At 36.1% G+C, this 111,311-nt stretch overlaps 2 protein-coding genes across 6 annotated transcripts; both read left to right on the top strand.

Moving 5' to 3' along the window:
- Positions 1-14,867: 14,867 nt before the first annotated feature.
- On the top strand, positions 14,868-83,642 carry LOC128989653 (zinc finger MIZ domain-containing protein 1-like). 3 transcript variants are annotated; one of them, XM_054411619.1, is made up of 14 exons: positions 14,868-15,045; positions 33,758-33,940; positions 61,349-61,556; positions 70,699-70,890; positions 71,908-72,063; positions 72,667-73,057; positions 74,657-74,792; positions 75,545-75,755; positions 76,097-76,282; positions 76,694-76,836; positions 77,711-77,994; positions 78,897-79,087; positions 79,397-79,633; positions 80,314-83,642. In XM_054411619.1, the coding sequence occupies exons 1-14, from the start codon at positions 15,023-15,025 to the stop codon at positions 80,467-80,469; spliced, it is 2,697 nt and encodes an 898-aa protein (XP_054267594.1). In that variant the 5' UTR covers positions 14,868-15,022; the 3' UTR covers positions 80,470-83,642. The 3 variants fall into 3 exon arrangements, with proteins under 3 accessions (XP_054267594.1, XP_054267592.1, XP_054267593.1); XM_054411617.1 differs by lacking the exon at positions 14,868-15,045 and adding an exon at positions 15,537-15,955; XM_054411618.1 differs by lacking the exon at positions 14,868-15,045 and adding an exon at positions 15,537-15,955 and having other exon boundaries at positions 71,911-72,063.
- Positions 83,643-90,233: 6,591 nt separating this feature from the next.
- LOC128989806 (cytosolic 5'-nucleotidase 3-like) lies at positions 90,234-103,773 on the top strand. 3 transcript variants are annotated; one of them, XM_054411861.1, is made up of 8 exons: positions 90,234-90,363; positions 92,699-92,755; positions 95,748-95,846; positions 96,200-96,269; positions 96,989-97,208; positions 97,822-98,035; positions 101,938-102,054; positions 102,411-103,773. In XM_054411861.1, exons 2-8 carry the CDS (start codon positions 92,723-92,725, stop codon positions 102,519-102,521), a joined length of 864 nt encoding a protein of 287 aa, XP_054267836.1. In that variant the 5' UTR covers positions 90,234-90,363; positions 92,699-92,722; the 3' UTR covers positions 102,522-103,773. The 3 variants fall into 3 exon arrangements, with proteins under 3 accessions (XP_054267836.1, XP_054267838.1, XP_054267837.1); XM_054411863.1 differs by lacking the exon at positions 90,234-90,363 and adding an exon at positions 90,455-90,544; XM_054411862.1 differs by lacking the exon at positions 90,234-90,363 and adding an exon at positions 90,573-90,745.
- The last annotated feature ends 7,538 nt before the right edge of the window (positions 103,774-111,311 follow it).

The raw sequence follows: 111,311 nt of genomic DNA on the forward strand, positions 1-111,311 counted from the left end.
TGGTCCATGTGTCTTGATACTGACGTCAATATTCTGCTATAGGAAACCTTGATAGCAATTTCATAATTGCATATTGGTCCAAAATCGATCTCGTTTGGAATCAAACCAGTAGCCCTCAGATTTAAGGCGAGCACAGTAACCCTACTCACACATAACTATGACACTAGTTGCTAGAGTGAATAAAAATTCAAGACACCCCCCCCCCCCCATCTAATATTGTTATTAGCAAATATACAGAGATGTCCTTTTGATGGTCGTATAAACCAATGAATACTGTAAACTTTGCTGGAAGTTTCATTTTATGATTTTGAAATTTCTGAGTGTTCCCCAGAAATGGGGGATTTTAGGGGCAACTAAAAATTGTTAAAAATAAACCGCCTCCAAGTGACACCTCATTTTGAAGTTTTTGCAAAAACTTAAAGAATGGTGAAAACCAGAGTTTGCTATCTATTCTCTATTTTAGGTTGTTCCAGATTAGTTGTAAATGTTACACAGATTGTTATATTCCAGCAATAACGCGTCTTCACCTGAGTGTTCTTCGTAGGCTCCGCAGCTCATGATGGTCTACACGTGGTCAATGAGAATTATCCTTCTAATTGAGCAATTTCTCAACACAAAGAGGCGCGCCGACGGCAGTTAGTCTTATAATCGTGGTCGAGATGACAAACGACAGGTCGTGTGAATGAGGTGGGTTCCGAACCACGGGGTAATCAGTGACGCCATCAATCAGCTGATCGGACATCAACGTCGCCCCCCACGCCGTGTACGATTCCGGACGTACGACCATTTATCGTGTTGATTACGGGTACGGTAGCAGCTTGGAGAGGAATGTCGTGCATCAGTGTTGTGCCTCATAGTGTACGGTCATGGTGCACGATAATTATCGTATTGTTGTCTACAATAGTTTCGGTAGTGACTAGGAGAGGAGTATAGAACAATTAGACATTGAATTCCTCAAGTAGGCCTACGATATTGCACGCACAATCTTGGTGCATTCCTACCGGTACTCAAGATGTATGGAGTAAAAGTCTTTTACTCCATACATCTTTACCGGTACCAACTAAATTTATGAAGTTAACAAGTCTCGACAGACAAAAAAGAGAGTTTAATTATTAAATCATTACTGTTATTAATTTGTAACGTAGCAAACTTAAATGCAGCAAACGTACATTTTCTAAATGAATAGTTTCCTAGCACTAAGCAGAACGAAAACAATGTTAAAGTATAATGTCAAATCCATAAACGGTAAGCAAACATACTATACTTTCATTTGTTTTCTAGCTGCAACATAGTGTATTGTAGGAAAATTAACACAGTTTTCACTAAAGCAATACATACGTACAAACATCGTTCCGAACACTTCTATACATGAACATCGCAACAATGGAACTAACCAGCGTAAACTGTATTGAAGTTGAACATGTCATCACAAGAAAAACACCTGGACTAAAGAGACAGACAAAATCAGCTGTTACGTTTCAACAATCAGCTGACTGGCGTCTGGAATTCTGAAAACCATTTACAATGCTGTATATTGTACAAACAGTGGTAGTGGTGGGGTGGATTAAATATACTCATATATTTGTAACGCTCATGTTGTAGGTGTGAGTAGGTGTGAAAGAGATAATGAATTTCAATACAGGGTGGTCCGTAAGTAAACAGTCATACCCCGTTAAGTGGTTCTATAAAAATATTCATTGGTTTTATTTAAATTTTGACATGAACATAACAGATACCAACAATCAATTGACACTACCGACGTTTTATATAAAGATAAAACACCTGCTTAATAAATAGAAAATTGCTCATTTCAATTTCGCCAAAAGTACTACAATTAATGCGATAGTCGATAGCCTACATTAACTACCAATACGAACAACACACATTAACCACCCAAGGCGTTGGAAGAACCTCATAAAAGTACCTCAGTCATCTGCGGTTCCGCTTTGATGGTTTTTCATTAAAGCAGTTAGAAGAATTAACCTGTAATGACTTCAATCATGTTGGTGTTAATCTACCAATCCGAGCCCTTTGTGAAGTAAGAGACACAATTTCAATTTACAACTGAAATTGATTTAACACTGATAAAGTAATGCAGTCAGCTGCGTTTAATTTATGAATTCACATAGCTAATTACAGTAGCAGAGTAGATTATTGCAGTTATACTCTAGCTTTGTGTTTGCAATGGGGGAGGATAAGGCTTGAGAGAATTGGTTCTTTATATTTACGGTGTGCTATAGGGTTAGTATTACAGATATAGTATAATATATACAGTAGTATTACACATCTACTATAGCCATTCTGTTCTACCACTGCACCTAAGCAATATAAAAAGTAAACTACCAAACATGCACACAATATCACAAAATATAAGTATTAAATTAAAAACATAAACATGACTGTAAACAATCCTACTTTGACAGTTCTCGTTGTGCTTTTTGATCCTGCTTACTTCAAATTAGCTGTTATCATGATTGCAAAAAAATAGTGCTGCACCCTGTTGGTAAATCTTATATTTTTTAATGCTACTGAATATCATAGAACCAACTTGTTTGGTCGAATCAGATGACAAAATTATTTAATTCCTTTTAAATGTGAATACCCATAAGGTTAACATGGGATACTCCAGAGCCACTTGGGCGGAGCCTGAAAGGAGTTTTAAAATAACAATATGCCTCGGTATATGTTTTAATCGGGAATGTGAGCTATCATCACCCCAAATTTCAGACTAATCCGAGCAGTATTTTTCGCGTTTACTTGTCACAAACATCCATACATACATACATTCATACATCAAACCTTTCTCATCCATAATATTAGTAGGATATTTATAATAATTGTACAGGGGTTGTTACACACATACACAAAAAATACACATACCAAAATTTAGATAACTATACTAAAGTAGGTAGTTTAGTGTCTATAATTTGAACACTAGCATTTAGTTAGTTAACTAGTTAGTTAATCATGTGTATGCTTATAATACTAATGATTATTCAGTCAATTAAGAGATATGATATAAATTATCGACGATACACACAACACCATCCTGCCTGCCATTTCTCAAGGACTGTACGAAAGTGTGTATATTTCTGTCATAACACAAAATTACACTACAACTTGGTGAGACCCTATTGAATCACTTTACTTGTAATTTGCATTGGCTTTAGTTGTAACTTTCTTCCTTGTGACCCCTTTATTTACCTATTGTCAGTAAAATCTTACACGATGTTTGATAAATCCAACAGTAGAGATCTCGAGACCGGTCTTATCGTTTTATTTTGTTTGTGGTCCAATAGCCTGTGGTGTTGCCCACAAAAACGACACCCAAATTAATTCAAAATGGGTTGGGAAGCCCCGCTCTGCCGCCCATGGCTGGTAACACTAACCAATCTTCACTAGACGTCTTCATATGGTGGTGGTTCTAGGGCTATTTAGTGGTTTGTAGGTGCTGGGTGTTACTAGTTAAAGCTTGGAATAGTAGGATATGGTTTTTCTTACCTTGAATACGCTATTTTGGTCACCAATCACGTAAATCGTAAACAAATAATAACACTTTAATGTACATTACGTATTGTAAAATCACTAATTAAATTTTAAAATTCAAGAGCACTAAACAAACATTGTATTTGGTTAGGAATCAATGCAATAACCAAGAACAACAATAATATACAGACTTATTTTGAAAGTCAGCTGATAAATTAAGTTAACAAAGAGTAATCAAAGACATTACACGTATAATGTGGAAACACAATAATTAAAAAATACCCCTTTCGCAACCAACCTGCAGATTAAGCGAATTTGCATTGGATTTTCAATGAAATATTTCCTTAAACATGTGAGAATTATTCCGTATGTTTGATGAGTACTTCTAGGTTTGCTGCTACACGAACGTAATAATGTGTTTTTAGACAAATATAAAACGCTTAGTACGAAATAAAAAATGCCTTATTTGATCAAAATGTATCCATAAACAAGCAAACAACTACAGTTTGCCTAATCTTCTTCAAGAATAACGCGAGAATTTAATTTTTCCCCCCCTAAAATAATAGGCGTACAAAACGCTTCATATACTAAATTATTTGTTATTTTACACTGTTAAATTTAGGGTTTGGGCTGAATGCTGAATTAGTTTCCACGTAGTTGTCCTGAAGGTGGATTTCAGTTATTTTCACCTATTCAACGACATATATCTCGGACCTATATTCGCCAAATATGGAACAGCTTGTACTTGCAATCAAGCAAACTACATCAATTAATTTATTTTCCTCAAGAATAAAAAGGGAATTTTAAAATTACATTTAAATCAAATTCTCTTCGTCTACATTAAACGAATGATATTTTCACTACATTAACGATCATTTTCGTATTTTCGTCTACATTAACGACGCAACGCTTCTATTAACTAAATTATTTTTTTAAGCCCAACAAAAAAATGTTGGAAAGAAATTGTAAGTATTATGTTTTGGGTTTGAAAAAGAACGAATTTATATTTTCACCCCATAAACAAACCTTTCCATGCAACTCCGTTCCCATTGTCCGAGCAGGCTGGTTCGCAAACTCGTTCGAATAAGTGACGTGAATATGAGCTTCAATATGGCTATTTTAAAATATAAATTTTAATATGTTGATCCAAAGTCAATGCATGTGTACCTCGATTCATTTTACGAAAAATATGTGCGTGATGTAAAATATATAATCTATTTCAAGGCTCTATAATATTATATTTTAACTTATTGTCACTGCATTATGTTTACATAATGTGACGTAGCAATTTGTTTCTTTCAATTTAATATTCCAAAAGTTAATATTTAATACCTTCATCCAAGCCAATGAATGTTCAAGTCTTGTCTTTGAATATTTCATATTCCTGCATTGGTAAGGTATTCCAACGATAAATTAAGAGAAACTATTCGTTCAATAGATTAAATTTACACGTTTACCTAGTATCTGTACACTTAAAAAATGTTCATATATTTAAATAAACTATTCGTTTTGATCTTGTGACCTAAATTGATAGTATTAACTTTAATGTAAATATTAATCCGTAACATATTTGTTTTGAAGGTTATCATTTTAATTTAAGATATTTGTATGAAGTTCTAGTACAGTACAGTAACCCTTAGAAAATGTCTAAAATTATATATTTCGTTCTCAATATATGTTAGCACGGTTTCGATTATTCTTCATATATTACATGTTAAAATATTATAACTAAAGAAATCATTTAGTTCAGAAAATGCCCAAAATTATACAGAGTCCCAGGAACATAAACATGCATGTGTACGGTGTAATTGGAAAATTAGAAAATTTTGTGTTTTGTGGGTCAAAAAAAAGAAAATCAAATGTTTAACCCATAAAACCCCTTTTCCATGCTCCATCAAAATAAAAATGTAAATCGGTCCTAGGCCTAGGTCTCTTACCGTGCCACCTACGGTAATAACCACTTGCCTAGAGGGAAATTTGCTAAAACAATACATACTCTATTTGAGCTTGCAAAAACACCATTATCTTATTTACAACAAATGCGTAATAACACAAAACCTCAAAGATAACAATGCATATCAGCTGATCAGCTGAAAACAGGGATACCAACAATGAGCTGGCTTTGGCGTTAACACGTTCGCTGCGGGTGGGTCAGTACTGACCCACGGCGATCGAATCGCTCATGCTGCCGGGTCAGTACTAACCCACACTGCAGTGAATCAATATGTTGCTCAGTGCTAGCCTAGCGTCAGTTGAAGGTGGACCTATACCACGTTAGCGTGTAGTGTGTGACTTGCTTTGTTCACCGTTGAGTTGGTTCCCGCGTCTCGCTCCCGCCGTGGCGGCTGGGTCGGGGTTGTAGGTCAGAGGGTCCCAGGGCAACCCAGACAAGGGTTGGTCGTAAAATATTTGAGCGAGTGCGGTCACAGGGTCCCAGGGTTACCCCTCATTAGCGCTGGGACTCTCTGGCAACTCCAGAAAAGAGAGGATTAACGCAGAGGTCACTGAAATACCCCTCACGTGGGGTTACTGTTGGAAATAAATTATTTTGCGTTTCAGTTGCATTACAACCTTAACTATATGCACAATTTACTATGGAGGAATTATTTGTCAAGCAATTTAGCCTATCTTTGGTTTATGTATTTTAATCAGCCTTGTTGAAATATCAGAATTAATAACTTCATTGAGATTTAAATCTATCTTCTAATGAAAATCTATTAAACGACTGGAAAAATTCAAAAGAGAAAAATAAACGATCAACTATAAATAAAACTAGATAACCCGTTGCTCAAAATCGAGCAAAACTGGAACTTTTATTAAAAGAATAAACAAAAAATAAACAGCAAGACCTTAATCAAAGAGTAACTCTAAAATAATTTATCTGACTGATTATCTATCTATACTATTATAAAAAAGAGGTGGTTGCTGTATGTGTGTATGTGTGTATGGGAAAAGTAAACTCGAAAAATACTGGTCGGATTGGGCTGAAATTTGGCATGATGATAGCTCACATTCCCGATTAACATATAGGCATATTCTTATTTCAAAAATCCTTTCGGGCTCCGCCCCAGTGGCTCTGGAGTTTCCCATGTTAACCTTATGAGAAATGGAATTATTTAATCTTAACAGCTGTTTCAATTAAACAAGTTGGTTCTGTTCTATGATGTTCAATAGCATTAAAGTTACAAGGATTACCAACAGGTTGCAGCAATATTATTTCTTTTACATTTATGACAACAGCTAATTTGCAACCAAAAGGTGAGTGAGCGTAGCGAACGAGCTCCAACCTAAAGGTGAGTGAGCGTAGCGAACAAACTTCAACCAGGACGTGATTGAGCCATGCGAACGAGATAATCTTGAAAATTAAGAAGTTAAACGGGGCAAAGCCCGCGGGTTACAGCTAGTAGACAGTGCACTCATTTTCAGCTTAAAATACACAGTTAGGTGGGCTTAGCTCTCTTAAGTAATGAATCAATGAATTGCTTAACACGTTACTGTAAACATTGTGGCTTATAAAATAATAAAAGTTAATTTCGCACGTTATTTGTTTAAAAGTTACGTGTTCTATATTCTCTCGGGAGTACATGAATCTTCGAACAGACTTTCTGTTCTCGTATTCGTGGCAACCTATAAAAGCCACGAATGGTCTAATGATAGATGCCGTTTGTTATAAAGCTTAGAAGAAATCTTTCCAATATCACACAAAACATCTTTAGTTTCGTATGAAAATTTATTTATTGGAATACTTTTGATAACTCATTTATTTATAAGATTTGGATAACAATTTTCATTTTATCTCATTGAAATGTGTATATTATTTGCCTTTCCTGAATAAGAAAAATTAACTTGACCGTAGTGACAATAGACCCTAATCCCGCGTGTGTTATTCCAATTCTGAAACGAACGCAATCTTTTTGAGTGCGCCTTGCACCCTTAAGGGTAAGAATAATAAACCCTTATTGCAAAACTACAAATTGAGACGATTTTTTTGACACCTCAAACGTTGAAATTGGTCCACAGGTACAGATGAGGGAGGAGTAGTGTTCACAAAAAACTGCCTCACATATTGTACATATAGAATAGATAGACAGATAGATTTATTGAATTCTTTAGACATAGTTAAATCAACATCGTTTTCTAGTTTTATTTTTTTCTAATAAATTAATAGGACACTTCTATATTTTGAGATGAAACACGATCATATGCCTTAAAAATGTGAAGGCTGAGTGACTTGTCACCCAATTACTGCAATTTAAGAAATTCTAACGGATTAACGGAGCTTGTTTTTACATTACAGTATTCACTCATATTCCATTTACCTTTCCAAGTACTGACCTATGTTTCTGAATTAGCTTGAATTCAACAATAAGTCGAATACTTTGTTATAAACGGACCAAAACAACATTCTACAATAGGTATTTCCATCACCTTTCCCAGTACTAGCTATTGATTTCATTTTCATGAATACCGCATTTTCATTAAGGCTACCGGATTTATTGTTTGAATACAATCAAGAGAAATAATTCAGTTATTTTTCAATGTTCGTATAGTAAACAATATTTAAAAGAAGTGTTAACAGTTATAATTAATTGCTATAGCCTAATTTGTAGGTAGGCCTACAACTTAGCTTGCTTGCATAGCGTAGATATATTATACACGCATATAAACTAAAAAGTAAATTAGGTAGGCCTAGTAGTTAATATTACAAAGACTACTATAATAAAAATATTTTTTAAAGGCATTTAACTATAAAATTTGTCATACCTTGGTATTTGAGAATGTAGAGTGTTTAACTACTTTTAAATCTTAAAGTTGAAGATTTTTCAAAATTAAAAATGAACACAAAATTCCCTTACTATAAGCTGTCTTAAAGAGTAGCTAAAAATATGCTTGAAAATAAATATGGCGCTGTTTCGTTCAGTAGTTATACGGTATTTGACTTCAAAGTCCTTTTATAAACGTTTTGGCCCACCCTGTAAATACTGTTTGAGACAATTTATTTTTATTAGCACGAAAATGATTGGGTGATTAGATCTTTAAATGAATATATCATACTACCCATATGCATTTGAAAATCTTTCAAAAAGTGCCTCTACGAATTGGCCTTTTGGTGCATTTTTCTGTATTGAAAATAATTGTATTGGATTCGGCATGGGGGGCATGGCAGAATTAGGGAGGAATGAGAACATAACGAGTGCAAACAACAGATAAAGTGGCAATTCTTTGTTAAATAGTGACTAAATTTACTAAGTTGATCGTGAAAGATAGAAATACGCTCTCCCTTGTCAACATTTATCAAACCCGAACCTAATCCTTTCCAGGCGACTGCGGTCTGAGGGTCCCAGGATTAATGAGGGGTTGGCCTGGGACCCTGTGGCAACGCTCACCAAAGCAGGCAAAGGATTTTTAGGTGGATTTTGAGGCTGGGACCCTCTGACCGTCTCCCCTGGGTCGGTACTGACCCACATTACTGTGAACGCCCCTCACTTTGCTACTTTTTTGTGCTTTATGACGTCAAATTCAATTTCAATTATTTTTAAAACTATTTTATTTCAATAATATTAACATTTCAAATCTTTTATATCTCTCATTTTTGTTTAATATTTAAATTTGTTATACTCCGGTTCCTAATGGGTTAGCACTGACCCATGTATATGACGTCACATTATGAAGTCATAATCAATTCCAATCAATTGATATACTATTTTATGTTGGTTATTTTATCATAATGACTACATTTATCTTTAGAACATATATTTTTAGTGACATATATAATGTATTCAGTGACATTTCCATTTATTTCTGACTCTGGCTCCTGATGGGTCAGTACTGACCCATTATTATGACGTCACTTTTTGACGTCATATTCACTTCCGATCGTATTATATAATATTGTATTTCAATAAGGACACAAAAAGGAATGTTATACAACAATAAAGTTTTTTAGCAATACGATTCGATTTTATAATTTCCTTTAGCAGTGAACGTGTTTTTAAACAGTGTCTCACAGTAAGTTTGTAATGTGGGTTGTTAAAAAAAAATAAAACAATTACCCAAACTGAACTAATTGACACGTGTACTCATTGGATGAAAGTATTTATTGTAGAAAACAACAGGCGTCTGCTAGCAGACCATGCTGCCACGCTGTTGTCGAGTTAACACAAGCTGATAACAAACTCAAGGTCGTCTCTCTGCTACTCTCTTATCTCTGTTTCAACGCGCTCTCGCACACTAGTCTATAGTTTAGCAAATCAAGATCAGCTAGCCATTAATATAAACCGTAGAAAATAGTGGTAAATTATTTGATGTAGTAATTACTAGGTGAATGTTCAAATTATGGTTATCAACCGGTTTGACATCTAGGAATTTACAACCCCCTAATTCAGTTTTCAGCTGTTTGGCTGGGATGAAAATGGACTCAATGTATAATATTTGATAGGTAAATTGATTTAGAATCGTCGAGAAGTCTGTACCATGAATCTATAATTTTTTACAGTAATTATATACTGTAAAAAATCGAAGTAAATGATTTTTAATCATCAATGTAGCGATTAGTAATTGAATGTACAATTTAGTCTTCAAAATTGGATCTTTTGCGTTATACAAAAACCACTGTATAATTTTTCTACAACAGTGTCTTCTACCCAAATCTAACTTAACCCGCGACTAACCAAACTCTAACACAGAAATATTGTAGATACTTGTAATCTTCATGAAACATGAAAAACATAGTGGTAGTTGGATAAAGGCATAGGTTCGAACCTTCAATGTGATGTATTTATTACCCTTCAAATAAACTCCTATTTAGTTTTGGGCGTTAAGACACCATGACATAAATATTCCCAGCTTATTTTGATGAGCGACGGTCTAACGTGAGAAAATATAAATGTTTAAATATTTAAAGTTTGTAGTATATTTTTTTTATACATACTTATTATGTTTGTAAAAACGAAAACACTAGACCCTATTGACAACTTTAACTTCAAACATGTGTTGCTTCAAATTGCGCAAGTGTTTAATTGTACTCAGCTATGATCATTTTGATCATGGCCTTCACGAATTACTAAATGAGGAATGGTTTTATTGACTGATTCAGTTGTTACAGGTTGTGTTGTAATTTTATAATTTTTTCCACGAAATAATGTGAAATGATTATAACTATTTAATTAATAGACAAAATCGGTCACTTTTTTATCCAAAACATTAACTTTGAATAATATATTCTATAAAAGATTTTCTAAGCTGTCGAACAACTTAGGACATGCTGTTAAGTTGAATTTTATAAATTGTTTCGAGTTAAGTTTTAACTATATTCTTATTTAACCTTGTGACACTATTATACATATTTTCTGAGCGAAATAAGTATGATTCGATTTGACATACCGTGAGGAAGGTTTTCAATTCAGCATATATAAAAGTACATTATAAAAGACACCTAAACGCTTATCAACATTTAATTTCGCTATTTGAGTAATTCATATCAACAACTGTGTGTTTATTATGTATAAACAAGCAATGTTTTAGGGAAAGTCATAAAATTACAGGTCATGAGGGAAAAGGTCATGTGTTTGAACAATAGGTACAATTTTAAATTTCACTCTCTAGATACTAGTAGCAAATTATAAAGTAAACAAAATGCACATTGACAATTTTACAATAGTGTATTTACAACACTCATTCTTCATATTTCCATAATTTTTAGCTTTTACATAAAATAGTTTGAAGTTTAACAAAACACGAAAAAATCCGATATTGGAGTAAAAAAAAAACATTACATTCCTCTGAACATCGTTTCTTCTTATATTTTATTTCTTACATTTATCCCTAACCATTACGTGTTTTACAATAAATTACTTGTTATATTTAAAGTTGATATTGTTTATGCAACGAAAAAACTAACGAAATATCATATAACCCTGGAACCGTTTATTAGAGATGTAAAAGTTGGAATAGATTATTAATGTTAACAGTCCACGTAGACTTTTATCTTATTGTAAAATGTGAAGGAACTTTTATATGTTTCATATTGGTAACATTTAAACCTCGATAGCAAACTACTGTATGAGCAACAATGTCAGAAATACATATCAACAGGTGTGGTAATCATTAGGTAATCAAATGCACGTTTTATAGTCAGCATAATATTACATACTGCATAATAAAGAGGTTGTAGCACAATACCAACACAAGCCAAAAAAAAATTAGAATGGAGAATCTGTTAAAAAAAACTACTGTATGCCCAACAATCGTTAGAAATATACAGGTGTCCCACGAATAGGTTTAAATGTTTGATTGTATATTACTTGCCCATTTTATGCACCGAAAATGTTGAAACTTAACACAATTCAAAAGGTAGGTTTAAAAATATAGCTCCCTAACCCTTTTACGCACAAAATGGTGGAATATTGAAAAAATGATACGTTTAAAACATTTATAATGGTGTTTTTTTATCAACGTTAAAAGTTCTCAACTTCAGTCTCAGTAAAACTGTACCGGAAAAATTAGGTTATTTATTTTTTTTTTTGCTCAAGCGATATTCCTCAATGAAACAGCTGTTTTACAACAATGGCCGTACTGCAACATAATAAACAAATCAGAAAGCATGTGATTTTCATAGGATGAAAATTGGTAAATTTTTCAACATGCCACTATTTTATTTCTACAGGGGTTGGGGAGACAAAATTTTCCCAGAATATTTTTTTAACCTACTTTATAAGCTGTGTTAAGTTTCAAAATGTTTGGTATGAAATGGTCAAAAACATAAAATCAACGTTTAAACCTCTTCATGGGGCACCCTGTATATTAACAACTGTGATAATCATTAGTTAATCAAATGCTTATTTACTCATAATATTTCGTACTATATGTTAAATATGAACTCCAGTAACGCCACAGTCAGAAGAATGTATAATGCAGAACTGGTTGCTAAACCGGTCATCAGGATGAGAACGAACCCAGAAAACTTCGTTCTGACTGCCATGACCTGCACTCATTGTTTGCTTTATGTTTATGATTACTGCCTCTACGATTCCGGTAATCATAATTATGTAGACTAGAAAATATTGGGTTTAGAAAACTATTAAATACTTTTAGCTCAGACCAGTGGCAGTTCAAACGTAAGACTGAAAACTCTGGAAACGGTACTTGAATGTCACACATTTAGCTTTAACTAGTTTTACGTATTCAAACAAACGTTGGAGACTTCTTCAATTACATTTAACTATCAAAATGTCATAAATGTATACAGTTGTATACAGTTGTACAGTTGTACGTTTAAAGGCTACTAAAATAATATACGTAGCCTACTAATCACGACAATCGACTCAATAAACATTTCTAGAAAATAAATATACATGCCTAAATTAAAATCAATTGACCTAAAAAAGATTAATGTATTCTAGTGTTTGGTACATAATAGAGTTATGCTACTTTCAAATCGGTTTACACTTGCACTACTGACGAGTTCATGTAGTCATACAGTTTCTACGTCAATTGTGTACAGTCAGTTTCATAATTGAAAATATGGAGCCATCGATAGTGTGCCATTGTATACCACCCATTTCTTTATAATTAACCTACACAATCCCAGCTAAAGTGAGCAGGATACTTAGGTTAACTATTCCATATTTTATGTCACTCAATTTACAAAACAAAAAGTACAATTTAATTTGTAACTAGTTGTATTTGAAATAAATTAAGGGAGGATATAAAGTATAATTTTGTCAAGTGTGCACCATAGATAAAAAAATACTCCCTTAGTAGATTTCTCATCCTTGTGGATCTGATGAAGAAGATTTTATTATAGTTATGTCCGGTGTCCTATGGGGTCGTGTTTTGGTTACAATCTACAAACAAATTTCACCATAACTTTTTCTTGTTATTTCAGGCATTTAAAACCTCGTTCAACAAAAAAAAACAAACAATCTAACCATAAACAATAACTCGTATCCTAGTTATATTACCAAATCGAGCACAAATCATATTAACCCTAAATAATATAAACAAAATTTCTTCGACAGATAAATTCGTGATCAGTTGTCACCAACATAAGCTAGACACGAAAACGAGTTTCAAAGTTTAGGGATGAGAAATCTTTTTGTGTTGGTTATTTAATGTGGCAACTCTGTGAGGTGTTCATTTGTTGTTTTATAATTGAAAACATTGTTACAGCCAATTTTGATTACGATCGGGATGTCCCTTGAGTGGATGTTATTTGTTTTATTTCAAATTCAAGTAAACTCAGTAGGCCTACAGTAGTGTCGAGTGTGAGGGTGTTGTATGTTGTATGTTGTCTGCCGCTTTGCCACAGGTAGGAAACATTCCAGACCTTGTCTGTCTTGTGACAAAAGGGCCTTCGACGAGACCTTGAGAAATAATGGCGTCTTCGCCCTCAAAGGGCTAATTTCAGCCCCCAGATGTTCTACCCTCGCGCCCTCGGCCCCGAGACCGCCGCACTCAAATCAATAACGTCACTGTTGAGATCCTCTTTTGATTTTGGGGCAGAAGTAGAAACAACAAACAAATAAATGGAAAACAAAATTAAATATTTACATATTTTGGTTAAATCGGTGATTTTAATCAAGTCATTTCACTAGATACAAATGAAATATCCCTAACGAGGTAGGGGTTGTTAGAAACACACATCAGTTTGTTGCTATATAGCTATGAGTGTATAGAAATTAATTCGCCAATCATCCATAAATATACCAACAATGTTGTGATTGATTTCTTGAGTATATTAACCCCATGCTTGACAACTTTGTGATTCATTTCTTGAGTATTTTCATCATGTATCTTATTCACTTACTATATAATAACAATTATGAATGATATTCACATAATTTATCTCAAGGTAATAGCAATCGATTAAACTGGACAAGAACAACTCAATTTAGAGGTGTTCATTCTCACAGTTATGGCATTGTTGTTCACTACCAAATTCAGTAATGAATAGAATTACAATTTTTTTCCCTGATTGGACGTTGCATACGTAACGAAATTTCACTTGGAGGTACAATTGGTCGTACTTCGTACTGTGACTACTAACATTGTTGTTCTGTAATCTGTAAACGATATTTGACTGACTCTAGCTCGCTCGTTGCACTTGCCACTTGCAGTGCGGGCGACGTGAAGTACGTCCCGTTGACACCCGGCGCGCCGCGGCCGCATCTTACAAAAAACTTGTCTGCGATTAAACAGCTTAGCGTGAAGCGAAGCATTCAACTTGGCAACAGCGGTGTACCCGATATTGCGGCGGGGGAGGGGAAACTAGGGGTGGCAGGTCAGTAATACCCCCTCCACCTTCCTCCCCCCACCACCGTCATCAGACATCGCTCCGTCGTCATTCTGAAGCGTGTCTTCACGCAGTGAGCGTCGCGCGGTCCGCCGATCAGACAAAAACACGCTGTATTCAAACTGACGCAAAGATTTTTATTTTTTTAGAAAAATGTTTTTTCACCGTTTACTCACTTGAAGGGTCGTGTGCGATGCATTTTTGACAGGAAGTGGACATAAAAACGCTTATGTGTGGTCTCCAATGTTGGGCTATACCGCCTACAGGTAGTTTTTTGAGTTGAGATTTGTATGATTAAGTAAAGGAGTAGTACCGACATTTGTATGGATTTTGAATTAAAAACATATTATTAAGTTTGGTAATTTAGTTAACATCGTTACGACTTTTTCTCGAATTTATTTACAGCTTTTATTAATCCTCGAATAAATAAAGTATTCCCTACCTAAATGCTAACCCATCAGTTATTCCTAGTTTCAATTTGTTTACCGTCGAATTAACGTTTCAACCTCATCATCTGAAAGTGTCGCGAGTTTGTCGACCGTCTCGCCATGGATTACCTACAGTGCACCTTGGATTACCACCTACAGTACCTCAGCGATCATCTGACCCCATTCTACAGTGTAGTGCATTTGTGTTGGCCAGTTGCAACACTAGTACAGTGAAAGGAGTGTAGTTGAGCGCTCTGCCGCTCGTGGCAGCACTCGTCGGCCGCTCAGTTCTGGTCTGCATAGCTTTTACCATTACTTCGCTATACAGGTTCGCTCGTCGCGCCGACCGGTTTTTTAAACGCCGCGTACTCTATTATGATTGACGGCTCGCATCTACGATCGTGTTTCAAAGGTTTTGGTGACAGTGTTTTTTGACGATCGGATTTTAAGTGAAATTAACAATACGATGATTAATAATTACCGGACATAACCTAAAAATTAGTGCCTTTTTTAACAATCGATGTGTTTTGAGTGAATTTAACTTTTCGTCGAGAATCTCTGTTCTCGGATACCACGGACTACTGATGACCATCAACAGGACTAGAATCCTCCTGTATTTGAGTTATTTGTGCGGGTACATTTGAATTGTCAGTGATGAGTGCCCATTCTGGATTAAGTGCTGTGATTTCCTAACGATGGATTTCGATTGTGGGAATATGCCTAATTATATGGACTTAAATCTCGATTGGTAAGAATAGATGATAGTTTAATTTCGTACGTTTAATCCGTAAATGTTGGAATTTTATAACAAGCTGAAATCAATCAAAATAATGATATGCAAGGGATAAAAATATCCAACTGGCCTATTTTGAGACAAATTAATCATTAAACACAAACTAAACATTAGAGTTCTTTAATTTCAATTTAATTTTTATAAATAGTGCTCGAAAGTGCTTTTTGAGCACCGCCAACTTAAGGCGCCAAAATTAAATTTTTGAACGTGCTAAACGTTTGCCTTTTATTTGATTGACTTTTACCCTAGTTAAAAAGTTCAATTCTAAATAAATGTATTTGGATAAATTCCACCTATCATAGGGTTTGTGTAGCCTATTTGGTACCATAAGTATTTCCTGTCAGAAAATTAACATAACACATTTTTATACAAAATTAAACTCATTTGATAATAGATAACTAATTATCTCCACTGAACTACATTTCGTCAGGCTTGATAATTGAACATTTTATAGCTGTCATAAAGTAGCAGCCTCAGTAAATTAATTTATTTTTATTACGATATGGTAGTTATTTTAACAACTATGCTATAGGCTATTATGCTAATTTTACATTATACAGGCTTCACTTTAACTAGTTTAATATTATTGTTAATGACAATGTGACTGTACGAGTAGTAGTCCCCTAAATAATATATTCATTGATTACCTAAATTTACAAAATAGGCTACGTAAAAACCCTTAAAATTACGAAATGAATATGACATCAGTACGTTCAGATAGGCTATTTTATAATGACGCATAATAATAAGGAATAGTTCGTAAAGTACAGTATATTACTTTTAATTATAAAAATAAGATTCTCAATTTTTAATTCATAAATGTACAAGAAAACGTGCTTACTGTACTATAAAAACTTTTCAATTTGCCTAACCACAGATAATATTATTCCACATACATTTTGTTCTCGAATATGTAAATTATTATTTGTTCGATTGTCGGTCAGTATATTTTAGATAGCAGATTAAAATAGCAATACAAATAATAGGCCAATAAATCTATTATCACACCTAGAATATCAGGCAGACCATTTATTTTCAAGGAAAAAACTGCAGACGGACTAAACCGTTTACGAGCATGTTTAACAGTTGATATTCGTAAATGGTGGAGTTATTTTAGGTGTTCGTCCGAGTCAACAAGACAACGTGCCAAAAACCGCGCTCCCTTATTACTCTGTAATCACTTTTAAATGGCGACGAATCCGACTTTCGTCACTATTTTGATTGATGAGGTTTCCCCCGATCAGCTGATTTAGCCAACTTTTAGGTTAGGTATGAGATAACAATTTGCGGGGTCGGTAGCGGCTGTTTATTAAAGCTCAACGGTGATTATAAAGCGATTGTCGTGTGCAGTCCAGTATGGATTACAGAGTTCCCCTCTGTTGGTTATGAGATCGTCCGTGCGACGCGCCACCGTACGGCATCTCAGCTACTACCCGTCCACAAAACATTGTATGTACAGGCCGTCCTAAAAACGTTTTGCTTCACGCTTACTAGTTGTTTGGAACTTTGGAATTGGATAAATATGGCTTTTTATTCATTAGTTGTAACAGGGTTTAAATATTACATGGACCAAAATAAGATTAATTAATGTGATAAGAGATGCTAAATCTATTATTTTACCTTGTAATTGAAAGTTGAAAAGATGCTCAGCATTGTGCCCAAGACCCTTTCATACAAATGTCAGTACTTCTCTGTCTAAGTTAACTTTAGCTAAACATTAACATTAAGTTATAATCTACTATTTGATGCCACCTTAGGTAAGTTATCACACAATTGTTGTTGTGTTGCATGTGTTGTGTTCTTTTGTGTTTAGCTATAGAATAAGAATTTATGTAGATAAGAAGGGAAGCAAATATAATTTTCCATAATTAATTTTTTATATGTTTTCAATGGCTCGTTTGAATTAAATTAATAAGCAAATCTGCTCGATAAATCGCGGGTTGGTTTTAATTCGTGAATATCTCTCTGCGAATCGTACATACATACGTTTTGGCATAATGTACATTGGTTATTGGACTCCATGGAAAACAAAACCTACTTTCTGACATAACATGACGTAGGAATATAGGCCTACAGTAGGCTATTTGGTTTTCAATTTTAATGTGGTCTTTCCCTTTGTGTTCTTGAAGTCTTCATTGAGAGACCACTGTACTTTTTGGGGTACCCGTAAGTCAAAACAAAATTTTTCCAAATGCCATTCGTGTTTGCTTGTGTTTTTTTCCATTTCTAGTTTGGAAACCATCCCGATTCACCCACGAGAAAGGGGGTGGTTTCAAAAAATCGGGGTTGGATCTTCCATTCCTCTAACCTTCTATCTCAACCAAAAGCAGACATTTCTTAGTAGTATCTAATCAAGAAGTCACACCTTAAACCCAAACCCTTATCAATCTTTTCAATCAACGGGTTATGAATGGAGCCCGATTCACAAGCGTCCAAGCCGCACCTGTGAAATTACGTTTAATGGTGTTTTAATGCGACGTAGCCCGTAACGCGTGTGAACAGGGCTTTAAATGAGCCAAGTGCATTCTGTTGGTGTATTCTTTGATTATAGATCCATTGATACCACTACAACTGTCCCTAAAATGGTGTAACTGATCTAGTGAAAAAGATGTTGATTATTACGGGAGTTATAAGTTAATCGCTTGGGAGAAGGATTACAGCGAGGGTTGATTTGCCTTTCATGAAGCGATTCATAAAACAAACAAAGGGTTGTCACATTCTTTACCAAGTCAGGGATCGAGGTTTGTAAACACAATTTACAACCGTTCATGATTTAACAATCTGTTTAGATTTATACAGATCGTTTTAGTCAAAAGACGCCAATTTTCGGATACAAAAGCTGAAGTAGAAATATATAATTAGTTTCCTGGTCTTAAAACATTATTGAGGTTTCACACCTATGTTACGTGAATGTAGTCAACAATTTTCATTTTGTAATACCGTGATAACATAGGTCTAATTGCCGCGGCAGACACATCTAACTTCACAAGAAAAGCTCACCAGACACTTTCAAGATGAGAAATCCTAAATAGAGCGAGAGAGAAGAGTTCAGATTCCTCAGGAATGGCGACACGACCATAAACGCATCTCGATCAGGACAAAAAGACAATTAAGATGGTGAAAGGAGGAAGGTTAGATAATATCGGTCGGAGCATTTCTCTGTGATATAAGACAGCGAGTAGCTTATGTCACTTCGCTTCCTCAAGTGTTGTTGCTGTTGCTGCAATGTTGTTGCTGTTGTGGTCCAAGACAGCAGTCTTGATTACTGGGAGGGGGAATAAATAACCGGTAGTTTTGGTGTACTCCAAGGTGAAGTTTTCAGTCCGTTATTCTTTAATCTCGAGTTTTTAATTTTCACAACCATAACTTCGGTCATATCGTGTTGAACAAGTTACTAGCATTATTTTAGCCCTAAACATCCTCTTGAGGATGTTTGTCTCTAGGAAGAACTATGGGGATACTTTACATTGTAATTTGTGTACAATTTGTTTATTCTTTTATCTGGTGGATTAGTACATTTTTCAGATTTTCCTCATAGGTAATATAACACAATATGCATTGAAAGTGGTCAAAACTAAAAAAATAATAAAACACACATATGTAATTTACTCTAAACCGTGCAGATACATTGTGTGAGTGTGTGTATCCTTATTGGTTGTCAGGAATGCAGTAAGAGGTCCCTAGGGATACCGCGAAGTGTGGGAGGGCCGGGAGAGGAGGGAGGAGAGGAGACGAGCCAAGCGAACGAGCGGGCGATCTCGACCGTTACCCAGGCTTGATAGCTTCCGTGGTCTGAACCGAGCCGTTACCCATTACTGTATTGTAGGACACTCAGAACTGTACCTTGGAGGTCAACACTTGTCATCTGTTTGGCGGGAATATCACCGAGGGCGGAGAAAAGCGAGGGAAATGCTTAATCAATTTGCGTTCCACAAGGAGTACCAGAAGGGAGAATGTTAGGTCCTCGTGTGTTTGGTATTAGTGTTAGAGGATATTTCAATTTGTGCTGAGCATTCTAGAAAAAAATCTTAAAGCATTGATACTGTTGTGTTTTAACTTTTTAAACACAAAATTGGATTACAGTATCTTTTCACAACGCATCATAAAATACTTAACAACACGTGTCAGCTGATTCCTCTCTTCATCCAAACTATTTAGAACCTCGTTAACTATAAACGACCAAATTTAAATTACAAGAGGAAAAAAGTCGAAACTAAATGTCCCATTGTCTGATCTGATTCGCTGGAAGTGTTATACCTAATTTTTGTCGGTAATAACTTATTCGGACCATTGTTCTAGTTCAGGGCGAAAACTCTATGAATACCGGACTCATAAATTGACAACTTGGTTCGTTGTCGAGCCGTAATTAGTGCCAGATTTAGAATTAATTGTGTTTATCTCGGTGAAAAGGATAACTGGATTGAAAATGTGAGGTAATTGTAGGAGGTGCTCGTTAAAAAAAGGTGTTAAGCGCATTGAATTAGGTCAATATATGTACATGATTTTAACTACTTAATATATAACCAATGACTAAATACTGAAGTAGACGTCCAATCTATATGGACCAGCTGTGGACAATTTCCATTTAAAAAATGCAATGAGCCACTCACAAATTGTGCAACAGTCTAAAATAATAAATCCTCCGCAAATTTTTGTGTTGTGATAGTTGATAAAGTTTTCCAAATCCAGCCAACTCAAAATCACCTGCTGTATCACCAACAGAGGCAATATTATTTGAGTCATTATAGACATAGATCGCCCTCTCTGTAGTCTAGGATCGAGAATGGAGTCGGAACATTGTTATCACGAGGCCAGCTGTTATCTTTGTTGTAAATTACGATAGATGGAAACACACGAGAGTGTATGTGATAAACACGGCGTTGCGTCTTCTCTGCTAACTAAAGAGAGGAAAATCTGTTGGATGTTGTTTGCAGCATTTTAGTCATCAATCGACTATTGAGTGAAAATACTGGATTTCTGTAAAATATTTAATTTCCGAAATAGTCTGTTGATTTTTATTACCAGCTCAGAAGATTTTAATGTATAGAGTGTGATATAAGTAAGTTCAGCGGGGTTTAAATTTTGTTTGCACTGTACTGTATATGGAATATTGCGTTATTGTATATTTCGATTGTATGTGTAATTCCATAACGTGTAATCGAAAAAGTGCTTAAAGTTTTTTTTGTGACAATGGAAATAAAAGTCGATACAAAACTACTTAAACAAGGAATTTCTAAAATCTATGACATAGATGTTTCCTTTTTAGGATTGAGGTTATTCGCACTGTTGGTTTGTGTAGAATTGTTTGCAATAACTTCCAACAAAGGTGGTGTTTAATATACACAAACGTACTGAATTTCACGAAAAGGTTGTTTTTAAAGGTATGCTAATACGCTGAACAATACTGATATTCCGTACATCACTGTTTACTACTGTATTGTATTAAATGTTTAATTCTTTCAACACAAAACACGAAGAAGAGAAGCAACTAGAGCAATCAGCTGTTTGAGCACAGTAATGTATGATCAGCTGTTGCCACGTCACGTGTTGCACTGCATGCTTTGTGTAGGCAGGTTTTAATTGTGCAAATGTAACAATCGTTACTCATCTAATCGCATACAAATTTCCATAATGTTTTCCATGGCACACTTGTTTTACAATACGTGATAAAAACGTTAAAGAAAATAATAGTCTTTAAAATGTTTTGTTTGCCTGTAGTTTCCTCATTGACGCTATAAAATTATCTATCCTCATCTTGTCTACTCAAATTTTATGTATAGCTTTCTAAAATTTGATATACAAAAATCAGGTTACGTATCTTTAGTGGGGGACATTTGGTTAGTATTTTAACTTAAGTTAAGTTTGATACTCTGTTAAAATCTTTTCCTTACGTTAGCTGCTGGCAAAGTATATAGTGTTCTCTATAGGCTAAATGTAATTCAAAATTTTACAAACTTATAATCACATAACTCAATGCGTGAGGAATGCATAGCCGTTTATTATAGCCTACTTACTGGTTGTATGGTTTGTTGGACGATTTGTTTTGATATTCCCTTCAATCACGACAGCTTCGTCAGCGATTTCGTCAGCGTCCACCTCGTGATTCAGCATTCTTCAGCGCAATGTTGATTCCGTTGTCCGATTCAAACTACCTTTGCTCAGCCATTCTCATCGTTGATAGTCAAAGAGACCATAGATGTGTTAGTGCACTCGTAATTTATTTTTAAACATGTCTCCCTGCTTGCCTTTCTTTGGTTTAGACCATCGATGAATAATTTTCGGGCAGGCATTAATTGCGCCAACTGACCTGAGTCAAGTAGTCGGGTATTCCTGAATTGCGCCAACTACTCCAGGGAGCCCTGCGCCAAATGGTGGCCCTCTTCAAAATTTTATTTTTGTACAATTTTTACAATTTTTTTTATTTTTGTACTCTATATTTGTACAATTGAGTGGGTTAGTTTAGGTAAGGTTAGGTTAGGTTAGAATGACACGTAAACAAGGACATTCCTTCTGCCTGCAACTCACCCCTACCTGGCTTGGGCTTGGTGCAACTATAAGGGACACTTGTTGGAATCCTTTGAGGGCTTTGTGCAATTAAGGAACTCTTTGGCGCAATTAATGCACGGCCAAACCCTCTTTTAGTTGATGTCTGCGTGTCTTCTGTCTACGTGATTTCCAAACACTCGGTTTATTCACCTAAATAAGTCTTGTAGAACGGTGTCGCCACGGCCCGCATATGAATGGCCGGCTGTTTCCCTATACTCGCTACCTCACTGATAACATACACCTGCTGATAACAGAACTTCCCGCCTCCCCAGTCTCACCTGCTGCAGATGCATCCGAGCCGATTAACATTTTAAACATCCTGATAGGATTTCCGGTTGAAAGTTGATAATTTACCAATAAATTCCGCACCTTGTGTTTCGCAGGCAGTTTTGCAAAGTGTAAAATTGGAGTGACGTGAAGTTTTAGATGGTGTCAGTGGACGCAGGACGCAGGTAATGGGGTGTGTGATAATCCTACTGTGTTGTCTACAAACTGATGGCACTGTACATTATTATTATCCATCGGAATGATTAAGTAAATGTCTAAAATCCTATTTGACGGATGATTGTCGTATCATAAATTAACTATTTTCAATTTTAAATACCTTAAAACCGATCACAGAATCACTCTACTTTTCTCCTAGTCAATGAATTTTACGATCTCAACGCATCGGGATGAAAAATTGGCCGCAATATCGTAAACATCCGATAAATACTCGGATTAGTTTAGTCTAGCGATAAACAGCTGAGTAGCTACAAATTAGCGCCGCTTGGCGGGAATTGATTGAGCTATCAGCTGATTTGCGTTTATAGGTCTATAAACTTAGAGGTTCATCGAGTAGCCAACGAATCGAATGAATCTTGTGACATTGCTTCTTATTTATTAGAAGTTGTACTTGCGTTTCAGGGTTCGTCTTTTTAATGTATTAACACGAATACTAGAAAAATTAAAAAGTCTTCTAGTATTCGTGCGTATTAATATTCTTTTTCCACGAGTTTGTGAACATTCTTGCTCTCAAAACTAGTTTACGGTCTTGAAATATTTATAAGACGACGATCCTGTTCAGACACGTAGTCTAAGGTATAATAAAAATTAGTCAATCGAGTTATCAGGTAATTACTACACTGCTTGCACAGTATATGGTAGAATAGAATAAGGAGAGATTGTGAGGCTAGTGAAAGCCAAGTATGGAAAACACCCTCAGAATAGCCGAATAATCGATCTTTAATGATATTTTCATCAGCTGTTTTCTACGGAAATAACCTGTACAGATTAATTCCAATATATTGTTGCAAATCACCTGTTAAGTTCTCTACTGTTGTTAGCTCTCGTGGGATTAGTGTTTGGGAAATAATAAATAGTTTGATTTATGTTGCTATTTTGTTGTTGGACTAGTTTGAATGGAAACGTACCTTCTGATCGTAATGGATAGCAAACATAATCTCTATCTTATATAACATTTCAAACGGAATAGTTTCAAAACTAGAATAATCAAACCAGTCCATCAGTTCGTGGGTCAAAAGTGCGTTACCGCTACTAGAAAAATTACCTTCTGGTCCATTGACACATAACGTGGTATTAGAGTAAATTCCTCAAATCGTTTAAAAATTAGTTTTTTTGGCCACGCAAAGTTGACGCACAGTAAACGTCTCGGTTTGTTGAACACGGTGTACTAAATTTGCAGAAATATACAAATATTTTAGAATTTTCAATTGTTGAACGTACGTACTTAAAGAGTGGGTTGAGACACACTGACATTTCTTAAAAAATCGCCCTATATTTGAAATGAGCATTCTTGTAGAGATATATGAATATTGTTGCTTTTACACGTACAGTAAAAGCTCACTAACTCGTCACACGGTAACTCGACAGTCAACAGCTGACAGACACGTCTAGTTGGCTTTGTCTTACTATTCGAATTTCCTAGTTGTAAAATGTCGAATTTCCGACATTTCTTTTGAGAATGTTTAAACAATATGTAAAAATACTCATTTAAGTAAATTTGACAACTTGTCCACGAATTGTCGAGTAAGTGAGGTTTTCTAGTAGAACTGTAGAAGTGGCAGACGTGGTCGAAGTGTTGTTATCAGAAGGTACAACGGAGAGAGCGACGCGGCATTGACACAGATATCTGGATGACGATGTTAGCTCAATGTCACTGAATGGTGACTACTGCTAGAGACCTCAGTACTGGACAAAACGTACAATAAAGACACCAGTAGAGTGGAACCTCGATAACAAGTCATCCTTGAAAACAAGTGTCATTTTCAAATCCCCTTGAATTTATTTGACCCCTCATCACATGTTATTGCAAATTTTCGAGGTTCTACCTGTACTATGGGATCTTTGCTCGAATTCGATTGACCATTCGAGTTTTATACTAGTTTTCCGATTAACATAAGTCTGACCTTTTTCTAGGACAAGAATTGACAAGCAAAACGTCTAATGGAATTAGTGTCTTTGACTAAGGGAAAAATAGTCCCCTTTTGAGGAAGAGTTTGATGACGTCGTCGTCATCCAAAGAAAGTTTTAAGTCTCAAAAATTGGACTTGCATCTAAAGACTTGATATCTGCAATTACTATTTATCATAGGATTTCAGTTTTGAAAAAAAAAACCCTAGGTGTATAAAAATCGAACTAATATTTTACAAGGATCAGATAGGCTTATTTATTATTTAAACACTATTATTTTCACTCATGCTCACTTATTATTTTTAAACTATTATAAGAGCAAGAGTTTTTATCGTCTTCAACACTGGAATTTTAGACCCTTCATAAGTGAATTGGCAACCTTTTATTTCAATCACGCTTTTAAGGGAAACCGATCTGAACCCATCACATTTTTTTAACAAATCGGGTATTGAAACCTCCCTCTCATATTGAATTCCAAGATGCTAACACACCTAAACATTACGAGTACCTTGAATACGGAGATTTTCATCTGCTTTTACCCCATGATTGTAAATCAAACAAATATTATTCAATCTTTTGTCTCCAAACTAATTCAGGTTTGATTCTTAGCTTTAAACTTACTAGCTACTCATTAATTCAGGATTTTGACCATTAGTTAACCTTAAATTTACCAGATACATTCCACTTGTTCAATAAATGTACAATAACGACACAGAAAAATTGATTTACTCATTCAATTTTTCAAGTCTTTTCCCATCACGGTAGTATCATTTATTCAATGCGCATTTCTTCAATCTTCTGCCCCTAAGTGTTGTGGGGTTGACCCAATTTCCCCGGTCGCGTGATGCGCCGCTCATAATCATTAGCCCAAAACAACCCCAAGCTCCCCGTGTCCTTAGGCGGATTAAAACAACCGTCCGTCGCACGACATCCAAAACACTGGTACATCCCTCCCCTGGCCCTTAGCAGAAGTTTTATCGAAGTTTGAGACTCTGGAAATTATTTCACTTCATTCGAATTAGTTTTAAAGTTTGACGGTTACGATGTTAGGTGGTAGTTTAGTTTTCTCTACATTATGTGATATATTTGTAATTCTACGTAAATCCCCTTACATTTACTTAAAAAAGGCTTTAGTGTTTCAAATTCAAATTTATGGTATTTTTTCCCAATGTATCTGCAGTCCAGTCTTTTCCCTCTTTTTCAAAACAAACTCAGATAAGGAATGGTGTTGATGATTTATCCAAAATATCTTTTAACATTTGCAAACTAAAGTTACTACACACTGATACGTTTATATCATTTCCAAATGTGAGTTACGTCAAAAAAATAGTAGTGACACATAAAAGCTTTGCTAAACTTATACATACAACTCTACAAGATCGAATTCGATCACACTCAAGTTCTACAAAATTTTACAAACGTTATCTTCCACCAAGTGTTCATTCAACAGATTTTCCAAGTTTTAACAGCTGATCCACCACTCACACAAAGATTGTTATTTAATTTTCGATTACGAAATGCTACAACGCGTAGAATGAAGTTGCTCAATTCACACACTATTTACAAACACTAGTTACAAGTGTTGTAGATTGTAGAAGTTTACTGGTCGACGAACTACTCTGACCCATATTAGTTTGCTCTACTGCCCCACATAACCCTGCGACACTAAACCATACAGGTCATGTGGACTGTGAAAAATCCACATTATGTGTCCAATCATAAAGTGCACTAAATTCTAAATCGAAATACTGCAATAGTAAAAATCTTGACAGGAATAAAAACGAGTTTTCCATTGTGAATTTAATTAATGTAATTATATTGCTAGATATTCACATTCCTAAGTGGCTAAGTGGTTATTGAGCTTATTTGACAATCAAAAGGTATCCATATAGATAGATCCTGAAGAAAGGCATTATCTTTTTAAAAGTTCTGAACTGGACCTAGCTGTTCTTGATCATTGGGCTTCTAATTGATCTGGCTATGAAAACAGCTGATCTTAGTAACAAAACTACCCAGATCATCTCACTCCATTCTACACTCATCTTGTATTCATTAACTTACAATAATCTAGGTGTGTTTCGCTTTGTCTAAGTAATTTACTATAATGATAATCACAAATTTTTTATTATTGTTCAGTTCTCCGAATCCACCTACCATAAATGGTTGTCCCATTTACAACCTTTTAAAACCGAAACCACAAAAAAATGTTCCAAACATCCAAACAAACCTTTATCGATACACTCTTCGTGGCGTCTAGTTAGTGAATCGGCGCACTTGGCCGTTTATTCTCGTCTACGCTATTATCGGCCTAGAACCACGTGTATAACCTGGCTGTGTCATGATGTGCTTTGCCAAGTGACACTCTGACACTCAAGTGATGGAAGTGTCATCATCGCTTGCCATTTGCTTCCTGTATTGCGTCCTTGGACATACGTGGGTATGCATCTTCGCACGGGAGTCCATTATGATAGGAACGTCTTGTGGGGAGTAATTTTTGTAATGGGACTATGATGACTTGAGTTTACATTCAAAACGTCTAAGTCGCTGTACCTTTAGAGAAATTGCAAATAAAAGACAGTTTGCAAACATCGGTAAAATAGGTTTGGAGGATTCCTACTGGAAATGTTCCAGATGAAAAAAAAACATCTTGTAAACTAATGTATTGATTAAATTTGGGCTAATTTAGTATTGCAAACGTTTTTGAAATTTGCAATTCTAAATAACAAAGAGAAAGGAGAGTTATTTCCAATCACGTACAAAATATTAAAAGATAATGGCTAATGAAGTAAGTAGAGATTATAAATAAAGTTTTGTATTTAACCATCTACTATTCAACACTATTAAAAATCAATTAATGATTATCGATACATAAGTTACTGTGGAAAACAGCTGTTTTCATTGTTGTCTTGTGTTAACTATTCATTGGCTGTTCGCTTGAATAGTTCTGCAATCGCTTCAATACTTTTGTCGATTGTTAAGTGATAGCAAACTGCGCTCTGTGTTGCAAGAGCTGATAAAAGCGCACAATACACAGATGTTTGGTACTATTGTTATTATTGTAAATGTTAATTCGTTAAGGTCGCAGAACGAATTAGGACTCTGTATTTTTTAAGTTTTATGAAAGTGTATGGGATCATTGACTATTTATAGTCAAAGATGGGATTCAAGTAAAAATAAAAGTGTGTAGGTGTACAAGAAGCCTTAGATACTGTAATAGAGGTAGGTTTAATATATAGATGATGTATTTAGAGACCTCTGAATCACTAAGAGAATTGTCACCATGCAAGACTCGTTAAATCATTTTATACAGCATACAAAAGTTTACTTCGACCATAACTCTATGAAATACAGTACTGGGAATACTCTGAGAATACAGTACTGTACTCCCAAGCAGGATAGTGTGTTAAATTAATTAATTCTAAAAAACAACCCTTAGTTCATATTTTTGAAAAAAAATACCAAAATATTTGTATTTTTCTGTTGTATTTGTGAACAATTTTAAATAAAGGTAATTCCTGTTTGGATATATTGTAGGTAAATATATTTTTACATTTAAACCGTATGTATAGAAAAAGAAAATACAGTAATGCAGGCTTCTAAGTACATATAAATATATGTTCAAAGATATGGATAATATTTGCGAGACAGTACTTCCCAATTGTTTTACAAAGTACCGAAGTACCACAATACTCTAGCCGTGCAGCCATTGAGGCCAGGGATACGCAGTAGTTTTCGTGGTTCGATAGCGCCCCCTCCCCCATGTCGACGCTCCAATTCTCGCCTTTTCATAATTAATTCATCTGATATCTCTGTTGTCGACCTCTGTTGTAGCTGATTTGTAACCATGACACTGCGCTCAATTATTAACTTTGTGTTTTCACCGATGTTTTTACTTTTTGTACGTGCTTCTAAACTTTCGACGTAGCTTTTGCGTTGTGATTACCATGAAAAGGTTGATTGGGTGAAGTAATTTTACTTCTTTGACGTTAGAGTTATAGCTAAACCTGTTAGTGTTGGAGCCAAGTAAGGTTCCGAGTTCTAATCCTGACAATCACTAACTTTTGACTTCGTAATAACTCCAACCACTGCAATTATTTCAGATCTTGCCTGAAATAATGTGTGAACCCGTTCCAGCATTGAGCCTAGCTTCTAGTATTTTAGAGTATTGTTCACAGTCCAAACCTTTTACCTTTGCCAACAACGTCAAAAAATTGCCAAAAGTATAAAATAGGCTACTATTCTCATCCTGTGTGACTGAAGCTAACGACAAGACACGCCACTCTTTGGTCAACTCTCTCTTTGGTCAGTGTCGTGATTTCCATTTATTTCACCCCTTCTCGGAAGGACAGGGATGTTGGGGGTTTTTCTGGTTTACCTGTGCTTGCTACATTCCATCTGCCACTGTGTCCTTTGTCCATCCGCCGACATGTCGTGCCTCCTGCCTTTTGCTGGACATGTTTTTCTAGCTGTCTTGTTTTCAGGTGTCTCTATTCTAACTTGTAAACTGTTGGTAAGCTTTGAGTTTTGGGAGATTGCTATAAAGGGTTTAAAGTCTCAGTATTTATTCGGTGTCGCAATAAAAAACTAGACAACTCATCTACAGTATACAATCTTCTTCAGGTAGCAACCCTGAAGAACCCTACGTAGCAATATGCAGTCACAGAGAAAAAATAACCCAACTAAAATCCTTTACAGAAACACTCCCAGTACAGTCCTTACTCGGTGCAAGATGCAACTTCAAAGTCAGTCGACTCATCTACAACCCCTTCTTCAGAGATATGCTGTACCAACAAGCGTCATGCAACCACAAAGCTACAAGAACTCAACTACAATCCTTATTCCCCTAGTAATTGTCTGATGATCGCCTCATCATCATTATCTCAATTACTCGCTGTTGTGTTTTATAATTCAATAAACCCCCACCAGTCGTCGCTGGCCACTAACCATGGAAGGGAGCCAATGCGCTCTGTGCAACTACCGACCTATTGTCTTCATACGGCTATTTTGAAATTAAGATTTAGACGTCATTTAGGTACACTATTAGATTTGGATCGTGTCGAGTAAATGCAAGTGTCATGTGAAGTGCATCATTATAGAATAGTAGTCCGTCGCGGCTTTGATCATAATAAAAATTTTAAAAGGTTTTACGTGATAGAAAAAATATGGATATGATTGGAAAATGGGATGTATTTGAACTAATGTTAACTTAAGTGAAAGTTTATACTAGGGACAAATTCTATACTGTATTTTCGGCATTAACTGTCCTTCCAACAGGGGCTAGAATTTCAAAGCGCTTCGTAGTACTCACTACCACATATACAATTAAAAAACTACCACATATACAGTTTTTTTTACTACTGTAGAATACTGTATCCCTGCTGTTATCTCCTTTCATTAGGATTGTATACTTTAATCTAATTTGCCAATAGTACAGTCATTCCATCCACTACCTTAATGAATCAAATACTACATTATCTTAAAGTGCTTCATAAAAACCTTGTGGTCCTCTGATTGTTTCATAGGGTTTTTCTTAAGGTTCTTTTCTAGATTTATTGATTAGGGTTGTGTCTTATGGACACATTGACACATGTCTTAATCTTTACTGGAGTTGTACACCATTTACATCATAAGACACTAGCCGTAATTGTTTCACTTTCGTCTGTGATATACTTAAGTTCAAGTAGATTGTAATGCACATCCGATCACTTGTTGAGATGCACAGTCGAGTGGTCCACTATTACAATGAGGTGTTCGCCAGTTCACCACTACACCAACACTCGACATATCAAGAGCTACTCCTGACAAGAGCGCCTCCCAACTAAACCTAGGATGCTGTACTGAAAACATCGGTCGTTAATAAAGAGTGTCAAGTATTTTTTTATTTAGAAAAAAACAAGTTATAGGGTGAGTGTAGATATCTTTTCTGTCGAAAATGCCAAGTGTTTTGCTACCTGAATTATTTCAGATAAACATTACTTTTTTCTAAAGATTCGTGCATTTGTTGACAGTTAAATGAATCAATTTGTTGGCAGTTTTTTTGTTGATCTAACTGCTCTTGATAAGTGATTTACTACAGACGAAAATTTTATTATTAGAGTTGGGTTGCTTATTGATATAAATCGATAGGATTACAAATGTGTATTATAACTTTTCTGTTTGTTAAGCTATTCCCAATGACTTGCCTATAACACACGAATATATTTTCTTCAAAAACAGAAAATGTATTCTTTCAATTTTCACACTGTGCTCGCAAAGTACGCCAAGTTGACCACTTAGCGGTTGCAATTGCGGCACTAAACTGAACAATGGCGGAGTAAATGTCAACCTGGCGTCTCGTTTATTTATCGTCTTGTAGCAGTCTAACTGGTGTGCAAGGTCGCAAACGTTAGTACATACAGAATCGCTCACTGACAGCCCTGTCACAGCAGACACGTATGCAGAAACTGATGAATATCTTGACATGTTTTCACCTCGGTTAGTACCAGTGATCTGTGTTGACAAGACCGATGTTTTCTGACGGGTAGTAGCTGACCTGCCAGTCTAGGAAGCCACCCTACAGCTGTCTACCTAACCTTTACCTTCCGTTTCCTTTGGGGTGGTTTTGCATTCTTTTTGCCGCTTTTTGTCGGGTTTTACGCCGCTTTGTGTGGGAAGCTTCGCCTACTTTCTAGGAATTAAGGGACAATAAGGTAATACCGGCTTCTTTGGCAAGCTTGGCCGCAAAGGGAATAAAAGGATGGATTTTTCGTTCTCAAATAATATTAAATCGTCGATACCCTATAAATTTAAATTGCAGTTGTCTTGTTTATTTTTTAAGTGTCGTCGCCAGTAGCAACTTTTAAGTAAGATTCATAAACGCTTTTGAGGGAAATCGGTCCAAGCTACACAAATGTTTGTGAGCGGGGAATTGAACCCACCTCTCTCGCTGGTAAAAACGATCGACTAGCAACATGCCCCCTTCACAACTAATTTGTTACTTTTAAAACATTTCACATTAAAATTAATTCGATTTGAGAATCAGTTTTGACAATTGGTCCAATTTTCTTTGCCCTCCTACTGTGCTGCATTTCAATCAACTTAACCATCAACGATTTCCTAGTTAGCCAGCATTACCCAAATTACTCAGTTTAGTGAGCCGCTGTGGGCAACATACGTTCGATCTCCATTAGTCTAATGCAAACGCTATATGCGGGTGTTCCCTTCGGCTTTCAAACACAAATTGTTTGATTATTCTCATCACATATTAGTCTGTCACAAAACAAGTAAATTTGTCCGTGAAACCCTTCAAACTACTCGAGAATTGATGGAGATTTTCTAGCCTCTGCTCGCCGGTCAAAACACATGCTGGGCCATTTTGGGACGCATTATTCGGAAAGTTTGTAGGTTTATTGTGGGACTTCCCACGCCCCGGCCTCCCCTGCTCTTTTCACGGGCTTTGTTTGGGCCCTCCACTCGCATGGAATGGAAAGCCCATTTCGGTTTGAAAGTCAAATCTATTTTGGAAATGGTTTCATAATAGGAAGTTTGTGAGTGACCAGGTAACTAATTTGTTGACGGAAATACGGTTTGCCTTGAATGTAAGTGATTTTAGAGTGCATAGGCAGTTTTAAGGACAGTCTAAAATTTGTTTACCAACCTCATTGTGTTTACAGTTCCTTAATAGCTTGTATAAGTCGATACTTACTATAGTAGATTGTAACATAATTTACAAACGTGTTAATCTTGCTCGTACATAATAAAATCGATGAACTTTTTTATACTCACTACTTCACACCTATCGATCATTTCCAGTCATAACAAATTGTCTTGAGTTCTCCAATATCGCAAAACCAGTTCTTCGTAAAAAGTGGTTTCGTGTTCCATAATTAATTGTGACAACTCATTTGTTCCTTAAGTTTGGCCTCCAATTCGTCTAAACCTTGTAAATCGTAGCATCCTGGCCATTGTTCTGCCCAGGCGTTGTCTCCTGTGCGTTACGCGTTTCGCGTTGCGCGTATGTGACGCGATTACGCAAGATCCGCGCACCACGCTGGGCAGCTGTGTAGTGTCTAATCCCAGGGTAACGGTACCCTTTTGTTCAAACGCCCCCTCAGGAAGTCGCTACCTCTTCTTTTTGTGGCTTCAAACTGCTAATCTGCTTCCCACCTCGGCTGTATTGCGATCACACGCAGGCTACTAGAGTAGCGGACGATGTTTATCTAGGTAATTAGATTGCTTTATAGATAATGTCGAGCTCGTGGAATCTATTGCTGGAAAATGTTGAAAAGTGACACTGGATTTTTGTATTTAGTTCATGGATGTATTTAATCATATTGTCTGTGTAAATGTGGTCCCAGTGCAAATTTTCGCTGAATGAACTTTATTTCTTCATTCTTTTATTGATGATGATGATGGTCACACAGAAAGTTGCTTTTATGTTGCACAAATGCAGGGTTGGCATCCAGATATGGATGTTTCACTTTATACTGTTCTACCTTACTGTGTCCATGACTACCCTTATCCCACTATTTCCAAGTCTGAGGGTCCATGGTATTTCGTTTCTTACTGTATGTCAAATTCGTATCATTTCCTAATCTTACGTTATGTCCAGAGTCCCCATATACTATGACGTCCAAAACATGAAGCTGCATATCGATCCCAACACCTCCCTGATTTACTCTATCGTCCGACTCCCACCCCACCATGTCCAACACCCCATTATGATCACCTTTTGCCTACTCTATGTACAGACTCCTTACTCTATGTGCTATACTCTATGTGCAACATTTCCCGCGCTGACGCCGTGTTGTTGTTGTTCAGGGAGTGGTCGCCCGGCGGCGCCGCGCAGCAGCAACTATCTGTGGTGACCACGGTCTGGGGAGTGACCACGTCAACGCAGTCGGCGCCCCAGAACTTCGGCGCAGGCTATAGTAGCTCTAACGCCAACAAGGCGGGGGTTGGACCATCATACCCAGGCCCACATTACAGGCAGAACACGCCGGGGTAAGTCATCACTATTTTGTACTTTTGGGATTTTGTTGCAAAGTTATTTGCAAAATATGTTTCAGTACAGCAAGTCTATGCTTGACACACATCAGCAAGGTTACCCCTAATAATGTTAAACATTTTGGACAATGTATACGAGTTTGCTTTATATTTTAGGTATTTATGTATATATTAATATATTGGCCAAATCCGGTGCGAAGGACCAAAATAAGTACAATTTTAAAACTTTTTCAATTTACTGTAATATTACATGAGTTATTTAAATTCTTAACACTTTGTTTGTTTATTAACACGGATTTGTTTCCCTAAAATACACTTTCCTAAAAATACTAGAAAAATCAAAATCCTGCTCGAAGGGCCAAAATATTTTTTAACATGTTAAAACCCAATATCCTATGTGCGATATGAACACTTTTAAATTACGTATTTCGCCATTACCTCCAGACGATATCCTCTATTTCCTCCGCCCTCTCCTTGGCCTGGAGCTCCCGAACCTTACGAACACAGATAACTGTAAACATTGTCCGAGCCATCAAGGCTTTGTCCGTGGCGATCTATTCTCGTACTGCAACCTCTGCCAGACGTTGCCGTGTTTACTGATTGAAACTGTTGAAATTTGCTGCTTCGTCAGATTCGTTGATAAATAAAATAAAGATAGACATAAAATTGGAAGTTATTGAAGTATATCTTTTTACTGTGATTGTACCACGGACGCACATTTATTTATGTAGTTTGCTTGATACCTCGAATTACGAATACATGGATTCTCGTAGATTCTAAAGCTTATTGGGAAACCTAAAAGTCATAACTTGAATGCTTTTACAGAGTAATTTGACCAAAACACGAAGCGACACAGTGTCGAAGAATTAAACTATGTACTCCGGGCTAGATAGGGGATTCTCGTGAATAAGCAGAAGCAAATTTGAATTAATGTTTCACATGAAACCTTCAATGCGAACAAATAATCCAAAAATAAATCAACCTTTCAATGTGGATTCCACTGAGTAGCATTTCCAATAATAAGACTTTCACCGTCGATTCAGATAACGATTCTCTATAGTCTGTATGGTGGAACATGCTCATGTCCCTCTGTCTACCCCCGACTAGCCAATAGTTTAAAGGGTTCAGTCGCAAGTTGACCCGGTCAGGATACAGGTTCCATCATACAGACTGTAATCAGTAAATTCACTCGAATGAGATGATAACAATTCTCTGTAGTCTGTACGATGTAACTTTTCCCAGTCCCTCCGTCTACCTAGGAACTAGCTAATGGTCAATCCCAATTTTACTCGGTCAGGAGACAGGTTCCATCATACAGACTATAATCAATAAATTCGCTCGAATGAGATGACAACGATTCTCTGTAGTCTGTACGATGGAACTTGTCCCATGTCCCTCGGTCTACCCCCGACTAGCCAATGGTTTGGGGGGTCAGTTCCAAGTAGCTAATGGTCAATCCCAATTTTAACCGGTCATGAGACATGTTCCATCATACATACTATAGTCATTTAAATGCCCAATCTTGTTCAGGAAGACATCTTCATGCCTTGTTTGTGACAAGATTGCTCTTCTGGTCCACGTTGCCTCTGTTATCAATTGTAGTTTTATCAATTAAGCAAATAGTTTTATCAAGTTGGCAGCGTCTTCGCCGGGAACACTTGTATGTGGTGCGTTCACAGTAGCTCTTCGATTTCTCTATAGACAGGTAATACTTCTATTGATTTGAGTTTCAATGTCTATAATTAGTTTTTGACGCTTTTTGTCATTGATTGCTTCTTACAAGATTCATTGAAATGCTAATTTTATCACGTGTTTCATTCATTACTTGTACAATTTAAGATTTTAAAGTTACTGGATGGTGAAATATCTACGAGATGCGTAGAATATAATACATTTTTTACTTTTATTTCTTAAATCCCAATCTTACGTTGGTTTAACTTTTCAATGTATTCTTGCGATTGCTTATTGATATTTAGTCATAGGAACAGTATTAAAACAGTGGTATCGATCGATGATTTTTTTCTAAGTTTTAGAAGAGGAGAATACAGCCACGTCACACATAGTCTTATAATACATTGTCTGTTAATGATTAATTATTTCTGGCCAAACACCTAATTTAAATTATTATATTGCTTTCCATTTAAACAAATAATTACCGGAACTGCAGAATCAAGACCTCAATTAAATATTGCGCAACTATTATTATTCAATAAAACCCCATGAATTTTTACTCAAGTCTCCGATATTGTTTGTAATTTTTGCCATATTCAATACCTAATGTGTACTTATTGTCGACTTACAATCTCGTCATATTTAAATCAAAATTTTACCAAATGGCCATTTTAAACGCGTTTTATACTCAATGGAGAGTTCTAGTACCATTCACAGGTTATGTTTACGCTGCCGTAGACGAGATATCGTACATAAAAAATAATATTTCTAAAAAAAACACCCAAGTCCTCAATTTATACAATTTTAATGTTTACATTAAAGTGATTTAGTTTTGTTGTTGCTAAATCAATAAATTGCTGAGTTACGAGTATTCGTAAAGTGGATTGCAATAGTGTTTGCTTATCTTTCAATTAACATTAAACGTATATTTAATTTGTAAACACTTAATGACGAAAATGGTGTATCTATACCATCGTTTAACCTCACACTAGGCCTATTTACTTTGTGCACTTTAGACCAAACGTCAATGAGTCCTTCACAAAACACCGATGAAATCCCTGGTGCAACCTAATTCCAAACAGAACCTTGAGGTGAACATCAATATGTCCCCGACGCAGTTTTCACCGACACAACGAGCGTCGACCTCAAGTTTCATGTTCGTTTGTTCCACGTGACCTTGAGTTCTACGTTACATTTCCTTATAGATCGAATGATAAACATCGTTCCTAAGTGGCTACAGTCACGTACCCAACTAATGTTTCTTAAATTTCTAACCAATAATTTGAAAATATTGGCTCCTCTACATTAGGTTAAGGTGGACACAGTTCGGACCACAAAAGGACCGAACAATGAGATGTACGTTGAAAGTGTATATTGAATTCATGCAGATTTTCCATGTCACCGGAATACTGACCTATTTTGCGTTTCCTACAACTACTCATATCCTGTTCCTTGGGGAACTTTCTAATAGGGAAGTGTTACTAAACGTATTAAGTAGTACATTCTAAATCATTAAAGTAAATTTATAAAGTAATGAGAAAACGGTAAAATTATTGGGTCGCCGGAAGACTGCCCCCCGGAAAACTACCCCCCAAGCAGGTTCCTACGTCATATTGACGTCAGAGACCGGGGGGGCAGTTTTCCAGTCACGGACACTCAAATTTAGTTGTCAAACAGTTCTAATCTAACCTAACCTAACCAACCAAACTTGCTGTGACACTTCGAAAATCTGTTTTATATTCACCATATGCCTTTACTATTATCTAACGGAATTACTCGAATTAAAATTAAAATTACATAGCATGATTTGTCTAGGGGGGGTAGTATTCCAGTCGCGGACACGGCTTCCATATTGGTTAGTTAGCAGATTTTGTGACGTCACGTTTCACCTGGGGGGGTAGTTTTCCGGGGGATAGTATTCCGCATCCCCAAATTATTCACTATAATTTCAAAATGCTGCGAGGCTAAATTGCTATTTACTACAATGTGTAACATTAAATTATTTTATTTGATAAGTTCTGTTATGTGCAGTAAAGAATGCACAATCATGTAAAAAACTAATGTCTGCAAAATTCTTATCCTATTTTACACTTTAAACACTTACAAAAACTTGCTTTGCGCTTTAGAATTACCTGCGATCAATGTGGATAAACTGTAGCAAGAATACACTGTGCAGTGTGTAGAACGGAAACAGTATGGATTATAAACCTAAACAAATTATGCCACTGTTCCTAAAGTAATCGTTTTTTTATTAATTTTTAAATGGAACTGTCAAAAATCGCCCAAACCAGCTGTTAGGGCTAATAGTATATGCATTCGGGCTAGTGACGTCATTTGTTTATGTTTATGATCCATAACATTTCTCTTCTGTTTTAATATTCGTGTACGGTTGTACTGTATGCGATCAGCTATGTTCTGCTATTAGATATGGTTAGTTGTATGCTGTTGCCATTTTTGAATCGCGATCTGCTCTGTGCTGTTATCAGCTGTGTCGCGATCAGCTCTGTGATGTTATCAGCTGTGTCGCGATCAGCTCTGTGATGTTATCAGCTGTGTCGCGATCTGCTCTGTGCTGTTACTAGCTGTGTCGCGATCTGCTCTGTGCTGTTACTAGCTGTGTCGCGATCAGCTCTGTGATGTTATCAGCTGTGTCGCGATCAGCTCTGTGATGTTATCAGCTGTGTCGCGATCTGCTCTGTGCTGTTACTAGCTGTGTCGCGATCAGCTCTGTGATGTTATCAGCTGTGTCACGATCAGCTCTGTGATGTTATCAGCTGTGTCGCGATCTGCTCTGTGCTGTTACTAGCTGTGTCGCGATCAGCTCTGTGATGTTATCAGCTGTGTCGCGATCAGCTCTGTGATGTTATCAGCGGTCTCGCGATCATCTTTATGCTGTTGTCACTTTTGACTCTCGATCAGCTGTATGCTGTTATCAACTGCGTCGCGATCAGCTCTGTGATGTTATCAGCTGTGTCGCGATCAACTGTATGATGTTATCAGCGGTCTCGCGATCATCTTTATGCTGTTGTCACTTTTGACTCTCGATTAGCCGTATGCTGTTATCAACTGCGTCGCGATCAGCTCTGTGATGTTATCAGCTATGTCGCGATCAACTGTATGATGTTATCAGAGGTCTCGCGATCATCTTTATGCTGTTGTCACTTTTGACTTGCGATCAGCTGTGTGCTGTTATCAACTGTGTCACGATCATCTGTGTGCTGTTATCAACTGTGACGCGATCAGCTGTGTCGCGATCAACTGTATGTTGATGATATCAGTTTTGTTTCGCGATCAGCTGTGCACTGTTATCAGCTGTGCTGTGTTGCTGATTCAGCTCACCTGTTGTCCAAGGTCGCCGCTGTTTGCTGACTCTCCACTAGACACTCGATTGTTGCCCTAATCGACCCACTTGATCGTTCCACTTGCGCGACCTTATTGCTTACACCTCCGGGGTCACCTAGCCTACTCCACACTGCACAGTGAACACCACTGAGGCTACTTTCGTTGCACATCACATTCTGCAGCTGGGTTTAACTTTATACTTATCACAAACTTAATTCATTCATTTGAGTATTTAAAACAAACTGTTTAAGCTTAACTAGAAATTATAATAACTCTTACTATGGTGTACTATTTCTGATTGAAATTTCAATTTACTTTGTCATCATCTTCTTCTCAACTAGCTGGCAAATGAGCGAATATAGAGCTAGCCGAGATACAGGAGGTTGCTAGTCCAATCCCGAGAAAATTCAAAATATTTAAACATTTTAAATTGTTTTAAGATAAACCAAGGTATCTTCGATCATCTAGCTTTCGATAAATTAATTTTTCAGTACCATCTCATTCTTTCAAAACTCATGGTCAACGAAACTTCGCCAATACGCAACCTAATCTGGTGTGTTGGCACCGAAAAACCAATATTTAGTTAGTGCTAGTGCAAAATCAATATTTTTGGTCCTAAAAACATTTTTTTAACAAAATTCGTCCAAAATAGGTCATAAACTTTAAATCGCACGCCATTAAGTTCATGAATAAACAAGGATATTTATGTTAACTTCCAAAGCATTGTGAAATGCAGTTATGTCAATTTAAGTCTTGCTAAACGTTTGTATACCATACAAACATAGAACTACAATTACAAAACTACTGTAATTTTGATTCATACAACAAATTAGTTGCGCGACAAGTTTCTACTACCCACTACCGCTTATCAGTGATAACACATTGTATGCAAGCCGCTCATCTACATACTAGGTGATTGACCCCCCCCCTCTCTGTCTGTCAACCTGTCGTCTTACAATTAAAAGTACCGTTCGCGAAAGTGCCATCACCATCAGCCATTGCCAACGGTGTTGCGCCGCGACTTTCGCGCTATGGGGTCCCACAAGGATCTAGTCTCGGGCCGATACTTTTCCCCTCATTATTAGATGCCTGCACTCTTATGGCGCTTTCTAACAACATTATTCTGTACGGTCGTTATCATGCTAGGAAAATCCAAGTTTTCTAGGAGAGATCTTCTCGTTTGACATACTTATAGTGTCTGGGAAAAGTGTATTCTTCTTCGATGTTGGTCAAGATACAATTTGAGGTTTTGATTGAAAAACCCACGATTTTTTAAAATCTTCCCTGGTTCAAAAAGTAAGTTCTTAACCACAGAGATGTTATATAATTTAGTGCGTGTTTGGAATGCAGAGCAAGTGTGTAATACAGTTTTTTTCACTTTTTTCATTTATGTTATTCATACAGAAGGAACAAAAAATGTCTAACCCTCACCGCTGTGTCTTTACCCCAACCTTGTATATATCTATGCCGTCAATATTGTTCACACTTTTTGTATAGGAACTGTCCAAATACAAATACGATTTTTTTTATTCAACGTCAAAATTTAGTTTGACAGCATCATAAATTGATTGCCCAGTGAAAAATAAGATCTAGATCCTAGATCCTGCTGGGTAACGAACCAGCGAACTTCAGATGCAAAGGCGAGCACAACCAATCCCAGTCGGCTACCCAGACAACTATCCTTACTCGGTTATTGCTTACAACTAAATAATCCGAATAACTCATGCAAAGAGGAAAATCTCATTCAAAGAACATTGACGTAGACGTATGCAGTTATGAAGAACGTTACGTACTATTGCTTACGTCACTCTTGTGACTCGCAGCTTCGCCTCTCGACATCCTTGGGCTTACGCTGACTCTTGTAATCGCTTTATTGCAATGTAAACTTTTTCGTTTCCCCGGTCAAGGTCTTGAGTTTCGTTTTCTCAATGTCTTCTTCAATGCTAATGATGATGTAAGCCCGATATTGGACGTTTGTACACAATCCTGTCAGAAGTTAGCTTCGGAATCGTAGGCCTACCAAATATTCGATAGGTATATGATAGTTTATTGATTTAATACACAATTTTGGAATTTACTAGTACCTAATTATTTCTATTCAAACTAATTGACGGTAGTATGTTGGTTATTCAATAAGTATTGTTTAGTATTTTGTTCATTTTGGAAGCTGGATGCGAATGTTGCGTCTGGTTGACCCCGTATTGTTCAAGACTACTGTATTATTATCCCGCAATCATCCTTTGACCTAATCAAATACTTTTCTACACCACTACACCACAGCAGGTGCATTTGATGATAAACCTCCAAATGTTCTGCATAAAATACCAATAATTCAACATAATTACTCTCAACCACCCAATTAATACAACTCGGTATTCAAACCCTTTGACGCACGCCGATTATAGAGTTCCTCTATTTTACGAATGGTGATTCTACGAAACACTATGATTATTTTTATTTATGGTCAACTTTCAATTTTGGGCTGGAATCAATGAGGTGTTGGGCAGATGGGGTGTCCAACCCGCTACATAGTAACCAACACCTGCCTGCTAAAGTGACAGTTGGCTGCCGATCATAGGTTGTAGAACATATGTTAGTCATCAGGCGTCCGTGGACTATTGGAAGTTCACTATTGGAAACTTTCGACTTTGCATAGTGTCAATTTTTTCAACGCTCCTGGAGATTTCACAAAACGTTTGCGCTGCTTGATGTGTTTTAGATAGTTTCTATGTTTTGTTATGTACAACAAACGCGCTGACGATTAAATTTCAGAAACACTAAATCAATCAAAATCCTTATTTGGCTCGCATTAACGTTAATTGGTTGCATAAAAAATACGTTAGGAAAATAATTATTTGAAAATGCATTTTGGAAATTTCTTAAATATTTAACACCGTAGTAGTTAGGTTTCTGACGAGTGGTTATAATCCTTGATTGGGGAAAGGGGTTGGTCCGATCCTGAGACTGAGAGAGACTGTGGCTTTTTGATTTTCCAAAACTGGACCCAGCTGTCCTTCAACATTGAAATTACTGTAAATTTAATGATCCTGGCTAAATAATCGGCTAATTTTAGTTCTTCATCTCCACCTTAAAATTCGCACCCTAGTTGTGTCAGATAATTGTGTCAATAAATAAAAAAATCTCTAAAATCATCACATTCTTGCGGTTTTACTTCATTTAACCGTCAACTGAAAATAGTTGAATTTTGAATAAAACACACAGGCATTTAACAACTTTCTAATTTACCGAATCGCTACAAAATTAACATCCCATATCTGATGCAGGTATTGATTGTTTAAAAAGCCAATTATGCCGGTCGACCCGCCATTGTCATATTGGACCTTTAAATCGGCGATCGCCCCCGGTGAATCACCCGTCACCCACGCTCACGCTTTGTCCCTTATTGATTTTTGGGGAGCAACTGGTTCAGTGGGGCTCCACCGTGGGAGTCTTCCGGTTTAATTAATAAAGCCCCATCCCCCACAAGCACCCCTTACCCCCCCCCCCCCCCCGGCCTTCTGTCGCGTCAAATTGACCCCGTCTTGTTTACCGGCGAGCTTTCTGTTCTATTAGACTCTGTAACCCTTCCTTATACTTGGTTCATGAGTGCGTTGCAGTTTATTTAGTGTAAATTTAGATTATTCACTTATATAGTTCGTGGTTGTAAATTAATTTTATCTTATGCAGGTTGGAAAACTGTATAGCTATGTTTTAAAGTAAAAATTTACTAGGAAAGTAGTGATTGGGAACAATTTTCACAGTAATTTCATCATTGCAGCGTTTCTTCATTCCAATGTTGAAATATTTGGTTTCTTATGTAAACGTAAACAGTAATTGATGACCTAGTGACTTTTAAGAATCTTTTATTTAGTTGCACTCTTAAAACTGTTCTGCCTTGAAAAATATTTACTATTAATTAATGAAATTCGTTATACTTGTATTCTAAAAATCACTTTGTATACTACATCTGTATTAAGTCAATTTGTACGTTTGAAACACAGTTCCGCTCAAATCACTGCTATTGCTCAAAGAGCAGTTTTACAGATAACCAGAAACCCCGTATTAGTAGGATTGTCACCAGAGTCAGTCGTGTCGTGATACTGTACAAGTATTGTTGAGGCTGTGAGGCCACGGCTCAGGTCGTGCTGAAGGCCATCCTACCAGTGACGTAGATCACACTGTCTACCATCATACTTGATTTTATCTTACCTGGTGGTGGATACGATTTAACTGTTCGTTTTTGTGTATTAAAAACTTCCACTTTTGTACGTCCAACCTTGAAGTTCTCGCAAGTAATCAGTAGACTACGTCAATCTAGCTAATTTCTACGTGAGATGATCCATGGTTTGCGACGTATGGCACAGTGACCTTTCGTAGTCGGCGTCCTCAATTAAAAAGACCATCAATCAAATAACACCATTAGTTCAGTACCGGATGAGTCCTGAACTCTTTGCCGTGGATAAACTTTACTACAAATTTAGTGTGTCAAACTGTTGAAATGTGTGTGAGTAGAAAAGCTGGGAATCATTTCAATTTGACTGTTTTTTAAACACTTTTTCATATAGAGTCCAAACGTAGGGAGTTCTCAGAGTTTAACAGCTTGTTCGTGTTGATGCAGTACTTTATCATCCAAAACTCACAAATACTATACAATGTCTTTCATTTTATGGTGGTCTTAGAAAGCTACTTTGCCATAAGGATGAAAGCTCACAGATGTTCAGTTGACGCAAATATAATTTGTATGATGGAACCTGCCTCCTGACCCTTCGTCAACCTGGGCCTTCGTTAAGCCTTAAACCATTAGAAACACCTAAGGTAGACAGACGGTGGGTCAGGAAACAGGTTAAATCACATAGGGTATAGTAATCAAAATAGTTGAAGAATGAAACCTTAGGATTTTCTGAAGTTTACCAACGATGCAGCTGCAAGTGCAGTAGACAAGTCAACCCAGTATCACTTCGCGACCTTGGCCAATCTAGGCGCTCTGAGTGCGAGTGAATTTCTTTTCCAGTAATGAAGATTTACCAGCTCGCCTTGAATGTCCCACTCGCCACATAAAAGGCTTTACACACGGTTGGTCTGACTCGGAGCGACGCGGTCCAGTTTTTGCACCGTAATCCAATAGTAGCGCGCGTGGTGTGGTGCGTGCGCGCGCCATATCACAGATAACGGGGTTACCATTTCTTCAGCTATTGTTGCTGCTGGGGTCAGCGACTAGCCGAATTAGCAAGTCGGCCACGACGGTCTGGCATGGCAGGTGACTACGGTTCAAGTGGTGTGATTGGTGTATTTTCGTAACCAAAGTGGAAACTGCAGAAATGCTTGTTTATCCTGTAGATGTTAATTTTATGAATATTATCCGATTAACAAAGGTTAAAATACATGTTGTATGTAACAATCATGACTTAAAATCATGCACGATGGCTGATCTAGTAGTGTTAAGTGAAATTCTTGAATTCAAACTGCTTCAACTCAGAAATTTCACAAAACATTCCGTTGATTATTGTAGCCAAACCTGTAGCCTCCGCGAAAACAACTCTATTTTCAAGGTGTGAAGATAAGCAGAAACGAGGTTGAGGAGCTAGAGAAGGGTTTTAATTAGAGCTTCCTTGGTTATGCATTTATTGCGCCCAAGAGTTCCTTAATTGCGCCAAGCCCTCAAATGGTCCCAAAAAATATTTCTTAGTTGCGCAAAGTCCAAGCCAGGTAGGGGTGAGTTCCCGGCAGAAGGAATGTACGTACAGTATTTACATGTTGTTATCCTAACCTATCCTAACCTAACATAATATTCTTAAACTAATAAAAACCAACCTAACCTACTCAGTTATACAGTTAAAGGGCCGCCACTTGGTGCAATTAATGAATGTATCGAGTGGCTCCCTGGAATAGTTGACGCAATTCAGGAATACCCGACTACCTGACGCAGCTCAGTTGGCGCAATTAATGCCCGCCCGCTTTCTCTAAAATGTTTAAAAATGACTCGATTGTAGCCTCCAGCTCCACCCGAAGTTGACAAAAATGAACTTTTGACAGTGTCTGACAATCATGCCATCATTAGTCAAACCAAACAGTGAGTTTCAATCAACAGAGCTAATTATTGTTTAGTACTTTGATTATTGAACAACTTATTTTTTTTTTAATCATACTTTTCAGTTTATAAGAAAATTATTTATGTGATACACGCAATGGTAAACTATCGAAGTCTTCAACACATTTTTCTTGGCCAGAAAAACACCAGCTCCCACTATCCAATCTCACTGTTACGAAATAGCATAGTCAACACCGAAATCTTCCCATTTACAATTTCCCACGTAAACTAAAGAGGACCAATTTGTCTTCCACAACATATTTGGCCAGAGGGGAGTGATCGGTCAAGGTCTGAAGGAATGGGGGCCAAGCTTCCGCGAGGAAAATCACGTCGTGACATTACCGTCAACATGCTGTATTTAGTCCTTATTAGTCCCTATTAGTCACAATAACAATAATAGTACCAAAACATCTTGCGACGATGTTACAACTAATGTGTAGGCCTAAATCAATAGGTATAGATGTTTATATGCACTAAATAAATACTTAAGATTCACAGATTTTCTGTACCGTATTGCATTAATGCATTTACTTGAGCACTGGGTTGGTATAGTAGTTTCGAAGATAATTTACGTAGTTTGCAAATACAGTATGGTAAGGTATTCTACATTGGTTAGGAACCACATTTCAAACACAATTGTGTTCAAATATTTGTAAACTGGATCTTGTGATTTATAAAAGTACCTATAGCTTCAACAGTAAATGAATACTACTGAACCAACGAACTTTTGGATTCCAGAAGTATATTTTGAGCTTGTATCGATAAAAAGTAAATTAATTGGAAAATCTTTGAATCTTTTGGATTGGAAAAATTATCAACCAGCCAATAGGCTACCCAGATACGCAAAAAATATCGATTGAATTGTGTTTCGATAATTCGATAATTCATGATCGTTGAAGAAGAGCCTTGAAGAAGCGCCGAGCAACGTCAGATTGCGAAACGTCGGATGACCAGTAGTGGTGCTGAGTGTAGAGTGCGGTAAACAATTGAAATGTCATTACCAAAGCCTCGGCATGCCCTTGGTCCCACGGCCCGACCACAAGGTTGTGCATAACGTTGACAATAACTCGACAAAAACATTGAGTCCAAATATACATATATACACTTTTTTGGAATGGTGTTGAATTCGCTATACTTGGAGAAGTAGTAAGAGATTGAAGCGACTAGAATTTTTGGCTGTTGTATACCTACAGAGTATGGGGGATTACTTGCGAAGTTTGTTTGCGTAAGACTGTACAAAATCAGCAAACAACAGATTACTTTATTGATTTGGATTAGTACGTTACACATAGTGATACATACATGTAGTCTATGTGTTGATATTTGTCATGTAATACTCCCTGAGTAGGAATAGTTTAAATAAAAAAAAGTAAAGTTATAAATTCCTGAACACCAAGAACTTAAGTCGTTTTGTTACACAAACTCTCCCCATAGCTTATTTCAAAGTGATCTAGGAAAATACATGATCCAAAATGAAAATTGGCTTCTATCAACATAACACTGGTTCTAACTACTTCTTGAGGAAATGCATCTTCCAACGAGGAAGTGCATGACGCGAGGTCACGGAGGAGAGAGGGGGAGGTACTTAGAATGACCGCCAGAGCACAATCATGCACACACACACACACTCGTGAGCAATACTCCAATACTACTAGTACGTCAGACATCCTTGGTCCAGCCTACACACCGTAACCTACATAGAGTTTCTAGAGTTGTACGTTCTAGACAGTACAGATACAGAGAATAGAAGTGTAAACTTGGTGCAAACGCTGTAAACCCAAAGCAAAGAATATAGAGCAAACTATTTACTCAATAGTCTGTGCCCAAAGGAACTCCAGAACAATAAAGTTGACGTAAAAGAGGGTCAGGAAATCCATTGACGCATTTTCTATCATAGACAGTTCTTTTTGTCAATGGTTCTATGCTGCAGAAGACTTGTGATACAAATACTTCGGGAGTATGGCAGAAAGTGTTAAAGAGCGCATTTGTACATTTTCTGTAATCTGATCTGATTTCATCAAAGTTATAAATACGCAGGAAAATAAAATATATATATATATATATGAAATATCCCCGGTGTAGCTGACCTGCATACTCACCAATGGTGTTTTCAGATAGGACGTAGTTGCATGGTAAAACCTTGGTGTAAGTCGGTAACGTCTTGTTTCACTGTAAAATAAATTTTATAATGCATATATACATCCTCTAACCACCGAACGAGATCAGTAAAATCGAATGATACTTGTCATCGATTCGTCTTAAGGAGTTTGGAACTTGCTAAAAGCACATTTGCACATGCTGACACAGAATCTGATTTCTAGAAATGCAGAAGAGAGCGCTGCTGCTGAGCAGTGAGTAGTCTAGTGATCTTGCTACAATACTCACAGTTCACAGGTAGACGTAGGTGGGGGGAGGGGGGGAGTGGGCGGCGGCGGCACAAACATTGTGGGCGACATTCTTGGACAAGAGACATTCCTCCGATATCCCACAATGCCACAATGGTCACCGCCCTTACTGTCTGTCGTCTGCTGCAGTCTGCGCCTCCTAATTTGTCTAGCAGAGTGGGCTGGATGTATGGTTTTGGAGGCATTACCACCTTGTCAGACCGTGCTGAAGACAAGCAAGGAAGAGATGCAGATTTTTCATCTTATCGGATCTTTTGATGCTTCGGGTTTGTAAACCAATTGGGTTGACTCCATGGAATAATCAGATATTTTAGAGGCACGATTGTATGGTAGTCTTTGCCACGCATTCTTTATAGTCTGATCTATATTTCATCAAATTGTTCAATTCTTTACTGACAACTGCAATTATTGAAGGCACTGACAATTATTGAACCCTTTGGGTTGATAGGTTGGAATAGTTCAAAATGCATTCTACCTTGTCAATTGAACGTGCTGAAGATGCAAAGGAGTGATGTCAATTTGGTATATTTGGTGCTTCTGGTTTGAAAACCCAGATGTGGAGAAGATCAATAGAATAGTCAGGTATTGAGGCCTGATTTACACAGTAATAAAATCAGCTGTAAATCATCTGGCAAGCAGATTATAATTTCCACCTTCAAATTCTAATCTGGATGTCATATTATTTGCATTTGAACTTTGAATAAGTGTTGACGTAGCATCCGCGTTAACTACATCCATTGACGTAGGCTGTATCATGGCGTAGCGTCATTCTAGATTTGTTTATACAGCTGTTTGTATACCTATAGTTGATTTCGGAAATTTATACTCTACTAGCTGTTGTACCCGTGCTTTGCAACGGGAAGAGGACACAAAATAGATACATTTTAATCTTTACATCTGTTGCATATAATAGTTACACATCCGCCAACGCTTTTAGAAACGTTTAAGTTATGACTTTAAATCTGGTAAGTAGTGGGTACCGGTACCACCATTTCATCTCCCTTAATTACATATCTTTTTATTTATTATCGACATTTTAAATTTCAATTTTGAAGTTATTACTAATTATTAAATTTAAATGAACATTTTTTAAAAATTTCTCTTCTTTAAATTAAATCACAAATCGTCCCATCTTCAGTATCTTCACTCACAATAAATTATTAGCAAAACTAAGTCAGCTGTTATAAACTTTAGAAATATTGCTGTGCCTTACCAATACAGTTTTTTTTAAATATTAAAGAAACTATATCTATAGGTACTATAAACAATTTTAAACAAATAATTTAGCATTAAAGACAATACAGTTTTTTGAAATATTAAAGAAACTATATCTATAGGTATTATAAAAAATTTTAAACAAATAATTTAGTATTAAAGACAGTAGACAAAACTAATATGATTATAAAAACATCAAGGACTAAAAAATGTAATAGCAAATACAGTATATGTTTCATTGCATCTCTGATTCTACTCTAAAAAAATATCAACAAACAACTTAATATACAAACCAGTTTTTTTTAATCAGTTCCATCTTCCATTGCCTTTACATATTGCACACTTACCATTAAGTAAACATAGTAACAGATATTTCATTGATTTTAGAAACAAAGGAACACAGTGTACTGCTTAGTTTTATGATATTTTCCTTGGTTTAATTTAATCAGTGGAGTGGCAAAACACAAATAATAAATTTATCAAATAAAGTAAATGTGAACTGAAAGCACTGAAAGCTATGTTAAGATAAAATGAGAGTTTTTTGTATTACCATTTGATAATTTATTATAGTTACACATATAGGCTACAACAGATTTTAAAAAACAAAAATCAACGTACAATTTAGTTATTGATGATATTCTTTAGTTTAATTTAATCGTAGGTTTAGCAGAACACAATAACTTAATTTACCATATATATATATATATAAAACAATGTGATGTGCAAGTTATGTTAAGTTAATCTAACACATGTTAAGCAGTTAGAATTTATTTAAAGTAGCCTCCAAATTCATATAAAACATCTATACATTGTCATTTTCATACTGTTTCCATGAAATCATATAAATAATATTATTTTCATAACTTAGACGCTTTAAAAAAATCCAAAGCAGAGCCGGAGTTGATACCAGGAGTTGATACAGCAATGGTTATAGAATATTTTTTTTTATATAATCATTGACATAGTTTTAGAATAAATAATCCATGATAAAAGGTTAGATTAAAATAAACCTACCTCATAGTTATGGAAAATATTATATTTAATTTCTTTGTATCAGCTGTCTGAAGTTGTGAAATATGCAGTTTAGCAGTTCTTCTTGTTTACATTTAAATGTCAAAGCAAATGTAAACAAACATTGTTAGTGTTCTCATCACAGCCATGGAGACCAATCAATATTTACTTTTAAAATCTTCACATCAGAACTTTTAAAGCCAAAGGGGCAAAGCCTACGGTCTGTATCGAAATGTGAATATTCCTATAATGGTCCTTGGTATGGTAACTATATTTTTGTAAAATTTTAGCCCAGTTGGTTCAGTAGTTTTTGCACCTATTAGTAATACACATACAGACAGACACCATTAGATTTTTATATAATAGTATAGATTGTGTTTCTTGAAAATTAGCATTCGGTACAGTTAATTTCTTAATAAACCCATGAAAGGAGAATAATTCAATTTTGTTTTCAGAAAAGTAACTTTTATATTTTTTTCCGGAACTATTTGAAACGAAGTGGAAAATGGCTTCGAGTGTGACTTCTGAGTTCTTCAATTTTAGTATTTCATCCTTATCCACCCGATCATCATTGTTGAAATCTTGAGCTATTAATACATTCATTAATTACCTGTGTAAATTCAATTCCACCAACATGAAATTATCTACGGCTAGTAACTCTTTGGCGTTGAAATATGTAGTTTTATAACTGTTTTACATTCCCAGCTTCGATTATAGTAATTTGCAATACAATCGAGTTAATCTTGATTACAACCAACGACAAATCATGAGCCATTTACATTATGAAGAATGCCCTACATCCTAACGGTGATGACACAAGTGTGCGACACTTATTCAAACAACGCCAATCCATTTAGCAGCAAATACAACGATTGTTCCACACACTACAATATACAAAGGCGTTTAATTTGCAAGCAAAAAAGCGATAGACTTGGACCGTGGTGTTGTCCTGTAATCCAGCTACTTGGAGGTCACGAATTTTGGAAAATAGGCACAACTTGTGGATGAGATACTCGGTGTGGATTTATGTCCGCACTAGTGAGTACTACTATCCTGATTATTAGAACAATTCGTTAATTACAGGGCAAAAATGTGGTTCAGATTCCACTATAAACTGTAGGTCCCTGTTTCCATTGGCTGTGTGGGCTATTAATTAACAGCTGTGTCCTAAGGCAGTCACTAACAAGACTACGCCACTCATCCTACACTCATCTCCATTCATACTTGGCCTAAAATACCTACATAATCGCCATTTCAGAATAAAGTATTTAAGTCAGAGTAATTATATCGATAGCGTGATCGTGCTCCGCTAAACGTGGGAAACCCGGCTGTTGTAGGGTGCTATACTTATCCAATCATTTAACACCAGACTTATTATCAGGTAACCTTCCCCATCGGCAATCATTGATCAGTTTGGTGATCGCGGTTTTCAAGTCATCCGCGTAACGTCTGAGCTTCAAACAAACATCCTTTGTGATTGACCCTCTCGACCCTCCGATCATTCATTCGTCATCGGGAGCTCCTGTACCCCTCTGGCCTCTACCCTAGAGCCAACTGTCACCCTTGCTAGCTCGCGATCGATTCCCATTGTCCCCCTTTGTAATGAAGCTTGATTGTCGGCTGCGAACAGTGGCAATGAACTTTTAATCGTGGTCGTAGGGTAGTTGAATTAAAAAGTTATGTTTATTGGTGGTTAATTAATTTGTAGTTTGAGTCAATTAGGCCCATCTCTGTGATATTTTTGCATTTGTTTGTTTTGGTAAATTAAGTAGCGGAATGGGTTTGAAATGGGTTTCTTTTGATTCTATTGGTGTATGTTCGCTTGTTTCAGTACACGAGTATTTTAAACGCCAAAAGGTTATATAGTTTGTATTTCCTCCACACATACCGGAACAAAATACCCTTCATTATGTATGCAATCTAACTAGATCCCTTAGCAAATAACATTAAACATAACTCTTGCTAGATGAAAACATCCAGCAACCAAACTATGCTGTTTTGACAATAAACAATGAGCTAAATTCACTCTAAAGTAAACACATCTGTGGTCCCAGTATGCTACCCTGAGGCACGCCGAGGTGACGGATTCCTCTCTATCCTGTGTGAAACAGAGCCCCAGTACAAACACGATAGCGGCGCGTCAGACAATATTTGACGAGAAACTCATAATTTATTCCCGAGATAAACGTATTCATTCCAGGGCGCCTGTTCGCCCTGTTCCGACAACGAGTCGCCTGGTGAGACTGGTCCTTCTAATACATTGTTGTAATAGGGTCTAATTAATCAAACTGTGAATAAACATCAGTTGAAGGTCAAATAAGGTTGTTGTTTAAACGTGTTGGTTATGTTTAGGTCGAAATAATTTTGTGGCCTAATTAAGTTTGTAAATGTTTTCATTCGTAATTATGAAAATGGGTAAACTAACATCTAAGTACAGTATTGTTTTTCTTGACGTTTTAGAAGATTGTTGAATTTAAATTCCAATCGAAATCAAAGAATCAAATAAAATGACCGTTTAACATCTCGCCAGGACGGTGACAAGCGGGGACGCAACAACTAATATTTCATCACCGGCAGCCCTTGTGTACTCATTATGGGAGACTTCTGGGGAAGTGTCGGATATGGGGTGAGTGAATTAGGGGTAGAAGTGAGGGGTGTCAGCGCTACCACGCCACTCTCCCTCCCACTTCCGTCGACCCTATATGTCCGTCTGTCTGTGTATTGATTTACGCATGGATTTGATCAGTACTACCAACAAGTGTTTGTCAGAAAGTTTAAGTGAACCAATCGCTGTACCGAGGATTTAACCTACTTTCAGTTGTTTTCCACCCTTTTCAATCGGGGCAGCAGTTTCAGTTTGCACAAATAACCGTAATCCCTCGGATTGGACCTGGAAGTTTTATTAGTTTTGGAACAATACAATTACATGTCGAATGTTATAGCTTGAATAGAAATGTGTTATTTATTACACTATGTTTTCTTGGTCTCTCAGTGAACTGTTAAAGATGGGGCCGCATCTAGTTGTATAGCCGTCAAGTTTTATCTCAAATTGTATCTTTTCGACCAAGGGACAACTTCACGCAGACTAGAAACGATTGTCAGATTTTTGAGACCGACAAATTGGAGATACCAAAATGCAGGAGAGACCACTTGACGTCAAGGCAACCTCCAAAAATCGTCAATCATACTATCACTACAACTCTTTAAATTTATACTAGTTTTAAATTTTCAAACCCAAACTGTTCCAACACACAGTGTCACAGTAGATACACTGACCACAAACTGTTATGTGTGAATGAAGCGAGATCACAGAGGTCACAGGATGCTATGTCGTGAAGGAGTGCGACTTTCGTCGGCAACCGGAGCGATGGACGGAGATTGGTCCAAAATAGGAAGCAATGAATGCGCGTGGGCAGCTTTCTCGAGCTTTCACCCAGTTTCGCCCATATCTCACCTTCCCGGGGCCGTACGGGCGACGGACGACGGACGACGGGAGAGGGTGATGTGTCGGGAAGAGGATGCGGAAGAAGTATTTGCTAGGTGGTAAAGTTAAGGTTGTGAACTTGTAAAAATGTGGAAACTGACGGTGTTTGAATTTAGTGTTGCACTAGATAAGAGATTTAAATCGAGACATTTTTCTACTTGCATCATTTATAGCCGCGTATGAAGGATATATGATTACAGGATATTTGAGTATGATTTTTGTAAATTTCTCCAAACTGAGTAATTACATGGTTAAGTATGAAGTCTGAATTGTGACACTGTCGTCACTCTCCACGATTCTCACGCCTGTGAAATCACAAAGCAGTGTTCTTAAAAAAACTCAAAAAGTTAAAAGACGCTATTGGAAGCGATACTCGAACAGAATGGGGAAAAACTCTGAAATGAATTGGCCTTATAAAACCACGACAAGCAATATCGGCAAAAACTGACATAAACCATCAAACCGCAACTATAAAATCACACCTAATCCCGCGGCGAAACATTCTCATGAAATCTGCCAAAACGTTATTGACAAGCCTGTATGTGGGACAGATGCAGGGTCCAAAAAAACTAACAATGATTAACAAAGACCGTAATAGCCGAAGAGGGGAGCCTTTATTGTTATATATCGACAAACTAGAAACACCCCCCGAGCTACCCCCTCCACTCCTGGGGTACAACGAAAATATTTTGTCCGTTCGATTGTCGAGTGGGGCTGCATTACGCGGCGTTTAGGCGTCAATTTTACAGGATCGCCGCCGATGCGACGATTTATGTCGGGACCGGTTTCGCGTCGGTGGGGGCAGGGAAAACAAACGCGACAATACCTATAGTTGATTTCTTGCGAACTCGTGCCTCTCGAAGCGTCTCTGAGAGGAACCGAGGAACCCAGTATTGCTCCGGTGGTACTTGCGACAGTCGGAGGATGACGACCTCTGGTTCTGGCCGATTAGCGCCCATGATGAGCCAACGGAGTCGACGAGTCTGAGTGTACTGAGTCTTTACATCTCCAACCACAAAACAAATACCTGTTCAAGTGCGGCCCCTCGAAAATTACATATTTTAAATGTTGGTGATCACAGGACTTATACAAATTCACCTGATACTTCACTTTCTCTGACGGCTTGACGGTTCCAAAGCACATTAACAGATCAATTCCTCCCTTTCACCGTTGTAGCTTTGACTTTTCTGCTGCTCCAGTAACTCTCGCCAGCACAGCCCACAGTTCGCCCACTGTCTGTAAGCGTTCACCTGACAGTTCGGTCCACTTTCCCCGCTTATCAGTGGCATGCATTACCACATTATCGCTGATAATTGTTGCGTCATCACTTCCTAAACAAGTGACACACTAGACTGTAGGATCACAGGTTCGCATTGCCAAGCGAATCTAGAACGTACTGTAGTGTAGATATGGTCCCCAGTCAGACAGACGTATTGTTTTGTTATACAAAACAATACGGTGGTAATAGACTTCTGAGACTAGTACACAGTGTTCTAGAGATGGGCTCCATAGCACAGAGTGTATAAGCCACCTGAATGTAGAACGTACTGTAGTGTAGAGATGGGCTCCAGCGAGCACAGCACATATTGTCCAGCCGTAATAACGGTGTGTGTAGCCACCTGAACGTACAACGTACTGTAGTGTAGAGATGGGCTCCAGCGAGCACAGCACAGATCGTCCAGCCGTAATAACGGTGTGTATAGCCACCTGAACGTACAACGTACTGTAGTGTAGAGATGGGCTCCAGCGAGCACAGCACAGATCGACCAGCCGTAATAACGGTGTGTATAGCCACCTGAACGTACAACGTACTGTAGTGTAGAGATGGGCTCCAGCGAGCACAGCACAGATCGTCCAGCCGTAATAACGGTGTGTATTATCATAAGTAACGTTCTAGTCTTTGTTTGACACGAGCGATGGAGGTCGGGAAGTGGCACGGAACTGGTGAAGATGTGATCGACCTCTCTTCATTTGTTTCCTCTACTAGGCTCAACCCAAATGTTGAGAGCAAGTGAGGAGCGGAAGGTGATGTCTGTCATGAAAGTTAATAAACACATTTTTAAATGGACTAAATTTCGTTTGTCTTGGAGTTTGGAAGGGTATTCATTTATAGCAATGATTACTGGTTCAGAAATATACACAATTTATTTTTTTATACTGAATTGCATGAAATTACTAGTTAAGTGATGAAAAACAGCTTAATCGTAGGCTAGCATAATATATTGACAATAGTGTCAACATGGTGTGAACTACATTCACCCATCATAACGTGAAGATATCATTCCCATCAATCCCATCAGTAAAACTAATTCAAAATTATTCACCCCTTACGTGTAATCATAAAACAAACGCCAGCTTTAATGAAACACCACGAAAACACTCGGACAAAGCATATTTTCACTTAGCAAACAAACAGAAAAACAAAAGAGAACAATAATAGCGATTTGCTCCTGTGAACGTGTGACCGGCTGATAACATCAGCTGTTTTAATTGTTGCACAGCTGAGAACTATTTAACATGCAGAGTTCGTTGGCGTGGTGACGACTTTATCCTATAATCTCCTGTAATGCTTGTAAGATTGTGTACTTAGAGGCAAAAACTCCCCTTGCCACAACCCCTAGGCTCTTTGACTTTCGAGTCAAACCTTTGTGTGACCTCCAATTATCACTAGGGCTTTGCCCTCCAGTAGATTCCGTTATATGGGTTGTTACATACCGACAATAAACGTCAAGTGTAGCTTTTTAGTGAAATATATAGTATTTTTTTAGAAATTATTTCAACACATGTCACTTTTTTGATAAGCCATTTTGATGTTGTTCCGCAATGTTATCGTAACATTTTGTGGTGTCAATGTTAATTTCCCACGGTTAAATTAATATCGTGAAGGCTGATTACGTCATTTGTGACGTAATACGATTACAATAAGTATATCGATGAGCAATGAAGGATTTCCGCTGAACACTTTGGCCTTAGCATTGAGCATTATTTAGTTTTCAAAGTAAAACAAAGCCAAAAAGTGAGTCAGAAATCTGAACGAATTACCTAAAAGTATACGGTATTTTTGGCAAAAGGGGGGAAATTAAATCAAATTCAAACGATTGCTGTATCGATAATACTACGAAACAGGTTTTATTATGGGTATAAACAAATTTAGATTTTTCATTTCGAAGAAAAAAAGATGTTTTTTTATTGTGCAAACAAACTTTTATAAAAGTTATCATATCATGAACTATTTCTCAGTTAAGTTCTACAGGTTCTACACATTAAGACCAAGTCGCTGGTCTCATCTACACTCATTGGTATCCTTATTTAACATATCCCATATTTTATAATTATCCGTCGCGTTTCCTTCAGTTCGTTGCCCCTTATTTGTAGCGGTTGGCAATCTACACGCTGCACCCTTATTGCAGTATCAGTTTTGAAGGGGCGGTGTGTTCTCTAGTGGGCCTTTTGAGTCTGACCGATCGAAAAAGCTGCTCTTGCCTTACGTTTGCTAAGTAGTTTCTGAAATCATTCTTGAACAATTAAAAATACCGCAAACATAAATTGGCGAAGTTCTAAAGCTTGATTTTAATTACAGCAAGATAAATAAACTGCTTTATTGAATTATTTATATATTGAAAATTAATTGAAGTTTTGTAGTTAATTGTATTGATGTAAAATTAGGTTAATAGTTTTGCAAAACGTATTCTTATCTTGTAAATAAATACTTTTCTAATTAAAATCTATTCGATTGCTCTAAAAATTGTATAAAATATAACCTATTCTTCTAGAGTCGATGGATACCTCTGAACCGTCTCCAATAATGGGATTGTGAGATACCAGATTTCAAAGTCTACATTTTAAATGGATCTTATATTAAAATAACTTCTTGATCAGCATAGTATGTGTTATTAATTTAAATACATCTAATAACATTAGAACCTTATAATATTCACGCATGAAAAGCATCAGTTTAAAAATCTAGAATCTAATGTAATAAAGCTATAATATCCATAAACATAAAAAAACTGTATACTCTATAAAGCATAACCCCTTCCTCTCAATTGTTACCACACATTTTCTCTGATGTATTTTAAAAACATAAAAAACCATGTCTCAAGAACTTCTAAAGCTGCAACAAGTTTTAATAGTGTCGTCCCACAAACAAGTAGAAAACGAATTACCAAGCAATCACCTACTTTGTAAAGAACACAAAATTTGACGAATCAAAACCTTGGAGTTCACAATATTTTTAGAGAAATTAATAATTAGGCTACAGTGGGATTTGAGGAGAAAAAATTATGCGAGGAAGAACGAGAAAGAGAATGTTCGATAAGAGATAACCGGATAGTGAAAGGCCTTGGACATATGAGTCAAGGAGGCGTTGCGTGAAAGAGCCATTGTTGAATGGAAACATGCGGTCTTTACGCAGGGTAGGCTTGAACAATGTTGAATTTTACAAAAATGAAATCTCCAAGGCCTAGCCTTACTGGGTCATAGTTTTCTTAAAACTTTGCAGCAAGGCATTTCGATAATAGTTTCAAAGCCTTAACAATAGAAAATTCGTTTTTTTTTTATTCACTACAACTTTATATAGTTTGTGTGTAAATGTAACAAACCCCAATTGTATTTTTTAATCGTGTCCAACCTAACCCAACCCAATCTAAAGTCAAAATGTTTATCATGATTTGTCAGTAATTAATTATAATATTTCAAAATGAAACTAGTACAGTGGCAGTGAAGTACTAAAAACCTTCCGCAAATACTTTATTTTTAAGGACGTAAGAATACGGACGCAATGCAATAACAGTTTTACTCTAGGCTACTGCAACTCGTAAAACACTTACAGTACAATATATTTGTTTTGTTTTCGACAAAGAGAAAAACTTTCTGAAGGTGTATTATTTGGGAATTATGATAAAATAAAGATTTACCCACTTGACCCAGGTGTTATCTAACTCGGTTGACCTTGAGATAAGGAAGCGACTTGTGTGTGTGGGCGTGAGAAACTGTCGTGGGACCGACAGAAGCGTCTGTGCGTGTGCGTGTGTGTGCGATTGAATGTGTGTGTGAGGGAAAATGATATAGTACTAAAGTGTTTGCCTGTTTTGGCTTCCCCTAATTTCCAAGAGAAGTGTATTTTGTAAAATCATAATGAGAAATCGGGAAAAACTCAAAAACACTGTCATAGCTAATAGTTTTATATTCAATTTCTTTGTTTGAAATGAACGTTTTGGGTATGGCTCTGAACAATTTGCATTAGCCATATTTGTAATTGCATTTAACAGATTTTTTGCTAACTTATTGTAATGGTGTTATTTCTTACTACTTTATTCCGTAATTCTTGAAATTATTGTGAACTTTTAGTCACGATTAGTAAAAAAGGTGTCCACGACGTTTCGGTTTTTGGAATCTGATACCGTCCTCAGGCGAGAAAATGCCTAAAACATTACAAGAAAACTCAACAGAACTGTATGTTTGTATTTTTATTCCAATCTTGATTGGAAATGTCGGCAATAATATTTTAAATAACAATGACTCGCCATCTAACGTCAAATGAAGAGTTTCGTCGATTGTGTCTGACAACACAGAAGCTTGCAACAATGCTAAACATTCCATTACACGATTAGACACAAATCTTCACTACGACGCATTCAGCGATTTCCTTTGTGATGACGAAGTCAGCCGAGCGTCTCCGAACCCAGCCGAACTTTGAGATTCCCCATCAGCAGATGGAAGTCATTCTTGTCTATTTCAAGCCGACCGCCCTTGTTCAGTTTTGGATAATTTTAACCGCGCCGTTTACCTAAAATAGCGATCGCAGCGCGGCGAGTGGCAGAGGAATATAAATCAGTGTATAAATATCTCGCCGCAAATAGTGTAATAAGTTAACACCAGGGCGCGCTGCAAATAGTGCGTGTATCGGCGTACGCAAGTCAATGCTCCCTGAACAATGTGGTATCCTTGTAAGGTGTTGGTTGATAAAAAAATGGATATCTGCGGAAACTATAAAAAAGAACTTCGGCGGAAATGGGAAGCTTCTCTGAGGGACATTGTCTTTAAAGATCGACATAGCTTTCCGAACACTGTACGATCAATTAAAACGATTTTACATATTTTTTGTTTTGCAAAGATCAGTTACTTAAGTGGAACATTATGCATTTGGTTCCTTCTACTATTGGGTGCGAAAACGGAACATACTTAATTGTACTATACATGGAAAGTTGTTCTTCTTCATCATTGTAATGTTGGCTTTGTCTTTGAAACTATTTAAATAATTTAGTTCCTCCAAAATAAACTGTACTACGCATATAACGTCCTCAGCTCTCTACTCAGTAACGGTGACAAACCTCACAGTCCGCCATGACACTTTCTTCTCCATTGTTTTGTACAAATAATGTCCCCAGCCCACTCCACTTTATACAATCCTCCTTCTCTACCCAAGTTCCTTCTTTACTAATCCCAAGACCGTTATCTACGAAGTGGTTAAAGTTGGACAGAGTCTACGAGGTCTTTTCCATCTGACTCTGTCCGATCTCCATATTGCTGTTTAGATGAATCGGTTCGAATGGAAATGCCTCATGACGTCTGAGTCGAGATTCGACTACGCTTGGAATCGAACCAGCAGCCTTGCTTTGAAGGCGAGCACTATAACCTCAATGAGAATGGGTAGTGAATTGTTCTTTGCCCCTCTGTCACTATAGTAGGGGCCAGGTTAACGCTGGGCAGACCCGCAGGCCATAAAACCGATAAGACCCTATTCAGCCCGGTCCTCGCCACCGAACCCTATTATGCCGCTTCGCTGGGCGCGTGACTCACTGCATCGGCAGTACAGTACGCCAACGTGAAAATCTTTATTTTTTTAACTACGTGAAAAATAATGTGATATTCTTGTTCGTCTTAAAATTCTGACAAAATTGATATAAAACTGAAATAAATCGGCTTATTTAATAGTTAATAAATTAATGATAAGTTATGTCATGTAATAACACAGACATTGTATGTTATAAATTATGATATAGTATATGATATAGTATTGGTAAGTTATTCAAAACTTGTCTGATAGAACATAGTAACGAAAATACTTGCAAACAAATTGAAGTGGATAATTATTATTGATGATTAATAGTAAAACAGATAGTTTCATCATGTATAATTATGAACTATGTTCTATTAGACAAGTTTTGAATAACTTACCAATCTCATTTCCCCCAAATAAATTGATACACTCTTATTTTTACTGAAAGTGAGGTGGATTCTTAGATAAATATTATTGTTGCCTAAGAAGTAAAACAAATCGTTTAAGCATGTACATTGTGAACTACAGTACATTCAATCAGATAGGTTTTAAACGATTTACTCATGTCATTTCCCACCAACCTTTGTTTCAGTAGGCCTACCCCCTTTTTTCAAGTAAAGTGGACTCTTAAATAAATTGTTTTGTTATTTTTTTTACAATAATCAAAATTTATTTCCTTGATTTCGAGCAACGGGTTTACTATTAATTAATTGTAAATTAATTAAAATAATTATTATTATAGGATCTAAGCATTTATAAGTAGCAAGTTTTCTTTTGACCTTTAAATAAACGGAAAGCATTATCAGGAATGAAGTATCCGCGCGTTTATTGTTTTTTATGTTAAAAGACAGAGATTTTCTTTTTAGTAATGACCCCCCTTGACTGCTTTTTGACCTACTTTTTATACTATATCATAATTTATAACATACAATGTCTGTGTTATTACATGACATAACTTATCATTAATTTATTAACTATTAAATAAGCCGATTTATTTCAGTTTTATATCAATTTTGTCAGAATTTTAAGACGAACAAGAATATCACATTATTTTTCACGTAGTTAAAAAAATAAAGATTTTCACGTTGGCGTACTGTACTGCCGATGCAGTGAGTCACGCGCCCAGCGAAGCGGCATAATAGGGTTCGGTGGCGAGGACCGGGCTGAATAGGGTCTTATCGGTTTTATGGCCTGCGGGTCTGCCCAGCGTTAACCTGGCCCCGATTATAATGTTTTACTAAAAACTCATCAGGTTTTCTACTTGGTATATGAGGATTACCAAGTAGATTCTAGAGGTTCCTGAGTATTCTTCTTGTGCTTGATGCTGCTTCTTGTTGTTTATGGTTCTTCTTGTTCTTGATGTGTCTTTCTTTCTTCTTGTTTCTGACGTCCACTGTTTTGTTTGCAGGAGCGGCGTCGGCTCGGCGTATGGCGCCGCCGGTATGAACGGTGTCAGCTCCGGGGTGGGTTCAGGGGGTGCGGACGGACAGTATCACAACCCCTCCTCAGCGTTGAGTGCTGCTGCTATGGTTGCTGCTGCGACCGCTACAGCCACCGCTACTGCCAGCGTAGTGGCGCTGCAAGAGAGACAAGACATCAACAACCAATTCCCCCAGGTTAGTTCTCGCACTGAACATTGCTAAAGAGTAGATTATAGTCCGATCGATGCTTACCGCATCAGATGGAGTTTGCTGCCAGATGTTTCACCTTTGGAAGGAGTGTCATCAGAGGCTGAGCCTCGTCAATGATGACCCCTCTTCAAAGTAAGGGTGCAACGTCAGGCAGCAGTCTCCAACTGATGACGTTAACAACCCATGGAGTCTAATAACACCGGAAATCATACGATTGATCTAATAACTACTGTACTAATCTTTTGCGGTGTCAACCAATAGTCAATGGGCTTCTTAACGTAGCCACTGAGAATTTTTAGTAGGGCGAGTCTGTCAGTGAATTTCATGACAACGCAATCAAAACACCGACTGCGGATGTCCACGCATAGTAAAGATTGTTTTTATAGTTATACAATAAGTGAACGTTTTAAGCCCCCTTTTACTCATAAATCTAAAAACTAATTTTTGGCAAAACAGCCACAAGAATAACCTACAGCACCTGGTGTTTTATTTGTATGTAAAATATGTTTTCTTTCTTCACTTAATATAAAGAAGTCTCATATAATTTTCATGATTGAGTACCAAACGTCCCAAACATGAATGAAGATGCCAAGCGATAATTTTAACCGCCAAACCTAAGTTTCTTTCAACGAACGAAAACTAATATAATCAATGCTTTGAACAATAACGTTAAACAAGCCAGTTAATCCACAATCCATTGCTGGTTTAGAGTTGTTCCGAGAAGCATGCAACACTATCTCAATTTGCTCCTATATCTGGTTATCAGCTGTTTTTTACCAACCTCGTCATCAAGATGGCGTCCATTCCATGAACCCCGTGATATTGTCCACGATAACCTTATCTCTTATCAGCACTGTCCCTCATTACGACATGAATAATTGGTCCATTCGTAAATCTTCCTCTGTTGAGATAAACATTGTAGCGAGAACAGTTGCAGTTGCTTACATCGAAAACGTTCATTGCTTACAAACTTATTCCCAATTTATTCGACCCTCAGCCAACTTCTGAGTGTAACATTATTTAACCGGTGACCAATTTCTTACTCTAGTTAAAAATGATAAGCAAACACGTGTTAGTACGCGACATTCATGCGAAATGAGAGGTTTATATGCTAAGTGTGCTTAGTTTTTCACTAAATAGATCAGATTGTTTGAAAATGGTTGATTAATTGTATTAGAAAGAAACCAGAAAATTTTCTACAGATAAGGTAACTCAACCCCAGTTAGTGATTTTATTTCTCTTCTTATGAAACACTATCATCCCTCTGATATAAAATAACATCACCATTCGCCATTTTTGTTACACATGGAGGCGCTTGACAGTCAATTGCTCTTTAATTAGGTAGGTACATGAGCTACCATATCTACAGGTTCATATTGTGCATTAATACACAAACTACTGTTATAGTTGCAGGACTAGCGGTGGTAAAAGTAATATCTCCAAATGTTCTTTCATTTAATTGGAGACGGTTGGAAATGCGTCCTATAATTGTGTTGTTGGCTCTTGTCATACCTACAATCGTAGTTACACACGGTAGTCCTCAGTAGAGCAGAGGTGCAGTGGCTTGGCTAATGGCTATGTCAAAGTCCCTTAACGCAGATTCCCCCAGGGAAAGCAGTCGCTTCGCTCTACTTTCGTTCCGCGACCTTCCGGTATCCTCCTCATCCCACTCCTTCGGTCAACATCTTCCCATTCTCCATCCTCCCATTCTTCTTCTTCTGGATCTTTCTCTCGTTTCAATTAACCTCTCTTAGTACTTCTCTCCTTTTGACCTCAACATCTAAGTATCGTCTCGTCCTTGCAGTGAATTCTAGCTTTCCTAATTTTACCTTTTTATTCCCTATTTTCTTGAACTCTTCCCACGTCTCATACAGTGCTCTTGGTCTCGTTTACTATAAGATGTATTTCCTGTCCCCTATCATGATTCAGCAACATTTTCTTCTTAGCTATATCACACACTGTTTGACTCTGATGGTTTACTTTTTACTCCAAGCTTTGTCCTCTTATTGGGGACTCTATCCTCAATATTTTCTTTCAGTTGACTTGACACTGTTTTCGCGAATCTTATCATGTTGCAAGAACATTCAAAACGTCTACCATTAATTACCACAGTTAATTTATTGTCTGTATTTAAACAGTGTTCAAATTTTGTTTAACATTGTATTAATTCCAATTTTATTTTACCGAAATCCGTTTACATTTGTACTTAGGCATAAACCAATGGCATTGTTATTATAAGAATAAAAACGACATTTTGTGCTACTTCGTTTTCCATATTTAAATCTTGAGGCTGGATACAAAGTCATATAGTTGATTTACAAAAGCTTCTCCTCTAAACCGCCGAGTGGACTGTTTGTTGATCCAAAGACGTTCGGACGGACAAAATGCGCGGGATTAGGCTGCCAAACTGGCGCGCAAATAAACGCTTTTGCAGCGGACGAGGGTCAGATTGTGGCTGAAATTAGCCTCTGGAGAACCGCTGATCGTACGAGGAAATGCGCAAAGGCATTCTGACACACACTACTGAGAATCGAGTGGAATTGGTGTGGAAAAAGTCGGATTCGGGACATTTAACTTGCTTAATTTACAAGCTATCGAGAATTACAACGTTTTTAGACATGTGTGTAGAACAAAAGTACCTAGAAAAGCGTTTGTAGGAATTATAAATTAAGCTACATTACTTTAAAACGTTCTAAAGATTTGGGATTGAGTATTTCTTAAGAACTCCAAGGAATTGGGACCCTTTGATTAGTGCTGATACACAACGTTATTTTAAGTGTTATTAGATTAGTTGGATGAATGCAAATTAATGCACAGTATCAAATAGCAAGATCAATTTAACTATAACACTATTGAAAAGTACATTGCTATTTTTAGATCCCATAATAGCAAACTAACACTTAAAATTAAACAGTATTTACAATATCTTACCTAGTGCAATTAGATTTATCCTGAAACTAATCAACTGATTGTATCATTCATTTTATTAATTCATTACGACGCCGACATACCAGGAGTTTTTTTTTTAGCCTGGAGGTGTTTTCTCACGTGACTTCAGGCTAGAGGATTTCAGCATTATCTCATAAATAAAATCTATTGGTGATTGGCGGGATTCGAACCAGGTACTTAGGGACCGAAGCCCCGCGCTTTAGTGCGTGAAAGCGAGTGGAGAAGATTTGAACCCCGGACCTTAGGGACCAAATGCCCAGTTCTAGTGCATAGTGAATGGAGAACTAAATCTTGAATGAATTAGATGATGCTTTGTTCCTGACAAAAATCAGCTGATTGCTTTAGAAGGAATCGTAGGCTTATGTCCAATGTTCAATATTCAAGTCATCTCTATGGTAAAGCACAAGATTAAAATTCTCGTGACCTACAGCCACGAAGATTACTTTATGGATAAACCCGTGTTCATATTTCCATCCCCAACGTCTTCCCGCTAATTCAATTAAATAAATCGCTATCACTATGTTATTCATCTATTTACCCGCGTATGTTGGAAAGGTATTGTCTATTGGAATCTAGAGAGACCGACCAAGGTTGGAAGACTGAAAGTAGGTCTGATGTACATAACGTGAAGGTGCCCAGTCGCTCGCTGCCCCGTATAGATGACCTCGGTTGCCCAGTGCCCACTGACCTGAGCAATAGTCACCTCATTATTTATTTTAATTTTTATCAATTTGTAAATTTATTTTTAAAAATCTTGGCATTTGATGGATAAGGCTTATCAACACTACGTCTGTATTTTTGTAACAAAATGAGCTAGTGTATTGATGCGGTCGATTTAATTCACATTAAGTATGGAACCTGCATTACCTAACTATAAACTTGCGTTAAATGTTGCACACTTTTAAAAGCGACTGTTTAGGGTGTGGGGTGGTAAACCTTAGAAATTGTTTCTTGAGTAAAATTCATTGTTTATTAATCGAATTTTCAGTCTACAAACTCAATTTGAAACTTACATATACTTATTTCAAAAACGTCTTTTTGAGTTTTGGGGTAGATTTAGTAAACCACTGTATTGTAAATACTATATTCACAAATCCTTACGAAACCTTACCTAATACCCTACAATGAAGGCTATAACGTAATGACTGATACAGTAGTTGATTACTATCGTGAATATTTTTCTAGAAGTTCAAACCTTAAATTTTATTTTTTTTTATCTGTGATTTTCTATAGGTGGTAGGACTGGTGTATTAGTAAAACAATTTTTTTTTATTTAGCTTAACACATTGATAAACCGATTTTATTCCATTAGAAAACCTGTTGATTTATAGCCATCATTACATGTTCATCTAAAAGGTAAATGAAACCTCGTGATTTAAAACGATTTAACAAGTAGTTTACTTTAAATTATCATTCTTTTGTATCACTTTAAAATTATATTGTGGAGCGTGTTGTTGCTTGTTTGTTCACAACAAGTGTCAGCTGATTTGTTGTGCGTACAATGCACAGGTGTCACGTCATGACGTCATTCGCCTTGCAAATGTTTTCTGAAGTTTTACATTGATTCTTCATCTTCTAAAGTTCCTAGTACCAAACTTAATTTTACTACGGAAAAAATATGTTACGATAAAAGTTTCACTTCTAATGTCTCTATCCACACTGAACTTATATGTAAATATTATAAATTATAACACAGGCAACTGTTTGAGTACTGTTTGAGTATTGTAGGATTTCAAAATATTCAAATAAACAAAATATGAATGTTGCATGGTTTAAAATAGTCATTTTGAATGGTTCACCATCCTCGACCACCTTTCATTAACAGTAATATCTTAAACAAATTAATATATGGATAATCAAATATATTTTCAGTTTTTTTGACCGCCTATGGTAACGAAAACACTCGAACTTTTATGGTGACCAATTTAAACAATAATAGCTTTTATAATTTACTGTCTCTTTTGGAAGGCAAAGTAGCAATGGAAAACTCTTCATAGCACCAAGAGTTTGAACGAAGTCGATTTAAATGCTATTGTAGTCCAATTACATATTTATCAACACGGCAAGACGTATAGGTTACTTTCGTTATCAGAATTCGGAACTTATTTTAATGCTTGATTTTAAAACCATGTTGAAGGTGAAGTAATTAAATAAGAATAAATCTTAATAAATAAAAATCGCCACAGAAATTTGAACCCAATAATTATTTCAGCGTTGTGAAACCCCCATGAAACAGTGTATCGTGTCGAAGGTAATATTTATTTCATAGTTTTGACACACATGTTTGGTGTAGCAATGAATGAGAACAACACTGGACTGGACTAGTTTGAGAGTCACCCACATTCATTTATACACTTCCTGTCCATGCTTGGGGCTATCTGCAACAATAGCATGTGCAGTTCTAAGGTTTCTTGTGGTAAACACATTGGTTTTCATACACTTAAATTCGTTTATAAGAAACTATAAGCCCTTTTAGTTCCATTTTAGGTTATTAAGTTATACATAGATATTGGTTTAAATTTCGCTATGGATTTTTTTTATTTCTTTATTTTATAAGTATGAAGGTGGTTGTTGAAAAACTTTTGAAGACTTTAGGCGATTCTCACACAATTGTGAATTACAAATATTTAAGATTCGTTCTTATTAAATTCAACTGTGTAAAAGAGGTGGTTATAGTAATCGCCATCAAATCTGAAGGTCGCCGGTTCGATTCTTGCGAGATCTATTTTAGATCCAGATGCTATTTGTGATTGGACTAATTTATAATGCCATCTAACAACAACTTTACGTTAGAAAACAGCAAAGTTTAAACAATTTTTTAGCGAATACCATGAAAAATGCTTCATTAACACAATGGCATGCATTAATACTATTAAACCGTCTACACACACAAAAAGTAACCTCTATTTTCCACAAAGACAGTGTAACTCGACCGTTTTTTAAAATCAAAACCAACTTTTCCTCAAGCTTACTGCAATTACTGGAATAACGAACTTGCAAAACAACAATTGATCCGCGTTTACGTTTTAACGCAAAAGAAAATTAAACATAACGAAGGATGGTTTAGCTTACGTGCAATAACCAATAGTCAATCGTCCTTGGCTGTGTGCAAGCGAGGACTGATTGCATAACTGAGCTTGCGTCCATCTGATTGCATTACGCAATCAATTCTCCCCTATCGACTTTGGAGGGTGGCTTCTAGATCGTTCTTATTTGATTCTTCCTTGTTTTTCTCCCGTTGTTGAAGTTATTTAAATTTGAGAATCCTTACAATTAGTTGTATGCAAAAGTAGCATCGTTTGAAAAATTTTTGAGCATAATGCTAATAACAATTTTCGGATTGTGTTTATAAAATTTAAAAACTATTGTTTGCTCTGGTGCTATGGTTGGCTGTGTGTGCTGGCGTTTTGTGAATCAATGACATGTTTTGTAACATTATCCATCATTAATCATTAATCATGTTTAGCACGGAATTGTTTTCCCTAGTCAAGGGATACTGTAGTTTGAAAATAAATTTGGGTGGACATTTATGACCTTATCCGTTAATTCACCACCACGAGTCTTTATAGCAATCGATTATTAGCAATAGAAGTGGTAGTGAATTAAACGTTAGGTTAGGTTAGGTTAGTATAGAGTTAGAAAAACCCAACCTGACCTATCCCCATTCCAGTAGTGAAATAACGGAATAGGTCCGACATTTATATTGACTTTTATGGTTTTAACACTTTCATATGGGAACTAGGTGTTCAACATAGCCTAAGGTGGAATTCCCTGACTAAAATTAAGCTATGTAATCCAGCTGTAACTATTTATTTTGCTGCCATGTTATATCATGTATTTATGTGTGTGCTTTACGAATCAATAAAATGTTTTCGACATAACAAACCATCAATAATTTTGTACCAAGAAATGAACTAATCTAAGTAATTTAAAGGGCAGTAGTTCAAAAATTAAATTTGTAGACATTTCACATGTAGATATTGACATTTCAGTATTTTTACCTTTCAGTTAACTATTCATATACAAAATGGAATTCCCCCGACTAAAATTAAGCTATGACATTCACACAACAGTGTTTCGTCAAGAGATGTAACCTTTGGTGTGTAGAGATAGGCGACAGTAGGACGAGAGTATACTGCCACACACCCCCCCCCCCCCCACCAATACCTCACACACAGACAGAAGTCGTGTCTCAAAAAGCTTCCCGCAGTACCCACCCCTACAGAGGGGAGGGAAATAGTGACAGTTGTACACCCTGGTTGCCTAGCAACGCTACGTCACACATACGTCATGCAGGGTGGTACGCGCGGGGAGAAATTCCCTATACCGGGGAATTTTTTGGGAACTTTTATGGATATGAATGCTACTTGAAAGTTTCGTACAATTAAGTTATAATAGTGTTTAGTCCTTATTTACAGATTAAAATATTTTTGGTTTAACTATCTTAATTAAAAGTATTTTATAGAATAGGTATTTTGTGGTGATGCATCTTACAGGATATTAGTGGACAGTTAGTTGACAAGCTTATTCATTTATTTATGTACTTCAAGGCACGATAACATAAAAATAGAACATTTCTCTAAACATAATCGTTGGAATTGCCAAAAATAACTATTAAAGACTTTCACGAGCTTTGTTCACAAGTAATTAAAACTATTGCGGATTCGTTAATTAGTTTCAACGTAAGTTAGCTTTTTGAATATAAATATATAAACATCTTTTCTAAAATGCCGGTTATCATATTTAAACCTAAATTCAAACACGTTAATATCGACAATGCCAAAAAGTTCTCTATTTACACACTCAGTATCACCAAGATCAACTTATGAACGGTATTTTTGTAAAATTAAACACATAATCGTCCAGGAAGCATGTTTACTGTTTCCGCCACCACAGATGCTGAGGGTTGGGTAGGGGTGAGAGAGAGAGAGGGGGGGAGAGAGAGGAGAGGGGTTGATCCGTCCTTTGTCTACACATCTGTACCGCCCCACCCCCATTCAATCAGGACCAAATAGTTATCAGATACAATAACATTTGACAGGGAATCCTGTGGGAAATTCGGGGATATTTAGTCGGGTTTCGCTCCCGTGACGTCAGCGTTTCCATGACAACGAAGGGGAAGTGAGGGGTAGGTCACCCCACTCCCCTTGATGCTTCTGTTAATTTATATTAAAAGTAAACAATTCTTCTTATCTCCCTCATCATTTCTGATAGTTTTATATTTTCTTTTGCGAAATTCTCCAGAATCGTCGTTTTGGGAAGTTTGCTGTAATTGTGGGGATTTATGTCTCTTTATTTTGGTAGCCAATTAAAATACACCTGTGAGCGGTTCTAAGGAGAGACTTTAATGATTTAATTTTGTTTATTCCTCTTGTTTGAAAAGGATTGTGATATTTCGTATTTTAAAAACCACAAAGAATGTTGAAAGTAAAATTTTGTAACTTTATATTCACTGTGTTTGTAATTAGATTTTTATATATTCACTGTGTTCATAATTTATTTTTTCCCTGATAAATTAGGATTAGATAAAGAGTAAATAAAACTATAATAGCAGATTAGCAGTACAGTAGTTTTTAGTATTTTACATTCACCGTTTAGATATTATTTATATAAGTTTTTTTTTTAACACACATTTTTAACTAATCCTCTTTTGGTAAGCCCTTTAAAAAAAACTGTATAAAACTAATTTTCTTTAAAAAGTTGCTCATTGTGTACAACTTTAAAGCAAAGTTAAGGGGAAAACTAAATTATTCTGTACATTTTAAACAATTTTTAAACACAATTTAAAAAGATAACTTTTCTTCTGAATCTACTGAAGCGGTTACTACATCTGGAAGCAAGCTGGGCTAGCGATAGAGCCTGTGCCTTCGGTCCCAATGATCCAGGTTCAAGTCCTGCCATAACAAATATGATTTTAAGCTATGTGCCAAATGCTCTTGGCCTAGCTTGAATTAATGTGTAAAATATGTCCCGTCAAAAGCTTGGCATCCTAATATATGAAGATCTATGACAAAAATCTATGGCGTTTTTGTATGCAACAAAACTAACTTTAAAATATAACCATTCGTTTTTAGAGTCAATTTTTAATCTTTGTGTCCTGAGTGTTATTAAATCTTTTAGAAACTGTTGAACTATTTTTAATTTATTTCCAAGAACTAAAGAAATGTTTTTTATCCAGATGCAGGTACCGCAGGGCGGACAGCAGTATGGGGGAAGCTACGGGGGTCAACGGGGCCATGGACCAATGGGCCCCATGAATGGGATGAGCCCCATGAACTCTATGGGTTCAATGGGAATGATGGGTCAAGGCTCTGGACCCATGCATGGCAATATGGGCATGGGTCCCACCATGGGGAAAATGGGGATGCAGGTAAATTATTGATTATTAGACTAACTATTGTATGAATAAGGTATTTTAAAGTTTTGAGTTAACTAAATTACCTCGTAAATTAACACAGGATAAAGTGCACATAAGAGCAACTTTTACTTTATTAAAACAATATATTATTTAAGACATAATTTTTTCTAGCTAGCAAACTGATTGGTAAATGTATATTGTTGGGTTCTGTATTATAGCATTGCAGAATGAAAACTAACTCATATTCCGGTACTGTAACTCAGGGAAAACTGTACATTGAACCAGAGGTCATATTGATAAGTAAAGATAAACAAAATAGGCAATCATGACTATTTAAAACTTCTACACAGCACATTCCGATCAGAATGTATTGTTTTGTGTACAAACTGAACCCAATTATAGATATGAAACAATGATATCGCCTCAGTATCTCTAATTCATGGTTTAGATCATAAGTATATCAGTTTATGTTTAAATATTTAGAAATATCTTATAAACACATATATTTTCAAAATTCAACATAATTAATTGAAGGAAACAATGTAATTTGGGATCTTTTGGATTTTGAAAAAAAATATCAGACAACTGTTTTCGCTCGGAGAGCTTATACATAAACATCGGACTTAAATTAGAGAAATTATCAGAAATTATTTCCTTCCTAAATCAAAGCTCAACTCATTTTCTTGCATTAGTTGCGCTTATTAAAGGTTGAGCCTAGGAGAAAACTTCCACTATTTAATTGATACAATTAGACATGGTAAGGTACGTTGTGCCGTAAAATATACTTGTGACAAGCAAGGAAGAACCAGAGCGGCGAGCACGGTGTGGAAATTCCTATCGCACAAGGCACATGGTCTTCCTCCACCGTGAGTGTTGTAGTACATGAGGACGAGGGGGTGTTAGACTTCTTAGACACCAGTGTTAGTGCTAGACACCTCATTAGTATACCATTGAATGTTTCCTCTGTACTTTACTTCTCTGTAGTTACAATGATGTTTTACACGACACTAACTCCCGTTTTATCTACAGCAGGGAGTCCCGCCCGGGTCACAAGTTTACCCCAGGAGACTTGCCCCTTACCCCAGTCCGGCCATGCACATGTCTCAGAAGAGGCAAACAGCTTACCCCGGACCAGGACCTTCCCCTACCATGCAACCAGGCTTTCCCCCTCAGCCTAACCCTCAGGTAAAAAGAATCATAGTATACTGTACTAGGTTTTAGATTTCTTACACATGTTTATGCAAGAAAAAAAAATTAGAAGTAATGTTTAGTAACAAGGATATTTAAAAATGATGTTGGTAAATGATATAGATAAATATACTCCCTTAGTAGATTTCTCATACTTATGGATCAGCTCAAGACAGTATCTGTTGGTTTCGTCCGGTGCCGCTAGGACGGTGCTTTTATTTACAAATTGATTCTTGATATTTCATTTATTTAAATCTCGTTTAACAAAATAATGCGATCTAATCAAAAACAGTAACTCATCCCCTGGCTATATAACCAATAAGTAAATAAATCAAAAGAGTAATTCTAAAATATTAGAAACAAAATTTTGTCGACAAACCTGAATTAGACATGAAAATCAAGCTTCAAAATTTACAATGGGATGAGAATTCTACTTGTGTTGGTAAGTCTATGATAACACTTTTAAGATACCAATTTTCATTATGTTTCACTAATAATATTGTACTATTGTAGTGATTTATGCAATTAAACACTAGTAGAATTTCATTAGGAAGACAATAATCTTCTTTGTTTTAATTATTTTTTATTATTATTTTCCAGTATTCCAGTGGGTATGGAGCCGGCAGGCCGGGTTTCCAAGGGCAATACCCACCCCAGCAGTCTATGGGGGGAGCGGGGGGAGTTTTTGGAGGAAGCACGGCGGGGAATCGGGGGTCAACAGGAGTCATGAGGCAAACAACCCCGCCTTACACGACGTCAACAAACCAATCCGGGCAGTACTTCGGACAGTTCCCTCCTCACCAGACGAGTGCAGCGCCCCAGTACGGGGGCATGCAGGAGGTGGGCATGCGTGGCAGCTACCAACACAGCCCCATACCCGGCAACCCTACACCTCCGCTCACCCCCGCTACCAGCATGCCCCCGTATATCAGCCCCAACGCTGATATCAAACCTAACTTCAACGAACTCAAGCCTCCTCTCCCTGTACAAAGTATGTATACAATTTTTTACCTTATAAATATTGTTAAAATGTTTTATTCTAAGTTTAAAAAATGAAACTTGAGTTCATTCTTTGAAAAGTTAACCTAAGTTAAACAAGGGGTGTGTTTCTAGCTTACTGGTTATAGCTACTCAAACTTCTGCGTGAGAACCGGTTTTGCTCCCAAAATATCCACAGAAATTTTAGGGGTTTGGAATGCTTTCTCTTAAAACTGCGTAGTTACTTTCATACAAATCACCACTTGATTTATGTAATCAATATTTTTGACACATCATTTACAAAATTGAGATACATCACCAGTAAACATAAAATCACATCAGATATTTCTCTTTAAAATAAAGATTTAGTTTTTTTTTGTAATCAATAACTAAAATAAAAATTAATTCAGCAGGAAGAGACATTGTTACAAACAAATTAATCAACTAACTAGATCGTAAACACTAACAAACAAACTTCTGTAAAACTTTTGGTGGTACTTATTGACTTTTTAATTGGTCAAAATGCTCCAGCATTGTAACATCAGTATTTTTTATTACCCAGAAATGTAACACTATTTAATCAACCGTCCAATCACAGTTCGGTTCTATAAAAAATGTTGTTTATGTAATTCAAACAATATGGAATAGCTTAACAGACACCCATATTTAAGCTACTACCACTTTGAAACGAGAGTTTATTTACGAATGGCAAACTACTATACAGAAAGCATTGGGTTTGATAGGTCATCGTATTGATACCATTATTGTTTTATCTGCTCGTTTCACCCATCATCATTCCTCTAATGTTAAACACTACGGTCAGCAAACAACTTGCTGACTTATTTATTGCAGACGATAAGAGTCGAGTGTTCCAAGTGCCATAACTGTTACTCATTCGATTGTTACTGAGGTTAAATTTGAATTCTTCTATTTGATTTATTTTTCAACTGATTTAGTACGCTTTTGTGACTAGATTTAAAAATTGCGGTTGAAATTTGAACTTGAAGTTTAAAAACATTAATCTTGTTTAGATGTAGAATGTATACTTCCATATTGGAGCAAGTATGTTTAAAAAGTAATTTTGGTGAAACATGTTGAAAACAACAGTCTGTCACACAACAGCATGGAAACAATTCTATGATGACCAAATGACATTCTTCAACTTTACTGGATACTATCACTACTAGATTTTAAATCTCAAAAAGTTTTAATCACATGAGCAAGTTAGATTTTATATTCTGCTTTTACTCATACTATCAAAGATTACACATGCTACGTTAAATTTTTGCGTAGCATGTGTAAACTTTGATTTTACCAATAACCAACTATTAATTACTTAGTACCTTGCTAGTGTTACAAAAAAAAAATACCCCCGCCGCAGCAAACCTGCCGTCTAAGCGGATTTCCATTTGACTGAATTGATTTTCAATTGGTCTATTTAAATAACATTAGGTTTAACAAGTACCTAGGTTTGCTGCTACAAGGAAACTAATAAATAGTGTGTTTTAAGTAAAATAATTATTGCTTAGTATAAAATGAATATATTTGCCAAGTTTGATCAAAAGATATCCATAAACAAGCAAAGTTTTGTCATGGTAAATTGTTTTTATAGAAGACGATGAGTTGAGACTAACGTTCCCTGTTCGAGATGGAATCATTTTACCACCCTTCCGTCTAGAGCACAACCTAGCAGTGAGCAACCATGTCTTCCAACTCAAGCCTACAGTCCACCAGACGCTCATGTGGAGGTAAACCTTATCTTTATTTGTATTTTGACTATTGCAGTAGAATCTCGACTATTGGTAATTCCTTGGTAATCCGTACATCTGTTTGATCCAACCTTAACTGTTTGCAATCGAGTAATTGAGATGGCTATTTTTGTATGACACTTTAGCGTGCGCTTGGAGACAACTTCTTTCACCAACTGTCCTCGGAAGATTCGCATTGGATGCTTTACTTGTATCTTGTTTTCACACATTGCATTTATAATTTTCTGCTTAGTGCTTACCACACACATCTTGGGCTTAGTGTATAAAAACCTCAAGTTTGCCTAGAATATTGCGGACCTAAGTTTTTGTTCTAAAGACACTGCGAGATTTGACGTTGCAATGTCAAACAGCAAGATGATTGAGAGATGGAGCAAGGCAACTTTAAACCTTTTTATCTAAATTTTTGTTAACTGATGTTTTTGACTACAAATTCCAGAAAAATCTATAGCTTTTCACTACCAATTCTAAGCAGCATTTTTCTTGAATTCCAAGAGGACAGAAAGGTTGAAAATCAAATTGTCCAATTACGTTTATATGCAAACATAACTTATGATTACTTTATATGGATCTTTATTATGGCACAGCATATTATATTTTCTGTATTTTTAAGCATTTCACAATATACAGGCTTAGGTTTAAGACTTGACTTATACAACATAACTCTTCCCATCAGTTATATTTACTATTTCAACAATTCCCCGTGCAAACCCTCACGCTCTTTACTTTTCTAGGTCAGACCTGGAGCTGCAACTCAAATGTTTCCACCACGAGGACCGGCAAATGAACACGAATTGGCCAGCGTCCGTGCAGGTCTCCGTCAACGCAACGCCTCTCACCATCGACCGAGGAGAGAACAAGACGTCTCACAAACCTTTGTACCTCAAAGAGGTCTGCCAACCCGGCCGCAACACCATCCAAATCACAGTCTCAGCTTGTTGCTGTGTAAGTCTTAAGCTTAATTGTTTAGCATCAATAACTGTTCCAATGTAGATGGATTAGCTGAGATTTCTACGATACCGACACACATTTAGGAGCATAAAGTGTAAGATGAGTGAAAGCTTCAGCTTGTTTGTTTATTGATAAAATTTGGTTAATTCCTGAATTTCATGGCAGGATTTCAAAATTCAGTCAAAAACAACCTTTCTTAAGTCCTTCATAGTTGAAAATTAAATTAAGTTAGTACAATATATTAATTAGTTTCTAAATGTTAATTTGCATACAAAATAGTCAATGAAGGAGTTTGGATGTGATTCTATTTTTAATTTGTCTGTTTCTGTCCGCAGTCGCATCTGTTCGTGCTGCAGCTGGTGCACAGGCCGAGTGTACGCAGCGTGCTGCAAGGTTTGCTGCGTAAGAGACTTCTCACTGCAGACCACTGTATAGCAAAAATCAAGCGCAACTTCAGCAATACCGCGTCATCCGGCCTTAACTGTCAAGATAGGGACGGTGTGGAACAAACGGCTCTCAAGGTATGTGAATTGTCTGAGTAGCCAATTGGTTATAGTATTTGTGTTCAAATCTGAGATCGCTGGTTCGATTCCAACCAAGATTTCTGGACCCAGATGCCATTTGTCATTGGGCTAAAAGTTAATGATGCTATCTTACAAAAGGTCGATGATAGTTTACAATAAGACCAGAGTTTTGACCGTTCCATTACAAAAACTTTTAAACAGCTAGATCAACATTTATATGATGAAAAATTATTGACATTTCTGAAGTTTGACTTTTATCTCGTTTACAACATCCTTGCATGAAATCACACAACAGAACAAACGGTGTGAACCCGCTCTAAAAAAATGTTTTGTCACAAAATCTGTTCATAAACTTATTTGAATACTTGAAAAATTTTAGAGTTGAACTTGATGTAAAATCTATTTCAGGTGTCGCTAAAGTGTCCAATAACATTCAAGAAGATCACCTTACCGGCGAGAGGCCACGATTGTAAACACATTCAATGCTTCGATCTGGAATCATACCTTCAGCTCAACTGTGAGAGAGGCTCTTGGAGGTGTCCTGTGTGCAAGTAAGTTCCTATTTTTGCTAAAAATAAGTTAATGCTTTTAATACACTTCTTTAAAACAGGCACACACTGGGGTGTGTATTTTAAGCTAAATACACATGAAAGGTGCATGTAGAAAGAAGTGAAATGATCTGTGTATTCTACGACCCTTGGCTATAGTCCTCGCCACCCTAAGTTGAGGCAGCCCAAGGCCGCACGGCGTATATCTAGTGCGGCCTTTGGCTGCCTCAACTTAGGGTGGCGAGGACTATAGTATTCAATCATCAATGCTAAGGCCAGTTGTTTCTTATCCAGGACTGTTTATTACAAGCCCAATGATAAGGCTTGCGGTTAGCATGTGACTTGCTATGGGCCGGAGAGATAATTGTGTCCTCTTCCCCCTTCCTTTTGAAGAATTTTTCTCCTCCATGCGCCCCCAATAAACATAAAACCTCTTACTCCTCGAGAGCAAGTGGTTTTATTTTTAGGAACCTGCGATTCACTAAGGTTTTAAGTTTTTTATAATTCTTTATAAACATGACTTTAGGAGGCTGAAGTAGACATCCCATTTTAATAGAGCACTAAGCCATTTTTTTCAACACGTAACTGAATGTGCAAATCACAGTGTCTAAATCTTTTCCCTTAATTTGTGTCACTGTGGTAGTTGACATAAAATGTTCTGGATAAGTAGTAGTAAGTAGTATATTTAGTTTTGCTTGATTGTAAAGTTCCCATATTCGACAGATATCAGAAGTTTAAATCTGTGCACTTTGGCTGTGGCTGAAGTCAACAACGTTCATTTTCATTCAACCGACCGAAACGTCAACATAGGAATTTAATCTCTAGTTTTATTTTAGCCAAATTATACCGAGTGCTCATAAATTCATTCTCTTTGCAGTAAACCGGCGCAGCTAGAAGGGTTAGAAGTGGACCAATACATGTGGGGCATTCTGAACACCCTGACAACATCGGACGTTGAGGAAGTGACCATCGACTCGTCGGCCAACTGGAAACCTGCACGAGGAGTAAACCTGAACATCAAGTCGGAAGAAGACACGAGCGACTCCTGCAGTGCTAAGAGACTCAACAAGGCTATGAGTCCCGGCAGCATGACCCTCCCTACCATGAACAACTGGGACATGAGCCAAAGCATGAGTCCCTACATACCTCCTGATATGAACAGTAAGTCGATACTTTGAATAGATCTAATCGTTGTTTTGTCACTATTCAAGTCTATAGTGGGGACAAATTCCATTAGACCGCGTGCGGTAAATTCAATTTTTCCAATGTGGAAACGCTCACCATTGTGGGAAAACCGGGGTCGCTTACCAATATTTAGGTTCTTTGGAAAAAGCAAAGTGGGGATGCCGTTCCCACATGTTCCCCCTTCACTACACCACTCATACTTCTCTTGTTACTATTCAGTTCCAGTCAATCTATCTATTCGAATCAGCCTTCGGTAAATCTAGTCGCTCTTTCATCACAATTCAAGTAATGTGTGAACGGTAAATCAATATATCTGTACAAGAATCGACTTTGAGTAGATCTATAGTTTTGTTCAAGGAAAGGCACTAGGCCGGGATTTTGAACTGTAGAATAAGGAGGATAGCAGCTATCTTACATTGAATTCTATTTTATTTTTAAGAAGTGATGCTCTTTTGAAAAGCTTTACTACTTTCTCTACACTTGACTAAGTCTCTCAGGGTACAAAATATTCCGTTTTCAGTGTCATTTTCCAAATGTTTATGGCTTTGAGTAGTCGTTCTTTTATCACAATTCAGATTCAGAAATTAACAGTGAGTCAATATTATATCTACAAAATCAACTTTTGATAGATCGCTTGTTCTTTATCGCAATTCAACTTAAAGGTATAAACAGTTTAGTCAGTACATCTACACGGATCAATTTTTGAATATATTACTATATTTGTTACTTTCACAATTCAAGTACAGACTTGAACAGTAAGTCTACAAACAAAATAATCTTTGAGAATTCTAGGAATTCTTTAGCACAATTCAACTTTAAAATGGGAATAGAATGTCTAATTTTATCCATAGTCAAAGATACATGAATGTTTTCTGCAGGTATTGCCAGTGGGTCGATGATGAACTCCGGACCTCCCTCCTACTCAAGCACGATGGGCCGAGGGTACGACTTCAACTCCAACACTTCCTCCTCCAACAATGAGTTCTCAAGTGGACCTCTTAGTCACCTTAGTGAGTCAGTCAACTCCCTGGATCCCCTCAACGCAATGGAGAAGAGTCTCAATGAACAAGTGAGTTATACGTTGTTTAAACGCAACTTTTTTTGTTCAATTACAGTTCTGGGTTAGGCCTTTTTTCAGTGGCAAAGAGTGGCCATTCTCAATGGCAGCAGATATAAAAAAAACATATTTTTCAAGCTTTGTTTTAGAACAAGGAGAAAACGATCAGGTGATTTTCCCTTGCATTTAACTTAATTTCCTTTCCTATTAGTTTTTCTTTTGTCCAATTTGTGGCTTGTATTTGGATGCCTCTCACATGAACTTCAAGAACACATAGTTGTCATACTTTCAACCAAAATATAAGCAACCTTTTTGTTCCAGATGCCCCACACGCCGCATACTCCACATACCCCTCACACACCGCACACACCAGGCAGTGGTGGGGGGGGAGGTAACGGCAACGGGAATGGCAGTGGTCCACCCTCCGTACCCCCTTCCTCCACTGCCGACACATCCAACGCTCCACCTCCCCCCTCGGACAACGATATACCCAGCGACCTCAACTTTGACCCAGCGGCTGTTATTGATGGCGAAGGCACTGGCCAGGAAGCTCTCAATGTGAGTACCTAACCTAACTTAACCATGTTATGTTGTATGGTGAAGCGTTATGTAGGTAGTAGTAGTTGGGGGCAGCCTATGGTGAACGATGGGTATGATCCGTGTCTTATCCTTAGGGCTCCCTAGTCCTCTTTAGTGTGAACCCAGTTGAGTGCGGTGATAAAAGACTGGCCACCGCAATGGTGAACTATACCCGGCTTACGACGCAGACCTAAGGAATAGACAATAGACAATAGACAATATTTCTTTATTTACATAATTCATAGAGAATAGTAATGCGTCAACAAATCTCATCAGTCATCAAATAGAATCCACTAAATGATTTCATAACCTTTGTGAAGCATAGTGTGTGGATATGTGAGAGATTAATAAAATATTTAAACTAATTAACAATATAAAACAATCAGGACTAAAGTTTAAAGAAAGAAAAGAAATGCTTGGGATGGATAGATTTGTTCAAGGAAAGGCTCTAGAACAGGATTTTTGAATTGTAGAATAAGGAGGATAGTTACTTAAAGAAGTACAGGGATCTTCTATGGCCTACCTGTACTTCTTCAAGGTAAGCTGACTGCTATCCTACTTTATTCTAAAATTCAAAGATAGAAATAGTTTTACTATTGTGAATAGCCTTTAAGTCTAAGGATCAAATATGCATTTAACCGATGTAATGTTTATTGCAGCTGTTGCCGGATAATGTGGTAGACCCGATGGAGCTGTTGTCTTACTTGGACCCCCCTGACCTAGCGACCCCCCCGTCAAGCGGGGCCAGCAGCAACGGCAACATGGGGACACCTGGAGCCCACACCAGCGACGACATACTCGCGCTCTTCGAGTGATCATCTACATGTTCCTTCAATTGAATCTTAAGTTGCCATGGGAAGTGAGAGACGTTTCTACAAACGCGGTCCGATCCCGTTCCTCAGCGATAGTCGGAGAGGAAGTTTGTTATATTTATTTTTACTTAACTCGCTGTACCTTATTTAAAATTATAGATGCGTTCTCTTGTATCTATGTTCCTTTGTATTTTAATTTATAGATTGGATTGAATTTCGTATTTATTTTTCCTCGGTGGGACAATGGCTGACCTAATTTCGCTCGGTGATAGTTCCTTGAAAAGTTACTGGTGTTGAAGATTGAAATCGTTTTGAAAAAATGTAGAGTGTGCAGTTTAGTTATTTCAATTACTGATTACTCTATTAATAAATTGGTAAGGTTTTTTTTTAAAGTACCGTACCTAAATATAAATAAATATAAGTACACGAATATATAAATATGTTGCAAAAAGAATGAATTACAAATTCTTTAGAAAAATAAAATAAAGAAAAATCTCTGAGATTTTATGGTTACAAAGTTTAAAAGATACTTGCTGAACCAAAATTGTGAATTCTACAAATTATAGGAATATTTACATTAAAATCATTCTTGATTTTTAACTTAACTACATTATATAAATAAAAGTTTCTTGCTAAGTTTTTTAAGCACCTGCCTCTACTTACACACAACTAATAGGTTTGTTGAACCTAACTTTCGTAAATTCCTGGAAGTTAAGATTAGTTCCAAGCGTGTGACACTCCTAAGACTTACGAGCCGAGCAGCTCATATTCCTATCAAAGTCATTGCCCCACCCGGCCATTCCCAGATAGGCAAACAGCTAACGTCACGCAATATGTACTTACGAGTACGATCGATTGTACGTATGTAAATAACACTGTAGTGTGGCACGGTATATTATAAAGTATAATTAATGGCGGCCAGTCCCCTTAGAAAATAGTATACAATAGTTGAAATTTAAATAAAGATAATTAACAATTAAATATTATATTTTAACTGTTGTTGGATCCAAAATGTAGGTAAGTTGTATGTGAGAATGTGATTGTGAAGTGAGACTTCTCTTATTCTAAAGCTTCTTGTCGATTAGTGAAGTACGTACAAAATAACCTCATCTCTGTGGGTTCATTGAAATACTATTTAGTAACGCAGCACTGATAAAACTCCTCAACTTGGAGTTGAGATTTTAAACTAAATTTAATTTAAATAACAAATGTTGTTAGTTGTATTTCAAAAATATCTTTTGGTTAAAGGAAGCGTTTTTACCAATGTGATAAATATTAAAAATATATATAACAGTTTGCGATAGTAGCATATTAGTTGAGCTAGGCTATTTATCAAATATCCCCTTACGTCATTTTATATTTCTGGATTAAAAATTATTATCCGAATACTCTTGAAAAATTTAAAATCCAAAAGAAGTAAGGTTTCTACTCAAAACATACTTTGTTTAACTGAACAATTTGAACATTTAATGTACCATATCCTGAAGTTTTGAAGGGCTAAAAAACTGTGCTAATGAACCAACAAGAGAAAATAATAATACAAAGTTTAATAGTGAAATTTTAAAGTACGAGGACATAGATTTGATATTGTACGTGCTTCACATGTTGCAGTAGCCCTGTATCATTTTATATAATTATTATTAATTACCATAGAAAATTTGTTTATAACTGTTTATAATGGTAACTATTAAAGATGAATTGAGTAAATTGGACACCAATATTTTACCTAAGAAGGTATTTTATTAGGGCTAGATTATTGAAGGCAACTATTTTGTAAGTTGAAAGTGTCCTACTCCTGTTTAATGTATCGGCTTGTGTTAGGTTTCAATTGCAGTTTTGTACCAACGACACGTGTTAAGGCTTTGTTATTTTGTTCGCACCCCTCCGAAGTAGCTTGTGTTGTACATATCGGTTTTAATGAAAATATAATCGATACTTAAGTATAAATGAAAAGGCCAGACTGTGATATCATAATTTCTATTCTCATAAATTTTCGGTTTTGTGAATAATGAAAATTTTATTTTAAGTTTTAAGTATTGTACATACTCTGTAATGTTTGTGTAGATCAAAAACTAACATATAATAAGTCTGTGTTGCATAAGTTCTTATGTGTTCCTATGTATGAAGTGTAATCTAGCCCTAAATGTGCATTGAGGTTCACTCGTCGAACGAGAAGGTTGTAGTAGAGATGTTAAAGGTTTATTTTTCTATTCTAGAGCAGTTGTTTGCGACGGACGCTCTGCCGTGTTTCCATGTTAACACAAACACAGTACAAAAGTTTGTTATCATTTTAAAAGAATTATTTACCTGTTAATTGTCATTTCGTGTAGTAAACCTACTTAATCGGTTTTCCCACGAGTCTTGTCCGTCAAGTTTTTACTGTAGGATGTTTTAACTCCACTGAGAGAGTTGTCTTTTAATCAAATTTTATAAGAAAAACTGTCAAAATCGAGTAAAGATCAAATATTATAGGTAAATTAAGAGTTTGATACGTCATTTAAGAAACCAGTTTATAGGGTGTATATAAAGTATCCATACCTAGATTTATATAAAATAGTATTTTTTATTTGAGTTTTTGGGAGCAAAAGTATTCTATTTTTACACTCTGGTCGGTCCCTGCCATCGGCTCGTGTCTAAAGTTTCAATTGTGATTTAAGTATTCTCCGATACGGATAGGGATCGACCATTTTAAATGTATTTTTACTTGTGTATGTTTGTCCAAAGTCCTGTACAGTATTTAAAGCTAAATCTGTATATTAAAAGTGTACTAGAATGCATTCAAAAGAAAATTTAACCGAATTCCTCTTCAGAAACAATAATTTAATAGCAAAATACTTGAAACACTCGATAAAAAAATGAAGACAATGCATTCTAGTTCACAGTAGCACAGGTGTTTTAGTATCATTGAATCTTTGACATGGTGTCTTTTAAAGCTTGACAGTTTTTATGTTCGTATCAACCAGACCAGAAAAGTCACTCTACTCTAAGGTTAGTTTTTGGACCAATTCTAAAGATACCAACAATTAAGTCACGGCTAATCGCTATCCACTTCGCCCATCTAGATAGCTAGGTCTTCCTTGCTTGCTTTCTTCTACGCCTCAGAAAGAATATTGTAAATAGTTTTCATAGTAGATGTATTTATGCAACCTGTTCATTACACACTTGGCAACAAACAATACTTGTGTTTTTATTACACTCCTCTATGTGTGTTTTTATACTTTAAACTTCAAAAACAGTGACTAAATTTTATAAAAGTATAGATGATTCCAAATTTATGGGAACAAAAAGTTATCGCTTGGTTAAAAATGTCTAAGACATAAAATGATTCTTATAGAAGGAAATGTTTCTAACATTTAAATATGAGAAACCATTATATCAAAGTAAACATATAGTCAATTTTTTTTTAAATCGTATCTACGCTAGTGGCATTTTTGTAATGATGTCAAACACTTTTAAGGGAAAGCGGTCCAAACCCATTAAAGTTTTTTTGGACTATTGAAGGCTAAGTGGGTTATAAAGGTACATCAAGTTACAAAAAATGGATAATATACCCTAAACCTTTGATGTAACTGAAGGTAAAAGGTAAACCCCCATACCTCAAACAAGAGGCATCACTAAAGCCGGCTCCAGACGTGCCATTCACAAAGCACAAAATATTTCACGTTCGGCGATCTAGTTTTCTTGCATATGCGCCGATTAACGAGTAGCCGTCTACACACACGTGATGTTTCCCAAGCAACTGTTCGTTTCGGGAATAGCATATGTATTCATTTACTTGTAATGTGTGCAAAAATACCAACAATGAACGGGAAAACACAAGCAATAGCATTTGCTGCTTGCCAAATAGACAAACACCTTTCCACACTACTCGCGATTCGGCGAGTCACTATGCTCGGTGCTTGGCGAATGGCGCATGTCTGGAGTCGGCTTTACAGAATAGAAAAATAAATAACTTTTGAGTCAAACCATAGGAAGGGGGTTTTTACCTGATCAATACTAGTTCTGGACATATTACCTCTAAAATTTTACAAATGTCCAACTGGTTTTATAACTTTATTTAGTTTGAAAATAAAAACAACTTAGAATAAGAATACTGTACTTTTTTATGTGCGATTCCTATTGATTTCCAATATATGAAAAGTGCTCAACACACTGTAGGTTTTGTACCAATAAGAGATAGTACAGTAACAATATGATATGACTCAAGAATTTCATGCTTTAGCCAAGTCAACACTAACACAAACCCTATTACTCAGCAACTAAGAAAGTAAACCAAAATTTTGTCACTGACCATTGACCAGTCACCAGTGACCATGTCCATGAAGATTTTTGTGGTCAGAGTCCCAGACAGGCAGGTATTCATCCACCCCACCCGAGTATATACAGTACCCAAGTAGCAAAAATCGTTGGCAAATCGTTGGCCCAACGTTTCTGTCGATCGTTGGCCAACGGTATGTTTTGGCACTCAGTCTTACGGTTGGCCAACCAACCAATTTTTGCGGAAGGGCCAACCATCCCATTGGGCATAAACATAAAAAACACAAAATAATAAAGATTTGGTATGCAAAGCATAATTATGAGTTGAGTAAATTGATTAAATAGTTGATAAAAACCTATTTTGAAAATAAAACGAAATAAAAAATTTTTTGCTGGGACGGGTCTCGAATCCGGTACCTTCGACATGTGAGCCTCACGCCTTACCTCTGAGCTAACTGTGCTTGTTGATTTAGAGTGTTTTCAAGTGGTGAAGAATAGCCGACAGGTGCAATGGTCACAATTAATACTTTGAATATTTTTGATGCTACAGTATAATATGATTCTGTTAATCTGTTTAGGCCTCAATTGCTCAAGTAGCTGAATTGTTTTTCTGGTAGTTGGAGAGGATACTAGTATTTGAATATAGATTATTTAATTACCATTAGAATATTAGGCTACTGTTATAATTGATTGTTAAATAATTAATTAATCTTTTCTCTATAACTATTAAAAACTTGCTTAAATAAGAAAGAATATTTAAAAAAAAATTAATTATAATAATTATTATATGTTAAGCAGGTGTTCCCCACTGTATCTAGTATCACAACATCATCTGACTACATTCATTATTGATCCAAATTTTTAGAATATTTGTCTTATATTCAGCTGCCATAACATTTATGTACTTTTAAATCAATCATTTTTTTCAAATTCGTTTTAGAATGTTTTATACTTAAACCCAACGAATACCCAACGAAGGCCCAACGATTCTTTCCTCTGTAGGGCCAACGAATACCAGTTTCCGTTGGGCCAACGTTGGCAAATCGTTAAAATTTCTGCCAACCATTTCCCAACCGTGCCGACCATTTCCCAACGTTGGCCCAACGATGTGCTACTTGGGTAGGCATAGTATATATTAGATTCAGATTTTTGCTGACACACAAGATCATAGACAAGATTGGGAATGATGAGTCCAACCAAACCATTGTATAATCCAAAGATTTTAATGAGATGACAGCTTTGTCAATGTCATGGTACTGAGCAAGATCAGCTGGTTCTCAAGCCATGGTTATTAAAAAAAAAAAAACCAAAAAGATCAACAGTTGGGTCCAGTGTTTTGTTTTAAACCAAAGATTTTGTCTTTTCTCAGGACATGATTGAACCGGGTAACTTCTGATTAATGGCCAATCACTCGTATCCACTCAGCTATATTGAGTTAACCATTTAAATGCTACCATACCAATGAGATTATAATCCAGGTAATTTCTCTGAAACGCCTTGTTATTTGATTAATTGATATTTTGGTTAGGCCTATTTAAATCGACAAATCGAACGTATTAAAGAATAGTTTTTAGTAAATGCAGTTGGTCTATTACCGGTAATACCTTTGGTAGATCGGCAGATGAAACCCAATCAGCCTGTTCGCCTAGCTGGCCACCGTTGATGTGCTCGTTGAAACTTTAGATCGCTGCAGAATATCACACCCAAATATTTTTTGGACATGGCTCTAGGACTGTCCTCCCCTAGCATGTACATAAAGATGTCAGGAATCCGGGATGGAAGATTAATATTAAACACTTCCCAGAGGATTGATTTCCATTTTGTTAACTTTGCACCAGCCAAAGACACTGTCAAGGCACATTTTAGAAGGCACTCCTCCTCAAACACTTTGAGATCTGCAAACGCAAGAGATACAACCTTCTGTTGAACCCTTTAGATCATTGATGATGAACGAGTTAAATAGGTACGGTACCAAATGCGATCCTTATGGTACTCTCGAGGTCTGGTGGAACGTGGAACGGTTGTGATTACGAAGGCCCAAGCTTGACAGTTACTTGCAAGCTGCTCTAATGGCGCACACGGGACGGAAATTTCTCTTGTAGCAATATAAAATTCGAAATGCTAAATGTTTTAGACAAACCCATGTTGATCTAATGCTTTCAATGAAGATCTTCAGTCTGTCCATAACCATAAAGCTCTCAAACACTATGCCAAGTGTAGAAATAGTGATGGGGCGGTACCGGTAGTTAACCTGGTTGTTTGCCGATGATGTTTGCCACCTTGTAAGAGGTAGTCATACTCGACCCTTAAGAATCAACGCCCAAGAAGGGTTTAACGAAATGAGTAGTTGGTGTAACGACAATAAACTGTTACTGATGAATATAAGTAAAACAAAGGCTCTTCAGATACACAATAGAAAAAAAACCTGATTGTTGCCCATTACTGCGCTCAGGAGGATCAACCATTAACATTGATAATTCTGTAAAATATCTTGGCCTAACCATCAGTGATGACCTGAGATGGCACCAAACATATATCGACAACATATCTGTGAGATTCACGGCAGTTTGCTATATGGTTCAAAGGCTCCAACCACTCCTGGAAAAAGAAGTACTAATGAAGCTATACCATGGCTGTTTTCACAGCATCATGAAATATGGGATCCTACTATGGGGAAACAGCCCAGCTGCCCAACGAGTACTTCTCCTACAAAAAAGAATCATAAGATCTATTTTCTTGGAACCATTTCTCACAAACTGTAAGCCACTGTTTGAAGAAGCCAAGGTCCTTACCATGACAGCACTTTTTATCCTGGAGTCAGCACTGAGTGTAAAGAAGAACCCACAACTTTTCCTAAAAAATGCAGCATTCCACAACTACAATTCAAGGCAATGTAAAAATGTCCACCTAACCCAGGTAAACTCCAATTTAGTAGCAAATGGCCCTAAATTTATGTGCTCCAAAATGTATAGCAAGATCCCAACTGAAATAAAAAATATTAAAGAAATAGAAAAATTCAAGACGTTATACTCAAGAATTATTTATTGAAGGGGCCATACTACTCACTGACAGAGTACTTTGAAGATGAATGAAAAGGTCAATATTTTTTTGACGACCACGGCGCAGGGACGCTTCCAGTGGGAAATCTTCAAGTACTGTATCAAGTTCCTTATGTTGCTGCAAGATCGCCAGATTTAGGAAGAGGAACCACGTAACGTACCCACGCTTGCTTGAAGGCTACAGGAAATGAAATATGCCTACCACACATGCTTCACTATCATCAAGAACTCACTGATTCCCTCATATACATAAAAAGAACATTTTAAACCAAAAACAATAACGAAACACTCACATATAAATTCATTCCAATCCTTTGGTTCTTCATTCATGGGCCTTTTCGGGATATGTAGAAATGCTTAACAGCCCTCAAGTGAGAAGACTCCAACTCAACCCTTCTCACAACATTCCCATTAAGGCCTTAGAATCCTACTAAATCCAATATATTAACATAGACTAACCAACAAGACACTACAAAAAAAAAATACCCCCGCCGCAGCAAACCTGCCGACTAAGCGAATTTCCATTCGTCTAAATTGATTTTCAGTTAAATATATTTTAATAACATTAGGTTTAACGAGTACCTAGGTTTGCTGCTACAAGGAAACTAATAAAGTGTGTTTTAGAGTAAAATATTGATAGCTTAGTACAAAATAAATAAATTTGCCAAGTTTGATCAAAATATATCCATAAACAAGCAAACTACAACATTTGACAATATTCTCCATAAGAATAACATGGGAATTTTAAATTTACAATTTTTTTAATTTTCTCCGTTACTAATAATTGAACAAAAATACTTTTATATACTAAACTATTTGTTTTTTTAAGCTCTTTAAAAAGGTCTAAAGATAAATCGGGAATTTTTTTGTTTTGAGGGTCAAAAGTGAGAAAAACCAATTTTTACCCCATAAAACCCCCCGTAAAGCCCCGTTCCCATGGTCCGATCATGCTGGTTCGCAAACTCATTCAAGTTTATCCCGCTTTACACCTTTAAACCAAATTTCATCAAAATCGGACAAAAATTACTCAAGTTATCGCGTTCACGGACGTATATATATATATATATATATATATATATATATATATATGTCTATATATATATACATATATAAAAATTTGAACGAATGGTGTTTTTGGCCTCTGGGGACATCAAAATGAAAAAGTAAATCGGTCCTGGGTCTAGGTCTTACCGTGCCACCTACGGTAATAGCTACTTCCCTATAGGGAAATTCGCTAAAAATGAAAAACGCCACCAAAATAAAATAAAAGTAATAAAACCCTCAACAAAATTAACAAAAAACTTACCTAATCCTACCGATGCAAACCACAGAATCGTCAAATTAATATCGAGTAATAATGGTTTAATTTACCTCTGTCAATATGGTCCTTGCGTGTAGTTTGTCACTACTGCAGTTTCGTGCTCGTGGAGCACATCTTCAGGTGAAGGTCAAAAAGTTAAAACATTTTTCTCACGTGAAGGTCGTCAATTTTTGAAAACACACCGAAAAACACATAATACACGAACGGTACGAAAAAACATTTATAAACTTGGCCAATACATTAAAAACGTTACACACGGGGTCCGGCGCCGGTAGAAGATATGACTTTCGATACCTCTCTGGACTGCACCAACAGCACCCTTTTGCACCAAACCAACTGAGAAGGAGGAAGGAGGAAAATAAGATTGTGTTTACTAGGCCCAGCGCACACGGCGTGACTGTTTTACAACAACTGTTGTAAACCAGTTCCGTCTGGAACCAGTTTGCAACTGAAACAAAACTTCTGTCCGCACACGGTGTGGCTGTTTTACAACTACAGTTGCGTCTATTGGGCAATCAGTGGAGTGTAAATTTAGTGCAGTTACGTTGTTTTAAGGCCCTGCGTGCGCTTACTATGTCGGACTCAGACGAAGAAGACATTATTAGTTATTATCAATACCGAAGACAGCAAGGGTACTGAGAGAGCATTGGGTTCACCCTTATTTGAGCAAGAATTTTAGTACTATAGGCTGTTTGTAGCAGCTAGAGCTATTCGGATAGGAAATTATAAACACTAAAAACACTATACGGCCGTCAAAATTCCACCAAAATACCACCAAACACTACAAAAACACCCCGTGGTCTCGTGCAACTGAAGTCTGCAACGCAACTGCAACGTCGGGCCCACGGTTGTATGTGACTGGTTTCAAACTTTTTTTGAAATCACATACAACCAGTTGCGTCGTGTGGGCCTCCCCACATACATTGCCGAGGTCTCAATACAGTTGCACGCGCAACTGGTTTGCAACGAAAGTTGTAAAACAGTCACACCGTGTGTGCTGGGCCTAAAATGGACAACCACAGAGAACATTGAGGTCTCATGGGTAAAAATACCCAGACCACCTTTTCGGCAAGGGGAAAAAACTGAGGTTTTTTACGATGAACAGCTGGATGGTCTGCTCCTGTTGTCTTGTTTACTAAAACGTAAATAAATATTGATGCTGACTTGCCTTGTGTCTTGTGGTCTTGTCTTGTGTCTGTGTCTTCTCTTCATGCTGCGTGCTTGTGCTTACTTCGTCTTGCCCTTTTATCTCGTCCCCCTGTAAGTACTAGAAAGCTAAAGGCGTATCTATCTTTGTAACTGAATTCATTGATTTATTTTATTATGAGAATACTAGTCTGTTGGTTTTCAACATTGGACTTTTCACATTTTATTTTAACTTTACAAATTAACTTATTATAATTTCAAGAGGACTAGGCGATTCTATTAACATGATAGTTAAGTTAGTAACTTAACCTTTAAAAGAGTTACTGTACTTTAAACCAAATAAATGCCTTAACTTTTTGTGCCTGAGGAAGCTAAGCTTAAAAGAATGTTTATATCTTGACATCAAGGGTACAGTTTCTTAACTGGGCTATGCTAAAATCGATTGAAACTAACTTATTGATTCGATCAGTAAGTTTTTTCATCATCAGCAAGTTTGGTAAGTTAGGTTAGGTTATGACAGTTTTAATTTTACAATTGAAAGCCTATATTTAAAAATATCGATTATTAATAAATATTTTTAATTCAATAATTTCAATCGATATTAGCATAGAACTAATTATGTTTTATTTGATTTGACCCAAGAAACTCATCTGAAAGAAACTGTACCTGACATCAATTAAGGGCAGGCAAACTTAAGTTACCCCTCAAAATATGATTAGGGAATCAAAGTGTAAGATGAATCGGTGGTCAGACCTCTGAGCTAAACCTAACTAACTTAAGCATTAACTTAAGGAAAGCATGACTTTCAATCATTGGCCTTTACCAGGAATAGTTTTGCTACAGTCACACACTTAACGATCTTTTGTCTTATGTTGAAGTCTCATGTAAAGTTGATCCTGCGACATTTCAATAAATCCACCTTACCATTTTAGGCCACAACCATAGAACTATTAACAGCCACAACCCACCCTTAACTTACAGTTTTACTTTAGGTCCAGAATAGGGCCTAATCCATGTGTTGAACATCGGCATACAATTTAGAAACTTTGTTTAAAATTTATTGAAATTTTAGGCTTAAATTATAGATATAAATTACTTAGTACCAGAATCGCATAGGCCTAACTTGAAAGTTTGCTACTTATGGCAAAGTAAGTTAGGCCTAACTTATTTTGAATTTATAACTTAGTAAATTATTATGTCTTATGAGCCAGCTAGTAAAGAAACAGTTTTTTCAGTTTTATATAAATAGCTCTATGTTAAGATTGGTTCAAAGGAGACTGTGTTGTGTGGTGTAGGTGTGTTGTTGCCTAGTGGTTACGGTAGCGTCTCAGACCTCGGTGCTGGAGGGACGAGTTAAATTCATTGCACAACCACAAAACTGAAATGAGTTTGACCGTTTTTCTTTAAAAGCGTTTAAATTTACTTCATTATGCTTAGGCGTTGACACAAGTTAAAAAAAGGAACCGGTTTAGTAACTTAGTTCAATGTTATTTCTGTACAGAGTCAGACTTTTATACTCAGTTATTTGTTTACCTATCAACCTTATTGAAGCCTATTCCAAAACCAAATTTACGTATTTCACAAAAGTGACTTAATGATTGTGTGTGATAGAGCTAGATGAAGAGAAATAGAAATTGGGCCAGCTTTAACTTCTTCCTGCCAGTGTTTGTTTCTTCAGTCAAAAAAGGACTGTACTTAATTATTTCCTAATACTTTTGATCTACAATCTTTGTTTGTAAGCTTAGCATGTTTGCTAACAATAAAATGTAAAAATAAAAAGATTATATTTTATTGTGACAGAACCAGACTTAGTAAAAATCCAGATAGCCTATCTCCACATAAGTTAGGCTACGGTATTTAAGTTAACTGTAACTAGTTCCAAAGGTCTTTTCCCCTTCACATCCTAGGACGCTAGACGTCCTTGCCGGAGAACAATTTTATACATTATTTGCAGGCTACGCCTACAGGGTGGAGGCATTGTCATTGGTAATTCATGGGATTTGAACCCAGGACCTCAGGGGCAGTTTGTGCTCCACCACTAGACACCACTAGAGCGAGCTGCTGGAAGCGAGTACCAAAGGTTGGGAGGAATTGTTCATATAAAAGCATTCAGAGCAATGAAGTCCTAATAATTTTTTGACGTTTTGATAGGCCTAACTATTAGGTATGTGAATGTCATTGCTGACAAAGCTGGTATTTCTTATCCATCAAATCACTGTTTATTAGTATTGCCTATGGGCTAAAAGGGGACAGAACTTACCATAAAATGGTACTTACTTATAATATGACTAAACAAATTTAGAGCTTGAGGGGCATAAGCCTACTACCTCTCTTCACTGGATTGTCGATGTTAAATATCCAATTGGTGCATGGTCCTCAAAGAGCTCAAGTTGCCTACCTTTACAATGACTGGGAATACACTTTTAACCCACTTTTGATATGCTTTCAGGCTGAACTTTTTGAAGAAGAAAATATGCTCTGTGTCAGCTCGAATATTCTTTCAAAGGTAAATTTTTACACATTTACTAAAGAACCATAAATTTTCTACTGTGCTTGAAATGTTCTTTTTATCAGTTAGATGTCTAGGATATATTTCATAACTGAATACATTCCCATTTCTTGTCGAGTGGCCTTTATAATTGCTTTCTCCTTCAATTCAGAGTAGGCCTACTTTCATAGAATAAGAATAAGAATAAGAATGCTTGATTGCCGTTACACTGGTTTACATGCATGGCACAGTCAAGGAAATGTCTTAGAACTAAAGGTTTTAACTCAGGTTTAATTTAACATCATTTTGAAGTCTATTTATCTATATGGACACAGGTTTAACAGGTAGTTTTTAAGTACTATTTTAAATTTAAAACAATTAAAACATCTTATTCTATTAGGTAACATATTATAATACTGTTTGTATTTTTCAATAAAACTAGTAGCTGTGGTGCTGAATCTACACTGTCTAGATATAAAATTGCAGCGGTTTCGTGTGTTGTAACTGTGTACATTTTCATGTGTGTCTGTTTTACTAAAACTATTTTTTGCAAACACAAGGCAGTCTAAAATATAGATTGCTTGTACAGTTAAAATATTAGCCTCTCTAAATAATGGTTTACAGTGTGTACTAAAATCAACATTGTACATGATTTTTATTGCTCGTTTTTGCAATGACAAAAGTTTTTTTTATAATTACTACCTCCCCATACAATTGTTCCATAACTTAGATGGGAATGTATATGTGCTATGTGCCTAGTAAATGCATTTCAAGGTATTAAAATCTACACTGTGTTTAAGCATGTTTATTATAAATATTCCTTTGTTAAGTTTTTAGCTGTATAATCAATATGGACTTACCACTTTAAGTTAGACTCTATAAAAACACCTAAAAATTTTACACAATTTTTATTATGCCTATTATTAAAACTAATACAATATAAATCTTGAGTTTTTTCTATATTTAAAAACAATTTATTGGCCTTACACCAGTCTTCGATTAAGATATCTGCTTTGTATGCCATTACTGTTGAATTTAGCAAATTCTCACTTTGAATTTGTATTGCTAAATCATCTGCAAAAAGATAAGGCTTAACATTGAGGTTTAGAATATTTTATGCATCATGATTTAGATAACTATCTACACTAGTGTATCCTACATAGGAAATTGTAATTTTCGCAGTGCACTAATAAGTTTACATATTATATTGTACACAATTTTCTATTATTTTATCTTACCAAATTTGTGGGTTAACTCCACAAATTCAATACAGATCCGGTGTAAGGACGTTGACATTTTATTTTCTACAGTAAATTTATGATTCTCCGAAAACACTTTCTTCTTACCTTCAGAAACTCATTATGCTTCAAATACAAGTGTATTTAATTTTGCCAAAAATGTTTTTTGGAAAAAGTACAATTTTTTAAAAGGTCCTGTAAAAAAAGAGGTCTGTAAACGCACACCATCCTAAATCGAGCCCCGTAAATATATATATATATAGTGATGGCCTAAATAACTTTCTTTGTTGTGGGTCATTGATATTGAACTATTTTATCTAGGTTATCTTTACTTGACTCATTTCCTTGTGGACTTTTACTATTGTGTTTAGAAGTAATCAGTTTTATTAGTGAATTTCCCATATAGGAAATAAACTATTATTGTAGGTCTCGTGGTAAGATTTGGATCCGGGACCGATTTACCTTTTTGTTTTGAGGTCCCCAGAGGCCAAAAACACCTTCCGTTAAAAGTCATACATATATATGCATTGCTCAATTTGTGAGGGAACAGAGTTCTGGCACTTCTCTTTCGGAAAGATCAAAATATTGGCATAAATAGGTAGTTACTAACCACATTAAATTGGTTACGGTACAGTCCCGGCACCTCTTTTTTTACAAATCGAGCACTTACAAATATGTGTCTGCTAGCATAACTCAAGCAAAAATTATGCGATGTTGATTAAATTTGGTAACATGTAAACCAACATTTATTTGAACGAATTTGCATGATCAGATTTAAGTAGGGGGGTTTATGGGGTAAAAATTGGTTTTTGACCCAAAAAACATATAATTTCTCAATTTCTTTACAAACTATTTTGTAGAGCTTGAAAGGGAAGTAGGTTGAAGTGTTGTGGTATGCCTATTGTCTACTTATGAAATTACAAAAGGAGGCTATATAAAAAATTCTAATGTTATTCTCATGGAGAAAATTTAAATAAACTGTTGTAGTTTGCATGTTTTGGATGTAACTTTCTATTTTAATCAAATTTGGCAATTCTCTGTATTTTATACTAAGCTATCCACATTTCAACAAAGAAACAACGGTACTTTAGTATTATAACGACCACTCCTAACAATTATAACCTAACCTAACCTAACTCAACCTAAGGGTGGACTATTTTTTAGGTCACGGCTACTGAAAAAGAGGTTGCCTGAGTCGCGCGTATGACGTCACCCGCCGACCCTGCTGAGTGCTGCTTTTAATTCACACAGCTGCTACTTGTCAAATTCTTTGTTATTGTTGTTTGTTTTTCATTTATTTATTTGCACAGAACTTACAGAAAAACGAACAACAAACAAAGAATTTGACAGGTGGCAGCTGTGTGAACGTGAACTACAAGCAGCACCGTCCAGGTTGTCGGGTGACGTTATACGCGCGACTGAGACAACCTCTTTTTCAGTAGCCTTGGTTTTAGGTTAGGTCAGGTTAGGAAGATTTTGTTATTTAAACTAATTAAAATCTTATTTGGAAGTTGATTTATCGCTGTGGTCGGTATAATACCAAAGGACCGAAAAAACACACCACATTACCTTCCCTGAGGCAGTTAGCCTGAGTACTCATTAAAATTCATATAATTTAAATAGGAAATAAATCTGATAATTTTAAGGAAATATTTTCATGGAAAATTATCCATACAAATGGCAATTTGCTTAGTCTGCAGGTTTGCTGCAGAAGGGGTATTATTATATCTTGCAGTAATTAATAATCAAACTATAAACCATATCTGTTGCAGGTTGATCAGCTTCATCAAGATCACGTCGTCATCAGAGATGTAGATCAATTGAATGATAAATTGAACATCTTAGTAGCGGGAAAAGCAGACAAACTTCAGGTAAGGTTAGTGTTTTTTTTATTGTTTTTTAAAATCACAATTGGTGAATCATCTTAAATTGTATTAGTAAAAAATAAATTTTTAATCTATTATATTCCATGTGTAGTAACTCGGTTGTAATTTAATGCTGGGATTTTCTGTCTCTTGTATAGGCATACTTAGAACTTGCATCTGTTGGCGCTAGTTTCTTTTTTAGACAATTGGTAAATAATTTCAATACTTAATGCAGAATTTAATCTTCAAGATATAGCCTAAATAAAAAATTAAAGCTAATGGCTATTATCTTTGTTTGTTTAAGCTATTTACATGTTTATTTTTACTATTTACTAAGTTTAAAAGCGTTATTATTTCAGATTATTGCAGACTTTGACTCCACCCTTACAAAATCTATTGTCGATGGGAAACCAACGCCTCACTCCTTAGGTATGGTAATGTCTAGAATTCATATTCTGTAGAATTCATTATCATATTCAGACACAGCGGCAGTTAAATAATTGATTTGTCCTTGAGCCCATAAAAGCCCATTAAGTCTTCAGTATTTGTTCTTGTGTAATATATTAAGAGTCATTATAACTGTTGGAAAGGGTACATAAAAAAAAAATAGCTCGCCACACATACAGATATTATTTATTGGAAAAAAACAGCTTTTGCTACAGCTAAATAAAAAAAGTAGTGTCAGATACAACTTAAGCTTCCTTTAAAGAAGCTTGTAGTTCAAGAGCTGTTAAATGTATGCAGTTAAATGGGTCCACATTCAATGGTACACTTTTAAATAACTTCATTTGTAAATTTTAATTGGCATTTCAGCTAAACATTTCCAGATACTTTCTTCAAGCTTTACTGTCAGAATATGAACTGTCTTTTGCTGTAATAGTGTGGAAAGTTACACTGTCAATATGTGTAAAATATCAAAGATGTTTTTAGAGAACTTGTAAAATAAATTATCACAATATCGAAATTTAAGGACGTCTACATAATTATCTTCTCACAAAATATCATAGGTTTTACATAAAAATACATTGTGAACATAACAAATTTGTGTAGGTACCTACCTAAATAATTGATACACTATCATTTATAAAATATAAGTATGGAACAGACCTGAAATTCTCTGTTAAACTTTCAATTAATTGTTTTCACAGAAATATTTGCCAGTGCGAAGAGTTTATCGAAAAAGTACCGGGATGGATGCAAAGCCTTGGAAGCCAAGTATGGGCCTAAAGTGTCAAGAGAGAAGACTGAAGAAGAGTTACAACGAGTTTACGATCAGTGGTGGGACGATCACGAAATCCTTACAGCTGGAGAAAATATCACGTTGAAAGATATCGAGGAGGCTGTGGATTCTATCAATACTCCTCTCAGGTGATTATAGGATTAATGAAATCTTATCACACAGCATTATCAATCAGAGCTTTAACCTATCATAGACTGTGATGCCTTTCTATGTTCGTCAATATATTCTTTTCCAAATTAAAATTATCACTGGACTTTAATTAATGTCATGAATAAATTAAAGACGTGTCAATGTATTTGTATGACATATTCACTGGCAAATAAAATCTCATTCTCATTCTAGCTTTTTGTGTATTTTGGGTTTTAAATTTAGTTCTATTATACTACCTTAGACTTTTGGATTCTGAAGTATACTTTCGATCTATTTTGTCCTGCTGTAGAAAATCTTTTATTCAAAATCGACGTGGTTAATTTAGTTAAAGTATGTACAGTAGTTTTATGGAAAGTAAATAAAGATACGTCTCATAACACTTAAAATTTTATAACACTTATTTTAAGTGTTATAAGACGTATCTTTATTTACTTTCCGTAAATTTAATAACATGTACAATGCTGATCAAGAAGTTATTAAGTAGTTTTATTTCCTCCCTTGGTTTTGTTACTTTTGAAAGTTGCAACTTAAGTGATGCTTAGTTACGATAAGTTGTCCGTTTAATTTAGCTCAACAACTATTCTTCTACAGGGATGGATGTACAGATATGTTCAATCTCCTGTCAAAGCACCAAGTTCCTGTGGTCGTCCTATCAGCTGGTCTCGGCGAAGTCGTCAACTACAAACTTCGAGACTTCAAACCAACAGTGATATCAAACTTCATTCGGATGGATGATAGCGGGAAAATCCTGGGCTTCACCAAGCCTACTGTCAGTGTTTACAACAAACACAAAATGTCTATTCCTGTAAGTTACTAAAATTGTGTTATTTTTATGTTCATTTGACTACAGTTTTAATAGGAACTATGGGGGTCCCTGAAATTTTCAGGTCCAGGACAACTGTTGACCCAAGAGATCTATTTGGTCCAAGTTTGTTATTGGTCATTTTTAATTGAGGTGTGCTAGTGGTTCGATTTTCAATCGCAAAAGGTGTCTGCGAAGATTGGTCGATAAAAATGTCATGACGTCAATGATTTTTAAACAATACTGAGAGTCGGTTATGTCCCCAACTATGGGAAACGTTTCCGATTTTATACTGTCTGCAGGAGTTATTCATGATTTTTCCGTGACCACAAAATATGTTACAATTTCACTGCAATCAGGAGACGACAATTCATCACAACCACAGGAGAGGTTAAGGTGCAACATCGCAATGTATAGTATTGTATAAACTAATTGTACAACAATTAGTTTTTCAAATAATCAATACTTACTTGATTATGGCCCAACCCAATTTTTCTCTGAGACCTAATACTTTTTACTAACCTTGAAGTAAAGTCTGGCCTTCAGTCTCCTAATCTTAAGTGGCTGAAATTTATTTTCTCCTAACCTAACTAGTAGATTTTTGGTAAATCTGTTGTTTTTTGTTTTTTTCTTGTTCATCTGTAAAGTTTTTGGTTACAGAATTCATCAACATAAAAAGTAGAAATTTTCTTGGCATAAATTTTGTTTATCAGTTTCAACTTAATGCAGTCTAAATAAGTTGCATTACCGGTATATGTATAACTGATTTAATTATGTTTATTTTGTAGTGTTGGGTCTGCTGAGTGACATACTAAATGTTGCCAAAAAACGGTCCATGGGAAAACCCCTAAAATCATTATAAAAAATTGTGGCTTTTCCCAACATTGGAAACATAATAAAAAATGATTCCACATGCATTTTTTATGCACATTTTCGATATATGACTTAAGACCACCACCAGTATTTATTGGGTGGTTAGTACTTCATTTTGATAGGAAATACGTTTATGGCCGCCATCTCGGATCCGCCATATTGGATATACATATTGTTTTTATGTAATGATAGTGTTGTGACACATCATTTACAAAACTAGATTTTTATGCTAATTTCAATGCGGAAATCCGTTTTTATTTTATTTTTCGTTTTAAAGATATTCAAACAAAAACTCTCCCCCATACATTTCTTATAGACCTTTCGTACTTTTATAATTTATTTAAACATTTTTTTAAATATCTCCAGTTTTTATAAACGCTTGCAGTTTGTTTCAACATTAAAATATTCAGTAATGTAAGGGCTTCCATTTGAGCTATTGATCATTAAAATCAGAAGAGTTAGAGACCCGCTACGAACAAAAGCACAAAATTAAATCTAACTTTTTTAGAAATTTGTTTTTATTAAAATATTTATATCTCGGGTTGTTAATACGGCCCAAGGTCTCTCTGGTCTTAAATTACTCAGTAAATGTTTGGCTTTAATTTGATTAATCACTAAATAAAATCCAACAAATTTAAAATGAGTCATAGACCTTAATTTAACATTAAATTATTTTTATTTCGAAATTTATCTTTAGTTAAAGACATAATATATCCCCAATTAACTCCCAAAACTCTTTATAGTCTAAAATAATTCACTAAAGTATTGACTTTTATTTTAGCTATGGATTACATATTGGGAGTTATTTAGAATAGGGGATATCTGTATTTAAGTAAAGAAAATTTTCAAAATAATAATAAATTAATGTTCATTTAAATTATTACAACTTAAACTTTAAAGGATTTAAAGGAACTTAAACTGTTTCCTTTAAAAGTAAAAAAAAATCACTTAACAGCCTCTTATATGCATTAAAGTGGTTTTTGATAAGTATTTTAAAATACCCTTCCTAACTTCTCTTTTTGAAAACACTGTGGGTACACAATCGGAATCGAGGTTTACTAAAGGTCCAGAATTTCCTCGTTTTCTATCTCTTCGATGAATAGGATCTTCAACACTTGGCTCTTAACACTAATAGTGAGAGCAAAATAAATTTTAACACAGTCAGGAACCAACTGTTGAACTGAATAGACGCGTTCTTGGACAACGGGCCTCTAAGCGATCGACGCCCGGCGATCATCGCTCTGCGTCAGACGCAACAGACGCGCCTTGGACAACGCACCTTAAACCATCCAGAATTTATTTTGTACTAGTGTACCTGTTGCTTGAATTTGAGCAATTGCTAAGTATTACAGGGGTTATTTGAAAATGAGTAACAGTAATAATCTCTGATGACTTTCAAGGATTCGACTCAAAGATTATGGAAATACTCAGGTAAATATTTCATTTCAACCAAGTCAGTAAATGTTTGTAGCAAACTCCTTGTTCCCACCACCACCCTTGGCTAAGTCTGGGACTTATTTGCCAGGCCAATCCCCCGTGAAAATCTTCTTTCTTTTTAGGCTTCAGCCACTTTTAATACTCGTCCAGACACATTATGTGTCCAAAAGCCTAACAGCACGACTCCCTTCCCCATACCGCCCTGAGCGATAGGGATCATTGAGTTTCGCTCTAACCTTTCCTCTTCCCTTCATGGGCAAGTTTTTATTCCTTTTCTTTCTTAGTTTTTGTTATTTCGTTTTTTTTATTTAAAAGCCTGTATGTATCCATGGTTTCTCCTATTTCCCTAGCTACTTTTCTAAACTTCTCAATTGTTTCCTTGTCACTCATCATGTTTTATTTTCTCACCTCTAGACCTCTCTTATCCAACACTTATTCCTGTACTCTCTTATTTGTCTTCTGAAGAGAACAATTTATAAATACGTGACTCGTGGTTTTTATTTCTCCACATTACATAATTCCCCTTCTACCAAGTGAATTCTCCACAAATTCGCCTTTAAATTTTCCATGTCCTTTGACAAACTGCGTTTCATAATGGCCCATCTCCCGATCTTGTTCCAGTCTCTTTCTGATGTTAGGTATTTATCCGAACGTTTACCTTTAAAACGTTAACATAAAACACTCTGCTCCCAACGCATTTGCAACTTATCTCCTCTCTTCTGTTTCAAAATCAACAGCTTATGCAGCGATTATCCAACAGTCCTAAATTGAATGTGGAATCTTCAGGCGGCTGTTGGAGAGCACACATAAACCCAACACGGAAGGGTGCTTGCTGTATTCGGCTATCAACGACAATAGTATTACTGTATTTGTATTTCGTTTGCGTCTACCAGTTAAAGTTCGTCGGTCCCTCCTCTTGACTTATAGTCTCCATTTTGTCGAACCTTTATTTGGTTATGTTTTGATTTTGTGCAAATAAAAAACGGGTTTAAAACAGTGAAACATCAATCTTTTCAACTAATCTAATAAATGTCTCCAATTTTAGTATAACCAGCTGTTTCAAATATTAGTGTCAATTTCAAAGTACCGCTATTCATCTGTTTAAATGTAAACAAACATTTTCTCCATAAGAATAACATGGGAACTTTAAAGGCCAAGGGGGCAGAGCCCTGATGGAATTCCAAAGTTTTTTTCTTTGATGGCAAAACTACATGCTAAGACCTTTCTAACGACTCCTTGGACATGGTGATCGGTAGCACTACCGCTCCTAAACAATTATGACAAAAATATGCCTAGCGTATTAAATATATAGATGAGCTTCTTTGCCACAGACAGATAATCTCATCTTGATTTTTGTATTCCAAACCTGGCCGAGACAGGATTCAAATCCTCAACCCTGAGTTGTATCCTGACGGGATAGTAGTTTAAAAAAAAACTTAGCTGAGGATATGATATTGCTGGCTCAGCTGAGCATATGAGGAGCGCTATGCTGCCCTTAATATTGCTGAGGATATGAAGCCATTTATTTTCAAATTATCGGCGATTTATGAATGGTATACAGTATTTAGTTTTTACAATGTTTTATTTTGTTGTAGGTAGAGAAAGTGAGAGAAAATGCCATTCTCATTGGAGATTCACTTGGCGATGCTATCATGGCGGACAGTGTTTCAAATATCAAGACTATTTTAAAAATAGGATTTTTTATTGGACTGGTAAGAATTAGTAATACATTATAGTCATTGATATGGATGTTAATGGAATAACAGTTACTATTAGGCCTATATGCATTGACAACAGAATTTTTCTCTCAAAATCGCACACAAGATATACAGCCTATGAAACCCAAATTTACTCTTGTATACTTTTGAAATGTTATATTATTATTATGTGATGAAACCTCCTGCGTGCATAAATTGTTCTTTTAATGATAATGGCTAAATCGCTGTGCATTTTTCAAAGTTTTTGATCCCAAAGATTCATGTGCATCTCAATCACAGTTTTAGTTATGTTTGTTTACTCTGGTCCATTTGTTATTTGTTAAAAATTATTTTGTGTCTATTTGTTGCAGGATCAGGTGCAGTTGCAAAAATATTGTAACAGTTTTGATGTTGTTGTTATCAACGATCAAACAATGAATACTGTCAATGCAGTTCTAAGACTCATCCTCGACTCTTCGTAGTTACATGTTTAAGGCTGATCTTTAAAAGTTTAAAATACAGGAAAGTTCTGCAGAACAAAAAGTATAAAAGGATATAAGAAAGAAAATATATTCTAAGATCCCTTAAAACTGCTTTAATGTTAAAATTTTAGAGAATATTATATTCTCTAGCTTGAGGTAAGATTTTTTCAGCAAGGAATGTAAGTGTTTTTTTATATCTTTATTAGATACATTACACCAATATACGATCGTTCCCTTTTAGTGTTTATTGAAACAAAAATCTGGTTTCTCAAAATAAATTGATAATTCTCGCCGAGCAGACATTCCTTGTATTTTTCTTCTGTATTTAATATTAATATATTGTAGTTACTGTTTTCTAGTGAGCTTAGCCTAAGAATTAAGAATTATAAAGCGCCTTATACTTAATGTAGTATCCACCAAATTTTTTTTATTTTAGTTTTATGTAAAAATACGAAGACATTTTATATTGTTTTACTCGTGCAAATATTTATTAATGGCATACATAAATTGTCTAAAAGTAGTTTTAATATTCGAAGTTGACCTTATTACAATATTTTTTCAGCATTTTTTTTAGTAGGCTAGTTATTAATCTGTGCCTTGTAAATGCCTTGGTAGTACTGTATAATGTGCTCATGCCAATGCGTGGGAAATCATTTGTTGTGATTAAATGGTTACTTAACACGTCTAAAAACTGTCAGGTATAGTTTTGGTTTAAATCAGTCACCAAAGAATGGCATTGCCGTTAGGAAACCCTGCCTTTAGGTTACAGTAGCATATTATATGGAAGCGGGCGTGACCAAATTACTGGTTGATTTACTTTTCGTCATACTACAGAAAAACATCTGTTTATATTCTATAGCTCAGTGGCTCCGACTTGCTGAACAGCTGGTGTCGTCTGTAACAACATTCTTGAATTGAATTGAAATACCACACCGTCAATACCACACTAAAACCTTACAACTGCTACAAACCACACACAACAACATCACAAACCTCTCGGAGTCATAGATCTGTTGTGGATCTCAGTCCTTTCATATAGGCTAATCATGCTTTTTATACCATATCTCTAGTCACTTGTTATTGCAAAATGTGATAAACCGACCTTTATAAGAAGTTCAATTTGATCATTCCCATGAGACACTTGTTATCAAGGTTTTAATGTAATATTTTGCTATTTTAGACAACTCTAGCTTAATGTAAATCATGCATAAATTCAGAGCCTCTGAATTTGTGTATATTCAGGGGTGCCCACAAGGGGGGGCTGTGACGCAGACTGCGTCATTGAAATTCTTGGGGGGGGGTTGCAAAAAACTAAAATGGGGGGGTGGCTAAAGTTAATTGCAACAGTGTTCAACGTAACGACAATAAAAAATATATTACGAAGTCGCCAGATACAAAGTAGATTAATTAATGACAATAGTTATATTATTTCATTCAATTAGTAAAAATAGGATTTTCTGGTAGTTTAGGATTCGTGTAGGAAGTTATTATTCAAGATTAGCAAGACGTGAGATCTAAGAGGGAGGGCACGGAATGGCTCAACTGCTCTGATAGATAAATATAACGCGTGGTACAAATACAATCAAGTAGCATAGGCTACAATAATTTACACTATTGTGTAGATACTCGATTACCTGAGTTAATAGTTATGGGGGGGGGGGGTAGTGGGTAATGAAAAATACGGTTAATCCAATATAGTATAAAAATAGATAACAAACCCATTAAAACGCTGTAAACAGCCATTAACGTAATGATTTGCATTTTTATAAACGAAATTCAATATTGCACAATCATTATTATTGTGCAATAACATTATTATTGTACATTTCAAATCATTTATCTTGGTTCAGTTGTACAAACGGCATCGTTTAAAATTATAGCTTACTCAAACACAATATACAAACACAACTAATAACCAGCCAAACACTGCATTGCTATAAATAACGTAAATATTAAAGGAACCTTTAGAAAGTGTTATAAGCTACTGCTCATGATAAGTTAGATAGCCTACCGGTAGGTGCTGTATCACAGCATAGGAGTTGATAGATAAGTAATAAAAAGTTGTAAAATTATATTTAGAAATAATAAAAACCCTCTTAAAAAAGAATGTAACGAGAACAATCTTGTTATTCTTTTTCTTTGTTCTTCTGTTCTTTATTAGGTTTAGGTTTATCTTTAATCCATACACAAATTCAACAAGTCGCCATATTTAGGCCTACTCATTGCCCAATCACAGCCTTATACTAAAGTTACCATGGTTACTAATCACAGTTTACTAAGCATTATATCGTCATCACATCATTCCCCAGCTGTTGTTGTATCTGAAATCTGTTGTAACATAGCGCACAGCAGACATAAGTGTAAAACGGAGCAGACGATTGTTGGCGCAAGCGTTGTTTCCGTTCCATTTTCATCGTTGGTGCTGTGATGTTTCCAAAGGGAGGGAGAGGGGGTCGTTATATCAAGAAAAAGACGCTGACAATTTGTTAAGCAGAGGTTACGAACGCTATAGATATTCTGGCATACAAAATTCCTTAAATTGAGGTGACTTATAATAGGTACTCTAATTCTATTTATATAGAAAGATAAGTTTTCCAGTCCTGTACAACACTGATTCACGTACGGTCTTTTCCCGGTAATAAAAATTGAAGTACAACTTGATACACACAGAATCTCCGGTTCCCGACCTGGATGATGGCTAGTTATTTAATTTAATTTACAGTTACATATTAGTACCCAGTACCCGTGATAAATAAAACCCGTTATTTAAGCTAAAGCCACACGGTTATTAATCTCACTTGGTTTTGGATTTGCTTACAAACGTGATCGGAAATGGTTAGGGCCTAAACAGAATTCGTAAAATCGTAAACAACATTTATGTAAACATATCAGTGACAGCTAGAAAAAGGAATCTTTATCAAAATAGCTGCTCGTAATTTCATATGACGTGTTCTCTTAACAGATTATTAATATTTCATAAATGACGTATGTAGTAAATATGGAGAAAAAAAAAACAAGAAAAATCACACAAAATTGGGTTTTTGATCGTCCGTTATTTTATTTCCAAAATAGTCAAGCCATATTTTAATGGCTAAGGACACTCTTGCCAATCCTGTGAATACAATTAAACCATTAGAATCATAATAGGTACTCCAGTTTTTTTAGAGTAGGCTAAGTAAAACGCATTCTGGGCCGTGACAGACAGACATAAATTGAGATAAGACATGTTTCAACTTCTTCAATGTATAAAACGTAAAAATAACCCAAAATATGTATAATTCTGAGCAATGTATAGACAAAACTATAACTTTATTTATATAGATTAACTGGGTTTGAATTTTTAATATCTAAAACAATTTATAAAACTTATTTTAGTTTTACAAATAGTGCTGGGCGGGGGAATAATGTTTCTCATTTGATGTGTATCTCATTTATTGGAGGGGGGCTGTTGCTCAATTGGGGGGGGGGTGCGTCATGAGTCTAGGGGGGGTTGGGCACCCCTGGTATATTTACACTAAAGACAGTTTATATGAAAGAATCATGAGTAAGAAAACCAGTCCAAACTCCTAACATTTTTCTGAATATTCCATTAACTTAACCATCACTTTTGTACTTCAGACACGAGCCACTTACTTAGCAATACACACCCAAGAACGCAATTTGTGCTTTCATTTCACCATAGCTTTTAGGTGCAGTAATGTTTTGCACTGTGTTACCTTTTAGGAGGCTTTAAAATTGCTAAAGCCTCTGTTACCTTATGTTGACTGATGTTAGGTTAGAAAATGTTTTGTAAAACTATTAACTTTGTCTTAATATAAACGCTTGGCCAGTACTTACACCGTAGCTTATAAGTTAAACATGCCCAGCTATTTACAATGATTTTAACTGTGACATGCTTATTTTCTAATGTTATACTGCAGTGAAGGCAGCTAGGTTTAACCATAATCTATAAGCAAGTTCCCGTCAAATAGACATATTTTACCATTTACCATTGTAAAAGCTGTAGCCACTTTTTTTGTGAGATAGAATTCAAATACAACAATATTTGAATAAACCATTACAGTACCCAATAAATTCCACGCTTTATCTCACTATCAAACTGTCCGTTAAATTATTCTCATCTAGAGAACAATTACATCCCTCAATGTATTCATAACGTACCACACTCGAAAACAGGAAATAAAATTCCGCAGTATCACATTGACGAACATATTGTAGAGATTGAATTCTAATTTTTACAACAACAAAAAATTGGCTATAGCCAGTACTTGTGAGTGGTATTTTTATACAGTATTCATAATAAAAAATTACATTTTTCCTATCCTGTTTATTAATTTTTGCTATGTAACCCTAGATGTATTATGTAAAGCCACCAAAAATACCTTATGTTGTGTTTTAATTTTTTTTAATGTCTGCTTCATTTTTGTACTCCCACTTTGTCTTATTAAATGAATTTCAAATAATGAAATGAATATAGTAAAAAAATAAAATGTTAAATTTTTAATTATGATTTTTAGTAACCCTGATTGTATTTTAATCTTATGTTTGGATGCTTGTTGAGAGTGTCAAAATATAGGCAGTGGCGTCATTTCACCAAATCCTAGGGGGTGGGGGGCAAACACCGGGGGCAATGAGGGGTATGGAATACCCCCCAGCAAACAGGGGGGCCCTCCCCCAGAAAATTTTGCAGATTTGGAACAAAAAAGGGGGGTTTAAGCTTATTTTAAATTGTCAAAAGCACATTGAATAAAAACAAAATTATGAGTTAAGTTTATTTAATTTTAGGCAGAAAATTAATGGAACTAACAATTATTGACAACAGACAGAAACATAATAATATGTTGGTAAGCTAGTCATCCAGGAAACGTGATCAATAGTTCCATGGTGTATTAATATTATTTTTGTTACTAGATTTATGACCAATTTCTCTTGTACAACATTTAGACCTATAGCAATGAATACGGTTGTATTCATAGCCTAGGCCTATAGTTTACAACAGTTTAATTTGGTTTTTAAATAAAACAGAACTATTTAAGTACTTAAATGCAAATCAAATTTTATTATCAATAAAATAATTTGACACAATTAATTTTAATGTGCTACTGAACCACTAAAAAGATAATATTCTTGTTTCAAATTACTGTAGAAGAATATAGGCAGATTTTGGTCTGCCGTGCTTTTTAGGATTTATTTATTTTATTTTTAGGAAAATATTTGTATATTAGCTAGTATAGCATATTTTTTTTCTCCAGTTTATAAGTCTCACTTAGATGAATCACCATTCTGGTACTGTAGTCTATATAATTTTAAGATCCGGGGCTCCGTTTACCATCGGATTCGTTAATGTGGTTAATACCCTCTAACATTGAACCATAGACTAACCAACACAAGTAGACTTCTCATCCCATTGTAAATTTTGAAGCACGTTTTTCGTGTCTAGTTCATGTACGTGACACAAAGGCGCTAGTGTCGACGAAACTTTGTTTCTATTATTTTAGGGTTAATTTCTTGATTTGTGCTTTACTGTTTAGTTATATAACTAGGGGACAAGTTATTGTTTATGATTAGATCGTATTATTTGGTTAAACGAGGTTTTAAATGGCTGTAATAACGGGAAACAAATTGTAAACAAAACACGACCTCTATAGAAAAACGGACAGAACTAACAATAAAGGTACGTTTTGCCTGGAGCGACAGGTGCGACGGTCGCGCAGCGACCGTCGCTGAGCGGCAGTCGCGGGACACTGATCAAAGGGGTTTTGCATAGTCCTGTTTTGCTTGGAGCTACTGTCGCTAGAGCCGCGAGCTGCAGTCGCTGGGTACTGCTCCAAGACCAGTCAGGAGCGACGGTCGCTTAGCGACAAGTTAAATTTTAGTGGTGAGGAAGACTACAGTTTATTAGAAGAAGTGACAAAACACCCCGCGCTTTATATTATATCCTACAAAGACCAAGGAATAAAGGACAACGTCAGATTAGTTTAATATTATCTCTTATATTAATACGTGAGGGCTGTTTTTTGTGAACAAAACTCCTCCGTTATTTCTGGACCGATTCTAACGTTTGAGGTGTCAAATAATTTGTCTCAATTCGTAGTTTTGCATAAAGGTTTTAGAATGAAAAAACTCTTACCCTTAAGGGCACGAGGACGCTCTCAAAGGTCGCATTTTCCCCATAAGAATTACACTGGAAACAAAAATTTAAAAACAAAAAACAGCTGTATATAAAAAGAAACTCACCAGCTTTTTGGGAGTAAATATTGATTTTTGTAATATACAGGAGGTTATAGACAAATCTAAACAGTCAATCAGTTTTGTTGGAAGAACTTATTTTGGAAGTAAAAAAAATCATGAAGAATATACACATCATGTTGTCACAGTGGTAAAGTAAACCTACCTAAAGTCAGATCAAATAAATACATGCAAGAAATGTTTACTGGTAACAGATTTAAGTCGGGAAACATTTGTAGAAAACACAAAAAAAATAAGGCCGGGTCCAAAAAATGCTAAAATATTTTTACAAGAAGCTTTTACTATTTCAAAGTGCTATTAAATCGTGAGTATTAATTCAATTAGTTACATAAGAATTTAGTCGGGTCTTTATATTAAACTCATCGAAAATTATGACTGTTATTACTGTAGTTATAAAATAACTTCTTTATAATACCGGTACTTGACAATTGCTCGATTTCGAGCAACAGGTACACTAGTGTTATTATATTATAAGTTATTTTAACATATTAGTAGATTATTTCGATTGTCAACTTTAAATATTTCTAATTACATTTTCGTTTAGGTAATTTAATAAAATATTGTTCTGTATAAATGGTTGTTGATCAAATTGGCTTAAAAGTCAGGCGTGTCATATGTAACTATATAAAATGCCAATTATTAAAGTAATGTGTTAAGAAGAGGCTATTCAAATATTAATGGAGTATATAATGTAATTGGTATTTTTTCATTTACTATACAATCAACAAAATATAATTTTCACTCTGTGAGGAGGTTGTTTATAATACTGATTTCCAATTCAAGTTATGCTTGTGTACTACAGTACAATTGAGTAATTTTATTACATTTTGGCTTGTGATATGGCAGTTTTGGAATGTTACGCATAACAAATAACTAGGCCTATAAAGAATACTTTATTGTTAAGTTTTGCCTGTTTTACTAAGAGAATTTATCGAATTTATTTAGTGACTTTATACTTAGTGCGCACTTTTGAGGTTAGTTGCAATGACGGTACCACGTCTCGTGACGCCAGGAAGAAGAAGTTGTCGCTCCAAGCAAAACAGTCTACCACCCCGCGACTGCCGCTCGGCGACAGTCGCTGCGCGACCGTCGCACCTGTCGCTCCAGGCAAAACGTACCTTTAAATTGGCTTCAGCTGTTCCATAAGGATGGGAAATCTACTAAGGGAGTATGTTTTATCTATGATTGAACCAAACGACGTATACACAGCTGTTACTCACAGAATGGGTCAAAGATCCGTGAAATGCGGCCAACTGCTGATGCGTGATTTAAATTACTATCTTTATTCCGCACAACGAATGTACAAGAATGAACAAGAAAACAACGAATGTAGGAATATACATTAACAAATTATCTCCATAGCATAAGTAGCTTATTAGGTTATCAGCATTGTGCAGTTCATACACCATTTATTTTTCAAATGTAACTTGAATTAATTTAAAACATTCATTTGGTTAAACTAATACAGGGTGTCTCAGACCACCCGGCCGGCTTGTATAGCTCCAATATGAAAGCAAATGGAAACCTAATTGCAATTGGAACCCCCTATTTTGACCCCAAGGAATTCATCTAAATTATTTTCAACCCCAAAAAAACACCCCAAAGGGCAGATTTTGGGGGGTGGGGGTGGTTTTTGGGAAATTTTCAAATGTAAAGGGGGGTCGTGTTATACCTCATTTTAAAGGTCCTTTAGTCCTGAGTATTTTAGTGGAAAAAGATTTAAATTTTCTTCATCCCTATGTACAGGGTGTTCAAAAACGTACAAAAAATAGACCTTTGAACTACTTTTCACTGTAAAGAGGTGGAATTTTGTGGGGGGTTCAAATTTTGATAACACTTTATTTGCTAAATGAGCTTTCAAAAAATTCTGGTTTCAACATTTTTGCTATCTTTTTACTTATGTTACGCATTTTCAAACTTTTTGAAGTTTCAAAAGCTGTTATCTCAAAAAATTTAAATGGCAACATGGGTTTCATTACAAACTACATTGTAGCCCTTACAATTAGCTACAAATTTTGTATTTAATGTTTTTTTGGTATCTTTACTGGTTTAAGAGCTGTAGCGAATTTAGTGTATTTTAATGTTTTATTAAGTGGTATTCATGTACGAGCACCTTTGTAAAGGTTACACTGTGACCTTTTTTTTTTAGGAGAGTGGCCACCAGTAGGTCTGTGTGGCGCAGGTATGCCTACTTGCCACTACACGCTCCAGCGCCTACATTTTAACGCTCTTTATGTACAAGTAAAGTACAGTAGAGGTAAGTATTTTTTTGCATCAAGTGGTAATGTGAATTTTTTCTGGAGCATAGAATTGATATTCAATTTCATAGTATCCAAGTAAACTAATTTAAAACTATATTAAATAATTGTAGTCTCCAATTCTCCAAACACTCTTCTATATGGTGGAAAACTACCTTTTTTTGGTCCAGAGGGACCCAAAACGGATATCCACTCAAAACTCAAACTCGAAAATTTTGACGAAAACAATACTTTCTCCATATACTATGTTATAGGGAGAGAAAGTAAAAATATGGTTTAAATC

This window comes from Macrosteles quadrilineatus, unplaced genomic scaffold, assembly GCF_028750875.1.
Source record: "Macrosteles quadrilineatus isolate MER2022 unplaced genomic scaffold, UCM_ALF_1.0 Scaffold_3__2_contigs__length_128488019, whole genome shotgun sequence".
Lineage (NCBI taxonomy): Eukaryota > Metazoa > Arthropoda > Insecta > Hemiptera > Cicadellidae > Macrosteles > Macrosteles quadrilineatus.

Excerpts from the sequence above, each read along its gene's own strand:
- LOC128989806 (XM_054411861.1), top strand. The coding sequence starts at position 92,723 with ATGCTCTGTGTCAGCTCGAATATTCTTTCAAAG. Across the intron at positions 97,209-97,821 it reads TCTATCAATACTCCTCTCAG|GGATGGATGTACAGATATGT; the intron begins GTGATTATAGGA and ends ATTCTTCTACAG. Across the intron at positions 102,055-102,410 it reads TAGGATTTTTTATTGGACTG|GATCAGGTGCAGTTGCAAAA; the intron begins GTAAGAATTAGT and ends TATTTGTTGCAG.
- LOC128989653 (XM_054411617.1), top strand. The coding sequence starts at position 15,903 with ATGGATTTCGATTGTGGGAATATGCCTAATTATATGGACTTAAATCTC. Across the intron at positions 33,941-61,348 it reads TACAGGCAGAACACGCCGGG|GAGCGGCGTCGGCTCGGCGT; the intron begins GTAAGTCATCAC and ends TTTTGTTTGCAG. Across the intron at positions 72,064-72,666 it reads CCCCTCAGCCTAACCCTCAG|TATTCCAGTGGGTATGGAGC; the intron begins GTAAAAAGAATC and ends ATTATTTTCCAG.